At 43.5% G+C, this 132,749-nt stretch overlaps 2 protein-coding genes across 13 annotated transcripts; one reads left to right on the forward strand and one right to left on the reverse strand.

Moving 5' to 3' along the window:
* Positions 1-6,218: 6,218 nt before the first annotated feature.
* On the forward strand, positions 6,219-80,513 carry NFX1 (nuclear transcription factor, X-box binding 1). 2 transcript variants are annotated; one of them, XM_045469991.1, is made up of 24 exons: positions 6,219-6,409; positions 10,969-11,970; positions 23,485-23,643; positions 25,718-25,795; positions 30,566-30,671; positions 34,007-34,078; positions 35,772-35,911; positions 43,691-43,790; positions 43,874-44,091; positions 50,421-50,518; positions 53,596-53,626; positions 57,321-57,400; positions 58,551-58,659; positions 62,947-63,066; positions 65,144-65,223; positions 69,161-69,391; positions 70,249-70,322; positions 71,137-71,238; positions 71,751-71,792; positions 76,332-76,430; positions 77,064-77,130; positions 78,017-78,162; positions 78,902-79,006; positions 80,237-80,513. In XM_045469991.1, exons 1-24 carry the CDS (start codon positions 6,385-6,387, stop codon positions 80,307-80,309), a joined length of 3,357 nt encoding a protein of 1,118 aa, XP_045325947.1. In that variant the 5' UTR covers positions 6,219-6,384; the 3' UTR covers positions 80,310-80,513. The 2 variants fall into 2 exon arrangements, with proteins under 2 accessions (XP_045325947.1, XP_045325948.1); XM_045469992.1 differs by lacking the exons at positions 78,902-79,006; positions 80,237-80,513 and having other exon boundaries at positions 6,228-6,409; positions 77,064-77,167; positions 78,017-78,061.
* Positions 80,514-92,932: 12,419 nt separating this feature from the next.
* Positions 92,933-109,812, reverse strand: AQP7 (aquaporin 7). Of its 11 annotated transcripts, none has more exons than XM_045468151.1 (8): positions 109,532-109,812; positions 108,376-108,426; positions 104,438-104,555; positions 94,948-95,071; positions 94,391-94,528; positions 94,063-94,181; positions 93,649-93,866; positions 92,933-93,269 (listed from the first exon to the last, which is right to left on the reverse strand). In XM_045468151.1, exons 2-8 carry the CDS (start codon positions 108,399-108,401, stop codon positions 92,993-92,995), a joined length of 1,020 nt encoding a protein of 339 aa, XP_045324107.1. In that variant the 5' UTR covers positions 108,402-108,426; positions 109,532-109,812; the 3' UTR covers positions 92,933-92,992. The 11 variants fall into 11 exon arrangements, with proteins under 11 accessions (XP_045324107.1, XP_045324108.1, XP_045324109.1 ...); XM_045468152.1 differs by having other exon boundaries at positions 108,376-108,566; XM_045468153.1 differs by having other exon boundaries at positions 109,696-109,803.
* Between the last annotated feature and the right edge of the window lie 22,937 nt (positions 109,813-132,749).

A 132,749-nucleotide genomic window follows, 5' to 3' on the forward strand; every position in this document is an offset into this window, starting at 1 on the left:
CCCACACATGCACCACAAAGTCGATTTTCTGCTTCTGACCAGTTTTCCTTTTCCTGAAGATTCCTTAACACTTTTATCATTCTGCTAATTCTTGCTGTACTGGGAAAAGAACTAAAGCCAGGACTTGGTCTATGTCAATCTTAGTGAATTTAAGGAAAATGGAGAAGATGAGTCCTGTGGCAAAGTCCCAGGCACAACATAGCCTCTGATAATCACTCCACCAGTAGCTGCCACCAGTCAGTATCTCTGTTCAGTATCTCACCTGTTAACCATTAGAAGCTGAATTGAGTACTGGTGGTATCCTTAGGTTGTAATCTATCAGCCCTGGAAGTTTAGCAAGGTCAAAGGAGATTGGAATGATCCAATGATATCATCTCCAAAGGAGATTGGAAAGATCCAGAGTTGAAAGAGGAAAGGAGAGGAGGGGTTGGACTTGAGAAACATGTAGAGTTAAAAGCAGGTCAGATTTGTATTTTAATGTTTATTTTTCAGAGACAGAGACAGCACAAGTGGGGAGGGGCACAGAGAGAGGGAGACAGAATTTGAAAGAACGTAAAAGTTTGGCACTTCAACCTGTATTATCCATATACTATAGCTTTCCTTTTATATTTTCCTACCCCCCATAGATTCTAATATAATGAATCTGAATATGGTGTGGGCACTTGGATTTTTAAAAGCTCCCCAGGTCTTATATGTAGCCAGAGCTAAGAACCACTGCCCTAGAATGCCTAATCAGTCTCAGTCTGTTTTCATGGACAGTCTGGGCTGTTGCCATCAATTTCTGCAACGGGAAGATAGGCATTGATTGCCCTAGGGCAGAGTTTTCATCCAGAGAAAAAGTTGGGAAGTAGTCCCTCCTCGTCTATTTTTGGGGAGAGTTTGTGAAGGACTGGTGTCAATTCTTTGAATGTATGGTAGGATTCACCAGTGAAGCCATCTGGGCCTGGGTTTTGTTGGAAGCTTTCTTATTACTAGTTAAATCTCTTTACTTGCTATATAGGTCTATTCAGATTTTCTGTTTTTCTTGAGTCCATTTTGGTAGTTTGTATATTTCTAGGAATTTTCCCATGTCATCTTAGTAATCTAATTTCTTAGTACAAAGCTTTTCATAGTATTCCTTTATAATTCTTTTTCTTTCTTTTTTTGGGGGGGATGGAGCAGAGGGAGAGGGAGAGAATTTTTTCTTTAATGTTTATTATTATTATTATTATTTTTTTTTTTTTTTTTTTTTGAGAGAGAGAGCACACGGGGAGGAGCAGAGAGAGAGGAGACCAGAGGATCTGAAGCAGGCTCTGTGCTGGCAGCAGAGACCCTGATGTGGGGCTCGAACCCATGAACTGTGAGATCATTACCTGAGCCGAAGTCAGACGCTCAATCAACTGAGCCACCCAGGCACCCCACTTTTTACTTCTTTAAAGTTCATAGTAATGTCCCCCTCTTTGATTCCTAATTATAATAATTTTTTTCTTTCTTTTTTCTTGTCAATCTAAGCTAAAAGACAATTTTTTCTTTTTGTTTGATGAATTACTTTGTTTTCTTGGATTTTTTTAATTTTCTTATTTTTATTTTATTTCTGCTCTAACATTTATTGTTTCCTTCTGCTTGTTTTGGTTTAGTTTGCTTTTCTTTTTCTAGTTTCTTAAGGTAGAAGATTAAGCTACTGATTTGAGGTCTGTCTCTTTTTATTAATAAACTTTATTTTTTGGAGCAGGTTTAGATTCACAGCAGAATTAAGAAGGTACAGAGAATTCCCACATATACCGTGTCCTCACACATGCACAGCCTCCCCCATTATTGACATTCCACACCACAGTGGTACATTTGTTGCAATACATGAACCTACATTGATACATTAGTATCACCCAAGGTCCATCGTTTACAGTAGAGTTTACTTTTGGTGTACATTTTATGGGTTTTGACAATGTATCCACCACTTTATCATAGAGAACAGTTGCACTGCCCTAAAAAGCCTCTGTTCTCTGCCTATTTTTCTTTCCCGTCCCCTAAGCCCTAGCAACTGTCTCCACAGTTTTGCATTTTCCAGAATGTCGTATAGTTGGAACCATACAGAATATAGCCTTTCAGATTGGTTTCTTTCACTTAGTGATATGCATTTGTTTCCTCCATGTATTATTCATGGCTTGACAGCTCATTTCTTTTCAGTACCGAATAATATTCCAGTGTCTGGACTTTGTTTTTTAATGTTTATTTATTTTGAGAGAGAGTGAGAGAGTAGGAAAGGGGCAGAGAATCCCAAGAATCCCAAGAGGATCCCAGAATCCCCTCTGTCAGCACAGAGCCTTACATGGGGCTCAAACCCACAAACCATGAGATCACGACCTGAGCCGAAACCAAGAGTCAGACACTTAACCAACTGAGCCACCCAGGTGCCCCTGGACTTCTTAAATGCAAGTAGTTATAGCTATAAATTTCCATCTGAATACCACTTTTATTGCTTGTCATACATTTTGGTATGTTGTATGAAATACTGTTTGTATAGGGAGGGCAAGATAATTGTTTGCTTACTTCATTTACAAGTTTTGAAAATAATGAAAATTTTCCCTAGTATGCCAGTTATGAATTATTGCTATTCAGTTCCAAATTTATCCTTTTTGCTTGCTCTGTGAAATGATGTGGACCCTTTTAAATATTTATCCAAGGGGTGCCCAGGTGGCTCAGTCAGTTGAGCATCCAACTTTGGCTCAAGTCATGATCTCGTGGTTCGTGAGTTCAAGCCCTGCATAGGGCTCATTGCTCTCAACGCAGAACCTGCTTCAGATCCTCTGTCCCCCTCTCTCTGCCTCCACCCCCAGCTTGTGCTTTCTAAAAAATAAATAAACATTTAAAAAATATATTGTTTATCAGCTGGCAGATACTAAAATTTGTCAGTAGAGGGCACCAGAGAGATATCGCAAGAGGAAAAGGTTTTGTTTCCTGTTTCTACAGTTTGAGTTAGGCAGGCTTCTGTGCTACAGGCAGCTTCTCCAGTGTTTGGCTCCTGCAATGTACAGAGCTTCTTCAGCCCCTGGCCTTTTCAGTTTATGGTGGCCAACAGCCAGAAACTGCTCTTGGCACCACCTCAGGTGGTTTATAGTAGAGTGCCTTTTCTGAGACATCTCCCCATGATTTACTTTCCCTAGCATCCTACATGGTAGATTTCTAGCAGCTTCTGCCATTGTAGCACCACACTGCTTCCTTGGCATCTAGTGAGCCACAGACACATCCTCTCTGAGAAGGTCCGCACCTCAGCTCTGAGGCGATCTTCAGTGGGCAGTCTATCTCAACCATAGAGGTAGTGGCTGTTCCTTATATTGCTAATCCTTTATTATTTTAGAGGTTTTTTTTTTTTTTTTTTTACTTCTTTACTAGTCAATTCCTTATTTCTCCAATCCTCTGTTATAGTTGATAAGTCTTTAAATAAATAAGACCTTCTCTGTTCAAATAACTGTGTGGTTTCTCTCTGAACTGGACCCAGACTGAAAAATCAGGTAATTAAAATTTTTTTTTGACATTTATTCATTTTTGAGAGACAGAGACAGAGCACAAGCAGGGGAGGGGCAGCGAGAGAGGGAGACACAGAATCTGAAGCAGGCTCCAGGCTCCGAGCTGTCAGCAGAGCCCGACGCAGGGCTCGAACTCACAAACCGCAAGATCACGACCTGAGCCAAAGTCAGACGCTTAACCGACTGAGCCACCAACATCAGGCAATTTCTAAAGGTGACAATATAGTTTGTTTGTTTGATGAACTGATGTGTCAAAATTAAGGATTTATGTTCAGTAAAGTACAAAATTAGTAGACAATGGAAGAGAAAACAACTGAAATGTCTAAAAATGATAAGGAATTGATATCTGCAATATATAAGAAACCATCAGCAAGAAAAATAAAGCAACCCCAATAGTAAAATGGGCAATGGGGGCACCTGGGTGGGTCAGTCAGTTAAGCATCCAACTTCAGCTCAGGTCATGATCTCAGGGTTCGTGAGTTCAAGCCCTGAAGCAGGCTAGCTGCTGCCAGCATGGAGCTTGCTTCGGTTCTTTTGTCTCCCTCTCTCTGTTCCTCCCCCACTTGCACTCTCTCTCTCTCAAAAATCAAAAGAAAGAAAGAAAGAAAGAAAAATGGCCAACGGATATAAATTTAAAAAGAAGAAACTAAAAAGATCATTAAGAAATGTTCAGATTCATTAGTAATCAAGTGCAAATTAAAACTACAATAAGGTATCACATCACACCCGTCGGTATGGAAAAAGTTTGGAAGCTGGACACTGGTTATATTTCAAATATACCTCAGATCTGTCCTCTTCTCTCCATCTCATTTGCTGTCACTCTAGTCCAAGGCCACCATCATCTTCTGCATTAGTGTAATACAAAAATGTAACTGATCTACCCACTTCTATGCTTTCTCCCCCCACAATTCACTGTTTCCTTGGGTGGAAGAGAAATCTAAGTGTAGCTCAGATACCACTTCTTTGCTTAGAACCCTTCAATAACTTCTTACTGCACTTGGAATAAAATCCTTTATCATGGCCTGCAGGTGATCTGAGTGATCTTCTTACCTAACTCTTCAATTTCATACTGTGCCACTCTTCTTGCTTACTATTCTCCAGCAGATACTTCAACATCTTGAACACTTCAAGGTCTTTCCTTCTTCATACCCTCTGCACATACTATTCCTTCTCTCTGAATCCTCATGTAGCTAGCTAGCTCCTTCTCATCTTTCTTTCTCCTCAAAGATCCTGGCCACCTTTTCTTTTTAAATTTTTTTTTCAACGTTTATTTATTTTTGGGACAGAGAGAGACAGAGCATGAACGGGGGAGGGGCAGAGAGAGAGGGAGACACAGAATCGGAAACAGGCTCCAGGCTCTGAGCCATCAGCCCAGAGCCTGACGCGGGGCTCGAACTCACGGACCGCGAGATCGTGACCTGGCTGAAGTCGGACGCTTAACCGACTGCGCCACCCAGGCGCCCCATGGCCACCTTTTCTGGAGCAGATCCCATTAAGTCTCTATCACTGTTACCCTGCCTATTTCTTTCACAATGCTAACATAATTTGAAATTATTCTACAAGTTATTAATTTATAAATTATTTAGTTTTTAATTTCCTCTACTAGATAATGCACTTCATGAGGGTGGGGACCATGTTCGTCTTTTTCACCATCTACCTCCAGCACTTAAAGCAATGCCTAAGACAGGACGTATTAAAATACATGAATGGGGCTCCTGGGTAGCTCAGTGGGTTTAGGGTCCCACTCTTGATTTCAGCTCAGGTCATGATTCCAGGGTCATGGGATCCAGCCCCGGGTCAGCTCCATGCTGGTAAGATCCTCTCTCTCCCTCTGTTTCTCTCCCCCACTAGCACACTCTCTCTCTAAAATAAAATTTAAAAATCGTTTCTTGTCTTTTGGCTAAGATCAAGAGTAAAAAAGCAAACAGAAAAACCCACATGTGAATTAATCTATTTCATGTTTTCTTTACAAATGCAGCTGCTTCACACTTAAATGTTATGTTCTAGTTAGTAATGCAACAACAAAACAAACTCCACACGCTCATTTAAAATTCTGTTACTTTCGGACCCCCTGAGTGTCTCAGTCCGTTGAGCATCCGAGCATCCAACTTAGGCTCAGGTCATGAGTTTTGAGCCCCGCAACTAGCTCTGTGCTGATAGCTCAGAGCCTGAAGCCTGCTTCAGATTCTGTCTGTCTGTCTCTCAAAAATAAACATTAAAAAAAATTTTTTTAATGCTGTTACTTTACAAATTATCAGCGCCTCCATACTTTCCCCTTTATGTTCAGTATCCATCTTATTTGTTTTGTTGTCATCTGCCGGTTCAAGTCCTTTACCATTTCTAACACATGGTTTTTATATCGCTTTTTGGCTTAGAAGTTATCTAACTTCTTTGTAAGAGTTCTCTGTATATTAGCCTTGTTATCGTTTGTTTTGCACGTTATTTTCCCCCACATTCCCTTGCGACTACTTAGCAGGGTTTTGTTTTTTAACTTCAAACCTGAACTACTCTAGGTAAGAAAGTGACGTCTGAGTTGACTCCAGCAGGCCACGTGAAGTTGGTTGGGTGCCAGGGCAACAGAGCATGGTAGCAAGAGAGCACCGCGAATCTCAAAAAGAAAAACAATGACTACGCAAATTCCTGCACGCTCCCACACCCGGCGCGAGCTTTACTACCTACAGCCAGGACTGTAGGCCGGCGCCTGGCGCTTGTGTCTGACGTCACAGACGTACCGCACAGTTCACTCAGGCAGCGCAACCTCCGTGGCTGTCCACCGCGCGCGTAGAGGCGACTAGTCTTGCGGCGCCGGAAGTCGAGGGCACGTGACCGGGTGACAGCCCTTTCTAGGTTGCAGGGCTCGCTTTAGGTGTTGCGGCACGGGATGGCGGAGGCGCCTCCTGTCTCAGGTACTGTCCCGGCCCGCGCGGGACTGGGCCCCTCTCAGGGAGCGGAAATTGGGTCAGTGACGAGTCCTAGGGGCCCGGCCATTCATATCGCGAGAGTGGCGCGTACTAGGGCTGGGGATAGTGGCTCGGAAGGGCCAAGCCACGCGCGTCGTGGGTATCGAGACCTCGCCCGTTCACCACTGGGCTGTGAAGTCCCCGCAGCTGGGTCTCCAGGGAGAGCGGGTTTGTCCCAGCGCCAAGCGAATCGATGTGGGCGTCCCGCCTTCAGCCCGGCCCTACTGGGGCAGAGGCCGCCCTGATCTCCAGAAGGCGGGCGGCGGCCCAGTCACCGCCAGTGACGATGGCGGGCTCTCCATGCGTAGCGGGTTGGCGCTTCCTGGGGCAGCGGAGCGGGCTCGACCCGGACATCAGTGGTTTCCAATCTCAGACTGCTACAGACTCGCAATGTGACTGAGTCTCCGTTTCCTCATCTATCAGTTGGGAGTGAATATGTTAATTCCTGTGAAGGCTCCCGCCCTGTACTGTACCTGTTCCGTAATTGTTAGCTCGCTTCTCCTGGAGTTAGCTCTGTGTGTAAAACACCCTCATTTGGCTGTAAATGTAACATCCATTTCCATTTCCTTCAAGGTGTACTTTAGGTCTTTGTTGTCCAAACTTTACATCGCGACTCAGTGCACACGTGTAAATACAAAAGCGAACCAAAAGTTTCAGAAAGTAATGTTTTTCCTTGCTGTTTGCAGTACGCTCTATTTTCTGTTTTATTTGAAAAAATACTTGTCACACCCACTACAATGGTTTGATTTCAGGACCCACTGTTAATGAAAAACAGGACAGCAATTTGCAGCATGTGGTTTGTAGTCTTAGTTCAAGACTCACTGATTTGAGTGAGTCATTGCCACTTAACCAATGTTGGGGCACTAGGAAGAATATATATGTATTTGTGTACTGGGTGGCAGGTAAAATGTACTTGTTACTGTGGGTCTCAGTAAAAAAAAAAAAAAAAAAAAAAAAAATGTGTTTTCGAAACCCTAGTCCTGATTTAGGTATTGAGTCATCTTGGGGGATAGGAACTTTTTTAGGCTGGTGTTTTGTCATTCTCCCACACGTTTTTTTCCCCCCAGATCCTCAACTGAATCCATTGATCTTCCCATCCTCAGGCTCACTTCTGGCCCATTTCTACACCTGTCAGTGTTTGAGGCCAGAATGGGTGGGATTTGTTGTGAGTTACAGTTTTGGCCTCCTGTATTGTGCCCCAGGTTACAACCTCCTCCCCATCTACTGTGGCAAAGTCCCCTAGTCCAAAGAACTATCCCATGTTCTTATTTTAGCATCATCTCTAGCCCACACCCCCATCTCCACTCAGCGTTTAGTTCTCTTGCCCACTTCTGTCCTCAAATAGCAGAGCAGTTCAGGGATATATTTCTGCCCATGGGCAGACTCTCCAATGTCTGCTTTGTTTCTGGACTTCATAATCTATTGGATTTCCCCTTACTCTTCTCCACTCATCTGCTGGACACTTAACTATTCTGCTGTGTTATCTTGAATGTAGGGTACCACTTGTATCCTCTTTACCAAGTAACTTCTAGCTACTTAAAATACTAAGAAAAAAAAGGGGGAGTGTCTCAGTTCTTTGTGTCTTGGGTGCAGTTTACTGATTCATGTGCCCTTTTCCCCTTCCTCCTGTCTCTTAAGGGTCTCTCTGAGGACATTACCTACTACCTCATGTCTAATGGAACACATACTGTATATGAATAGGTGCTGCCCTATCTAGACTCTGTAGTTGCATCAACTCCTTACAGCTTAACATGGAACACCTTCCTCCCATCCTTTACCAAGCTATTGCGCACAACTTTACTGGCTTCTTTTGCCCCTCTCCCACTTTGTTTCTTCAAGGAGAGGACTATACAACACCCATTTGGTCTAATCTTCCCATTCTTACCTTTATGTTTTCTCTTATGTTTGTGAAACATCTCCTTCGCCACCTTATGAATTTGTCTAATCCCCTTTTTGTTTTGTAAGGCCTTCCACCCCACCCCCAGAATTGCCTGTGTGAAAGCCATCAGGACAAATCCTGGATTGAGTGAAAGGTTACGCTATGACCTTTATGATCTCATTCAGTTCTTGAGTATGTGATTCTATGGTATCACTGCCCAAACTCTGACAGTGTAGTGTAAGAGTGTGGTCTCTAGGGCCATATAGCCAGGGGTGGAATCTTGAGTCTGCTTTGGAACACGTCTGTGGTCTTTGACAAGTAACTTTTTTAGTCTCAGTTTTCTCATCAGAAATGTAAGAATTAAATGAGTCAACAGATGCAAAGTGCTTAGAATAGTGCCTGGCGCATGTTAATTACCTAATAAATGTTAGGGTTTATTATTAAACCTGAAACCCACAGGCTCAGTACTGTACCCATTTGTGGTCACGTCTGTGTATTTTAGATATTCGGTAGCCCTAACAGAAACAATAAAGCACTATTTTAACCACTGTATATATGTCACTAACTTGCTTTATTCTTCATAGCAACTCTTGGATGTAGGGATTATTACTGTCTCCATTCCTTATAAAAAAAATTAGGATTAAGTTACTTGCATACAGACATAAGTGATGGGCAAGTACATAAACACATGTCTTCCAGGCTTTGTTGATTCATAGTACAGTTGACCCTTGAACTATGTGGGGGTTAGGGATGGCAACCCCCCTGCGCAGTGGAAAATCCACATATAACTTATGACTCCCCGGAAACTTAACTACTATCAGGCTACTGTTGACCAGAAACCTTACCAATGACATAAACATTTGATTAACACAGATTTTACATGATATATGTATTATATACTTACATACTCTTGCAATAAAGTAAAGAAAATGTTATGAAAAAAATGAGGAAGAGAAAATACATCTACAGTACTGTACTGTAAACAATTCATGTATAAATGGACTTCTGTAGTTCAAAACTGTGTTGTTCAAGGGTCAGCTGTATGATCTATATGCTACACATCATTCTGGCTTTTTAATTTTTTTTAATGTTTATTTTTGAGAGAGAGACAGAGTGTGAGCAGGGGAGGGGCAGAGAGAGAGGGAGACACAGAATATGAAGCAGGCTCCAGGCTCCGAGCAGTCAGCACAGAGCCCAATGCGGGGCTTGAACCCACAAACCGTGAGATCATGACTTGAGCTGATGTCGGATGCTCAACCAACTAAGCCACCCAGGCGCCCCTCATTCTGGCTTTTCTACTAACTAGTTCTGTATCTTTAGGCAAATCATTTAGTCTTTGGGCTTCAGGGACAAAGAAACATCTTGAGGGAAAAAAATGAGTGGGTTGACGAGGCATATGCTTAATTTTTGAGACTCAGATTCTGGACCATATCATAAAGGTTATGTATGGAAAACCTAAAATACATTCCTGGAGGGAACAGGTGGGAACTAATGTACGCACTGTGTTAAGTACTATCAATATGAAATTTTGATTAAATTTCACAATAACCCTTTGAAATAGTATTGTCATCTTTCGTCATGGGTGAGGAAATGAAGGCTGAAAGCAGTATCCCTAAGCTCATACCATCAGTTGGAGGACCAGACTTCAAACTGATTTTGTCTGACTCCAAAGCCTGTTTGCTTGATATTATACAATGCTATCTTAGAGTTTTGAAAAACCACATGGAACCTGCTGTTTGATTCTCACCCCTGAACTGTATGCTGACCTAAAATTTTTTATAAAACAAATGCAGGTATAAATCATGCCTATCGGGGTGCCTGACTGGCTCAGTTGGCTCAGCATGCAACTCTTGATCTTGGGGTTGTGAGTTCAAGCTCCACATAAAGCAGAGAACTTACATTAAAAATAATAATAATAGCAATAAAAATAATAATACTAGGGATGCCTGGGTGGCTCATTCAGTTAAGCATCTGACTTTTGATTTCAGTCATGATCTCAGTTGTAAGATCGAACCCCATATCTGTGGGATCTGCTTAAGATTCTCTCTCTCCCTCTGCCCCTCCCCTGCTTGTTCCTGCTCTCTCTCTCTCTTGCTCTTGCTCTTTCCCTCTCTCTCAAATAATAATAATAATAATAATGCCTGATCACTCAGATGAGCGGTTTTACTTAGCAGTTCTTTTTTTTTTTTTTTTTTTTTTAATGTTTACATATTTTTGAGAGAGAAAGAGAGCGTGAGCAGGGAAGGGGCAGAGAGAGAGGGAGACACAGAATCCAAAGCAGGCTCCAGGCTCCAAGCTGTCACCACAGAGCCCAACGTGGGGCTCAAACCCACGAACCGCGAGATCATGACCTGAGCCAAAGTCAGAGGCTTAACTGACTGAGCCACCCACGTGCCCCGTTTACTTAGCAATTCTTAGCAGTGGCTATTGGTGAAGCTACTGGACATGGAATGGTCAGTCTTCCACAAGCACTTTGAACCTGTCACATTCACAGGAAAAGTAGGCCTTAATAAGGGCCTGTTTTATATAGTCCTTAGGAAAATAACTTTTAGATATGGCCTAGGGACTTGTGGGTTTCATGGGTGACAATTTCTTTACTGGCGTGTCTTATTTTTTTATGTCCTAGGTACTTTTAAATTCAATACGGATGCTGCTGAGTTCATTCCTCAGGAGAGAAAAAATTCTGGTCTAAATTGTGGGAGTCAAAGGAGACTAGATTCTAATAGGATTGGTAGAAGAAATTACAGTTCACCACCTCCTTGTCACCTTTCCAGGCAAGTCTCTTATGATGACATCTCTGGTATTCATCAGCACAGTTATCTTTTGGGAAGCAAACCTAAGAGTCAACAAACTTCTTTCCAGTCCTCTACTTCTAACAAATTACTCAAGAGCCATGGCTTTCAGAATCAACCTTGGCAGAAATTGAGGAGTGAAAAGCAACATATCAAGGTCAAGAAAGTACAGAATCTCACTGACCAGTCCTCAGATGCAGCTAGCTTAGAAAATGTGGCCAGGCCAGAGAGTGGGACAAACCCCAGAGAGCACAGCCCTTCTGAGAGTGAGAAGGAAATTGTCAGTGCAGATCCCAGAGGAGCAAAACCCAAAAAAGCAGCCCAATTTATATACAGCTATGGTAGAGGACCAAAAGTCAAGGGAAAACTCAAATGTGAGTGGGGTAACAGAATGACTACAAAATCTGAGGATGCTGGACCTGAAAATACCAAACCTGTGGGGGTTATCCACTCTGACTCTTTGGACACATCCTTTAGGAAAGGAGTATTGGATGGGCATGGGGCCAGACGCAGTGAGCAAAGAAGATACCCACAGAAAAGGCCTCCCTGGGAAGTGGAGGGGGCTAGGCCACGACCGGGTAGGAATCCACTAAAACAAGAGGGCCAACGACATACAAATGCCGGACCCAGAAACAACATGGCACCCATTCCAAAGGATAATCTTAATGAAAGGCCAGCAAAACCTGCCTGTGATGATGGGAATTTGGCAGTTGTCAACAAGTCTTCCAGAAGGATTGACCCAGAGAAATGTGCTGTAAGGAGGCAGGATCCTCAAGTAGCATCTTTCCCCCGAGGCAAACAGAACCACGTGCTAAAGAATGTGGAAACGCACACAGGTAAATCTACCTAGATAGTGGAAATGTTTTGTCTTGTTTTGTTTTGATAGATAATAAATTCATGCAATTTAGGAGCTAGAAAATATTAAAAGGTATACAGTGAGGGATGCCTGGGTAGCTCAGTCAAAGTGTCTGACTCTTGATTTCGGCTCAGGTCATGATCTCAGTTTGTGAGTTTGAGCCTTGCGTTGGACTCCAAACTAACAGTGCAAAGCCTGTTTGGGATTCTCTCTCTGCCCCCATCTCTCTCTCTGCCCCCATCCCCCACGCTCTCAAAATAAACTTAAAAAAAAAAAAAAGATATGAAATGAAACATCTCTTTCTATCTTTGTTCATCATCTGCCTGCCTGGGTCTTACCACCACTTGCTCCCCTCCCCAGTAAGTAACCACTTACTTAGTTCTTCTATATTATAAGCAAATACAAATACGGAACTTTTTTTCTTTTTTTTTTTTAACATTTATTTATTTTTGAGACAGAGAGAGAGCATGAACAGGGGAGGGTCAGAGAAAGAGGGAGACACAGAGTCCGAAACAGGCTCCAGGCTCTGAGCTGTCAGCACAGAGCCCGACGCGGGGCTCGAACCCACGGACCGTGAGATCATGACCTGAGCCGAAGTGGAATGCTTAACCGACTGAGCCACCCAGGCGCCCCGGAACTTTTTTTAACAAAGAATTTTAGTAAGGGATTTTTAAAATGCAGATGTGGGTCTTATAGATGTTTGGTTACAAGATTTTTTTTTTTAATATAAAAGCACAGGTAAGGGATGGTAACATCTCCACTGCCTTTCCTTATTCCAGCCTGCATCGTCTCTTGTCTGCTCATCTGCAAAATGTCCTAACCATTCTTGCCATCTTCATTTTCTCTCTTTCAGTCCATCTCTTACACCAGCATCAGAGAATGATCTATCTAAAATACATATTGAACTGTGTCACTCCCCTGTTTATTTCTGTTCACTTGTTTTCACCACATGCAGATTCTGGCTTCTTCCTTACCCAGCCACCCCACCTTATGCTGCATCAGCCCCCCCACCGCATTGTATTCTCTGTACTCTATGTTGTTTCATCTTTCCCTGCTGTTGTATATATGGCTCTCTTCTTCTAGAATGTCTGCCATTTGATTCACTAATGAATCCTTACTCTTTTTAAATTGCTCTTTTAAAAAATATTTATTTTTTTGAGAGTGAGAGAGTGCACACATTAGGGAGGGGGGTGCAAAAGGAGGGGAAGAGAGACTCCCAAGCAGGCTTCATGCTCAGTGCAAAGCCTGACACAGTGCTTGATCCCATGACCCTGGGATCATGACCTGAGCTGAAATCAAGAGTCGGATGCTCAACTGACTAAGCCACCCAGCACTCCTCTTACTCATTTTTTAATAGCTAGTTTAGCCACATGTCCAGGAAACCTTTCTTACTTCCACAGATGGCATTAATCTTCAATAGCCCTACGATGTCTTTCCCTTAAACGTACACGTTTCCGTTATAGCAGTTAGCACTGGAAGCCATCATTGTTTATATGTCGATGCCCACCACTAATCTGTAAGCTTCCTGAAAGCAAAGATTGTTTTTTATATCCCTATTGCTTAACATAGCTCTTAGAACATAATAGGTATTCCACTCTGTTGGAAGGTTCTTCTTTATTTTGAACTAAAAACTTCTTTGCAGTAAATACTTTCTATCCCCCGGTTCAGATTCTGTCCTCTGAAACAACACAGCAACCAGTCTCTCTCACCAGTTTCCCACCTTCTCATTGCAAATCAGCTTTTTTTGCAGTATTTGAAGACACCTCTCATTTTGCCTTGAGTGTGTATATATTTCGTACAGGCTAAACAGTTTCGTTCTTGTAGCTGTCCTTGTGGACCTTTACCATCTGGTCTCCCTCCAGCTTAATGTACGTAGCCCAGCCCAACACATGAAGTCACCACCTACCCAGGACTGTTTTTACCCTGGCTTATAGTACTTCTAGTTCTCTTTTGCTCCCCTAGGCAGTCCTTCCTCTTGGGACCTCAACTTGTGTATGAACAAAGATGGCATTATACTAGAGTTGTCTTTGAATTCTTAAGGCTGGTTAATAGTTTCCTTTTGCTTCATAACAAATTATCACAAAAATGTAGTGGCTTGAGATAACACAAATTTATTATGTCACAGTTTCTTTGGGTCGGGAGTTTGTGTGTCTGTTAGCCTAGTTCTCTACTCAGAGCCTCACAGGTCTAAAATTTGGCCAGGGAGAAACCTCATCTGAGGCATGGGGTCTTTCATGCTCACTGGTTGTTGGTAGGATTTAGTTCTTTATGGGTGTAGGGTGAGGTCCCCTATTCTTGCTGACTATTGGCTGAGGGTCACTCTCAGCTCTTAGAGGTCACCTGCAATTCCCTACCACATTGCCCTCTACACAACATGGCACTTATCTTCTTCGAGGTCTATAGGAAAACATCTGCTAGAGATTCTTCAAATCTCTCTGACTTCTTTCTCTGATCCCTAGACTCTTTTTAAAGGGTTCACCTGATTATATCAGGCCCACTGAGACTCAAGGGGAGGAGATTATATAGGGCATGCACACCTGTATGCATGTGGGAATCTTAGAGGCCATCTTAGCATTTTGCCTAACAAATCTCTCTTGGCCTCACATCCCCACATATTCTTGAGAACACTTTATTCATATTTATAGAATAAATACTATGTACCAAGCACTGTTCTAGGTACTGGGAATACACTACTAGTGAGATTTACATTCTGGTAGGGAAGGCAGGCAGAGAGCACTTAAACCAGTATTTAGTATGTCAGGTTGTGGGTAAGTGCTAAAAAAGAAATATAAAGCAGTTTAAGAGGACAGAGTAAAGGGGGGGCGCTAGTTTAGATATGTTGGTCTGTTTGATGAGACAAGTACACCATGTGGCTTTCTGAAAAGTGTACCCAGCAGAGGAAGAAGCAAGTTTAGATTAGGGTGTGAACAACAGAGAAGCAGGCAGCAGAGGAGGTCAGAGAAATCACAGGGGCTGGATCATGTGAGGCCCTTGGATGTGGTTCTGATTAAGAAGATCAGAAGCAGCTGGAAGGTTTTGGGAAAAGGGATGACATGATCTTCCTAGCAGCTGTGTGGAGAATTGTCTGTAAGGAAGCAAGGGGATAAGTTAGGAGTTGTTGGAGCAATTGACGTAGTTGATGATGGAGACTTGGACTAGGGTGGTAGTGTTGGTAAAGGTAAGAGTGTTAGACTTTGGATGTATTTGGAAGATAAAACTGACAGGATTTGCAGATAGACTAGATGTTTGCTCCAAGAGAATGAGAGGAGTCAAAGATGAAGCCAACAGTTTTGTGTCTGAATCACATAAAAGAATAGAATTGCCAGGGCACCTGACTGGCTCATTCAGTGGAGTAAGTCACTCTTGATCTCTGGGTTGTAGGCTTTAGCCCCACCTTGGGTATAGAGATTACTTAAAAAATAAAATCTTTTTTTTTTAATTTTTTTTTTTTTTTTCAACGTTTATTTATTTTTGGGACAGAGAGAGACAGAGCATGAACGGGGGAGGGGCAGAGAGAGAGGGAGACACAGAATCGGAAACAGGCTCCAGGCTCTGAGCCATCAGCCCAGAGCCCGACGCGGGGCTCGAACTCACGGACCGCGAGATCGTGACCTGGCTGAAGTCGGACGCTTAACCGACTGCGCCACCCAGGCGCCCCAAAAAATAAAATCTTAAAAAAAAAAAAAACGAATAGAATTGCCATGTACTGGAGTGTGAGCCTGGGAGAGGAAAGGGTGTTGTTTGTTTTCAAAACTTTTTAGTTTGAGATAATTTTAGATTTATAGAAAAGTTGCAAAATAGTACAGAGAATACCCATATATCTTTCACAGCTTTGTCTAATGTTAATATCTTACATAACCAACTCTGGTCCTTTGTCAAAACTAGGAAATCAACACTGGTACACTAGTATAAACTAAACTGTAGACTTTATTTGGATTTCACCATTTTTTTCACTAACATCCTTATTTTGTTCCAGGATCCAGTCCAGGATACCACGTTGCATTTAGTCATCATGTCTCCTTAGTCTCCTTTTAGTCTTAGTCTTCTTGTTGGAAAAGTTTTCTTGGTCTTTCTTGTTGGAAAAGTTTGGATATGTTTTGTCCACTCCTCGTTCAGGAAAGATAGATAATTTGGTTAAGTAGGGAATTAAGAATTCGAGAAGAGATCTGGACTGGAGATGTAAACTTGGGAACTTTCAGCATGGAGTCCTCTAACAGACTAAAGGAGGTCACCTAAGATGTGAGTGTAGTTAGAGAAGAAAAGTTTGAGGATGGAGCCTTCCCGTAACTCAGTGTTTAAAGGTTGGAAGGTAAGGACCCAGCAAAGGAGACAGAGAATTAGTAGCAATTGAACTAGGAAGTGAACCATGTTTTAAATGCCAAACTAAAAATGAAATTCAAGGAAGGAGTGATCAGTTGTGCCAAATGCTACTGATGGGTCCAGAAAGATGACAACTGCATATTGACTGGTGGATTTGGCACTGAGAGTTATTGGTCTTGATAAGTTTTGGTGGAGTGGTGGATATAAAAACTTGATTGGAATGGAAAGAAAGGATTAAAGTCTCTATGGCTGCTTGCAAGTGGTCTTTGCTAACTTTCATTCTGTACTGAGAGAAACTAGCACTGCTTCTATTCTTCCAGGCTGTCTGTAGCCCTCATTCTGTGGTAGCAAGATCCCCTGTATCCTTAGTAAGTTTCTCCTCCGCTTCCTAATTAATCTGTGGCCTTCTGTAAGTTCACTACGTTTCCTTACGGCCTTTCAGTGCCTGCTGTTTTTCCTTATCCCACTTGCCTTAGTTTCTGGAAGATGAGAGGAGTGTGCTCCTCCCTCAGTGTCATTTGTGAACCATTATTTTTCTACCTTTGTATCAAAATCCCTGCTTCTTTGAACTTAATGCTATATCACCTTTTGGCTACATCACCTTCCTGTCTCTTTATTGTTGTCATGTATTAGCCTCCAAATCTCCCAGCCCCAGCCCTCATTTATTAATGCTTCCAGCCTATATCTTTCCTCTTGCCCAATGGTTCTCAAAGTGTTGTAGAGCAGCAGTCCTCAGCAACGCCAGGGAGCTTGTTAGAAAAGCATATTCCTGTGCCTCACCTCAGACTTAACCAAACAGAAGTTCTAGGAATAGGGCCCAGCAATCTTATTTTTTAACAAGCCTCCTGGTAACTCTGATTGGAGAACTACTGATTTACTATAAATCCTGCTGTTTGTCTGGGTGACTATAGTGATCATATGGATTATACTATCCTCATATTCTTTGATCTTCTCAACCACAGTGACCTTTGCCTTCATTATACTTCTACACCCGCTACTACTTTCTGACCATAACCTCCTGTCCTTCTGGTTCTCTCAGTCTCTTACACCCACTAACTGTATTGTCAGCCATCTATCCTTCTTTATTCCCTCTTCAGGCTGGGCCTTATTGTACTTTTGAAGTATTATCCTTCTGAGAAGCCATTTGGCAGAATCCCCACCCTGGATTGATGCTGCAGTCTACCTTTTCTGCTCCATCTGGATAACAGGATGCTGTTCCAGGAAATCATACAGTAGTACAGATTTGGTGCTGTGGAAGATTCTCTCACCTTCTCAGGGAAGTCTTCCTGATCATCCTGTTTAGATCTATAATATTCCCCCCACTACTAGCATTCCCCATCCCTTACTGGTTTATTTTTCTCCAAAGTACTTCCCACTGTTTGATGATGCTACTTCTTTTTCATTGTTTATCATATTCCCCTACTAGATAATAACTTCCTGAGAGCAGAAAAGTTTTGTCTGTTTTGTTCACTGTATATCCTTAGTGTTTAAACAATGCCTGGCACATAGTAGGTTCTCAGTAAATATTTTTGTTTAGTGATTTCTCCAACTTCAGTTGACTTTCCATACTGCCTATTTTCCGCTTATATGACCTTGGTCAGCTGTCCTTCCCATTTTCATCTAAGAGTACTCCCAAATCTTTTCCAGTCTTGTTCAGATCTTCCTGCCATTCATCTACCTCAGTCTCAGTGGACCTCCTTGCCTCCTATTTCACAGAGAAAGAGGAGATCATCAGGCATAATTTTCTCAACTTTTTGCTCCCTTTAGGCAAACTCAGAGAAATCTGCCTATTCTTTTCTTTCATTTTGAACTCTCCTTTATTTCCTTCCATCAACCTTTCACATCTGCTATTGCAAGTTCTCAGCCTAAAGCTCTTCTTAAGTCTGTCCTATGCTCTAAAAGAAAAACTCCCATCATGTGGCCTCCTGGTAGTGTTTCCTTTCCTTCCATTCCAGTCTAATCAAGAGTCACCACTCTGGGGCGCCTGGGTGGCTCAGTGGTTTAAGCGTCCGACTTCAGCTCAGGTCATGATCTCACGCTCCGTGAGTTGGAGCCCCGCGTCAGGCTCTGTGCTGACGGCGCAGAGCCTGGAGCCTGCTTTGGATTCTGTGTCTCCCCCTCTCTCTGCCCCTCCCCTGCTCATGCTCTGTCTCTCTCTGTCTCAGAAATAAATAAAAACATTTAAAAAATTAAAAAAAAAAAAAAAGAGTCACCAGCCCTGTTTCCTTTTCCCTGTTTTAATTCACTTCTCAGTCCTCTGCCATCATCACCACTGATTCAGAGAGCTACTGGTAGGGTCATTAATGCCTTCCTATTTGCCACAGCCAGCAGACAGATGTATTTCAGTCCTCATTATCCTGGGCTTCCGTTTGAGTTTGATGTGAAAGAGTCTTTGTTGAAGTGTTACTTTTTTGATACCACACACTTCTGGTCCGCCTTGTTCTTGGCTGTTCCTGCGCGTGTCCTTCAAGTTTCTCTTCCTCCACCTCTTTCTTAAATGTTGGCATTTCCTAGGACTTTGTCTCAGCCCTCTGTTCTTCTTACTTGATAATGTCTCATTGGGAGACGACAACTGCTCTCTCAACCACTGCCTTTGTGCTGTGCTGGCTTCTAAACTCTTACCTCCAGATCCTAAGCTCTGCCAAAAGCTTCAGACTCACATAAATAAACATGGTATCTGACATACGCTTCAGACTCAGCAAAACCACCTTGAACATGTTGACCATGCTTATATTGTATGAGAGTTTTAAAAACAGCTGCCTCACATTTAATGAGGTAACTTAATAAAGTTGCTTTAGTAGGTAACTCACCTTTAGTCTGAAGATCTTTTGCTATATTTTTTTTTTCTTTTCATTCACTCATACAAGTTTTTAATCAATTTTAAACTTTTGTTCTATTTTCCTTTTCTTTCTTTCTTTCTTTCTTTCTTTCTTTCTTTCTTTCTTTCTGTCTTTTGAGAGGGGTGAGTGGGGGAGAGGGGTGGAGGGAGGGGGAGAGAGAGAGAGAGAGAGAGACTATCTCAAGCAAGCTCCATGATCAGTGTGGAGCCAAGATGGGCTCAATCCCACGACCCTGGGATCGTGACCTGAGCCGAGATCAAGAGTTGGACTCTCAACCAACTGAGCCACCCAGGTGCCCCTCTCATTTGTTTTATCTGTTCCTTTTTATTTTTGCAGATATATTTTAAAGTAAATTCCAGATATTATTTTACCCCTATATATTTTCACTGTGCATCTGTTTTTTAAAATGCCATATATATATGATTATTATTTTTACATAATCACAGTGTATTCTTGGATTTTTCAAATTAGTATTGTTTTAGAACTTTTTTTTTTTTAAGTTATTTATTGGTGCATCTGAAAAGTTTGTAGTCAGTTAACACTTCAATCAGGTCTCTTTGTTCTTCCAATTATTTCAATGGGAAATAATCTTTACTGATATGCTCTCAAAGTAGAAGTATAGAGTAGACACAGTTATGGCTGAGAAATTATGGGGAAGCCCTAGTGAGAGAGGGTTTAGATTGAAAAAGAGCCAGTGGTCAGACCAGGGCTGGCATCCAGCAGACAAGAGCCTTGGACCTGAAATGTAATAGTTGATCAGCACAGAGCTGTTCTAGGACACTACCATATTTTACATATGTTAAACATGTTTGGATAAAACTGAAGTATTGTTAGTGAAAGGATTATACTGTTTCTAGATCTTTCTGGAACCTTTTGCTATATATTTTTTTCTTTTCATTCACTCATACAAGTTTTTTTTTTTTCATTTATTTATTATTGAGAGACAGAGAGACACAGAGCATGAGCGGGGGAGGGGTAGAGAGAGGGCAAGACACAGAATCTGAAGTAGGCTTCAGGCTCTGAGCTGTCAGCATAGCCTGAAGCGGGGCTCGATCTCATGGAGTGTGAGATCATGACCTGAGCTGAAGTCGGTTGCTTAACCAACTGAGCCACCCAGGCGCCCCCATTCATACAAGTATTATTGAGTGCTCACTATGTCCCAGGCAGCGCTATAGGTAAAAACCTCAGCCCTTGAGGGAGTGTACATTCTATGTACAGAGTTAGGACATAAGTAAGGTGAAATAAGTAAAATATATGATCTATAAGGTTCAAGTGGTGTGGAGAAAAAATAAATAGTATGGAAAATAGATAGGGAATGTTGAGGAAGTGGGTTTCAAATTTTTAAAGTATGGCCAGAGACTGCCTCATTGTGAAGATCACATTTTGAGTAAACACCTGAAGGCACTAAGGGACTGAGCTATGTTGGTGTCTAGGGAAAAGTATTCTAGGCAGAGGGAACAACAAACTGTAAAGATCCTCAGGCAGAAATATGCCTGCCAGTCTGGGGCTAGGAAGGCAGCCATTGTGTTCTCAGAGGGAAGGAAGAATAGCCATAAGGACCCAGAAGTGATGAAGGCCGTCATAAGGACTTTGGCTTTTACAAGCATGTGATGGAGGAACCATTGGCAAGTTCTGGGCATGAGTGGCATCATCTAATTTGCATTTTAACAGGCTCCCTCCGGCTGCTGTGTTGAGAATAGACAAGTAGAGCAAGGACAGAAATAGGGGAGACTAGTTAGGAGGCCATTTTAATAATCCCAGGTAAATGGATAGTCGTTTGGGCCATACTAATAAGGGGTTGGATTCTGGATCTATTTTGAAGGTAGAGCCAGAAGGATTTACTGTCAGATTGAACATGGGATATGAGAGAGACAGCCTTTAGAAAGGGCTTGGTAGGGGCGCCTGGGTGGCGCAGTCGGTTAAGCGTCCGACTTCAGCCAGGTCACGATCTCGCGGTCCGTGAGTTCGAGTCCCGCGTCAGGCATTGGGCTGATGGCTCAGAGCCTGGAGCCTGTTTCCGATTCTGTGTCTCCCTCTCTCTCTGCCCCTCCCCCGTTCATGCTCTGTCTCTCTCTGTCCCAAAAATAAAAAATAAACATTGAAAAAAAAAATTAAAAAAAAAAAAAAAAAAGAAAGGGCTTGGTAGAGCTTTGTGGGTTACTCAAAGTTGGCAGTTGTTCCCACACCACTATATGTGTGTGCATCCTAGTGGTCAATTTCACTGTGGCTAGATTTAGAAACATCACATATAAAACAATAATTATTTATTAACAAGCCATAAACTTAATGAATAAGAGAAACAGTAAAATAAAAAGACAACTTTCAGGGTAAAAATCAAAACAATAGTCTCTCATAGGGCTTTCGTGTATGTTCCAAACTTCACTTACTTTTTTGTGTCCTTTACTTTTTTTTGTTGTTGTTGTTTATTTATTTTGAGAGAGAGAGCACAAGCAGAGGAGGGGCAGAGAGAGGGAGAGAATCCCAAACAGGTTCTGCACTGACCTGAGCCAAAATCAAAAGTTGGATGCTTAACCAACTGAGCCATCCAGGCACCCCTGTGTCCTTTACTTCTCTCTCAGTTCTGCTCTGGAATAGTCAATAGGCATTTTCTACAAAAAGTATCTCCAATGTAATTCTTACAAACTATTCCTCTGCCCCAGTCAGGCTCTTGTATATAGATGACTCAAATGTAATCTCACTTTCTAATGAGCTCTTACTTAACTTACCCTTAAGAATCTTCCACACATACTGTGCTAACTGGTAGAAAATATAATTAACTTTGTTATTCACAGATGTTACCTATGCAGGATAGGGTATTCCTGCTTTTAAGAAAGTCTGGTTCCTCAGTTTTTATAATATAATTAAGTTTTATGTTAATGTTTATATGTTATTTAAAGCAAGTAGATTCTCCTTTATCAGCTACATAAAATCTTTATTCCAGACTTTCCTGACAGCAAAAGAACTATCCCAGAAACTTTACTGAACTTTTAAGGGAGAGAAGTTGTAGAACAGAGTAGGTGATACTCATTTATTTCTTCATCCATTCATTTAATAAATATTTACTGAGCACCTGCTAAAGGCCAGGCACTGGAAATACAACAGTGAGCAAGGCTCTGGCCCTGCCTCACAGACCTTAAAGTCCCCATGTTCTATGTTTCTTTTGACGTTAAATCGGACAAAGTAATCTGAGGAGAGCTAAAATTATGGAGTGATTAAAATGCAAATTTGTGGAGTGCCTGGTGGCTCAGTCAGTTGAGTGTCAGACTCTTGGTTTCAGCTCAGGTCATGATCCCAGGGTTGTGGGACTAAGCCCCACGTTGGGCTCTGAGCTGAGCATGGAACCTGCTTGGGATTCTCTCTCTCTCCCTCTGTCCCTCCCCTCCTTGTGCACTTTATGCATAAAGTGCTTTAGCACAGCACTTGGCATGGTGCATTCAAGGTTAGTTATTTTATTCTTATAACCTATTTGGACCTGATAACAAATAAAATAGTGTTATGAAGTAAATGCTAAAAATACGGACTGAAAAAGAAATTCTCTCTCTCTTTCTCTCTCTCTCTCTCTCTCTCTCTCTCTCTCTCTCACACACACACACACACACACACACACACACACACACACCTCTCAAGAGCACCTGACTATACTTGGGATCTAGAAAGGCTTTGCTGAGATCGTGTTTAAGGAAAAGTCTGGAAGTGGGTGATGGTATTAAGGAAAACATGTAGGAGGATTCCATGATACTGCTCTCTCTCAGCAGATGTTGGGCTTCTGAAGACAAGTTCTGTGTCTCCTTTAGTCTAGTAACCCTACCATAGGGTTGTGGTAAACACCAATAATACCTTTGTTGAGTAGATCAACTCAAGACTTTCATGGCAACTGCTAGAAGAGATGTTACCACCCTGGGTTCTTGGAACCTGTGCAGGCTTAGGTTTCTTTCAGCTGACCACTGCACCTTCATGAGCCCCTTCCTAGCCCGAATCCATGGATCTGGATCAGATTCAGAGGAGGCAAGGTAAGGTGCTGCAATGCATTGGCTTCTTAAACTGTGTCATGAGGGGCATTTGGATACTCCATCGGTTCCTGAGCAGTTTCTTGGGAATGTTTCCTCAGTTTTGGGAATCCCCACCTGAATGTCTACTTCCTAAGTCTTCTCCCTCAGTATATTCCTATTCTTTCTTGGCCCCAAACACTGAACAACCACCTTACTCAGAATCAGACAAGATACTTAAAACCTCTCTGTTTGGATTCTTCTCTCAAATCCCTTTCTCATCCTTGGTTGACTAAAGTAAGGAATGTTTTTCTATGTTTGAATTAATTTGTTTGGTTTTTTAAACAGGTTCTCTAATTGAACAGCTAACTACAGAAAAATATGAGTGTATGGTGTGCTGTGAATTGGTTCGCGTCACAGCGCCAGTGTGGAGTTGTCAGAGCTGTTATCATGTGTTTCATTTGAACTGCATAAAGAAATGGGCAAGGTCTCCAGCCTCTCAAGCAGGTCAGTCATTTCTCTCTTCTGAATATTCTCACTTATTTGATATATTCAGGTTTAAAACTTAGCCTTTTTTTTTTTTTTTAAGGTTTTATTTTTAAGTACATCCAATATGGGGCTCGAACTTACAGCTTCACGATCAAGAGTCACATGCTCCACCGACTGAGCCAGCCAGTTGACCCTTTAACCTAGCTATTTAATTCCTCTTGAATATTTTATCTGCTATGTTGCCTTGAACATGTTTCAGATGACCAGTATTAAGCTATAGATCTTAAATGGCTAAGGAGTGCTTGGCTGGCTCAGTCAGTAGAGCATGCAACTCTTGATCCTGGGGTCATGAGTTCAAGCCCAATGTTCGGTGGAGAGCTTACTTAAAAAATAAAAATAAAATTTAAAAAAAGGAAAGACATTTTTAAAACCAGCTAACATAACAATACTAAAATATATTTGGAATAGAACAAAATCAGTCACATTAACTGAAAACTTATCCAAGTAGCAACTATAGAAAACATTTCCTGTATAGTTTGCTTTAGAAAATTTATAGAAAGCAGTTGTTGGGTTTTGTTTTGTTTTGTTTTGTTTTGTTTTGTTTTGGAAGCGGTGGTTTAGTTTACCCCTAGGGTGTTAAAGTTGCATTATCTTTAACAGATCTTCTCCATAGTATTTTGTGGGTTTTTCCTAAAGTATACTGCTATTTGTGGATAGTGTAAATGTGTTAATAACATGTTTTCTGATTTGTAACTCTTCCATAATTTAAGACATCTCGAGGTACCTGGCTGGGTCAGTCGGTAGACCATACAGCTCTTTATTGCAGGGGTTGTGGGTTCAAGCCCCATGTGGTATATAGAGATTACTTAAAAATAAAATCTAATAAAAAAAAAAAGATATCTGGGTTTTCCTGCATGTACTCAAATATTTTATCTTTTTTCTCAAGCCAAGATTTAGATAATGTTTACCTTAATACTAAAAGTGTTGCTTAAAAAAGGGTGGAGTGTCTGGGTGGCTCAGTCAGTTAAGTGTCTGACTTCAGCTTAGGTCATGATCTCGAGGTTCGTGAGTTCAAGCCCACATCAGGCTCTATGCTGACGGCTCGGAGCCTGGAGCCTGCTTTGGATTTTGTGTCTCCCATTCTCTCTGCCCCTCCCCTGTTCACGCTCTGTCTCTCTCTCCTTCATAAATAAATAAATAAATAGATAAATAAATAAATTTTTAAAGTTAAAAAAAAATAGTGCTACATTTCTACCACATAATGAAATGATAATTATGTGAAATGATACAGGTATTAGGTAATGCTATGATGATAATCATATTGTAGTATATAAATGTATCAAATCAACATGTTGTATATCTTAAACAGGGCTATATGTGGGGCGCCTGGGTGGCTCAGTCAGTTAAGCGGCCAACTTCGGCTCAGGTCATGATCTCACGGTCTGTGAGTTCGAGCCCCGTGTCAGGCTCTGTGCTGACAGCTCAGAGCCTGGAGCCTGTTTCGGATTCTGTGTCTCCCTCTCTCTGACCCTCCCCCGTTCATGCTGTCTCTCTCTGTCTCAAAAATAAATAAACGTTAAAAAAAAATTAAAAAAAAAAAAAAACAGGGCTATATGTCAATTATATCTCAATTGACATTAAAAAAAATGGATACCCATTTGATTACCATATCTAAAGTCCTTATAAATATAAGCCCAAATGCAGTATTTAAGCAAAGCATTCAGTATTTTGATTTTGTTTCTTTTTAATATTTATTCATTTTTGAGAGAGAGAGCATGAGCGGGGTGGGGGGGGGGTTTAGGATGGGGGGGCGGAGACAGAGGATCCGAAGCTGGCTCCATGCTGAGAGTAGCAAGCCCAATGCGGGGCTCGAATTCACAAGCTATGAGATCACATGACCTGAGCTGAAGTCGGACTCTCAACTGACTGAGCCACCCAGACACCCTGATTTTGTTTCTTAAATGCCTGATTTGATAACATGAAACAACTACTGTTGCTTCAATATTATGACCTCCTTTATATTTAAATTTTTAAAAATTACATGTGCTTTTGTAAGGAAGTTATTTTGGTTTCCTCTTATTTTTCTTAACAGATGGCCAGAGTGGTTGGAGGTGCCCTGCCTGTCAGAATGTTTCTGCACATGTTCCTAATACTTACACCTGTTTCTGTGGTGAGTTTTTTTGCTTTCACTTGAGTCTCTTCCATTTCATGCATTGTAACTCATTTTCCAGCCCAGAAGAAGTGAGGTACCAGATATGTTTTAGAAGTTACTAATACTCATAAGACTTCAAAGTTACAGGAGTCTACACACATCATCTGCATGTAGTCTATCACACAGCTGGAGTCCCACCCAGGCCTTTGTACTCTTGGCAGGCCGTTCTGGACATGGGCCTTCTCATAGTGCCCACCAGGCGCATACTACTTCTGAGCTGTAGCGCTAGTCTCCTTGATCTTAGCTTTAGACCAGAGCTGACCAGATGGTAGAGGCAGGTATACACATGGACTCCCTTAACTGTTACAGCTTTGATATTCTAGATTTGAGCCCTATGAGAAAAGAATAGTGTTGAAATGTATTTTATTTTAATCCAAGAAATCAGTCATTGGGGTCTTTATAGTAAAGCAAGATTTTCTATAAACCAGCATTACAAACTCTATTCTCCCTCTTTGTGGAATACTTCTTCCTGTTTTTGAATAACTCAATTCCCCTATGTGTTAGTAAAAACTTCCTGCAATCCAGAAGCCATTCCTATTGCTAGTCTATTTTCTGCATGTCTTTTTTTGTTATTTTTTTTCTTCCCTCCCTGTCTTTTAATGGCTGACCTTCATCTGGTTATTGATTTTGCAAATTTTGCTTCTTAACCATCTGTCTCCCTTCTTGAACCATTGCATTTTTGCTTCTTTCCTCGTCACCTTGCTGAAACTATTCAGAAGTCATCAGTAACCCCTTCCTGACCAAATCCAGGGCTGATTTAGAAGTTCTTAACCTTTTTGGTAGCACAACAACCCTTATTTTGACCATTCCTTTTTTTGAAATAACTAGTACTTCCTATTTATTTCTGTATACTTTAATTTGTTGGTATTTCTTTTTTCCCATTATTTAAATAGCAGCTTTCACAAAGAGTTGGCCATTGACTATCAGCTCTTCAACTTCTAGACTAAATCTCTTGGTGAACTCACCTACATAGAATGTTCTTCCTCATATTTTCTTTAAATCCTTGTCACTGACTCCTTATCCATTCAAGTTCTGACCACATTCTCTTCCAAAGGAGGCCTCGCTTTCTTATGCCTTCTTCACTTTGGCCACTCTTTTATTTGGAATCTGCTGGTCTGGTATGTTTTATTGCCAAAATTTGAACCTTAAGAGATAATAAAATAATATTTGTTGAAGGAATGAATATTTTGGAATGTACTATTGGAAAGGCAATGTGAGAAATGCCTGGCTGGCTCAGTCAGTAGAGCATGCAACTCTTGATCTCAGGGTCATGAGTTCAAGCCCCATGTTGGGCATGGAACCTACTTAAAATAAAAATTAAAAAAAAGAAAGAAAGAAAGGCAACATGAAACTGGAAGTGAGACATTCATGTAAAACTGTGCAAATAGGACCAATACCAAGGCTTAATTACCTTATTTTAAAGGATTAAAAAAATTTTTTTTTAAGTTTATCTTAGATAAATAGAGACAGAGCACGAGTTGGGGAGGGGCAGAGAAAGAGGGAGACAGAGAATCCAAAGCAGGCTTCAGGCTCTGAGCAGTCGGCACAGAGCCCAACGTGGGGCTCGAATTCATGAACTGTGAGATCATGACCTGAGCCAAAAATCAGAGGCTTAACAACCTACTGAGCCACCCAGGCACTCCTAAAGGAATTTTAAACATAACACACCACAGTGGAATGAAAAATCTTTACCTTCACCGACAAAGTAGATATGAGACCCTAAGAAGGTAGAAGAATGTGGGGTGGAGGTCAGGATGATCTGAGCAAGGTAAAATGGTGTGGGAATACAAATAATGGCCTTATTTTACCTAATCACTTTGCCTCACTTAGTTCTTTCAGGAGACCATTAACATACTTTATTGAGCACTTATTAATGCAGCAAGCACTATGAAGAAACAGAGGGGACTAAAACTGTTTATTAACTTCCCAGAGCTTACAGTCTAAGAGCTAAGACACAATTAACTTTATGTTCTATAAGTCCAAGGTGCTGTGGGAGATCTTTGGCGTGAATTATGATGTTGGGCTATATGATTAAGGGAATCCTTAAAAAGGAGATAGAATTCAACTGGGCTTGAAAATATGTAAAATTTTCGTAGGAGAAAAGATTTGTTGAAGAAAATAGCTTAAGCAGATGTTTAAAAATAAGACTTTTGGGGCACCTGGGTGGCTCAGTCGGTTAAGCGTCCGACTTCGGCTCAGGTCATGATCTCGCGGTCCGTGGGTTCAAGCCCCGCGTTGAGCTCTGTGCTGACAGCTCAGAGCCTGGAGCCTGTTTCGGATCCTGCGTCTCCCTCTTTCTCTGACCCTCCCCTGTTCATGCTCTCTCTCTCTCTCTGTCTCAAAAATAAATAAATGTTAAAAAAAAAAAATTAAAAAAAAAATAAAAATAAGACTTTTTTTCAGAAGGGAGAGTCATTGGTTATGGAGCAGGATCTGTGAAGGCAGAGATGTTGGAAATGACTAGAAAGGTCAGGGCTGACTTCTTGATGTCAGGCTTACATGTAGGGATTTCATTTTTCAGGCTGTGGGAAGCCACCAAGGGCATCAATGTGATTCTTTATGAAGATTAGTCTGCTGGGAGTGAATAGAGAATTTGGGAGCCTAAACATTTTGGGGACTTGTAAGAACCCAGATGAAGAATAATAAGTCTACAGTGGGTGTTAGAGTGGGGCAGAAAGGAGGATTTCAAAGTAAACAGAAATTAACAGCAATAGGAAAGGAAATGGGAATGGAAAAGCATTGGGAAAGGGAAGAACCCAAATGTGTCTCTGAAGTATCATTTTGGAAATGATGATACCAAGGACAGAAAAGGGGAGGTCAAGAGAACCAGTACTGATGGGACAGTGAGTTCAGTTTAGAAATGTTGAGTTGGAGGAGTGAACAACACATCCAGTGAGAGGTGTCCAACAAGGAGTTAAGAATATTTATGGGGCACCTGGGTGGCTGTCAGTTAAGTGGCTGACTTCGGCTCAGGTCATGATCTCATGGTGTGTGAGTTCGAGGCCCGCATCGGGTTCTGTGTTGATAGCTCAGAGCCTGGAGCCTGCTTTGGATTCTGTCTCTCTCTGTCTCTGCCTCTGCCCTGCTTGCACTCTGTCTCTCTCACTCAAAAATAAATGAACATTTTTTAAAAATTAAAAAAATATATATTTAAAGAGAGATCAGGACTCGGGGATGATAGTTGCATTTGAGAGTAGTAGAGACCCTAGTGGATGAAAGGGTAAGGGGTAAAAAGTGTCTAATGCAGAACCCTGGCAGGAAGAAGAAAAATAAGACATCATTTAGAGTCAGGGAAAAGAGGTTGAGCCATTGAAAGATGGTAGGGGAAAACCAGGCCACTGTATTGGAGCAAAAAAGTACAGAGGCAGGGAAGCTTTTCTAATAGTCTGAAGGTGAGGTTCTGGCTAACAGAGAGGCAAGAGTAGAAGTAGCAGGGGAGATGAGGTGAGGCACACTATGTACGGAAATTGAGAAGATTAAGTAGAATGTGGAAAGGGGGACTCCTGGGTGGCTCAGTCGGTTAAGTGTCCGACTTCGGCTCAGGTCATGATCTCATGACTGACGAGTTTGAGCCCGGTGTCGGACTCTGTGCTGACAGCTCAGAGCCTGGAGCCTGCTTCAGATTCTGTGTCTCCCTCTCTCTCTGCTTCTCCCCCACTTGCACTCTGCAGCTCTCTCTCAAAAATAAACATTAAAAAAAAGAATATGGAAAGAAAAAGAGGAGTCAGGGATGACTCTAGTTTTTGAGTTTGACTCCAATGGTGATGATATCACTGATAGAAATAGGGAACACAGAAAGGGGTTTAAGAGGGAAGATGCTAACTTTGGTTGTAAATGTAGACAGTTTGGGGTGACTGTGACACCCCAAGCAGAGATGTTTGGCAGATGGTTGGACAGGGATGGCTGGAACTGAGGATTTAGGACAATGCAGAAAATACAGATTTGGGGGAAAGAAAAAAAGAAAGTGTAGTATTGGGAATCATGGGCCTTTAGGTGTATTGAACCTCTCAACATGAATATTTCTGAAAGAAACAAGATAGAAAAGCAGAGGCCAAAGACTGGGAACAGGCCATCAATTTAGGGTGTAAATTGCCCAAGTAAGGATGAGTTCCTCAAGGGCATGGAGGAGTCCTGTGCCTCAGTTTTACTCTTCCTGCGTCTGTGCAAAGTTCATGAAAGATATTTACTAAAGATTTGCAAAGTGACACTAATTATAAATTATTGCCCTTTTATGCCTACTCATAGCTTTAGAATTGGCAATTTCCTACTGTACAGGGAATTTATGTCCTTTCTATCTCTTCCTGCTCCTTCCCCATCTGCCACCCCATTGTTCTCATCCCTTATTTCTTCTTTCTGATCCTTACAGCAGATATTCCCATATACATTCAAGGGCCCATTTACAAAAAATAGATCTTGTAGTGTTTTTTTAATTTTAGATTAAATGTGTCCATTAGTCAAAGTGGCATTTTCATAAGTAAAAGTGACTTTTTATTTCTCTTTTCTATTTCTCTTTTCCTAAATCTTTTAGGATTTATCATATTTAGTGAAGGTTTTGATGATTAGCATTATAGTCATTTTTTAAATTTTACGATGTGGGATCATGTGTTTGTCAGACTAATGGAAACCATACTGAAGTTTCATGCTGTCTAGCTATATTGTACTGTTTCATTAAACTCTAGGATGCAGTTGAAGTTTATACCATTGACTCTCTGATCTGATATGTTTTAGGCAAGGTAAAGAATCCGGAATGGAGCAGAAATGAAATTCCACATAGTTGTGGTGAGGTTTGTAGAAAGAAACAGCCCGGCCAGGACTGTCCACATTCCTGTAACCTGTAAGTTGGAACACGAGACCTCTGGGGGTAGATACACTTTGCTTGTGGCTCTGACTCTATGTATCTGGTGGTTACCATGTAACAGGGTGGGGTGAAGGGCAATATGGTACCATTTGCTAAGCACTTACACTGTGCCAGGCACTCTGCAAGAGTTAACTCATCAAATCCTTGTAACAGTCCAGTGATGTATAGATATTTATCATCTTCATTTTACTGATGAGGCTCAGCAAGGCCAAGCATCTTGTCCAAGGTCATAGTGCTAAGACATGGTGGAGCTGGGATTTCCAAAGCCAGTGCTCCTACCACTACATTATACTGCTGGCTTCTAAGAAGAAATATTCCCCCATGATATCCAGGTCCAGAAGAGTATATAGGACAAACTTCTGTCTGTAGAGTCCTGTTGCACAGTGTTTTTAGGATGTGAATCCCTTCTGTACAATAAGTAGCCAACTTGACAATATATCCAGTCAGCTTCTCAGTAATAAGAGGAATAGGAGTGCTTGGGTGGCTCAGTTGGTTAAGCATCCGACTCTTGATTTCGGCTCGGGTCATGGTCTCACAGTTTGTGAGATAGAGCCCCATGTCAGCCTCTGCTGACAGTCCAGAGCCTGCTTGGGATTCTCTCCTTCTCCCTCTCTCTCTGCCCCTCCCACCCTCATGTGTGCTCTCTTTCTCTCTTTCAAAATAAATAAATATTTTAAAAAATGTTTTTAATAAGTAAATAATAAGAGGAATACCTAATACTAACAGTTGATCAGTTACAAATGACAAAATTCTACAGCTTTAACTTAAGACAAATTTTTAATTCCTGGGTTCAAGTCACTCAACAGTTGTATGACCTTGGATAAGTTACTTCTTTAAGCTTCATTTTCTGCATCTGTAAAATAGTAATGATATGAGCAACAACACTTATAGATGTCTATGAATATTAATTCAATGCATCTAAGAGGCTTGGTACAGAGTCTGGCACATGGTAAATGGTCAAGTAATGGCAACTTGCTTTTATTACCCAAATCTAAGAGTAAAACAGACATCAAACTATTATCTTGGTACTTCTGCTACTTAGAGCAGGGGTAATTGTTGGGCCAGAGGCATTGTGGTTAAGATGTGGGGGTGGTGCTGGGGAATTGTCTGTGGTGGGAGAGCTGTCCAGATGGGGCTACGCAGCTTGGCCTGCTACCTGCCAGGTAGTTGGCCCCTCTTCTTCTTTTACTGCTTCCATAGGTCCTTCCTTAGAACCCAGGGACTCATCTGTTTAAACTCTTCCATCCCTCAGTTGGCATTTTAAGTAAATTCAATAATAATAAGTTAACCCTCTGCATGAACTATCATTCTGAAGCCTTTAGCAGAAATGGCCCTGTCATGACTACCAGAAAACATCAAAAGTGATGCAGATCAGGTGGTCAATACCATGGCTGAAGGGAAAGGAGTCCCTAAAACTTGCTCTTTTGTGGCTTTGGAAATCCTTCTCTTGACAGCTGTCCTGTTACTCCTGTCAGGCCCCTAGAGGTTGCCAAATCCTATTCCCTGACAGCACCTTCCTTTCAAAAGAAAACATTGAGTTTCTCTCATTTATATATATCCGGACTCAGAAGCCACAGTTGGCCCCTTTGTGTCTCTATTTTGGGTTGTTTCATAGATTATAAAATTCTCTGGAGGAGTTATTCTCAACCCTCTTTACACATTAGAGTCATTAAGGAGCATTTTAAAACACCAGTGCCCTGTCTCTACCTTGTAGCAATTGAATCAGTCTTTGGGGGGGTGGGTCTTTCCCTAGGATTCTAATAAAGAGCCAGTGTTGTGAACCACTGCTCTAAAGGTTATAAAAACCTGGGATTGAGGGGTGCCTGGGTGGCTCATTTGGTTAGGTGTTTGACTCTTGATTTTGGCTTAGGTCATGATCTCGTGGATTGTGGGATCAAGCCCCAAGTCAGGCTCTGCACTGGCTGTGTGGATCCTGCTTGGGGGATTCTCTGTCTCCGTCTCTCTCTCTCTATCCCTCCTCTGCTGTCTCTCTCAAAAATGAATGAACTTTAACACACACACACACACACACACACACACACACACACACACACACACACACACCTGGGATTGAGTCTAGGTCTGAGGGATATTTGAAATAACCTGGAGTCATCCACACCTGACCAGCAATGTATCTTGTCAGTTTAAAGTTATTTAAATGTGCAGCCATGAAAATCATTTCACCTGACAGGGTTGCAGCATATCATGTGAAATACAACTGTTGAATGATAATAGTCATCTTTAAAGAAATGCTTAAACTTGAGTCTTATGTGGATTCTGTCTGTTGAAATGGGTCACCCTAGAAAATTAGGCACTTGTTCCTGGATTGTTTTTAGTGTTTAAAACTTATTTAAGAATTATCAGAGCGGGTGTAGGAGTCATATTAAAAAATCCAGCCAGGCCACTATATAGGCACACCTGGTTTTTTATACCAAATTCTTTTACCGACTTGATTTATTAAACTTGGTTGTAATTGGCCTATAATTCCCAAAGGATTGTGATTTGCCATCACATAGAATGACCCCCACAAACGTTTCCAAAGAAGTTCCCAAAATATTTTTTAAATGGTTGTATTTCTAAATTAGTGTGTAAGTTACCAGGGTATCTCTTTTGAAGAGAATAGTATCTATTTGAATATATAAATTCCATTTTCTAATTTTTTTGGTTTCTTTATATCATCACTCCTAGAAGAAGCATTCTGTTCAGAAGTCTAATTCTGACCTATCGCATATCTCTAATTCCAGTTCTTTTCCATGAATCCCTTTTTCCTTTGTTCTCTCTTTGCATTACTTACCAGCATGCCTTCCCTCATGTCAGCCTTCTTTTCACCGATCCCATTGTTAGCCCATCACCTGATTATATACTAGCTGATATAAATGTCTGTACTTCTCATGGACCTATTGGATTTATGCTTTATTGCGTCGCTCAGGTTCTGATCTTCTAAGAGATTCCATCGCCCATTCTGCCATTCATCTGAGTGGCAAGCTATTTTTATTCCTACACATCTCACTAAGTGGGCTAAGACCATCTATGGACATGTCATCTTTGTCAGACCCAAATAAAACCAGTATTTTGACTTGGGCTGTATTTTTCTGGTTAAATATTCTAAGATGATAATGCCATCAGTTCCTTCTATATGAAAACATTGTTGGTATCTTTGTTTAAATAGTTTAATCAACTTTAGACAAAGGCTAAAACATTTTGTAGTAGGTTTATTTGTTGCCACATTCACAATAAGACCCAGTAGGGGCAGCTTTGTTCAGGTTTGGATACATGAGCATGATTTATTCATCTAAGCCCTTCTCTTTTAGTCTCTGCCATCCAGGACCTTGCCCACCCTGCCCTGCCTTTATGACTAAAACATGTGAATGTGGACGGACAAGGTAAAGTTAGAACTGTACTCTAAAGACTTCAGTTTCTACATTGATGATTTATCTGTGAATTTCTAAATTAAGAATTAGTAGGTACATATAAATAAGTGGTAAACGTAAATAGTACTTTTTTGTAAAAAGTAGTTTGTTCTGCTGGCCCAATCCTGTTTTGCAGTCTTATAAGTGATTAAGAAGTTATATGCATGGTGAGATTGCCCATTTCAGGTGAAATGCCGAGGTGACAAGGACTTTTTTCTTAACCTCTCTAGTGGGTGAAAGAACCAGGATTGAACCCAGGCTTGTTAAGGTTCAGGACACAGGGGCCATTTACCTGTACCTAGCATAATATCTGACATCTAGGAGGTTTTCAGTGAATATTGTTGAATGAAAGAATAAGTGACCCCAGAGCCCACCCTCTTTTCATTATAATAACAAGTTCTCCATCATCAGGGCAAGGATCAGTGGTAGTTATGGAAGGTCTCTGAGGCCCAGTAAGACCCTGAAATGATTTCTGAACCACAAGACAAAATGGGATTGAGCCAATTTTCAGTGCATCTCATTTGTTTAGCATTTACTGAACTTAAAAGGATAGTAATGCAGCCTGAGAGTCACATGCAAGAGCTCTGGGTCAGAAAGACCAGGTCAGATCTAGGCTCTGCCACTAATTGGTTATTGACATGGGCAAGTTGCTTAAGCCTCATTTTTCTTATAAAATAGAAATAATAGTGTTCACTTCCAGGAGTTTTATTACACATGATGCTGAGCCCTGAAACTGATTATTTGTGTATATAACAGTGAGTTTTTAAAACAAAGTAGGGGACAGAATACAACTCTTTTTGTTGGGGCGGCAGGGTGGCTCTGTTGGTTAAGTGTCCGATTCTTGGTTTGGCTCAGGTCATGATCTCATGGTTCATGGGATTGAGCCCTGTGTCGAGCTCTGTGCTGTCAGCACAGAGCCTGCTTGGGATTCTCTCTCTCCCTTTTTCTGCCCCTCTCTCACTCACTCTCTTTCTCTCTCTCAAAATAAATAACTTAAACTCCTTGCAGGAGAGTAGACTCCAAGCTCTAAACCATTACCCTGCAAGAGTCCTGAAGACAGTTGTCTAAAAGCACTGATCTCATATCCTTCTCTAGCCAATAAGTCAGCAAAATTAAGGTGCTCATTAGAACAAAGCCAGAATGATTTTCCCATCTGAAATCAAAGTCACATACAGTATGTCCTTAAGTATTATAACTGCATAAAATGCCAGAGTACTGGGTTCCAGGAGAATACCATTGTACTTCCAATCTGAGTATGTACATTATAACTACCCCACCCACCCTGCAACTTTCCTACCTCCATCTGTAAGACATTGTAGGAGCCCCAGGCTCTTCCCCTCCTGCCTGGGAGGGGGAGTTCCCCTACCTCGTGGGAACACAGAAGAAATCCACAGAGAGGAACTTCACTTCACTGGTCAGAATATAGGGGAGAGAGAAAGGCAGGGTGGGAAATAAGGAAAACAAAGCAGGAGAAAAGAAAGAGTGGAGAAGAGGAGAGTGATTGAGGAAATAAAGACTGGAGGAGGGAAACAGAAGAGTGGGAAAATGGGGCCAAGAGAAAGGTTTCATAGTTTTGGGGAGGAAGTTTGTGCTTCGTTGTTTAGCTATCCAACAGGAACTTGTCCAGTGTTGACTAATTCTGCCTTTACATCTGTTTTCTTTCCAGGCACACAGTTCGCTGTGGTCAGGCTGTTTCAGTCCACTGTTCCAATCCATGTGAGAATCTTTTGAATTGTGGTCAGCACCATTGTGCTGAGCTATGTCATGGGGGTCAGTGCCAGCCTTGTCGGATCATATTGAACCAGGGTAAGTGGTGGGCACACCAACTAGCAATACTTGTGTACTTTTCTAGAACCTTATTTATAGTTGTGTTGATGACATGGATTGATTCACACCTATAGTCACAAGGCCTCTAGCGTTGTACCTTGGGTAGGAAGAATTGGAGATAAATTAATGCTTAGATGGTTTTCATTAGTTTAGTTACACAATACCACTATAGGTCATTGTCCTGTAGAATTTGAACAGTAGATTTTAAAATGCTGTTTAAGGGGCGCCTGGGTGGCGCAGTCGGTTAAGCGTCCGACTTCAGCCAGGTCACGATCTCGCGGTCCGTGAGTTCGAGCCCCGCGTCAGGCTCTGGGCTGATGGCTCAGAGCCTGGAGCCTGTTTCCGATTCTGTGTCTCCCTCTCTCTCTGCCCCTCCCCCATTCATGCTCTGTCTCTCTCTGTCCCAAAAATAAAATAAACGTTGAAAAAAAAAAATTTTTTTTAAATAAAAAAAAATAAAATGCTGTTTAAAAATAACTACTTGGGAAATTAAAAAAATAAATAAAAAGTAACTGTAAAGGATCTAGAAAGGCCAAAAAAATCTTGAAAAGAATTAACTTGAAAGGATTAAACTATCTGATTTCAAGACATTTAAAGTTCCAGTAATCATGACATTGAGTTGTTGCTGTTAAAGGTAGACTACTAGATGCATGGAAGAGACTAAAGTCCAGAAACAGACCCACATATATACCGTTAGTTGATTTTCAACCACAATGTTAAGTTAATTCAATGGGAAAAGAAGTCTTTTTATAGATGTTGCTAGAACAACTGGATGTATACATAAGAAAAAACAAACCTCAACCCCTAATTTACTCTTTTCACAAAATTAATTCTACATGGATCACAGACTTAAATGTAAAACCCAGAAACATAAAGCTTCCAGAATAAACTATAAGAGAATATTTTCATGACTTTGGGGTTAGGTAAAGATTTCTTGGACAGAACAACAAAAATACTAACCATAAAAGAAAAAAATTGATACATTGAACTTTATCAAAATTAAAAGCTTCTCTTCATCAGAAGATACCATTAAGAAAATGAATAAATCAATTGCATATTGTATCCAGAAATTTTGAAGTACTCTTACAAAGTAATTAAAGATGAACAATGGGGTGCCTGGGTGGCTCAGTGGTTAAGCGTCCGACTTCGGCTCAGGTCATGATCTCACGGTCCGTGAGTTCAAGCCCCGCATCGGGCTTTGAGCTGTCAGCACAGAGCCTGGAGCCTGTTTCAGATTCTGTGTCTCCCTCTCTCTCTCTGCCCATCCTCTATTCATGCTCTGTCCCTCTCTGTCTCAAAAATAAATAAATGTTAAAAAAAATTAAAAAAAAAAAGTACCTATAAAAAAGATGAACAACTTAAACAATGAGCAAAAGACTTGAACAGATACTTCATAAAAGAAAACCTATAAATAGCCAACAAACACACAAAAGGTGCTTAACACCTTTAAATACTAAGGAAAGGTAAGTTAAAACCACAATAAGTAATATAGTATAACCACTTTAGAAAACAGTCTGGCATTTTCTTAAAAGGTTAAATGTAGAATTTTATCATATGACCCAGTAATTCCATTCCTGGGCACATATCCAAAAGAGATGGAAATATATGTCCACAAAAAAACTTGTAAATGCATGTGCATAGCAGTACTAGTCATCGTAGTCAAAATGTGGAAGCAATTCAAATGACTGTCACTTGAGGAATAGATAAACAAATGTGGTATGACCATACATTGGATTATTACTCATCCATGAAAAGAATGTAGTATCAATACATGCTATGAAGTAGATGAACCTCCCAAACACTACGCTAAGGGAAAGAAACAAGTCACAAAGAAACACATACTGTGTGATTCCTCTGTTTTTACAATAGTCCCTGATCTGCAGGGATCCCAGGCTACAGTGTATTGATGCCCTATAGAGTTTTATTTTATTAAATTTTACCTTGGTGTGATGCTGTTGATCAGTGTTGGCACCTAAAATAAGTAACAGCCCTATGAAATGTTTTGTGTTGTGTACTGTAAGAATTTCATGTAAGGAACCGTGCCGTGTAATACTCAATTTCTCTTTATGGGTCCTCCTGGGAGAAATTCCTGTCTGGCTTTAGTTCCAAGACTGGTTGTTTTTCCTCAAAGACTATTGATCTTTTTATCTTAGAAGCCTCGAATGATTGACTTAATGTTTGTCTTTATAGTGTATTTCTTTTTAAGCTATGATTTTTTTCTGTGTCTCTACCATTGTTCCACTTTTCACATCTTTAATTTTATGTTCTTTTGTTATATTTCATATATTCTTATGTGTTGCCTCAAATTCATTTTGAGATAAGGCAGGAGTTAAGTATATGCTGGCAGTTTGGTCTTAACCATATAGATTGTGGTGTGAGAGTCCCTTTGATGTGGACCATTTATAGTTCTTAATTCACATTATTCTTTTACTCACCTATTCAACCAGATCTTTTTTGTACAAATTTGTATGGATTCCCGTCTCTGCCGTTGTGTTGCTGTGTAGTTGATTTTTCAAACCCAGTGGAAGGCTTTTTGTTTGTCCACAGTAAATATCTAGGGGACTGTTATGGCCATGAGTACAGTTTGTTTCTCTTCTCTATTTGTAATTCTCCTAGGATCCCTTTCAGCCTTATCTAGAGATTTAATAAGCATTCCTTCTGGGGGTTCATTCATGTGTTGATAAAAATGCTGAATAGGCTAAAGCTGGCAGCAGAGACCTTCCAGACTCCTCTGGTTCCATATTCTTCAGCCAGCGGTGACTCCATCCAAGTCTTCTGTCACCAGCTCATATTGCTGTCTCTTGTGCCTAAGGATAGTGGGGCTTTTTAGTATTGTACTCTGATTATTCCCTAATTGATCAGGGGCTCCATTTTGGCTTTTTTGGTTTTTAATTTTTTTGGTTTTTATTTTATATTTGAGAGAGAGAGACAGAGACACAGAGCGAGCAGGGGAGGTGCAGAGAGACAGAGACAGAATCTGAAGCAGGCTCCAGGCTCCAAGCTGTTAGCAAAGCTGTTAGCACAGAGTGCAATGTGGGGCTCGAACTCACGAGCAGTGAGATCATGACCTGAGCCAAAGTTGGATGCTAACTGACTGAGCCACCCAGGCGCCCCTCCATTTTGTTTTTATTGTCACAGTTTTCTGACCTTTGATTCTTTTGTGGTTTTAATTGAATTATAATTAACATACACTGTCATATTAGTTTCACATACTCATTAGTTTCAACATACTCATTTGACTCAGTGTTCTCCACAATAAGTGCAGTCACTGTCACCATATAATGTTATTATAGTATTATTGACTGTATTCTCTGTGCTGTACTTTTCATCTCTTTGACTTGTAACTGGCAGTTTGTACCTCTTAATCCCCTTCATCTATTTCATCCATCCCTCACTCACCTCCCTGTGGCAACTGTCAGTTTGTTCTCTGTATTTAAGAGTCTTGGGGTTTCTTTGTTTGCTTGTTTATTCATTTGTTCTTTAGATTCACATATAAGTGAAGTCATATGGTATTTGTCCTTCTCTGTTAGACTTATTTCACTTAGCACAATACCCTAGAGAGGTCCATCTATATAGTTGTAAATGGCAATGTCTCATTCTTTTTTATGACTAAGTAATATGCCATTGTGTGTGTGTGTGTGTGTGTGTGTGTGTGTATATATATATATATATATATATATATATATATATACACCGCGTCTTTATCCATTCATCTATTGATGGATTCTTGGGTTGTTTCCATATCTTGGCTATTGCAAATAATGCTGCAACAAGCATAAGGTGCATGTATCTTCTCGAATTAGTGTTTTTGTTTTCTTTGGGTAAATACTTAGTTGTGGAATTGCTGGATCATGGTATTTATGTTTTTAATTTTTTGAGGAACCTCCATACTGTTTTACACAGTGGTTGCACCAATTTCTATTTCTACCTGCATTGCACGAGGGTTCCTCTTTCTCTACATCCTCATCAATGTTTGTTATTTCTTTAAAAAAAATTTTTTTTAATGCTTACCTATTTTTGAGAGCAAGAGAGACTGAGCACAAGCAGGGGAGGGTCAGAGAGAGAGTGAGATGCAGAATCTGAAGCAGGCCCCAGGCTCTGACTTGTCAGCACAGAGCCTGACACGGGTCTTGAACTCATGGACCACAAGATCATGACCTGATCCGAAGTCAGATGCTTAACCGACTGAGCCACCCAGGCGCCCCAAATTGTATAAATTCTTTATATATTTTGGATATTAACTCCTCATTAGGCATCTCATTTGCGTATATCTTCTATTCCTTAGGTTGCCTTTTTGTTTTGTTGATGGTTTCCTTTGCTATGCAAAAGGTTGTGTTTTTTTTTTTTTAATTTTGTTTTAATTTTATTTTTGAGAGAGAGAGAGAGAGAGAGAGCACTAGCAGGGGAGGAGCAGAGAGAGAGGGAGACACAGTATCTGAAGCAGGCTACAGGCTCTGAGCTGTCTGCACAGAGCCTCACGTGGGGCTTGAACTCATGGGCTGTGAGATTATTACCTGCGCAGAAGTCAGACGCTTAACCTACTGAGTCACCCAGGTGCCTGCAAAAGCTTTTTATTTGATGTAATCCCAGTAGTTTATTTTTGCTTTTATCTCCCTATCCTGAGGAGACCTATCCATAAATATGTTGCTAAGGGCAGTGTCCAAGAGATTACTGCCTGTGTTTCCTTTTAGGAGTTTAATGGTTTCAGGTCTCTCATTTATGTCTTTAATCCAGTCTGAGGTTATTTTTATGTGTGATATAAGAAAATGGTCCAGTGTCATTCTTTTGCATGTAACTGTTTGATTTTTCTAGCACCATTTACTAAAAAGACTGTCTTCTACTCGTTATATATTCTTGCCTCCTTTTTTATAAGTGAATTGGCCATATAGGTGTGGGTTTATTTCTGACCCTTGATTCTTTTGTTCACAGCTGTCTGCTCATACCTCCAAAAAAAAAAAAAAAGTCTCTGTTCTGTCTGAGCAGAAACTTAGGAAAGAAAAGCCCGCTTGCAGAAATTCCCAGTTACTAGGGTTTGTTTACGAATTCATTGATTTCATAAATGTTGGTTGTGTTTCCTACATCTATATTAATTCATCCAATAAGTTTTTATTGGATAAGTGAATCAATTTTAGAACCGGAGATGAAACTGCACATGTACTTACTAGAAGGTGGAAAGTAGATTTTAAAAATCAAGAGTCTTGGTTATGTCTTCATTGATTTGAGGCTTCCCTTCTTCTCATTGAAAGTTTTTGGTCTGTTCAATACAGTGTTTTATTTTACAAACATTATGTCTCATGTTTAGTTAGAAATATTTATTTTAATTTTTACTAAATACGTGATTTTATGATTTGATGTTTTTATAATGTTACACTTATTCTAATGTTGATTTTTCTGTGTAAGTAGATATCTAAGTTGTACTGAGAAAGAAGGAAAGCATCATTAGGTCTGCAGGATTTCTAAATTGAAATCTTTTGGTCTGCATTTATTATGTAGGGTCAGGCATATTTGCATAGATTGATTTTAATGAGATAAATTTTCACTATCTTTTAAAATTTTTTTTATTAAAAAAATTTTTTTAATGTTTATTTTTTAGAGAGAGAGAGAGAGAGAGTATGAGCAGGAGAGGGGCAGAGAGAGGGTGGGGGGGGGGATACACAGATTGGAAGTAGGATCCAGGCTCTGAGCTGTCAGCACAAAGCCTGACGCGGGGCTCGAACTCACGAACCACAAGATCATGACCTGAGCCACCAAAGTCAGACTTTCATCCAACTGAACCACCCAGGCGCCCCTAAAAAATTTTTTTTAATGTCTATTTATTTTTTAGAGAGAAAGAGCATGAGAAGTGGAGGGGCAGAGAGAGAAGGAGACACAGAATCTAAAACAGGCTCTAGGCTCTGAGCTGTGAGCACAGAGCCTGATAAGGGGCTCAAACTCATGAACTGCGAGATCATGACCTGAACTGAAGTCGGACACTTAACCGTCTGAGCCACCCAGGCTCCCCAAGATAAATTTTCATTGTAAATTGAAAATGTAAAATGAGGGGCGCCTGGGTGGCTCAGTCGGTTGAGCGGCCGACTTTGGCTCAGGTCATGATCTCACACTCTGTGAGTTTGAGCCCCGCGTCGGGCTCTGTGCTGACAGCTCAGAGCCTGGAGCCTGCTTCGGATTCTGTGTCTCCCTCTCTCTCTGCCCCTCCCCTGCTCATGATCTGTCTCTGTCTGTCTCAAAAATAAATAAAAATATCTTAAAAAGAAAAAAAAGAAAATGTAAAATGACACTTAGAAAAATTATATAAGTTGATGAAAATTAATTCTTATCAGACTTTGTTACATTTTAATACATCAGAAGCATAACTCCTTAAACATATTTATTCCTGCCCTCAAGAAATAAAGAAACTCATTACTTCTTTTGTTGTTGTTGTTTGTAGGCTATATTTAATTAACATATTTAATTAATGCATCTAAAAACATATTTTATTTCAAAATGTTTACAATTTTTATAAAGTCCCAATAAATGCTTTTTGCTAACACCACAAAGAGCCATGGACATAGGACGGAGGCTATCACTAAAATATTCTTTTTTACGTATGAAGTTCTTGGCCTTAAATAATAAAGGGATCTAAATTTTGCAAGACGTTAATGATGATTAATAAGAAACATCTCTAAAACCACACAGAATTAACTGTAAAGAGCACCTCCTGACCATGGAAGTCGTTTAAAGGAGCAATTAAGTTAGGGCCTGAAGTCTGATGTTCTGTCACAAATTTGTAGTGATTGGGTTCACCCTCTACTTTTACCAATGTAGGCATATTAGAACTCATTATTTCTTGAACCCATTGGGAAATCTATAGAAGTTAGGCTGGGTTCTTTATCTATCAAATAAAACTCTTGAGTTGTTTGAACTTCTTACTCAGTATCAATTCTTTTTTTTTTTTTTATTTTTATTTAAAAAAAAATTTTTTTTTTTCAATGTTTATTTATTTTTGGGACAGAGAGAGACAGAGCATGAACGGGGGAAGGGCAGAGAGAGAGGGAGACACAGAATCCGAAACAGGCTCCAGGCTCCGAGCCATCAGCCCAGAGCCCGACGCGGGGCTCGAACTCACGGACCGCGAGATCGTGACCTGGCTGAAGTCGGACGCTCAACCGACTGCGCCACCCAGGCGCCCCACTCAGTATCAATTCTTAAACATGATTACTTCAAATTCAACAATAGAATACAAATTATTGAAGATTTTATATTGTACCAGTTTTTTTATTCCTTTTTAGCAGTAGAGAGTTTTTCCAAGCATTTTCTGTGAGCCCCAGTATATAAAGTACTAAATCTCTGCTGCTTGGGTTGAAGTGAAGATGGGAATGATTTAGTCATCAACTCCTCCACGACTATCACCAGCTTAGTTTCCATCTTCTGTAACATCTCCAGAGGACCCCAGGGAGCCACACAGTAAATGGCTCTCAGCTATGGCCTCATGGGTCGGATAGTAGCCTCTAAATTTAGAGAATTGCTTCACTTTAATGCTGCTTTGGGGATGTGCTGCAGAGGCACCATGGGATATCAACAGTCTAACAAGGCCTTTTTTACTTCTGTGCTAAAGCTTCTCAGGTGGGTCTTAGAGCTGCTATATATGCCACATTTATTTCTGCATCAGGTCTGATCAACATTAATGAGTAGCATTTTGTGCTTTCTTATAGATTGTTTGGAAAATTTTAAGAACCCATGCAGGTTACTAACCTTTGTTTTTTAAATTGTGTCCTCAAGTATGCTACTGTGGCAACACTTCCCGAGACGTGTTATGTGGAACAGATGTAGGAAAGTCTGATGGATTTGGTGACTTTGGCTGTTTAAAGATATGTGGCAAGTAAGGTTTTATGTTTTTCTCAGTTAGAATAAAGCTGTATTTTATGCAACAATTATGTAATAGTCTGTTGTTTTTCCTAACAGGGACTTGAAATGTGGGAACCATACGTGTTCTCAAGTGTGCCACCCTCAGCCCTGCCAGCCATGCCCACGGCTTCCCCAGCTGGTGCGCTGTTGCCCTTGTGGCCAAACTCCTCTCAGCCAGTTGCTAGAACTTGGAAGTAGTAGTCGGAAAACATGCATGGATCCTGTCCCTTCATGTGGAAAAGTGTGCGGCAAGCCTCTGCCATGTGGTTCCTTAGGTAACTAGTAGGCATAAAGTTGTCTTTAAAAATATGAGTGGAAGTGTTTGGCAGCAGTGACTTTATAAGGAGAATAGCGTTAAATTTTAGTTATAATATCAGAGGCTTTTTTTTTTTTTTTTTTTTTTCAACGTTTTTTATTTTATTTTTGGGACAGAGAGAGACAGAGCATGAACGGGGGAGGGGCAGAGAGAGAGAGGGAGACACAGAATCGGAAACAGGCTCCAGGCTCTGAGCCATCAGCCCAGAGCCTGACGCGGGGCTCGAACTCACGGACCGCGAGATCGTGACCTGGCTGAAGTCGGACGCTTAACCGACTGCGCCACCCAGGCGCCCCAATATCAGAGGCTTTTAAAAATATTAATGATCAAATTTGTGTGGGTACTTTTTTTTTCCTCCTCAAAAATTTCAAAATGTGAAAACTCACATTTACCCAAGTGATCTCTCCTTCTGCTTTGGGTATTTTATTGCTAACTCAGGACAGTTGTGAGATACTATCCCATGAGAGGGTTATGATTTCTCTTAGCCTACACTAGTATGGACACGATCTATCCTTTTACTAATCCAGGGTTCAGTGAGTGTTTAAAGGCATTTTCATGTAATAGGAACATGTTAAATAACTGGGTCAGATGTTTAAGAACTAAAATTCTAAGTACAATAAAACTTTAGCCATTTGGGTCACTCAAGAAATACATTTTCTATAGCTAATTTTCCCATATAGTTGAGGAGTAACACCTCTTGAGCATCACTTTGGATGGACAGTTTTCTAAAATTCACATTTTCTTCTTTCTTTAAATAGAGTTTATTGAAGATAAGTTTTTCCCCTTTGTTGACCCAGAGTCATCATTTTCCTGAACCTCAGTTGTCGTATCCTGCTGGGTACACTGGTGCCCTCGGGGCCTGCTGAGGTTTCTCAGGCAGTTTCCCCACACTAGTGTGCAGTTTGAATTGTTTATCTACTTGTTAAAGCTTTCGGTTGTTTATTTTCCTGGCAATGCTTTTAGCATTAGTGACTCTCCCTTTCTTCTGACGTGTGGCTTCTGATTACTTGGATATAGAAACCAGAAGAAATTTGTTTGAATTAGCTATAAAGTAATAGTCTGAGTTCTGAGACGTTCTGAGGCATTCCTTGGGGGAGGTGCTGGTATAGTTTTGCAATGACTTGGCACCTTCTATCCTGGGTGAGTGTTCAAAGGCTGTGTGTTTAGAAGAATGGATGTAGGCAACTGAGTTTGTCTAAGAGAGGTGTTCCTATAACTGCAGCAAAGCTAGAATCTTTAGGTTTGGTTTCCATGTTTATCAAAAATAGAGATTTCATATTTCTTCCAAACACCAGCAGGAACCAGTAGGTACATCCTACTGTATTTTTTACAGTCTGACTTTAAAATTGTGTGTAGAGGAGGAATGTTCTTTTCTCATATTTTAATACACGTTTCAACTGCATTAGAAAAATCAATTGTCTATTGGTTCTCTTTGCCAACTGTGAAAATGTATCTTCAGATAAACTCTGTAAAGTGAAGATCAAATGACTTCAAAATCAAGAAGGATGGTTAAAGTCTTCCCTTTTCAGAAAGCTCATGGGTCAGTTTTATAACAATTTTATATATGATGACCACAAGAAATCCTACCATGGGGCTAAAATATGTTGGCAATGAGAGAAAGACGAAATGTGAAATGGGTAATACAGGGGGACTTGAGCAAGAGAAGAATAGTAATTATCAGTATAAACCAGCCCCAGGGGTAGGATAAGAACAGATCAAGGGATTTGAGGGTAACCACTGTACCTCATCAGGTTTTTGGTCATAAAAAATTTGTAAGGAATTAGGCTGAGTTGGATTGAGAAGCTCAAAGACAAGCCCATGTGAAAACAGTGGCTCTCAAGTTTATTCAGATCTAGCTTATCCATAGAAAGTTTGCTGAGGTCTTTTAGTGTCTCACTCAGTAGGAATTTCTATCCTAGATAAATAGCTTTAGTACAAGACACTAGGTAGAGTTCTGCTTTCACAGTGGAAATATGAGGAGCTACATGGACCCACTCCCCAGCAAAACAAGCAAAACTGGGGAAAAGGAATCATTTAAAGTATCTGGAAATTGTCCGATGGGCATACCTCAAATGAGTATTTATTAAAGAAAATCTACTGAAGCTCAGTAAGAACAGCAAGAGTCTATGTTGTTTAAGTCAGTCCATTCCCTCCCTTCCACCCCCAGCTCAGCTTAACAAAAGCTCCACTCAGGATAGGTGTGCCAAGAAGATGAGGCTTCCTCTACCCCTAAGATCCCAGTCAGAGGTTACCAAGTCTCACTGGGAGGAGCACACTGCCAGCATTTTTCATCCCCTCTAACTCCAAATTGAAGAGGCTAAATTTCTGGGACACTGGCTGGCTCAATTGGTAGAGCATGCAGTTCTTGTTGGGGGTGTAAGTTCAAGTCCCACATTAGGTGTAGAGATTACTTAAAAATAAAATCTTAAAAAAAGAGGCTACGTTTCTGGTAGACACAGCTGAGAGTTGCAGGCTCCCTTCCATAAAGCCCACCCATAAGTCAGAAGTTTTACTCCAATCACAGCAGGTTAGAATATTGGGGCCCTAGTCATCTTCACCCCAGCTCATTTGTAGAGCAGAGGCTCTATGCTGAAAGATATAAGCCAAGAAAACCAGAGGCTACTGTCCCACTCACCACCAAAAGTAAGTAACTGAGACTTTTCCTAGGGAGAAAGGTAGTCCATAAAGAAGAGAGCTCCAAAGTACTCTCCAAAGGAAAGGACTTTAATTTGAAATAATGTAGAGAAGTTCAGGCCTAAAAACCCTTCAGAAAATAATAGCTCTTCTTGATTAAGGGCAGCTAGCTAAACTGTAAGCCAGCTAGTTCAGCAGAAAGAACCAGGGAAAGAGATAGCTAAGAGGAGCCCCTCTGGGGTCAGAACAGACTTCACAGACTTGCCTCAAAGACTACCCTTACCCGATTTCATTGGATCAGACTGCTGAGCAATTTATGCCCAACAGAGAGAAAGTAGAATGAAGAAAAGTGAACAGCACTTCAAAGAAATGGGAGTACTTTTAAGCACGCAAACATATGTAATGGGAATACCAGAATGGTAGAAAGCAGAAAAATATTTGAATAACTGAAAACTTTTCAAATTTATTGAAAACCTTTAATCTGTATATCCAAGAAGCTCAACTCCCAATAGGACAAATTCAAAATGTTCCACACCTAGACACAAGTAAAAAGCTGAAAGCCAAGGATAAGGAGAAAATCTTGAAAGCAGCAAGAGAAATATGACTCCTTACATACAAGGGAACCCCTATAAGATTAGCAGCAGACTTCTCATCAGAAACAATGGAGAACACTACATCACAACAAGAAGATACTGAGATGACCTATTCAAAAGTGCTGGGGAAAATATACTGCCATCCAAGAAGCTTCTATTCAGCAAAACTATCTTTCAGAAATGAAAATAAAGGGGCACCTGGGTGGCTTAGTCAGTTAAGTATCTGACTCTTGATCTCAGCTCAGGTCTTGATCTCAGAGTTGTGAGTTCAAGACCCATGTTGGGCTCCGCTCTGGGCATGAAGCCTACTTTAAAAAAGAAAAAGAAAGAGAAGGAAGGAAGGAAAGAAGGAAGGAAACGCAATTTATTGCTAGCAGATCTACTTCACAATAAATACTAAAGTAGTAAGTTCTTCAGACTGAAAGCAAGTAAACCCAGATATAAATTCATATCCATATGAAAAATCAAAGAGTAAATGTAATTGCATAATTATAAAAGACAGTATAAAAGCATATTCTTTTTGCAGCTGACTTAAAAAGTAGTTGTATAAGATAATATGTAATTGTATTATTAGGGTTGTAACATGTGGAAATATATCTGACAATAAGAGCACAAAGGAGGTGGGTGAGATCAAAGTAAGGAAGTAAGGAAGTGACACCAAGTGATAACTCAGATCTGTAGCAACAAATGAAGAAAATCAGAAATGGTAGAGATGATAAATGTAACAAACTATGAATGTATGCTTGCTCTTTTCTGTTTTAATAGACATAACATTACATAATAGTATATTGTTGGGTTTGTAACATGTAGAGGTAATAATAGCATAAAAGAGGAGAGAATAGAGCTACATAGGAGTAAGGTTTCTCTATCTCACTGGAATTAGGTTAGTATAAATCTGAAGTGGATTCTGGTAAGATGTATATCGTAAGTGGGGCGCCTGGGTGGCTCAGTCGGTTATGCGGCCGACTTCGGCTCAGGTCATGATCTCACGGTCCGTGAGTTCAAGCCCCGCGTCGGGCTCTGGGCTGACAGCTCAGAGCCTGGAGCCTGTTTTGGATTCTGTGTCTCCCTCTCTCTGACCCTCCCCCGTTCATGCTCTGTCTCTCTGTCTCAAAAATAAATAAACGTTAAAAAAAAAAAAAAATTAAAAAAAAAAAAAAGATGTATATCGTAAGTCCTAGAACACCCATTAAGAAAATAACCAAAAATAAATATAGTGAAATGGGGTGCTTGAGTGTCTCAGTTGGTTGAGCCTCTGACTCTTGATTTCAGCTCAGGTCATGATCTCATGGTTCATGGGATTGAGCCCCTGCTTGGGATTCTCTCTCTCCCTCCTTTTCTGTCCCTCCTCTGTTCACGCACGTGCACACACACTCTCAAAAAAGAAATAAACACGGGGGCACCTAGGTGGCTCAGTTGGTTAAGTGGCCGACTTCAGCTCAGGTCATGATCTCAACTGGTTTGTGAGTTCAAGCCCCACATCTGGCTCTTTGCTAGCCTGGAGCCTGCTTCAGATTCTGTGTCTCCCTCTCTCTCTGCCCCTCCCCTACTCACACTCTGTCTTTCTCAAAAATAAATAAACATTAAAAATTTTTTAAAAATAGGGGCGCCTGGGTGGCTCAGTCGGTTAAGCCTCTGACTTTGGCTCAGGTCATGATCTCACGGTTCGTGGGTTCGAGCCCCGTGTCAGGCTCTGTGCTGACAGCTCAGAGCCTGGAGCCTGCTTTGGATTCTGTGTCTCCCTCTCTCTCTGGCTCTTCCCCATTCATGCTCTGTCCCTCTGTCTCTCAAAAATAAATAAACATTAAAAAGTAAATCTCATCGATTTAAAAAAAAATTTTTTTTTAATAAATAAAATAAAATAAACATTTAAAAATATGCAGTGAAGGGGCACCTGGGTGGCTCAGTCAGTTAAGCATCTGACTTCGGCTCAGGTCATGATCTCATGGTTGGTGGGTTTGAGCCCCGTGTCGGGCTCTATGCTGACAGCTCAGAGCTTGGAGCCTGCTTGGGATTCTGTGCCTCCGTCTCTCTCTGCCCCTCCCCCACTCATGCTCTGTTTCTCTGTCTCAAAAATAAATATTATATATATATGTGTGTGTGTGTATATATATATATATATATATATATATACACATATATATATACATATATATACATATATATATACATATATATATGTATACACACACACACACACATATATATAATATACAGTGAAAACTACAATTAAAGGAAAAAAATGTTAAATTAGAAACTTAATGCAAAACAAACCAGTAAAGGAAGATTAGATTAACAAAGTCATGAGGCATACAGAAAAATAAAAGTTAAATGACAGATATAATCCAGCTGTATCAATAATAGTATTAATGTGAATGGATTAAACTCTTAAAAAGCAGAGATTGTCCAACCAAATTTTTTAAAACACAAGATTCAACTATGTGGTATCTTCAGGAAACAGACTAGAGTTAAAGATAAAATAAGACTGAAAATAAAAGGATGGAAAAATTACATCATTTAAACAGCAGCCCCAAGAGACTTGTGGCTGATCTCTGAGTGGTCCTCAAGACAGGACTTGTCCTAAACGTATTTAGCAGAATGAATGGTAGGTCTCTTACCACCACATGGTCACAGAGCTTGAGTCACTGAGATTATGGATCATGATTTCTGATTGTTTATGATCCCCAGATTATTTTCAGAGTCAAGAGTACTTCAGTAAAGTCGTCCATGGCTACAATTTTAAGGAGATTCAAGTCTAACCTTGAGACTTGAGGCCTAAAGAAAGAAGTCAGAAGATCTGTTTTTTGACTTAGGCAAAGAATCATGCACTCCAGAGGATATGCCAGTGACTAATTCTGGGCCCTGTCTTTGCCGGAAAAGGTCCAGCCTGCCAGATGAAGGGAAGATAGGGGAAGAGGCATTGACTACATCCTTCTTCCCTCAACTCTGATTCTGGAGTTGTAGGCAATAGAAGTAGAAGACCAGTGTGGCTAGTGAACTTGGGTGTCTGAAAATGAGTACTTGCAATGTTCATTCCTAGCTCTTTTCATTTTTATTAAAGATTTCATTCATACCTGCGAAAAGCTGTGCCATGAAGGAGACTGTGGACCATGCTCTCGTACATCAGTTATTTCCTGCAGATGCTCTTTCAGAACAAAGGTAAATCCTGAACAATGTTAGTGCTGTTACCACCAGTACCTTTTAAATTCATGATTATGGGATGGGAAGAATTTTAATCCTATCATACTATATATGATTTATTCAACCCAGCCAGTGTATGCTGACAGCAACCATGGGTCCGTTGTATGGTAGATATAGGCTGTGGGTCAGGTAGCACTCTAAGCTCAGAGGCCAGTAATGGGGCTGAGGCAAGTATCCAGATAGCTCTACCAAATAAAAGTGTGATAATGCTAGATGCTAGGAGAGAACAAAAGCACTGTTGCTAACTAAGAAATTGGAGAGAACGTAGTCCATACGATCACCCTTATCTCTGACAGTCATTGCAAGAGTTTAGACAACTGCTGAATTAGAGTAGTTAGACCATCCTAACTTCTGATACCAACTGCAGTCCAGTGTCCCTAAGACCACCCTCAGGGTTTGATAATTCACTAGAACTCAACAGAACACAGTTTATTACAGGGGAAGGATACAGATTAATATCAGCCAGAGGAAGAAACATGCAGGGCAGAGTCTCAAGAAAGTACCAAATAAGAAGCTTCTAATTGTTCTCTCCCTGTGGAGCTGGAACAGCGTTAACATTCTCAACATCATTTTGTGATAATGTGCATGGAGTGTTGCCAACCAGGAAAGGTCACCCAAACCTGGGTGTTCAGTTTTTTACTGAGGCTCCATTGTGTAGACATGGTTGACTGCCCATGTGGCTGGTCTCAATCTCCAGATTGTCACCAGAGGTCTGCCATTACTGTGTGACCCAAAGTCCCCATTCTAAGTCATATTATTGGTCTCTGTGGTGTAGCCAGTCCCCACGCTAAGATTTTTCAGTATGGCCAGCCTGTACGCTAAATCATGTTAGACTATGTGATGACCCAAGGCCTCAGGCAAACAATGACACTCCTTTCAGGCATGATATTCCAGGAGCTTAGAGATCACTTCCCAGAAGGCAGTGGCAAAGGCCAGATCACCCTTTCAGTAAGGTTAATTATTCACTATACAACTGTTTTTGTCAATTTCTTCTTTCTGCCCTGGGCAGTTTTGATTGGACTTTTTGTTATAAAAGGGACATCTTACCATTTTGGAATTCATGCCCATTCCTATGTTTGTAACCAGAGGCAAGAGCCTTTCTGTCTTTGGGAAATCCAGCTTGGAGAACATAGCAGCTATTGATCTGTCCTCTCTGACCCACCTTCAGTGCATATTCAACTGCTACCAAGCCCAAGGGCTGGGTAGCAGCTGACTTGCAAATGATTCTGAGGATCTATTCCAGAAATTGGCAGCTAGCTTACTGGGTAAGCTTTAGAATAAAAATGTAAAAATAATGTAATTTACATGTGGCAAAAGATGTGTGTGCGCATGCGTGCACACACACGGCTTTTTTCCTGAAAGAAACCAGAGTACATGGGTCAGTAGAGATATTTTGAATGTCAGACACAGGATCTTAAAAACTGTGAAATACTGTGATTTAGTAATCACAAATTTAGTGATCCCCAGAGGTGCTGGTTGTGACCAAGAAGCACAAGCAGAGTTGGGATGTGTGAGCTAGAAATGGCTACTGTCTGTTTGCTTCTTTCTCCCCAACAGTCCTGTTCTCTTTGTGCTTTTTTGATTCTCATTCACTGTCTGCCCTCACTCTAATAGCAGATCCCATGGCAATGAGCATATTCATGAAAAGCTGTGTATAAAGTGAATTTTTGCAAATAAAAGTTTTATTCTAAAATTGCTGGAGGCACTCACTGTCAGTATGAATTCTATTGAAACCTTTGACAAAGTGAAAAATCTCTTTGCAATTGATGGTCATCACCTCATTCTTCAGCCAGATTTTTCATGAAATGTCTTTTGTAATGGAATGGGCTTTTCCATGGAAGTGAGTTTTCTAGAGAAATAAAACTTATTTCTTAAAGCTTCAAAGGTGGTTTTCTTTTCATCACTTTGGTGGGTATCTGTGAAAAATGTATGCTGTACTACCTCTTACCAAAGAATACTGTATTTAAGTTTTTATTGGTAATTCATATTGATTGTCAGGATCTACAGGAGCTCTCCCTTTCCCTGCAATTAAGATAACCACTCCAGTATGTCATTTCTTCTCTGCAGTCCAGTGTTTGCATTAACTGGAGCACGCACTCTAGCAATTTCATGACTCACCTTTGCTTTGTATCTCCAGGGAACATATGGGCAACTCTTCCTTATCATCCAACCCAGCCAACTAATGTATCTAAGACATCTTTGTAGCCAAGAATCTTCCATTTCTTAGACTTTTGCTTCTGTTTTCAACTCTAGTAACTGCCCTTTTCTTCAGAGCCCTTTTCACTAAGAAAGAATATTTTTAGCATTTTGCTAGTTTCTGAGTACCTAGCAACCTGTAAATGACATCAAAGCCAAATTCAGATGTAGATACTGGGCAGCCAGGCTCACTCTCCCCCAAGTGACTGACTTGCTTCCCACACAGCATCCTCTCCACACATGTTATTTGGGATCATGCCTCAGCAAGTTACATATGGTAGATCTTTGGGGTCGTTCATACATAATTACCAAAGTCATAAAACTGAATGCCAGAGGACTACTATATTCTACTTTGCTGCATTTCTGCAGTGTCATGCTGCTCTTAAGTGTGTTGACCTGTTTGCCTCTGGTACCAGATTATTACATATTTTCAATTTTTCTGCTTTTTGTGGCTTTTTCTGTCTCCTTTGCCAGGCAATTTTTTTTCTTTGCTTTATGTACTTTTAGCAATCCCTCCTTCCATTCAGATTTTATAATTCCTAAAATCTACTTTCAATTAGGAGGCCAGACCACAAAGATTGTTACAATTATATTTGCACGAAATGTCAGTAAACCAGGAGCCCCACTGTGAGTAAAGCATATTCATATAGAAACTGGGCTAACCTAGCTCCAGATAGGTGAAGTTGGCGAATAAGTGACTACCAGAAAAGTATAGGATATTTAGGGTGTACATGTTATATATAGCATTATACTCTAGTTGTGTTGTTTCATTTGTTCCTAAAGGAGTTACTGTTGGTTTTTTGTTGTTGTTGTTTTTTTTTCTTTTCCTTTTTCCATAGGAGCTTCCATGTACCAGTCTCAAAAGTGAAGGTATGACTGAGAATGGGCATGAGGGGACTTTCTGGAGTAAAAGTACTTGTTCTGTTTCTTGATAAGGGTTTGTATTATATATGTCATAATTCAGCAAAGGTACACTTAAGATTTGTATATTTCATTTTATATGTTTCATTTTCTTTTGCCTCAAAAGAAAAGTAAAAATCATAAGTTCTGGTTAATTAAGTTCTAAAAAAGGTAAGTGTAGTCATATCTGCAGTTTACTTTAAAATGTATCAAATATTAAGGTAAATTGATAGGTGGATAGAAAGGTGAAAAAATAATGGTAAAATCTCAGTAATGGGCATATGGATATTCACTGTAAAGTTGTTTCAACTTTTATGTTTGGAAATTTTCATAATAAAATGGTAGTAGTGGGGGTGAAGGAGAATAATACCTAATGCAGCAAGCTTTTTACATACTGACTCTGATGCTAGATCCCCTTAAAGCTTCATATGACTGTTGGACACCTGGAACAGGTACTCAGCCAGCAAACCTTCTTAACCTTGAGGCCTACAGTATTGTTTCTTCCTTTGTCTTTGATCCTGACATCCCACACTATTAAGATTCTGTCTTTTGCTCACCATCACTTAGTCTTTTGTGTAAGCCACCTTAATATCTGTTTGGAAAAGTGATAGAAGTTAAATGTGTACAAAATAAAAAGATCTTATTCTGGCCAGGAAGAAAGCTGTTTTAGATTAGGATGCTTTTGTCTGCAGGTATCAAAAACCCAAGGAAAAATAACTTTAGCAATAAGGGGCTTTACTGTCTCACGTAATAGGAAGTATGGAGGCAGAACAAGTCCAGAGTTGGTTAATTCCAGCCTCCTGATTCCAGGACTCCCGTTCAGCTTCTCTGATTTTCTTGGTTTTCTCCTCATGGATATAAGTTAGCCACAACAAGTCCACACATCAACATCTTACCCAGCAATATCTAAAGGAAAGAAAGAGATTCTTAAGCTTCCTTTCCTTCTCAAGAGCAAGGAAGACCATCCTGAGAGGACCTCAGTACACTTTGTATCACATGCTCCTGCCTAAACCCAATGTTAGCAAAGAAAATGGAATTAATAGTCTAGACTTTTCTACATTCACCCCTGAAACTAGGAGCACATGGGTACCTAGTTTCTGAGCAGAATTAAGCCTCTGTTAGCCTTAAGAAGGTGGGGAGTGGGGGGCGCCTGGGTGGCTCAGTCGGTTAAGCGGCCGACTTTGGCTCAGGTCATGATCTCACGGTCCATGAGTTCGAGCCCCGTGTCGGGCTTTGTGCTGACAGCTCAGAGCCTGGGGCCTGTTTCAGATTCTGTGTCTCCCTTTCTCTGACCCTCCCCCGTTCATGCTCTGCCGCTCTCTGTCTCAAAAATAAATAAACGTTAAAAAAAAAAAAGAAGAAGGTGGGGAGTGGTTGTTTGGAAGGTAAGCAGAAATATCTGCCTTAAAACCACAGTCAAAATTGTGGTTATTAAAAATATAATTTGAAAAAATTACATTAATATGCTTTTAAAGTTAAAAAAAAAAAAAAGGAATAAAAACAATATAAAGGAAAAAGTGAAAATACACCCTAACCTGATTTTTCCCTCCTCCCCTTCCCTGATGAAACTGTTACTAGTTTGTTGGATTTGGGTCCAGATATTTTTCTGTATTCATATAGCTTTATACATCTGCCAGTTAGTTTTATTTTTTTCTCCTAAACTTAATTTTATACTAAACATATTGTTTGCAATTTGTTTTTTTTTTTTTTCTTCCCTCAAAGACATTTTCTTTGTCAGTGTATGTAACTCTCCCTCTTTCACAGTATTCTGTATGTGGGTATGCCACAGTGAGGTTCACTCTTGCCCTCTTGGTGATCATTTAGTTTGTCTCCAGTTTTTCCCCATTATGAATAATCCAGTATCCATCTTGTCCCACTTTTTAAAACTTTATCATGAAAATTTTTAACTGTATGTGAGAGTAGAAAGATTAATATAATAAACCCCTATGCACCTGTCACCCATCATCAGTAATCAGCATTTTGCCTATCTTGTTTCCATCCCTTCCTTCCCTCCTTTTTATTTTCACTGAAGTACTTTGAAAATAAATCTCAAACATCATTTCACTCATAAACACTTTAGCACCTAGCCTATTTTTAAAAATTGAGGTAAAATTCACATAATGTAGAATGGGCTGTTTTAAAGTGTACAATTCAGGGGTGCCTGGGTAGTCAGTTGGTTAAGTGTCTGACTCTTGATTTCAACTCAGGTCATGACTTCATAGTTCATGAGGTCGAGCCCCATGTCAGGCTGTGCGCTGACAGTGCAGAGCCTGCTTGAGAGTCTCTCCCTCTCTCACTGCCCCTCCCCTGCTCACTTTCACATGCACTGTCTCTCTCTTAAAGTAAGCATTTATTTAAAGTGTACAATTCATTGGCATGTAACAGATTCACAGTGTTGTGCAACCATCACCTCTATCTAGTTCTAAAACATTTTCATACCTAAGGGGGAGACCCTGTATTCATTAACTTTTCACTTCCCACTCACTATCCCCTCAAGCCCCCAGGAACCACTAAATTGCTATGGGTTTACCTATTCTGAGTATTTCATATAAATGGAATTCTATAATACATAACCTTTTTATACCCAGCTTTTTTCACTTAGCATGTTTTCAAGATTCATCCATGTGTAGCACATATCAGTACTTCATTCCACTTTATGACTGAATAATACTTCATTGTGTGGATATATCGCAATTTATTCATCTGTTGATGGACATTATGGGTTGTTTCGATCTTCTGGCTATTTGGATTAGTGCTACTATGAACATTTGTACACAGTTTTTGTTTAAATTTTTTTGGATACATACCTACAAGTGGAGTTGATGGATCATATGATAATTGTGTGTACTTTTTTAAAGAACTGCCACAGCAGTTTTCCGTAGCACCTACATCATTTTACATTCCCGCCACCCAGACACCCCACTTATTTTTTTGTTTTTATTTTTGTTTCTTATGTGTTTTTTTTCTTAAAGCTATCCTATGTAGATATGAAGTGATATGTCATTAAGGTTTTGATTTGCATTTCCCTAGTGATGCTGAACATTTTTAAATGTACTTTGCCATTTGTAATCTTCTTTGGAAAAGAGTCTGTTTAAGTCCTTTGTCTGTCTTTTAATTGGGTTCTCTTCTTGTTGAGTTGTAAGAATTCTTTATGTATTTTAGATCCTAGAGCTTTATAGATAGATGATTTGCAAATATTTTCTCCTGTTATGTGCGCTGTCTTTTCACTTTCTTAGTGGTGTCCTTGGTACACAAAATCTTTCAGTTTTGATCAAGCCCCAATTTGTGTTTCTTCTTTTGTTGCTTGTGCAACAAAATACATTAAAATATATAAAAATATATTTTCAAAAGTATATGTATAGGAATAGTTACTTAAAATAGAATTACCATTTAAATTTTTGATAGATAACATATGTTTACCAAAAGTTTATACTCCCATCCACGGAGTGTGCCTTGTTCTCTACACCTTCACCCGTACCATATTGTCTTTTTTTTTTTCTGTACAATCTGACAGGTGAAAATTTTTAGCATATCTTATTTTAATATGCATTTTCACCATAACTAATTTTACATATGTGTTTCTTCAGCGTGTAGTCATCGAATATTTGTTGAGTGAATGTTCATCTCCTTTACCTTTTTTTTTCTTTTTAATTGGCCACAACAGATGCTACATTTATGTGTGATAAGCGATGTAACAAGAAACGGTTGTGTGGACGACATAAATGTAATGAGATATGCTGTGTGGTAAGTGGACCTATCATTAGGTACAATCAGATTTCATTCATCCGGGGGCCAACCATCTAGAAACCTCAGCCATCTGGAATGTGGTCCAGATTCAGACATCACTGGGAGAGGCCCCTGAGCAGCAGTGAGAGAGCTGCCCAGAGAGACAGGCCTGGGCCTTTTTAGGCCTTTGCCAAGTCAAGAAGTCAGCCAGTGGCAATATGGGGAAAGAGAAGAAAGACAGAAGCCCTCAGGCTCCAGAGCCTAAGACCATCAGATGAGCATACAGTCCTCTGCAGGAGATTGTGTGCTGTCCCAATACACAGATTGGGCTGGTCTTAGCAATTTGGGCTTTGGGTTTCATATACAGCTTGGATCAGGTCAATAGACAAAATGAGTGGGGCATTTTTGAAAGGAGCAAGTTTCAGTTATCTGAAGTATTCACTTATATGGAACTAAATAAAGCACTACCTGGCAGTAATTGGGTTACCATGTTGTGCGTGTGTTTGTGTGTGTACAAATGAGCACACAGTGCCATTAGCAAAGTAGTGCATGTATACACATGCTTATGTATGTATATCATACATAATTGTTATTTTTGAAGTTTACATATTGATAAGATGAAGAATGATGAAATTGTGCAACATATTAAGACTTATTTTTAGGGGCGCCTGGGTGGCTCAGTCAGTTTAGCATCTGACTTTGGCTCAGGTCATGATCTTGTGGTTTCTGAGTTCAAGCCTTGTATTAGGCTTGCTACTGTCACAAAGAGCCCATTTCAGATCTTCTCTCTCCCTCTCTCTCTCTGCCCCTCCCCTGCTTGCTGGCTCTGTCTCTCAAAAATAAACATTAAAAAAAAAAGACTTATTTATAAATCAGTATTTGAAGACATAAAGACTTCTTCCTATTATTGAAAATTTCAAACATATACAAAAGCAGAAAAATTAGCATGCATCCCATATATGCAACATCCAGCTCCAGTAGTGATCAGCTCATAACTAATCTTGTTTCATCCACCTCTCCACCTGCTCCCTCTGATTATTTTGAAGCTAATTCCAGACATCATTTCATCCATAACTGTAGAAAGCTTTTTTTTTAATGAATCTTCTTGTTGTTTGTGGAAAATGTAAAATGTAGATAATTTTGCAAACAAATATGAATCTCTTCTTAGGATAAGGAGCACAAGTGTCCTTTGATTTGTGGGAGGAAACTCCGTTGTGGCCTTCATAGATGTGAAGAACCTTGTCATCGTGGGAACTGCCAGTCATGCTGGCAAGCCAGTGAGTGTCTTCACTGTATGCTTTTATTAAAGAGTTTTCTAGGGATCTGTGGGTGGCTCAGTTGGTTAAGTGTCCAGCTCTTGATTTCGGCTCAGGTCATGATTTCACAGTTGTGAGATCGAGCCCCATGTTGGGCTCTGCGCTGGGTGTGGACCCTGCTTAAGATTCTCTCTCCCTCTCTGCACCTCCCCTGTGCTGTCTCAAAAAATTTATTAAACAGTTAATTGATTGATTAAAAAGTTTGATAGGGGCACCTGAGTGGTTCAGTCCATTAAGCATCCAACTCTTGATTTTGGCCTAGGTCATATGTTCTTGCAGTGGGTGGGATTGAGCCCCACATTGGGTTCTGTACTGATAGTGCAGTGCCTGCTTAAAATTCTCTCTCTCCCTATCTCTCTCTCAGAATAAATAAATTAACTTAAAAAAAAAAAAAAAACTCTAAGAGTTGTCTAGAAGTTCAGGCATAATATATTTTGAGGGACTGATTAGTTTGGTATGGGTTACTCAACTAAGCCTAAGTATTTCAGATATGTTGTGATTTTAAAAGTTATTCTCATGCTGCATTGTCATCTCTGAATGTACGAAACTTGGGATGTAAGCAACAATCCTAAAATGAGATCTGGTTCATTAATGGATTACTCTTAAATATCATTGAACCAAATTCTGTCCTCAGCAGTCTGCCTTCTCTGTATTATTAGCAGCAGTTTGTAAACTTTTTCATCTTAGGACTTACTTACATTCTTAAAAATTGCCAAGGACCCTCAAAGAGCTCTTTTTTTTTTTTTTTTTTTTCCAATGTTTATTTATTTTTGGGACAGAGAGAGACAGAGCATGAACGGGGGAGGGGCAGAGAGAGAGGGAGACACAGAATCGGAAACAGGCTCCAGGCTCCGAGCCATCAGCCCAGAGCCCGACGCGGGGCTCGAACTCACGGACCGCGAGATCGTGACCTGGCTGAAGTCGGACGCTTAACCGACTGCGCCACCCAGGCGCCCCTCAAAGAGCTCTTTTTATGTGAATTATAGCTATACTTATCATATTAGAGATTAAAATGAGGAATTTAAAAAATATGTATTAGGGGCGCCTGGGTGGCGCAGTCGGTTAAGCGTCCGACTTCAGCCAGGTCACGATCTCGCGGTCCGTGAGTTCGAGCCCCGCGTCGGGCTCTGGGCTGATGGCTCGGAGCCTGGAGCCTGTTTCCGATTCTGTGTCTCCCTCTCTCTCTGCCCCTCCCCCGTTCATGCTCTGTCTCTCTCTGTCCCAAAAATAAATAAACGTTGAAAAAAAAAATTAAAAAAAAAAAATATGTATTAGGTTTTTTCTTTTAATTTAAATTTTAGTTAACATACAGTGCAATATTGGCTTCAGGAGTAGAATTCAGTGATTCATCACTTACATTCATTCAACACTTACAGCATGCAGTGCTCATCACAAGTGCCCTCCTTAATACCCATCACCCATCTAGCCCATCCCCCACCCTCCTCCCTCCATCAACTCTTAGTTTGTTCTAGTTTGTTCTCTGTCTTTAAGAGTCTCTTGTGGTTTCTTTCCCTCTCTCTGTCCCCCACCTTCCTTTCTTATGTTTATCTGTTTTGTTTCTTAAATTCCACATACAAGTGAAATCGTAGGTTGTCTTTGTCTGATTGACTGATCTCACTTAGTATATACATTCCAGCTCCATCCATGTTGTTGCATATGGCAAGGTTTTGTTCTTTTTGATGGCTGAGTAGTATCCCATTGTATATATGTACCACATCATCTTTATCCATTGATCAGTCAGTGGACGTTTGGGCTCTCTCCATAGTTTGGCTATTGTTAGTAATGCTGCTGTAAATTTTGGGGTGTGTATACCCCTCCGAATCTGTATTTTTATATCCTTTGAGTAAATACCTACTAGTGCAATTGCTGGGTGGTAGGGTAGTTCTGTTTCTAGTTTTGTGAGGAACCTCCACGCTGTTTCTCCAGAGTGGCTGTACCAGTTTTCATCCCTACCAACAGTACAAGAGAGTTCCCCTTTCTCTACATCCTTGCCAACACCTGTTGTTTCTTGTGTTATTAATTTTAGCCATTCTGACAAGTGTGAAGTGGTATTTCATTGTGGTTTTGATTTGTGTTTCTCTGATGATGGGTGATGTTGAGCCTCCTTTCATGTGTCTGTTAGCCATGTGTATGTCTTCTCTGGAAAAATGTCTATTCATGTCTTCTGCCCATTTCTTAACTGGGTTATTTGTTTTTTGGGTGTTGAATTTGGTAAGTTCTTTATAGATTTTGGATACTACCCATTTATCAGGTAATGTCGTTTTGCAAATATCTTCTCCCATTCCTCAGGCTGCCTTTTAGTTTTGTTGATTGTTTCCTTTGCTGTGCAGAAGCTTTTTAATCTTGATGAAGTCCCAGTAGTTCGTGTTCACTTTCATTTCCCTTGCCTTTGGTGACATATCTAGAAAAAAGTTGCTACGGCCAAGGTCAGAGAGGTTGCTCCCTGTGATCTCCAGGATTTTGATAGTTTCCTATCCCATATTAGTTGTTTTTTTAGTATATGTGCTGCTGAAGTGAGCACTCATACTAGTTTATTTTTAATAACCATTTTTTTTTAATGTTTATTTATTTTTGACAGAGAGAGAGAGAGAGAGAGAGAGAGCACAAAGGAGGGGCAGAGAGGGGGGACAGCAGATCCGAAGCAAGTTCTGCGGTGACATCAGACAGCCCAGTGCAGGGCTTGATCTCATGAACCATGAGACTATGACTTGAGCCGAAGTCAGATGCTTAACTGACTGAGACACCCAGGCTCACCATAAAATAAATAAACAAATTTTTATAACAGCCAGACTATATTTTAGTGTGCGGCGTAAGCACTTTATTTCAGATTATGGAAAAGACATGTATTTAAGGATCAATTGTTTTTTTCTTTACTGCTTCATCGAGGACTTTTTTGTGGTGATGAAACTACAGTGATTACAGTTTGGTACTACTGCCTTGATTTGCGCTAAGACCCTGGCAGTTTTACCAACTCTTGGTTTTGCACCATCACTGCGAATGTCAACATAGCAGGGCAAAGAACCATGTCTTAGTCTGATTATGAAAATAATTTTGGCCTTGTGGACTCCCTGAAGACCCTCAGGGACCCCTAAGGGTCAACAGAGCATACTTTGAGAACTGCTACATTAAAAGATTGGCCTAGTTCAAGATTTCCCAAAATGTCTTTGATAGAATGATAGACTTACTTACTTTCAAAAATGAGTTGAGTCAGTGCTTTGATATAAATCACACACACATGAATTCCATGAAAACAACTTACATGGCCCCTTGCCCTTTACCTAGCTAATTCACATATATTAGCTTGTTGAATGGATAGGTCAAAGTTTGGTATTCCCATTTGACCAGTAGAAAGCTCAGAGATATTAAACTACCACCCCACAGTCACTAAGTAAGTAAGTAGTAGGTCCGGGACCAGAAGCCTAAGTCTCCTGACTATATTTACGGGGCTCTTTACACCACATTGTATAGCCTCTGATGGGTTTGCTGAAGAGAGTGCTGACTGGAGAGGGGCAGTAGGTGGAAGAATCTCAAGAGCCCTGGGCTTCTGACCCTTGGTGACCTAGTTGGGAACGATGGCCAAAGTCCTGGCCTTTACTAAGACTTAGAGTTGGAGAACTGACTCCTCTTGGGATTTAGGAGTTAAGAGAGCTCGTGACAAAGTAGGCTGCTTATTAGAGCTGTCCAGTGTGAGCCCTCATTTTGATTTGACTTGTGGCCTGTGTGTAATGAACTCAGATGTAGCTCTGTGCTTCATTTCAACTTCACATTTCTAGTATGATAGGTGTTGATTAGACCTGTAAGAATTTTTTTGAGTGGCTTCAGTGCTTCTCTGAGGTGTATATTCAAATATATATTTTTGTATGTTTGTTAATTACCTGTGGCTTTCATAATCTCTATCCATTTTCCTAACTAAAGGAATTTGAAAAAATAAAAAGCTATGTCTTTAGCAGAAGTCTCTTGTTCTCTCAAAAGAGATGGTCTATAGATCTGTTGTTTATAAAATATATGTAAAAATTTCCTGGGTTACTCATGGACTTACAGTTTGTTGCAAGTAAAAATGAAATGCTTCTTATCTGTCTGCTCCATTGCCACCAGCTCAGGTTTAATGAAATAAAAACATTTTTTGAAAAAAGCAGTCCCCTAAAAAGTAATACAAGCCAAAATAAATGTGTGTGTGTGTGTGTTGTCTGTGTAAATATGTATGTGCACATCATGAAAGGTTGTTTTGTTTCATTACTGCTCCATCAGGTTTTGATGAATTAACCTGCCACTGTGGTGCATCAGTGATCTACCCTCCAGTTCCCTGTGGCACCAGACCCCCCGAGTGTACCCAGACCTGCGCCAGAGTCCATGAATGTGACCATCCAGGTGGGTCCCAACTCCTTGCCTCCCCCATCTCACAGCCTGTTTCACACTGTGTCATTTAGGATGTTGCATGACAGTCTTTACTGCTCTGAGGTCATGTTGTGATGGCCACCCCTGTTCCCTGTTCTCAGGGGCTGCTTCTGTGAAGGTGAGTCTGTGATCTGAGCCACAGCTGAGAATCAACAGTGTACTCCATTTCTTTACTCAGTGGTATCAAACACACCTGAAAGGCTGGAAGAATCTCCAGCTGATCTGGTCTTTCAGGGACTTTTCTTCTTGTTGCCTTCAATTTTGATTTATATTTCAAAGTTGAACATCTTTTTGCAAAATTGAAACTAACTTTTTGTTGTTAAGGAAGTAATATATTTTTACTGTATAAAAAGAAAGAAGGGTGCCTAGGTGGCTCAGTTGGTTAAACATCCAACTCTTGATTTCGGCTCAGCTCATAATCTCACAGTTGTGAGTTTGAGCCCCACATAGGGACTCTGCATTGACAGTGCAGAGTCTGCTTAGGATTCTCTCTCTCCCTCTCTCTGCCTCTCCTCCACTCATGTGAATGCTCTCTCTCTCTCTCTCTCTCTCTCTCAGAATAAATGAGATGAAGTCAAAAGATTGAAATTAAATCATCCATTATGTCACCTTTTTACACCTTAATATATATTTCTCAGGGCTTTTTACATGGGCAAAATAGATATTTGCATTTTTTTTTCATAATATTAAAGTGTGATGCTACTGAATTTATTTTAACTGGATTTTTCCCTCTTGTAATTTTAATCTTTCTTCTTGTCAATGAATATTTTTCTACAATATAGATTTTTAGTGGTTAATGGAGTGTGCTGTTACATGGATGGGCTATAACTTAGTCTCATGTTGTTAGATAATTATTTCCAATTCTTCTTTCATAAACTGCTGTAGACATCCGGCCAGCAGCTACTTAATACCATCCATTTTCTGTCCAGTCTAGTCACTAGCTTTCCTCTAGGACCATAGTAGGCTCATCATTTCATTTTACCAAGTCCCAGAGGCAAACCTGAAATAACTGAAGTCACCAGATTTGGTACTTACAGTAAGCCATATAGTTCAGACTGACAAATAAACAACCCGTTTTCATTTTTTGAGTATTTTAATAGAGTAAAAAAAAAGTAAATTCCTCATGAAGTAGAATGTCCCTTCTTTCCTGGGGACCTTTGGAGGGCCCTCCCAACTTAGTTTGGTGTTTACACCAGATGAAGTAAGTGCCCGAGCCAATACTCACCCACTCCCTCCTTCACACTCATTTGCAAATGTCACAGATGAAGTCCAAATCCTGGTGGGTAATGTCCATAATAAGAACTTAACCATTTTTGAGGTGTGTTGTTTTAGCCCACTTTTGTTCAGCATTCTTTTAACTTTTCTTGAGAGTTAGTTGTATACCCACCATGGTATCAGACACAGAGAGAGGTTCAGAGGAAGAAAAAAGTAACCCATGATCTCAAGATTTTTCTGTTCTTCCCAAGAGGGAGAGGATGGTAGTTATATGCACATGACACACAACCAACCGTTTCGTAAAGATGGGCCAGATAACATGGTAGCAAGCCATTGACATTAGGGAGTGTAAGAGAGGTCTGAGCAGGGTATGGTCAGCCAAGAAAGGCTTTGTTGGAGGAGATGAGTTAGGATGAACTGCCTCTTACAGGCAGCAAGGAAATTGAAAGGAATCAGGGGAGCATGTCAGATGGCATGAGTAGCAGAGATAACTGAGCTGTATGTGATAGGGCCAAAAGAATGACTGAGTAGAATGGACAGACCAGGGTCTGTGCTGCAGGAGATGAGTGGAAAAGCTGCCTCCTTCTCTGCTTCTGTGTTTGGTGTATCTGTCCCACCTCGGTGAGATTTCTTTTGCTCACTCATGCTCATCCTTCAGCACTTTGAAATAAAGTCGCCTACTTTTTACTTTCCTGTGACCATTTTAAAAAGTATTCCCAGCTTCTAAACTTAAAAGTTCTATGTTCTATACCATTAAAACATATATAATAATTTATGTGCTTTATTTAAACATTATTCCTAGACATAATTCCTAATTTCCTTTCTCTCTTAACAGTGTATCATTCTTGTCATAGTGAAGAGAAGTGTCCCCCTTGTACTTTCCTGACTCAGAAGTGGTGCATGGGCAAACACGAGGTAAGTTTTCTCTCCCAAGTATTCATTGTTCTAGCTAGAGATTTATGATTGAATTACTTTTAGAGTTGTTAGTCTCATTGTTTCTCAAAGTAAAAATATACTCCAAGAAGCAGAGGTTTGCTTTGGCCCCTTTTTTCTTTTCTTTTTTTAAGTTAAGGTAGAATTTGGGGTGCCTGCATGGCTCAGTTGGTTAAGCAACTGACTTCGGCTCAGGTCATGATCTCACAGTGTGTGAGTTCAAGCCCCGTGTAGGTCTCTGTGCTGGCAGCACAGAGCGTACTTTGGATTCTCTTTCTCCCTCTCTCTCTGCTCCTCCCCTGCTCATGTGCTCTCTCTCTCTCCCTCTCTCTCTCAAAATAAATAAAATAAACATTTTAATTAATTAAGGTATAATTTGCATAAAATAGAATTTTACCCTTTTTAGTGTACAGGTCCTTGAGTTTTGCAAAAACATTCATATAGTCATGTAACCATCACCATAATCGAGATGTAGAATAGTTCATTCACCCCCCAAATATTCCTTCATGCCCTTTTTTTTTTTTAAGTTTTTATTTATTTATAATCTCTACACCCAATGTGGAGCTTGAACTCATGACCTTGAGATCAAGAGTCACATGCTGTACTAACTGAGCCAGCCAGGTGTCCCTCCTTCATGCATCTCTATAGTTATTTTCCCTCCTGTCTCCAGGCCCCAGCAATCAATGATCTATTATCTGTCCCAGTAGTTTTGCCTTTTCCAGAATGTCACGTGAATGAAGTCATACAATAGGTAGTATAGTGAGCCTCTTTTGCTTTCATTTTTACTCTGGTTGCAACTAAGTTAAACTCAGTCAGTTGTCCTTGAGAACATGGGCTGTATTTCAGAGACAACTTCCAGGTTCACCAGCAAAGGTTGCTAGCCTGCATAAAGGTGTTTCATTAAGAGCATCCCAAGAGTGGTGGTGTCTCTCCACCAGGGGCCACTCTTCCTTCCTCTGTGCCCTGTGCAGCTTCCTATTCTGGCCACTAGGCCAAAACACCTTCCTCCAGGCTCACCTACACCTCTGCAGTGCCATTACCATGAAGGACTTTTCATCTTCATTCTCAATTTGTAAGCTTATTTGGCACCATTACCTATAGACCCTTTGAAACACTTTTAAGAATTCTTTATTTAAAAAATGCATATTCATTGTAGACAATTAAGAGCATACATTCTGCAATCCAGAAATAAATACCGTTCACATTCTTGTGTATAGACTATAAGTCATGTGTGATACACATTTTCTCATACTCTTTTAAGATTATACTATTGTGTAACCTACTTTTTACTTCATAACATATTAAGCAACATTTTTGGAAACCCTTGACATTTGTGACAACATGCGTTCAATATCTTTATCTTGATGGACGTATTTTTCTTCACTTATTTCCTGTGAGTAGTTCTCAAGTCATTTGTCGTTTATTAGTATCTTGCTCTATGAGTCTTACTTTCTCCGAGAGTAGCCATTCTAAGACATCCATGTATCATCTTTGTGTTGATGGCTTATTTGACTTCATTCAACAAACATTTTTTTACATACCTATTGTGTGCTGGGTAACAGGCTAAGTTCACATGATTCAGAAGAGAACAAGAGAGGCATGACTGCTGCCTTCGTGGAGCCTTTACTCTGGAGCAGGAGGCAGGCATTTAAACAGTGCAATAGCAGTTTAAACAGTACAGTAGCAGGGCAAGTACAAAGGACTGAGCAGGATCAAAGGAGCCCCCACCCAAGGAAGGTGTTTGTAGAGGAGGTAACTTCCTAAAGGATAATGAAAAGTAGGCAAGTAATGAGGGGAGGGAAAACAGAGGACACAGTGTGTGCAAAAATTATCTCCAGGGGCACCTGGGTGGCTCAGTTGGTTAAGTGACTGACTTTGGCACAGGTCATGATCTCACGGCTTGTGAGTTCGAGCCCTGCATCAGATTCTGTGTCTCCTTCTCTCTCTGCCCCTCCCCCACCCACACTCTGTCACTCAAAAATAAATAAACATTAAAAAAAAATAAAAATAAATTATCTCCAGACCCTGGTATTAGTGTAGGTAAGTTTAATGATTGGGAACTACATTCTACCAAAATACTTATATAGCAATTCTTCCTTTTTTTTTTATGTTTATTTATTTATTTTGAGAGAGAGCACATGTGTGAGCAGAGGAGGGGCAGAGAGAGAATCCCAAGCAGGCTCCCTGATGTCAGAGCAGAGCCTGACACAGGGCTCAATCTTTTGAACCATGAGATCACGACCTGAGCCAAAATCAAGAGTCAGACACTGAACTGACTGAGCCACCCAGGTGCCACTCTAAAGTAGTTCTAAAGCGATAGGAAGCATGTACATCCTAGACTTTGGAGGCCTTTTTAAGAGTAAAAGTTAGGAGCGCCTGGGTGGCGCAGTCAGTTAAGCGTCCGACTTCAGCCAGGTCACGATCTTGTGGTCCGTGAGTTCGAGCCCCGCGTCGGGCTCTGGGCTGATGGCTCGGAGCCTGGAGCCTGTTCCGATTCTGTGTCTCCCTCTCTCTCTGCCCCTCCCCCGTTCATGCTCTGTCTCTCTCTGTCCCAAAAATAAATAAACGTTGAAAAAAAAATAAATAAAAAGAGTAAAAGTTAGATGTCACTAGAGTCAAAGTATATTCCTTATTTTGAGGGTTCTCAAAAGAATTTGAGTCAATATGTAAGAGTAAACTTTGCTCCCACAGGAACAAAATTCTAGCATCTTTTTCCTGGAGTAAGGAATCCTGAAAGAAGGTGATTTCCAAAAATTAAAAGTTTGGGGTTTCATGGCCTATTGCCTCTTAATTTTTTTTTTTTTTTTTTTTTTTTTTAAGAGGGAGAGCGCTTGAGCTGGGGAGAGGGGCAGAGGAAGAAAGAGAGAGAATTTTAAGCAGACTCCACACTCAGCACGGAGCCTGTCGTGGGGCTTAGGACCATGACCCAAGCCAAAATCAAGAGTCGGACGTCCAGCCAACTGAACCACCCAGGGGCCACCCCCCCACCTTTTTTATATTTATTTATTTTGGGGAGAGCGCAAGCAGGAGAGGGACAAAGACGGGGCGGAGGGGACAGAGGATCCAAAGTGGAGTCTGCACTGACAGGCTGACAGTCATGAGCCTTATGTGGAGCTTGAACTCATGAACCGCAAGATCGTGACCTGAGCTGAAGTCAGACACTCAGCCGACTGAGCCACTCAGGCACCTGCCTTTTAATTTTTTTTTTTTAATTTTTTAAAATTTATTTTGAGAGAGAGAATGAGTGGGGGAGGGTCAGAGAAAGAGGGAAAAAGAAAGAATCTCAAGCAGGCTCTGCATTGTCAGCGTGGAGCCTGACGTGGGGGCTGAATCCACGAACAACGAGATCATGACTGAAGCCAGAGTTGGGTGCTTAACTGACTGAACCACTCAGGCATCCCTGCCTCTTAATTTTTTTAAATGATAAAGCTACCTAAAGTTAAAGATACCATGAGTTGGGAAATGTGAGGAGAGTTGATTATTTGATTATTTAATTATTTCTGTAAAACAGCACTGCCAGCAGTCTTGAAACCATGGGTCAAGGGTGCCTCCCAACCCTCAGTGCCCTAAGCTGTTTGCAAAGGGAGGAAAAGGTTATCTGATCCTCCTAGTTGGTCAGAGCATATCAGATACTCCCTAGTTATCTAGTTTCATGTGCTTGCTACCCATCCTGGGAAGTGTATATCCTCAGTCATACTTGATTGCTAGCACAAATTCTTTTGGATCATAACAAGGGTTATTAAATAAGTTCCAGATTTGTTTATTTTCAGACAAATTATGTTCAGATTTTGAAAATCCACCTAATTTTTTTTAAGATCAAAATAACTTTTTGAAAATTCAGAAATGTTTGAATAGGAAGCTAAAACTCATCCCAGATCGCACACGGAGATAAGAATCTGGCTACTTCTGTCTCTCCTAGTTACGAAGCAACATACCCTGTCACCTGGCTGATATCTCTTGCGGATTACCCTGCAGTGCCACGCTACCATGTGGAATGCACAAGTGTCAGAGACTCTGTCACAAAGGAGAGTGTCTTGTGGATGAGACCTGCAAGCAGCCCTGCACCACCCCCAGAGCTGACTGTGGCCACCCGTGTATGGCACCCTGCCACCCCAGCTCACCCTGCCCCACGACTGCTTGTAAAGCCAAGGTGCGTATTCCTGGCTCCAGATAGGGCATTGACTATGGTTGTGGGGCTGCTCGTGAGTCCAGAGCTGAGGCTCCTGGGCATAGAGTCTAATCAGAGATCATTGGTTGCAAGGAACTGCAAGCTAAGGTGGAGCAAGAGAAAGGTGGAGTACACTGTACAGATTCCTGTCTGCCCAGCTTGAAGTGGCCTTCTAGTTCAGAAGGTGCCCACAGCTGTCTGACCAGTCTGTCTCTCTCCCTTAGAACAAATTCTCAAGAAAGACTCTGATTGCCTACTCCATTTATTCAACAAATATATGTGTCTGTGTTGTGCAAGATGTTTTGCTAGGTGCTAGGGCTCTACCGGTGAACAGGAGGCACATGATCCTTTCAATTAGATGGGACAGATCCTTACTAATTACTCAGATACTGAATTATGACTGTGGTGAATAAGACGTTACACCCTGATAGAAGGTGCTATGAGAGCATGAGAGTGGACAACTTAGCCTGGTCTGAGGGATCTAAGTAGGGCCTCCCTGAGGAGGTGAAAGCAGGCAGTGGACCTGATTAGGCCTTGGATGGTCCTGGGTCAGGTTCAATGGTAAAAACTTCATTCTAGGCCTGCCCCTTCAGGTGGGGTTAAGGACAGTAGTAGTTCCCAGAAAGGGTCCCTGTAGAATGAACGGTTCCCTCCTAGTGTGTCAACTACCACGTTGTCTAGTTGCATGCATGGTTAGCTTCCTCCATCCTGAAGGGTAACCACTCACTGTCTATATCCTCTGCCATGGTTTGATTTGAGAGAGACTTTAAAAGTGGGAAACCTGCCTATTCACATGGTTTCTATGTGCTAAAAGTCGCTCCATGTTAATCTTATTTCAGATAGAGCTGCAGTGTGAATGTGGACGAAGAAAAGAGATGATGATTTGCTCTGAAGCATCCAGTACTTATCAAAGGTTAGTGCTGCTCAAATGTTAATAGCAGTGGATCTCAGTATACAGAGGTTATATATGTGTATACTGGTGTTTATTGTAGCATCCTTGCAACTTTTGTTGTGGAAAGTTGTTTAAATAAATTTTCCTCAATCTAGTTTTTATGGTTCAAAGAGAAAGTATTGTTTTGTCCCTTTCCTTCCATAACTTTCATTTGTAAAATGACCTTTTTATTTTTCTTCCTCTTTCTCTCCCTTCTGGTCTTGTTATACCCTGAGATCAGAAGGGATGATGTCCTGAAGTTACATGAAGTGCTTTAACATCCCACCATTTGTGGTAGCACAGCCAGGACCAAGTCCTGTGCTCTTCCCCTGTAGTGGGGGTTTCTGACTGTTCTGTGAATTGTCTTTGCAGCCCCCTGAAATCCTAGAACCAGGTGGTCAAAAAGGGATCTGAGTAAGGAGGTGAAGGTGTTAGGGATGTGTGTTTGTCTCTGATTAGGTGCAGAGAGGTGTCATGGAGATAGCATTTTTAGAGTATAAAGACATCAGAGTGGCTTTGACAACAGTGGGTTTCGAAATACTGACTGAATGCCAGGCATTGGCCTGGATATTCAAGGGAGATTAAATAGACTGTCTTCATTGCTTCCTGTGGAGCTGCTTAGAATCTGATTGAGGAGATATGACATAAACGTGTGGGTAGTTCATAATAGATGGGTTTCTGAAGCCACATGAATTGTCCAGTGATAGATTTGACTTGAAGGAAGTCTTCTCTGTACTTAGTATTAGAACATTCCTGTGAAACTGCAATGCCTTTTCTTCCCTTTTTTATACTTCAGAATAGCTGCTATTTCCATGGCCTCTAAAATAACAGACATGCAGCTTGGAGATTCAGTGGAAATCAGCAAGTTAATTACTAAGAAGGAAATTCACCAAGCCAGGTAATTTTTAAAATGTGTGTCTTCTGTTAGAATTAATTTCCAGAGATAGGAACTATTTATCTCAATCCCCCACAGCAAACCCTTGCACACACAGTAGGTGTTCCAACAGACGTTTGAACTTAAGAGACCACACCCACTCCAATCCAGCAAATCTTATTCAGGATATAGCTACAACCAGAGAAGACTTAGGCCTCTCCTCAAACAGTAGCCAGAGGAAGCAGAGACCTAGATGTGTCCAGCCCAACCCACAGAGAACAGAGAACCAGCTGTGCCAAGAGAAGGAAGTGGCGCTGTGAGAGGGTCATTGGAAGCATTTTGGCGACACTTTGAGGCCCTTCTGAGAACTAGATTACCATAACCCAGAGGCCCACCCACCTGTCCTTGAAAGGGACCTCATGTAGCTATGTTTTGGCCAGAATCTGCTCTGTTTCCAGGTTGACTAAGAACTTATTGTTGGGTAGAAGCTGTGAAATCTGTGCCCTGACTTTTATTTTTTTCATTTGTTTCTCAAGGCTGGAGTGTGATGAGGAGTGTTTAGCCTTGGAAAGGAAAAAGTAAGTCATTTCAACTGCTGTTTATCTACTTGTCCTTGAGCTCTGTGAAGTTAGTGGGAGGGAGCAACTGTTGAAGCATTCATTCAGCACCTGCTGAGTCTTTTGCTGCTATTGGAGAGCAAGAGAAATTCAATCATCAAGAATTGTAATGTCTAAGGATAAACCACTTAGGTGATTTCAGCACATTTCTGAAACATGAGCTTATTGGTTTTGGGCATGGCGTAAACATCACATGCTACAGGATACTTATTTACTGACTGGCAGACTTCCTGATTCCAGTGGAGATAAGAGGCTCAAAACTTTTTTAATGACCTTTTATGTTGAAATATAGCATACATATAGATCAGAAGTGCACAGATCAGTGAGTCATCACAAAGTGAATACAGTGGTGTAATCCGTACCCAGGTCAAGAAATAGAAAATTACCAGAACACTTTTGTATACTCCATAAAGATAAAATATCTATCCTGACTTCTAACACTTCAGATTAGTTTTGTCTGTTTTTGGACTTTATATAAGTGATGAAATCTTGTAGTTTGTATTATTTTTGTCTGGCTTCATTCATTACATTTGTGATCTTCATTCCTGTTGTTGCATATAGCAGTACTTGGGTCATTTGCATTTCTGCATGATATTTTAATGTATTAAGATATTATAATTTATTTATCATTCAACCATTAATAGGTATGTGTATGGTTATCAGTGTTGGGCTATTATAAATAATGCTCTGTTAATGGGGCACCTGCGTGGCTCAGTCGGTTGAACGTCCGAATTTGGCTTAGGTCATGATCTCATGGTTCGTGGGTTCGAGCCCCACATTGGGCTCTGTGCTGACAGCTCAGCCTGGGGCCTGCTTAGAATTCTGTCTCCCTCTCTCTCTGCCCCTCCTGTGCTCGTGTTCTGTCTCTCTTTCTCAAAAATAAATAAACATTTAAAAATTAAAAAAAAAATGCTGTTAAGAACATCCACATACTTCTTTTGCCATATATACATACTCATTTCTGTTAGTTACAAACTTAGGAGTAGAATTACTGATTGATAGTTAATAGTGTATTCATATGTTCAGCTTCAGTCAGTTCTCCGCAACAGTATCCAAAATGGTTGTGCCATATTATACTCCCAGCAGCAGGGTAATAGTTCCCATTGCTCTACTTTTTTCTTCTTTTTTCTTTTTTCTTTTTTTTTCCTTTACATTTTTATTAGCACTTGGAATTGTCGGTCTGTTTTTGTTTTTTGTTTTTTTAATTTTTTTAATGTTTATTACTTTTGAGAGAGAGAGACAGAGTGCACGTGGGGGAGGGGCAGAGAGAGAGGGAGACAGAATTCGAAGTAAGCTCCAGGCTCTGAGCTGTCACCCCAAAACCCTGTGCGAGGCTCAAACTCATGAACTGTAAGATCATGATCTGAGCCAAAGTCAGACGCTTAACTGACTGAGCCACCCAGGTGCCCTGGAATTGACAGTCTTTTTAATTTTAATCTATTCTTATGAATTTGTAGTTGGATGTCAGTGAGCTTTTAGTTTATATTTCCCTGATGACTAGTGAGGTTGAATGCCTTTTTATATGGTTATTGGCAATTTGGATATCCCCTTTTGTGAAGTGCTTATTCAATTCTTTTAGTTATTTTGTAATTGTGTTGTCCTTTTCCTATTCATTAGTAGGAGTTCTTTATATATTTTGGATGTGAATCCTTTGTTGATTTTCAGTATTGTATTTTCCTGCACTTAGTGCCTTCAGTTTTCACTCTCTTAATGGTATCTTTTGATAGGCAGAAGTTTCTGATTTTAATGTAATCTAGTTTATCAGTCTTCTCCTTAGATACTAGTGCTTTTTATGTCCTGTTTAAGAAGTATTTGTCTATCTTGAGATCATGATGATACTCTGTTATTGTCTAGAACCTGTATTATTTTACCTTTTACATTTAGATCTACAGTTGACCTGGACTGATTTTTTTTTTTTTTTTTTTTTTGAGTATGGTTTAAGGAGAGTTCACAACTCAGTTTTTTTCCATATGAATATTCATGTGACCAGTACTATTATCAAGATGTCATTTTCCCCAGTCTCTCTAGTGCCTCCCTGGTCTTAAATCAGGTATTCATATTACGTGTGGATCTATTTCTGAGCTCATTCTGTTCCATCATGCTAGAATCATACTCTCTTAATTGTACCTTTATAACAATAAAGGTCTTACTATCTGATAGTTTATCTCTTCAAGCATGGTTCTTCAAGATTAACTTGACTGTTCTTGGGTATTTGCATTTTCATTTAAACTTTAGAGTTAGCTTATCAATATCTGCTTAAAAACCTACTAAGATTTTGATTGAATTGGTATTCAATTTATAGATCAATTTGGGAAATTTGACATTTTTATAATATTGAGTCTTCTAATCCATGAACAAGGTATACCTTCCATTTATTCCTGTCTTCTTTGATTTCTCTCAGTGATACTTCATATTTTTCTAGATAGAGATTTTGTACATCTTTTGGTAGATTTGTCCCTTGCTGGTTGATGGTTTTGATGCTTTTTTAAGTGGTAATTTTTTTTGTATCACTTTTTTTTCTCTCCTCTCCCCTCTTGTATCACTTTTAAATTTTTATTTTCTAAAAAAGCAAAACAAAACAAATTTAGTTTTCTAATTGCTTATTGCTGGTATATAGAAATGTAACTGATGTTTGTTGACCTGTATTCACAACCTTGCTAAATTCACTTATTTCTTATTTCATGTCCTTTTCTAATAATAGTAATTTTATTTCTTTCCAATTCTTATCTGTTTTCTTTTTCTTGCCTCATTATACTGGCTCAAGCCTGCAGTACAGTGTTGAATAGGTGGTTGATAGTAGGTATTCCTGACACCAGAGAGCTTTAAATATTTCACTGCTAAATATTTTCTCTATTAGTTATTTGAGGATACCCTTCATCAGATTAGGAGGCATTTATTCAATGACTGGCAGACTTATTGGTTCTAACAAAGATTGGTTAAAATGTATAGCCCTGTAAAAATGTTAACAGTTGGAGAATTTAAGTGAACAATACACAGACAGTCCCCAACTTAACAATAAACTGACTTACAATTTTTCTACTTCACAGTGGTGCAAAAGCAATTCACATTTAGTGGAAACCATAGTTCAGATTTTGAATTTTGATCTTTTCTCAGGCTAGCAATATAATGCTGTCTTATGACACTGGGCAGTGGCAGCAAGCTGCAGCTTGCAGTCAGCCGTGCAGTCACGAGGGTAAACAATGAATACATTTACAACCATTCTGTTTTTCACTTTCAGTACAGTATTCCTTGAGATATTCAGTACTTTACTACAAAATAGGCTTTGTGTTAGGTGATTTTGCCCAACTGTAAGCTAATAATGTAAGTGTTCTGAGCACATTTAAGGTAGACTAGGCCAAGCTATGATGTTTGGTAGGTTAGATGTATTAAATGCATTTTTGACTTACGGTATTTTGAACTTATGATTGTTTTATCATTATAATATTCTTGTTACTTTGTTTGGAAATTTCTCAAAATAAATAGTTAAACAAAAACAGGCAAATGCAGGCAAAGTATAGTCCTGTTTTATCTTGAAGTTTGACTTTCCACTACATTTTTTTTTTAAGTTTATTTATTTTTGAGAGAGAGGGAGAGCGAGCAAGTATGAGTGGAGGAGGGGCAGAGAGAGAAGGAGCGAGAATCCCAAGCAGGCTCCATGCTTTACACCCACCATGGGGCTCAAACTTACAACCCTGAGATCAAGAGTCATCTGCTCCACCACCTGAGCCAGCCAGGTGCCCTACCCAGGTGCCTAGTTTTATATACGCTAATTGCAACTACTTAAAGGGAAAAAAATCTGAAAGGAAGTGTATTAAAATGCAGTATTTGTGTTGTTAATGGAATTCTTCCCTTTATTTTCCAAATTTTCTGTAAGACAATACTAATTTTAATGATTATATGTCTACTTTATCTGTCTGATGTTTAGGTGAAATCTCAGAGACAGTCATCCCCATTCTCATCCCAGATAACCCAAGCTGCCAGTGTCAGCCAAGGGGTTGGCTCAGACCCATGTAGATCTGTCTTGCTTATATTCTTCTAGGAAGATAAAATCATATCTTGTCCCAAGTAGTTATTATTCCTTCTTTAATGATTGGGTTTACTGATGAGCGCCTGGGTGGCTCAGTCGGTTAAGTGTTGAACTTTGGCTCAGGTCATGATCTCACGGTTCGTGGGTTCGACCCCCACATCAGGCTCTGTGCTGACAGGCAGAGCCTGGAGCCTGCTTTGGATTCTCTATTTCTCTCTCTCTCTCTCTCTCTCTCTCTCTCTCTCTCTCTCTTTCTCTCTCTCTCTCTGCCCCTCCCCTGCTCATACTCTGTATCTCTCTGTCTCTCAAAAAAAAATAAATAATTTTTAAAAATTTTTATAAAAAATAAGTAGGTTTACTGAAATGACATCATTAATGTATAAAGAAGTTAGGACTTGGTGGGCACTCTGTGTTACTGTAAGTTTTCCTCTCCTTCCTTTCCTTTTATTTACTTACATCTCTCTTACTTCCAGGAGATTAGCAGAGGCATTTCATATCAGCGAGGATTCTGATCCTTTCAATATACGTTCTTCAGGGTCAAAATTCAGTGACAGTTTAAAAGAAGATGCCAGGTGTGTATGTAACTTGGTACCATCTTTCTTAATTATGGCTTACAAGACTGTTTGGTCTTTTAAGATATAATAACTAATATGTGCTCGTCTGTGATTGAGCCAGTTAAAGTCTATATATCTATTATAAGAGATTATATGATGTTTAATAAAAATCCTTTTCTAGGTTTCTCGAAATTTTCCTCTAGAAGAATGGAGCATGGGGTGCAGGGTGTGTGTGTGTGTGTGTGTGTGTGTGTGTGTGAGAGAGAGAGAGAGAGAGAGAGAGAGAGAGAGAGAGAGAGAACGCCCTGTAGTAGAAGTGTGGGCTTCCATAGGGCTTGGACTAGCCTGAATTCCACTTCTGGCTCCTCACTTGGGTCCTCACTTGGGCAGTAATAGCTCTTATTTTCCTCCTATCTCCTGGCCCTCCAGAATGCTCTTTCTCCATCTTCTCCTTTCTCATATTTGTTTTCTCTTTTTCTTTTCCTTTGTTCAGTCACAGTCAGTCTTCTTTTATCTGACAGTTCCTGACCTCTGCTGTTTTTCTGCCCACATTGTTCATTGTCTGCAGTTTACGGGCAGAGAGGGTGGGTAGAAGGGATTCTCAGAAGAGCAGGAACAGATGAAATTAACTGTGGTGATTTCTCATTTCAGGAAGGATTTAAAGTTTGTCAGTGACATTGAGAAAGAAATGGAAGCCCTTGTGGAGGCCGTGAATAAGGTTGAAGTCAAAACATCCAACTGGACATGTGTCTAAGGCCAGCTTGATTTAAAAAAAAAAAAAAAAAAAAATCCTAGAAACACCATCAGTATAGAGTAGTTATAGGAAAAAGTCACAACTTCTTGATGATCGTTATCTTTCCCCAAAGTCCAGCCATTATAACATCTATGGAAGCCTTGTCCTGGTTCAGAAAAAAACTCCTCAATCAAAGTCAGTATAAATAAAAAATTTTAGCTTAGTGCCTAAGATTGGGTGAAGAAACTCTGAACAATTGGAGGCATTCAGTAGTGATAATTGAATGCCTGTGTGGGATACTTAGGAAGACATGATCTCCGAAGGGCTATTATATGATAGGTCACACCGATTCTTTATTACCCCCAAGGCACAATAGAAACCCTGGGGTAAAAATGAAAAGTTGAATGACTAGAGCTAAAGAGTAGTGGGATAGACTCCTTTAAGAGAGTGAAGCCCTTGTCCTGGAGGTAGCTTTAAGGGAAAAAGTCTTTAATTTAGTCAGAAGCATCCAATCCCATTGTGACTCCCTCTTTATTCTGTGGGGATGTGAGTGAGGACAAGATACCTATATTAGATCCACATTTAATGAAGAGGAATTTCCTTCCTGCCATCTCCCTTAGCCCCTCCCTTTCCTCCCTTCCTCCCTTCTGTTCCCAGTTCCCAGCAGGACACTAGCATGATGGAGAAAATGGAATCATTGTTCCTAACTAGGAAACCTGTGCAAGTGTATTTCTCTGCTAGTGTGTCTGTATCTGCACACTCATGATTTTTAGCATAAAACATATTTTTTATAAGAAATGAAATTGTCTTGTTTTAGGTCTTTGATTTATTTAGTCATTTTATCAATCATTCATCTTTACCCTCAATACAGGGAAAGAATAGTAAGAAGAGCCACTGCTTCCCTCCCATGAACAGAGACCACCGTCGGATCATCCACGACCTGGCCCAAGTGTACGGCCTAGAGAGTGTGAGCTATGACAGTGAACCAAAGCGCAACGTCGTGGTCACTGCGGTCAGGTGGGTTGATCTTGTCATCACAGGAGGAACTGCTCATTGGAGCAGGCTGGACCTCGGAAAGCAGGATCTATCAATGTTTGCTTTCCTTGCTTCCTCTCTTAGAAGAATAGATAGAAAACCTGCTTATGGGATAGCCATTCTGGCACAATCAAAAAGTCCGATACAAAGGTCTGAACCAGAGAGCAAAGCCCATGCCTTAGTCCACAGGACAGACACGTCTAAAGACATGCAAGGCTTTTATCTGCCCCAATCCACAAGTGACACTGGAGGCATCATTTCCTCAGATACAGGGAGCAGACCCTGAGGGCCTGGGTTGCATGCCTGCCCATCACATCTGTCCCCTTTTCCCTTGTCCTCCTGGCATGATGAAAACAAGATGCTAGACTCTGATTCAAGGCATCCCCCGTAAACAGTGTTTGCCATTAGATGAGACTATGGCTGTGTTATGAGAAGGGAAGTGACAGTGAGGATCTAGGATCACTGTCAGAACCTGAGAGAGTAGGAGGGACTTCCAGAAGAAAAAACTTGAGTATGAGATGACAGGAAGCAGGTAACAGGCCCTACAGAGATGAGTGGAAGGGACAAGGGTTAAATGAAGGTGACCATGCCTGAGAGGAGACAGGTCACATCGGAGCACTTAGCAGCAGCACAGTGAAAATCATGACTGGATTTGCAGCGGTCTGCCTGTCTCCACAAACAATTCTCACTTTTCAATACTTTGTGTTCTGACTTTTATCAGAGGGAAGTCCATTTGTCCTCCTAACACGCTGACCGGTGTCCTTGAAAGGGAAATGCAGTCACGGCCTCCACCACCAATTCCTCATCACAGGCATCAGACAGACAAGTAAGGATCCTTCAGCTGCTTTCCAAAGGGCCCTGTCTATTCAGAAAAGCCAGCAGGGGCTAAACTGTCCAGGTCTCTACCAGCCATTGGCAGCCTCTCAGGCCTGGCCTTGGGGGGCTTTGTTCAAATAAGTAAGGTGTGACTGGGGTGTCAGACACATTTGTTCATGCCAGAGGGGTCTCAGGTTTGATGTTTATAATGCCCACTTCTCTTCTGGAGAAAAGTCATTGGACATAACTTCCATGGTGTAGATGGTGACACTGGGAAGTGGACTCATTGTGTCACAGCGGATGATTTAGGAACGTTACATGGTTCACAACATTTATTCTGCAGATGGATGTGGGATAGTGGGCTGAGGTTGCAGTGAAGGTGGGGACTTTAGCGTTTTGCTCTAGTGACCTCTATATGGTTTGTATCATTTTTACAACAGAAACATATATTCATGATTTAGAGATAAGAAAACCACATTGGCAAGCAGCAAGTCTCAGAAGCAGGAAAGAAGAACCATCCCCTTTTCCTTTCCTTTCCTTTGCCAGAAAGGAAGCTGGCTGCCTTATTGTGACTGAGGCAGCATTGCTGAAAGTTGCCCTGAAACTCAGCAGGGTCCCTAATGCTGTTCTGGCCTTCCACATAGAAGCTTTACCAGAACTTCTTATACAGAACTTCTGGGAGGGTGGGAAGGGCAGTTTATAAAGTCACCATGAGGGCCATAGCAATCGGTGTTCCCTGGGACTGGACAGGACGGCTAGGTGTTGCCCGTTGGGCACAGCCTTAGCAAGGATTGTCTGGGTCAATGTAGCTCCATAGGACCAGCCCTGCTTCACCCCTGTAAAACAGGTGGCCTGGATTCCAGTCAGCCCAGCTGCATATCCACATGGGCAGTGGTTTTGGAAATGTGAGGTATTCTACATGTTATTTTACAGCCATGTCCAGTACCACCTGAACATAACTGTGTGGAGTCTTTGGCCTGTTTGCGCCATGCTTTTTTCCTTTTGTTTGCTTTAATTTTGTATAAAATTTTATTGTAGAAAACTTTTAGAGTCAAGAGAATATTATTAATACAGTGAACCCCTGCGTGCCCATCACCAAATTTCAAGTTCCCAACTCATGTGTGCCCCACTGTCTTACCAAAGCTTTGCAAATGGCAAATCAGCTGATCCTTAACTTTCTGAAGACCTCAGTCCACTTCCTCCAAACAAGAAGACTGATTATTCTTTGTTTGCTTTTCAGGAATCCTGGGAGCAGTAATTTACAGAAAATAGCCAAGGAACCAGTAATTGACTACTTTGATGTCCAGGACTGAGAAGATCAAGATGCACTTAGATAAAAGAATGATTAGGTGTGATGGAGACTTGTTTGCCAGCAGAAAATCATGCTTGTTCCCAACTGCCTGGTGGACTCACACACAGCCTCACATACTGTCTTGTACTGATACGTCCAAAGCATGAGTGTATCAGAAGTCCCCTTGTCCTCTATTCCGTCTGTATAAAGTGTTTCGGTACAGCCAGATCTGACTGGATGGTCACTAGTGATTCGGTCATGTATTTGCAGAGGCTCCACCATCACCGTGATTGCTCGGAGGGCTGGGGAATATTGGGTTTGATTTGGACAAACCAGAATTTTAGCCTGAAAGCAGCACTTAGTCATAGCCTCAGTTGTCCCAGTTATCCCTCCTCCTCATAAAAATGTCTGCAACATCAACTGCACCTCACTTTTTGGATTAATCCAAACTGATCACAATCTTTGGAAAGACACAAGTGAGCTTTTCAGTCCAGAATACCAAACATTGAGTTGGTACACCATATCCAGAATCACACATTGTGTTAAACCCAGCTATCTTATCTGAGTCTTTTGCCAAAAACTCTCCTAGGTCTATCTGGCTGAACTTATGGGACTTGGAGATCCTCAGTGCCATCAGTTCTAGACCTAGGAGAGGGATCAGGGTGCTTTACAGAACTCCATTTTCTAAAGTCCAGGGGTGTGGCTCATACCACATCCCTGAGCTTGTCTGGTGACAGGTTAGCTTTATCTGCCATGACAGAAGAGGACGTAGAGCAAGCTCCTCATGCTGCCAAGTTCAGTGTGGCCTCTGTATACTGAGCAGTGTAGCCCTAATTCCTCTCTGGTTGAGAAAGAGTCTCAGGTGGATTTTTTAAAATTTTTTTTTTTTTTTCAACGTTTATTTATTTTTGGGACAGAGAGAGAGCATGAACGGGGGAGGGGCAGAGAGAGAGGGAGACACAGAATCGGAAACAGGCTCCAGGCTCTGAGACATCAGCCCAGAGCCTGACGCGGGGCTCGAACCCACGGACCGCGAGATCGTGACCTGGCTGAAGTCGGACGCTTAACCGACTGCGCCACCCAGGCGCCCCAGAGTCTCAGGTGGATTTACCTTTCCTGTGTTGCTTTCTCCCAGGTCTGCAGCAGCTATATTGGCTCTCCTGGTCTCTGAGCTCTGGACTTCTGTTTGAATATACACAAAAGTATGTGGACAGTCCAGGGCTTATCCCAGCAGCCCTCTGGAGGCACTCTTGAGTCTCCATTAAGGCAGGTGCACTGACAGTTACATTAGTTTGGCCCTCTCTGGCCTTGGCACCCCTCCAGCTTGGAGGCCAGACTTCCAACAACTTTCTCCAGAGCAAGCCACGAGCCCCAGAACAACAGAAGATTTCAGAAGTGACGTCACAAAACTGGCACTCAGTTTTCATAGGAAGAGCAGGGTCACCCTTTGGTCCTGACCCAGACAATCTGCCTTGAGAGGCAGCAAGTACAGGAGCAGAAGAAGCAACTGGAGGGAAGAGATGGAAAACTACAAAACCACCTCTACCTGGACCCATTTAGCACAGGGTCAGTAGCCCCAAACACAAGAAGCCCACAAGTACCTGTTACATCTCTGAAGCAGTGGTTCAATGGGTGAACTGCATATGGAGAGCATCTCAGGAGGCAGGAGACCTGATTTTAGATGCCAGCTCTGCCACATAACTCGCTGCTTGGTGGAATGGAGGTATCACCTGCCTTACCAGGTTGTTGTAAGGATTAAATGAGATAAGACACATGGAGGTGCTTGATCTATCATAGGTGCTGGAAGTTTATATAAATGATACTTGGGGGCGCCTGGCTTTCTCAGTTGGTAGAGCATCTGACTCTTAATCTCAGGGTCATGAGTTCCAACCCCACATAGGGTACAGAGTTTACTTTTTGAAAAAAATACTTGGCATCTGGAAAATATATAAGCTGCTTCTTCCTCCATACTATTAGCCAAGTAAAAAGTATAGAATGCTAAACAGGCCTACCTTCTGGTAGGCTTATGTGCCTACCCCATGCAGCCCTGTGCTAGGGCTGTGGTCTATTCTTTCAGTTAGTAATGCCCCAGAGATCACATCCCTGAACACATATTTATAATGGAATTGGTTGGTCTGGCACAAACAGGTCATTAGTCTGTTATTAAAAGTTAAGGGGAGCTATAAGAGGCTCCTGTGATATTGGAAGTAGGAATGGGTTAGCTCTTGTGGTTGGGAGAAGGGAAATGGGAGGAAGTTTTTGGGCTGAGTCTTAAGATGGTAGACTGTCATTTGGAGAAGAGAGGCATGCCAAGCGAAGGTAAATGGCATGATGTGGCTTGCAGTGTGAATGAGGAAAGGTGAATCGTCCAGAGTGGGCACTCAGCTAGAAGGACATGTGATGAGGCTGGAGAGGTAGAAAGAAAGGGGTCAGCTGTGGAGAGCCACAAAGAGCCACTGGAGGGTCCTAAGCAGAGAGTGACAGTAAAGGTCCAGATAGGAAATATTATAGGCTTTCTGAGTCTTAAGAGTTTCTGTTACAGCTACCCAACTCTGCCATTGTGATATGAAAGCGGCCACAAACAATACATAAGCGAATGAGCCTGACTTTGTTCTAGTAACACCTTATTTTATAGACACTGAAATCAGAATTTCATATAATTTTTACATGGCACAAAATAATGTCATTTTTTTCCAGCTATTTAAAAATTAGAAAACCATTCTTAGCTCATGAGTTGGACAAAAACAGGCAGCAGGATGGATTTGCCTAAGGACCTTAGTTTGCCCACACCCTGTTCTAGAGCAGTGCCTCAGACAGTGTGTAGAAGGGATTGGAGGTTTAACATTGAGGCGAGAGGCCCAGCCAAGAGCTATAGGAGTTATCCACATGAGAAGATGAGGTTGCTGGGGGGTGGTGCTGCAAAGGGAAGAGATTCAGGAGGTCAGATAGGATGCTGAGTGCCGGCAGGTAGCTAGCACCCCTCGGGTCACCAAAGGGACCCCTGACCCCCCTCAGCAAGGAGAAGCTGCTTCTCATGGGCTTGGTGGATTCTCCACTGAGCACTGGCCTTGGACATGAGCATGGACTAAATCCTGTGGGCACCGTGACCCCATACTATTGCTCCCTGAAAATCAGGTGATCTCATTCCTCCCCCTTCCAACCCTACCCTCTTCTTTGGCAGGAGATTCTTTATGGGGCCAGAGCTTTTCAGAGACCCAAGTTCTTATCTCTGGAATTCCCTCTGGCTTGTCTGGCAGGGCTGGCTCCTTTCAGCAGTGGTGCCTGCCTGACATGCAGTGGGAGGTTGTATCCAGGATTGAAGATGAAAGCAGCCCTCTTGAATGCAGGGTCTGTGTGAAGCAGCTCTGGATCCTGTCCTGGACAGGCCAGAGAACAGACCAGGGGAGGGGAAGAAGGAATGTCAGTCTTGTAAAAGGTTCAAAATCTCACAGAGTGGGTCCTGTGATTTACGTTTGGAGGGGTAGGGTCCTTCCCACATGGTGTCAGCCTTCTTGCTTCATGCCTGAAACCCTAGAGACCTTGTTCTCTAAGGAGAACCTACCAATGTGCCTTCCCTTCTAAAATTAGGGAGGGAATGCCTGGCCACCTTCACAGACCTGCCTACCTTATCAGTCCCCTCCTATGTCCTGTAATACCTACTGAGAAATTTCTCCCTCCCAAGCTCACTACGTGGCCTCGACACAGATGTCCCATACTATCTCTAATGGCCTTGTAGAGCTCACAAATCTCCAGGGAAAGCTCTAAGCTAGCCTAACCCCTCAGTCTACAATGGCCTACCCCAGAGGGGAAAGGTTCCATGTGTCACACTCAATGTGAGCCAGACCAAGACTGGAATCCAGGCTTTGGGTTTCCCAGCCTAGAACTGCCCCTAGACCGGGAGGGGTCTGAGTCTTCAAGGAAAAGGCAACTGTCTTCCCCAAACAAAATTCCTTTGGAGTCCTTCCCAGTAGCCCAAGCTGCCCTCAGTCCCCCAGGCTTCATGTGGTTGCTCTTTATAAGGCACAGCATGACTACACAGAACCTGGCTAAACTGCTAGGACACCCAGTTGGCTGCCTCAACTCACTCTGTGAACCCTGAGCAGTTTGCTTCCATTGTCTGGGCATTGGTTTCCCCATCTGTCAGGTCGGGAATAGTTTCAGCCCACATGCTACCTGAAGCCATTGGAAGGCTAGTGGGTAGACAGGATCTGAGAGGCTGGGATATTCTGTCAGTGCAGTCGAGCGTTGAGCCTATCCCAGGACCATCCCTCAGAGGATAACCCATTTGGGGGAAGGAACGGAGCAGTTGTGAAGCTGCTTTGGCAACAGCTGGGGCTTTCAGTTACCTCCCCCGCTTCTACTACCTCCACCCCTGCCCACCCCAGGCTTGACACAGTGGTGAAGGAGTCTGAAGTACTCATGCACCCACTCCTTCTCAAAAGTCTCTTCTGATAGTAGATAACAGCTTTTGAGTACTTAATATGCACCAAGCACCGTGCTCATCTCTTAATCCTCAAAGCCCCTTGAAGCATATATTCTTACTATCTCTTTTACCAATGGAGAAACTAAAGGTTGAAATTAGGTCACTTGCCCAAGATCACTCAATGAATTACTGGGGATCTGAAGTTCCTATAAAGTCAGACTCAAAACCTGTGTCCTCTACTATACACAGAACAGGGACAGTTCACACACATTACCTTGGAGTCCCTGGGACTGCGTTGTCTGGCAGGTCAGGACAGGTGGAAGAAAAGCTTATACTCTGTCCCAATGTAGAGAACACCAGCAACCCCCAGATGATGGGACTTTTTCCTAGGATGGCCACTAGGGAGCAGTATGTATCCCCAAACCAGGAGCCTGGGGCTGGGATGGGATAGTGCTTACACTTTGCCTCAAAAAAAGCTTTTACTTAAAATTTGTTAGTAGTTTATAACCAGTATCTTCATTTTTTTATGTTTATTTATGTACTTTTAATGTTTATTTCTCAGAGAGAGAGAGATTGAGTGTGAGCGGAGAAGGGTCAGAGAGAGAGACAGAATCTGAAGCAGTCTCCAGGCTCCGAGCTATCAGCACAAAGCCTGACACTCAAACTCATGGACTGCGAGATCATGACCTGAGCTGAAGCTGGACGCTTAACTGAGCCACTCAGGCGCCCCAATGTTTATTTATTTTTGAGAGAGAGACAGAGACAGAAAGACAGTGCGAGCCGGGGAGGGGCAGAGAGAGAAGGAGACACAGAATCTGAAGCAGGCTCCAGGCTCTGAGCTTTAAGCACAGAGCCCAATGCAGGGCTCGAACACAGAACCACGAGATCATGACCTGAGCCAAAGTTGGACACTCAACCAACTGAGCCACCCAGATGCCCCAATTTTTTTTTAAGTTTATTTTGAGAGAGAGAGCATGTGGGGGAGGGGCAGAGAGAAAGGGAGAGAGAATCCCAAGCAGGCTTTACATTGTCAAAGAGCCCAACACGGAGTTCAAACTCACAAACCATGGGATCATGACCTGAGCTGAAATCAAGAGTCCCACACTTAACTGACTGAGCCACCCAAGTATCTTTAAAACTTATAACCTTTCCGATTTTTTTTTATTTTTTTTTTTTTTACATTTATTTATTTTTGAGAGAGAGAGACAGAGCACAAGTAGGTGAGGGGCAGAGAGAGAAGGAGACACAGAATCCGAAGCAGGCTCCAGGCTCTGAGCTGTCAGCACAAACCCCGACGCGGGGCTCGAACCCACAAACCTTGAGATCACGACCCAAGCCGAAGTCGGACGCTCAACCGACTGAGCCACCCAGGCACCCCTGTTTGTTTTTTTAATACTGTTTTCTGTTTGTTTGCATACACAACGTAAGCACAGGAGGAAAATTTAAGTCATGCAGATATCTGAAGAAGAATGTTGCAGGCAGAGGAAACCGCCATTGCAAAGGCTCGGTGGTGGAAACATCATGTACCTTGAAAGAGCAGCAAAGCCATCAGCTGTGGGAGAATGAATAGGGAGAGAGAAGCAGGGGCCTGGAGGCCACTGGAAGTCTTTAGGCAGAGGAGTGAGTGATACAATTTGGCTTATTTTTTGAAAGGATCACTCCAACTGCTGTATTGAGACTAGACCATAGGGGTGACACAGAGCAAAAAGACAGACTGGGAGATGATCAGAAGACCACTCTGTCTGTAATCTAAGAGAGGTAATGGTGGCTCAAACCTGGGTGACAGTGGCGGGGTGATGAAAAGTGGTTGGATTCTAAATGTATTTTGCAGGTAACACCTATAGGGTTTGCTAACAGCTAGGGTGTGGGTGGGGTGTGAGAGAGAAGGGGCTCAAGGATGACTTCAAAGATTTTGGCCTCAGCATTGGGAAGATTGAATTTGCTATTTACTAAGATAGGAAAGAGTGTGGGAGAAACAGCCTTGAGGGATGAAAATCTGTCCAGTGGGTGGTTGTACATAGGATTGGACAGGAGATCTAATTTGGGGAGCTGTGAGCATATAATGGTATTTACAGGTTGGTAAGGTCATGTTGGAAGGGAAGGTGAAAGAGAAGAGGTCCAGGGACTGTGCCCTGGGCATCCTGTCATCTACAGGGCAGGGAGCTGAGGACAGGGCAGGAATCAGACATTTCCAGAGCCAGAGCAGGGAGTTGAATTGCAGGACTCAGAGCTACAGGGAAGTCCTATGTGATGGTGGTCTCTGGAGTTTTCCTACTGGTTGCCTAGGAGAGTCTGGGCTTCTCTTGCTTGCCCTGGCCCATCTGAACCTTCTGAGAGAAAGGACTGGCCCCAGGGTAGAAGTCAATTAATACCCAGAGTATTTGGGTTCCTGGAGCCAGAGGAGATCATGGGCCTTGGCTGCCTTCTCCCCTCTGGCCATCTCTTAAACATGGGTGCTTTCCAGGACTCCATCGTCTATCCCTGGGCCATTTAATCCATCTGCAAGCCATCACATGCCACCCTGGGCTGTATCTCTAGCCCAGGCCTGTCTATCCCAGGGTGTCCCACAAGCACCTCCAGTTCAGCATGTCCAACTTCCAAACTCTCCTGGTATATCCACCACCTTCCAATTTCCCCTGTCCCAACACTGAGTCTCCCTTAGGAATTCATCTTCTCCCTGTCCTTGACCTTGACCAGGATGGAGGTAGGGGATCTGGGGGAGTGGGGAGGACAAGAACACATTCTTCCTGGCCTTAGCTGGGCTGTTCCAAGGGCCTGTTGTGACCCCTATCTGAGGAATCCTTATCAGCCAACAGGGGTTTGGTTGGGTCCCTGGAGGACTCAAAGGCTCAGTTCCAGATTTATGGCCTCATCCATGTGCCTGGGTGTACTTGGCTCTGAGCTATGTGTCTTGTCTCTCCGCCCCTGACCCAGCCTCTGAGCTTCTACACCCCCTACTGGGCCACAGCATAGGGCATCCCCTCCAGAAGCCCTTGTACACACCCTCCAGCACCCACCCACTGCCTTGACTCCTGAGCACAGACATAAGGGGAGACCATGAGTTCTGGCAAACTCTTCTTCACCTTGCTTCATCACAGCAAAATGCCAATGGCAAAACCTAAACCTGAAGCACCTCACTCCTCTGAGCCTCATTATCCCCATTTTACAGACGTGGAGAGTGAGGCCCAGAGAGGTTCAATAACATGCCAAAGCTTAGTGGGGGCCACTTGAGTGTTTGGGGTTATTTGTTCATTTGGGGTCTTTGTTTTTTGAGTGTTATTTTCACTGTACCTGTATGTTGCATATGCATGCTTATAGGATATATTTCACAATTCAGAAACAAAAAAAAAAAAAAAAAAAAAAAAACAACTAGCCAAGGTCATATTGGTAAGGACTAAAATCCCTACTGTCTACCCCTTACCAAGCCAATCTCCCTAGGCCTCAGTTTCCTTGGATGTAAGATGGGCATGATGATGTGAGGACCACAAGAGAATATAGAGCGAATACACTGCCCACATGCCAGGCATAGCTTATTTTATCATCCTAGCAGCCTTGTGAGGTGGGAGCTATTATTATCCTGTCTTACCTAAAGTCATACAGCTTGTGACTGGTAGAGCCAGCATTTGGATCCAGCCTGGCTGCCCTCATTGTGTTCTTAGGTTCCACAGTACAGGCCCTGCAGCACCCAGGAGGGTTAGGTCATACCTCTTCCCCACTTCAGGTTCAGCATAGAGGTAGGTACCTTGCCACGGTCAGACTGCACAGCTCTGAGTAGCCATAGCCTCCTCCCACTCGGCATCAGCACCCCAGCCTGGCCCGAGATGGCTGCTCCTTTCTCTTTCTGAGCTGCAGGATTCCCATCTGAGGGAGGAGACAGACTAGCCAGACCTCGGTGCTGCCTGTAGATGCCTGTCCCTTGGGGGTCGTGAGTGGGAGTGGGAGAGCAGGCAAGGGCAGGGAGTGAGGGGCTCTCCCAAAGCCAGGACCACTAGGCTGAGGACCAAACCTTTACTTGCAAAGCCCTGGAGTGACCTGGCCTGGGGCTGGGAGTTCTTCCTACCTTACTCTGTCCCCATTTCAACCACAGCCTGAGTTGAGGTGGGGAGAAGCAAAGAGGGATCATGACATGAGACTTCAAAGTACTGGAAGAAGTCAGAGCTGAGAGGCTCCCCAGACACCAACAAATCCACTCCTCAGTGCACAGATAGGGAAACTGAGACCCAGAGAGGGGAAAGGTCCTGTCCAGGTCGCACAGCAAGCCTGTGTTGGGCCAAGGCCTGTGAGAGAAGACAGGGCTTCCATGACTCATATCCCGACCTGGCTCCTAGCATTAAACAGATGTGTCTCCTGCAGCCATCCAGTACTGGAGAGTCCATGTGGGTGTGTTGTGTGTGACAGACAGCAGAGTGAAAAGCAGGCACCCACAAGGCACTGTGATGCCCACCCCATCCCATCCTACCTCTTTCCTTCCTGCCTGTCTGCTGCAGTGAGACCTGCCTCTCTCCTCCAGAGACGTCCCTTGCCTCTGCCCCAAGCCTTGGCCCTACCTCTCCCCTGGGCCTGCCTTGTTTACCTTACCTACTTGCCTGATCTTATCTGCTTCTCCTCTTCCCTCCCTTTCTGCACTCCAGTCCAGCAGTGGCCCCTCCATGCTCCCACCTTAGGGTCTTTCAGTGGCTATTTCCGCAGCTTGGCATGCTCTTCTCCCGGGTATCCACACAGCTCATGCCCTCTCCCCCTTCAGGTCTTTACTCAAAGTCACCTCCTCAGGGAGGCCTTTGGTCTTTCCATTCCCACACACTTCCTATCCCTCTTTCCTGCTTTTCCTCATTAGTATGTATCACTAACATACCATGTTTTGCACAGAATGTCAGCTCTTTGAGAATAAGAACTTAAGTTTCTTTTTTGTGCCCGTATCCTCTGCCCCAAAATGGTATCTGGCATGTTGTAGAATTTCACCCAACTTCTGCCAAGAGAATGAAAGGGGTCTGTGCATAGAAATGCTGTGACCATTGTCAGGGCTCATATAAGCCTGACATTGGGATCAGAGTCTACAGCATATTATGGGCATTGGGCCTAGTCATGTCTGTGGCAGAGCAGTAGACAGCAGGCAGGTTCTTGATGGACCCACTGACTGCCCTACCTACAAGGCCACCTCCCAAGGACATGAAGATGACAAATGGCTGAAGTGGTCAGCAAGGGGCATAGGACAATGGGAGCCAGAAGTCTGGGACCCATATATGCTTCTCCCACTTGTGACTGAGGCCTTAGGGTCACTGTACTCTGGAATACTAAGAATGAGAAAGGCTACCCTCCCCATGTTCACAAGGCCACTGAGGCTGAGAGAGGGGTAAGAGGCTTATCCAGGGTCACAGAGGGAGGCAGCTGGCTGGGACTTCCAGATGTGGTCCCTTCCTGGTCACTCCCAGGACTGGTCCCCTGGCTCAACTTTTCCCACTGTGGGAAGTCAGATATGGTCAAGCCCCTCCCTTTCCTCCCTGGTCCCCCTGTCATCAGCACATTCCATACCTATCACTTCCTATCACCTATGGCTATTCATCTTTTAAAATATATGATACCTACAAATGAATATATATCACAGTTATATGTTATAAAACAAAATCATATAACAAACCCATATATTTACCTCCAACATCCAGAACTAGAAAACAGTTCTGGATGTTGGAGGTAAACATGGAATGGGATGGGCATCACAGCGCCTTATAGGTCCCTGCTCTTCACTCTGCTGTCTTTTCACTCCCCGCCTTTTCTTAAAGATTTTATTTTATTTTTTAAGATTAAAATCTTAAAGTAATCTTTACTTTACTTTACTTTACTTTACTTTACTTTACTTTACTTTACTTTACTTTACTTTACTTTACTTTACTTTAAAATCGTAAGTAATCTCTACACCCAACATGGGGCTCAAACTCACAACCCCAAGATCAAGAGTAGCACACGCTCTACCAACTTAGCCAGCCAGGCATCCCCATCCCTTCTTTCGTTTAAAGTAGTTTTAATCACATATGTATGCCCAAAGAATATATTCCTTTTTGTTTGTTTTTCAATTATATAACTGGTGTCATACTGTATACAGTCTACTGTATTGCTTTTTATGCTTTCACACTTTTTCCTTGTTGTTACAGGAAGCTGTCGTGCCTCAGTTTTCACTGATGTTTCATGTTCTGTTGTATGTGACTATACGGCAAGGTAAGGATCCACTCCCCTACTGATGGACATTTGGGTTTGTTTCCAGGGCCCCCTGATCACCCACATTGCACCCCTCCTCAGTCAGACCTCTTCAGGTGCCCTCCACACCTCCTAGCCATGCTCTCCGGACACTGTTCACTGACCCTCCTTTCACTATTCCATGGCCCCCATGATATCCACACAACCACGACTTCCCATTTTTGTCTTGAACTCTCTTCTGATCTCCAGGCCATATTAAAAATATTAAAAGGCATACCTGTTTATTGAGCACTTACTTCATGCCAAGCACTATTCTCAACAATGTACATGTTTTATTTCATTGAATATTCACAGCAACGCAAATGGTAAGTTATATTAGACCCATTTTACAAAGGAGAAAACAGAGGCCCAGAGAGGTTGAGTAACTTGCTCAAGATACACAATTCTTGCCCCCAGGTCTCATAGGCAACTCAAATTCAACATGTCACAATGTAACTTATCTTCCTCTCCAAACCAGTCTGTCTCCCATGCGCACTCACAGGGGGCACATCTCCAATGCCCCAGGCCCAAGCCAGAAACTGAAGTCAGCCCTGACTCCTGCTGCTTCTCCTTACCCACTCCTTCTCCCAGTGCTAGCCCAAGGTCTTATGGCCTCTACCTCAGTATTTCTCAAATCCCCTTTCTCCCATCTGCTGCTCTTCCTGGATTATTGCCTCTCACCACACTCCCTTGCAGGCTCCGATCTCCCCCTTTCCCAGCAGCTTGCACCCTGCAGCTCAGGCAGGCTTGCTAAGCCTCATCTCACCACGTCCCCATCTCCAGAATAAAGCCCAGCCTCCTTGCCTCCATCTCCTCAAACTACAAAGTGCAGCAACCAATCCCAGAAGGGACAACTCTTGTCTCCAACTCTGCTCTGCCTCCTCCTCTGGGAAGCCATCCCTGGCCCCCACCCTGAGACTGGGCTGTGAGCCCCCTCTGAGCCCCGCAGTCCCTTCTCTGCTGCTTATCTCCTTCCTCATGATAAATCATCTTCATTACCCTACACTCCTCAAAGGCAGAGACCCAGCCTCATCCACGTCAGCATTTCCAGTGCCAAGGCAGGGCCTGCACACAGGAGGTGCTCAATAATTGTTGAAAGGCTGAATGGACAAACAATGACAGGAACCATGGGTGATGCTACTTCCGGGCCCCAGAAAGCAGAGTGATTCCTGCTTGATCCCAGAGTGGGTGGGGATGCCCCACCTCCACCCAGCTTCTCCGTCTGTCCCCCTGAATCCCATCCCACAAGGCCATTTCCTGTCTCTGCGCCTTTTGTAAGAACTTTCTTCTCTGCATCTTCCTTCTGACTCTGGAATTCCTTCATGTAGGAGAGTTCTGGCACCAGGAGAAAAAAAGAGGAATCCAATCCCTTACCTGCTTTCAATCTACATTAGGCATTTTCAAGGTAGGGGCTGATTTTGCCTCCAAGGGCAAGAACACTGATTCTTGGAAGGGGAAGACGAAAAAAAATCTTACTCTTTTTTCGTATAAAGCACAGATATATATAAACCAATATATAGTATATCTGTGGTATTAAAATATCATGTGATTAAGAAAGAAAATGTCTAAAAGGCTTTTGAGGGGAGCAATAATGGAAAGAAATGGTTGAGAAACTCTGATCTACATGCTTGGACCTTGCTTTGTCTGGTCCAAGAACTAGCCAGAACTGAGGGAGAGTCTAGAGTCCTTCCCAGGGCATATCAAGGTATCCCCAGAGCTATTGTCCTTTCCCCAAAACCATCCCTTCCCTACCCTATGCCTGAAAGTCCACCATTCGGTGTCTGGCATCCTTTAATCTCCTCCTGTTCCTACTGGGGCCATAGTTTGGCACTTCTTCCGTCCTCCCCCAGGGTGGGTGCCCCAGCTCCTAACCCTGCAAGGAATTAGAGGCCTCCCAGCTCTATACTGCAGTCTTGGGCTGCAGCACAACCCTGGAGTTCCTGGAAGAATCCAGGAGGGAAGCCCAACCACAGGAGGCACCCAGGACACGGGGGTGCCGCTGTGGGACAAGGCTTTCTTTATTGGGGTGGGGATAGGGTCACAAGTCACCTTACTTAGAAGTGCTCCAGGTGGATGGAGTCACTTAAGGGTGGGACAGTCCGGACTGAAGGTCTGTTGGCAGGAGACACAGAGACAGGGGTGAGGGTCGTAGGTGGGTTTGACATGGTCTTGGGCAACACGGGTATTCTGTGGTCTTCATATTTCATGGAGTTCTCCAGTATCTGGGGCCTCCGTGGGATGCTGGAGCCAATGAAGACCAAGTAGACGATGGCACCTAAGTAGGCACCCAGGAGTGGTGCCACAACTGGCACCCACCACCAGTCCCTGGCCCTGCAGGCAAGAGACAGAGGGACCTGTTGAGAGGGCTGATGCCCGGGACGGCACCTGCATCCACTCAGGCTGAGACAGGGAGTAGGGGCTGAGAGTAGAGGAGTGACCCCTATTCTAGCCCAAGAATTGCCCCTGACCTGGGGCCCTGGTTAGCTTCAGCCTGATTCAGGGATTGAGCTGGTCTAGGACACGATTGACATTCAGTCCAGGAGCAAGATTTATATCAGTGCTGGTCTGAGGGAAAGCAGGGACCCACTCCTGTCTCCTCAGGCCACCGGGGAGTTCTGCAGGACTGTGGAGCTTCTCACATGACCCCCCACCCCTCCACATGCAGGGAACCCACAGAAAACTGGAAGGGATGAGTTGGTGGGGGAAGTACCTGAAAACCTCTATACCCCAGCCAGCAATGAAAGTGAAGAAGCGGGGAGGCAGGTCTCGGGATGGGTTCATGGCATATCCTGTGTTCATGCCCAGGGATAATCCAATGACAACAATGAGGATGCCAATCACCAGGGCCTGTGTCCCTTGCAGTGCTGGATTGTTCTCCTTGTCCGTGATGGCGAAGAGACATAGCTGGAGTATCCCTGTCACTATTACCTGGTGAGCAGACACTGTGGCAGCCGCCTGGGGCCCTTAGCCAAGTCACAGAGCTTCAGCAATGCCCCCAGCCCCAACCCACTGGCAGAGACCCCACCCAGAGTTCTTATCCTTTCTATTGTGAGGGCTGCCTGCCAGCCCCCGCTTCCTTAGGTAAGGAGGACTTGAGGAGGGGAACTCATACTGGATCACTGACCTCATCCAGGAAGCCCCTCCACAATGTCATGTACTCAGGAAGATAGGTAGCAAAAATGCCAGCGGTAGCTGTGGGACCAGTCACTGTCAGATGTCCACCCGAAAATTGGATAATGGCTGCTGTGGAGACACAGACTGAGTGTGAACCTGCCACCAGCTAAACTCTACTGGAGTCCCAGGAATAAGACTGTAGGACGGAGGGGTGGGGAGCACCTCCAAGGCTTTTTCTCTAGACATTTTCACAGGCCAGGACACTGGGTCTGTATCTGCCCATTTTTCAGAGGAGGAGGCTGAGGCCAGGGGTGGACAACATAGGGCAAGACACTCACAGTAGAAGAGGCAGTAGATGGTGGCAGAAGCCAGGAAGGAACCCAGAAACTGACCCAGGATGTATACAGGAAACTTCTTCCAGGACATGCGGCCTAGCGCACAGTTGGTGAAGGTTAAGGCCGCATTCATGTGGGCCCCTGCGGGAAGGGGCAGAAATGTCAAAGGTGTGAGAGAAGAGAGAAACAATAACAACAAATAATACAAAAGCAGCAATAACAATAATAGTGACAGCTAGTATCTATGGAGTGTACTAATTTAATCCTCACAAGGACCCTACGAGTCAGGGACCTCCACCTCCATTTCACCATTAAGGAAAGTGAGAGAGGAGTTAAATAACTTGCCTAAGTTGACCCAGCTAGTAACAATGGGGTGTCCAGGGCTCTGAAGAGTCTGGGCAGAGAGGGTCAGAAGAAAGAGGTTCAGGGTATTCTCCCTCCTGCGGGCTGGTAAGAATGGGTTCCGGCGGACTTGCGGAAGGGGCTGGCTAGAGGAGGGCAGGAGCAGTATACAGGGGACACCTGGCCTTGCTGATCAGATGGGGCCCAGGTTCACTCACCAGAGATGTTCCCTGCCATGTGCACTCCCATGGTGACTCCGAAGCCAAAACCCAAGTTGACACTGAGGTAGCTCCCAAATTTCTCTCCTAGAACCATATGGGCCACGGAGCCAAGGCCAAACACCTGCGAAGGAGTGCCTCTGAGGGGACCACCTGTCCAGAAGCCCCAACCTTACAGAAGGGCTCAGGCTCAGTTTGGGCTCCTCACCCCCATGCCCCAGGCCACCCTGCATTGCTTTTGGAGACCCTCTACCATGCCCTCGTCCTCCAGAAACTTCCTTCCCTGACTCCCCTTTAAGACCTGACCAGTGAGAGTTGGGTGGGGCTGTAAAAGGACCTGGGAGGGCAGTGGCAATGTCAGGGGCTCTTAAGGATACACCCTGGCCCCTGGGCCCCCAGACCACCTGAAGTTCAAGGAAGGGGGCAGGGCTTCGAGGAGGGCATGGCTGGTCTGGATCGAACCCCTCAGAGTATCTCACACTTCAACCTAACCTGAAGGAAGTTTCTTCAAGAGATTTCCATACTTCATGCCTGTTCTCTGCCAGGACCCCATCCCCTACACACACACATCAGCCCTGGAAGCTAGTGGGTGGGGTTCTATTCCTCTTGCCTCCAGCAACATTTCCATTGCTCTCAGGTGTCATTTCTGAACTTCTTGCTCTTGCCCATCCGTAACTGCTGGGTCACCTCAAAAGATAACCCCCTTAATTCCCCCCTTCACAAGGAGATTAGAGGCCTGAAGCTAGGCTCTCACTCAACCTCCTGAAGTTCCCACCAGAATCTATATCTGCCTTCCCCTTCAGCTCTGGTTCCCATGCCCAGCTTCTCTGTCCCTTTGCAGATACCTCCCTCTTGCCATGACTGGCTCCCACAGACTTGGGACTCTTCCTTCCTAAAAGTAAACCTTCCTGCCTCAGCCCAGCCTGTCTAGCTATGGACTCCTGGACACCCTGTCCCTGTGTGGGCCAAGCTCTGGGAAAGGACCCATTGGCTGGCTCCTTTATCCTTTCCCTTGCTCTCCCTCTTCAAACTGGCTCCTGCTTCCACATGTCACGGACATGTGGACAAAGCTCTCTCCGAGGACTCCCACGTCCTGATTTCTTAAAGATCCCTTCAGTCATTATCCTACTTGACTTTGCTAATTTTGACCCTCTTAACCATTCTGTGCATCTGGAAAGTCCCTCCTTTTTGGCTTCTACAACAATCCTCCCCTGCCCTCCCCTCTCCTCCCCTCCCCTCTCCTCCCCTCCCCTCCCCTCCCCTTCCCCTCTCCTCTCCTCTCCTCTCCTCTCCTCTCCTCTCTTAGCTATACAGCCTCCCTCTCTATAGTTCCTTCCCACATTCTTCTTCTTTCATCTTCCTCGTGAATATGGATAACCCCAGGGCTCCATCCTTGGCCCCTTTCACGTCTCCTCAGTCACTCTTCCTGGGTATTCTCACTAACTCTGTGGCTTCAGATATGCTTGATGCACTAAAACTCCTAAAACCTCCACCTAGCTAGGTCCTTATCTTCAAATACCCACTGGGAGTCTGGGTTTTTCAAAGGCATCTCAGGCTCTATGTTGAAAGCTCACCATCTCTCAGAAAATGTTATCCTCATCCTATGCTCCCCATCCCAGTCCGGCCAAGCCAGAAACTTGGCAGTCACAAATGAGAGCTTCCTTTCTGTCATTCCCCACAACCAGTCAGCACTGCTTACATTCTATCCCAATCTTATCCAGCCTCTTCCTTGCAGCCAGAGTGACATTTCTAACAGACAAAATCTGATCATGTCTGCCCCTTGTTCAAACATTCACTGTCTCCCCTCCATTTCTAGGATAAAGTCCAAACTCAATAGGCCACCATTTAATACCCTGTATAAATTATCCCTTCTGCCTCTCACTTTCATATCTGCTCCAGTGTTCTCTATTTTCACCAGTAGTGTTACTACTAAATAATAATCATGTATTGAGTACTTACTGTGTGTCAGGCACTTGTAAGCAAGTTATATCTATCACCTCCTTTAACCCTTACACTAATTTATATGTTAGGTGCTCTTGTTTTCCCCATTTGACAGATTGTCACCCAAATCCTAGAGAAGTTGAGTGGCTTGTCCAAGGTACACGTTCTGCACAGAATGAGCAAGGATTTGAATCTAGTCAGTCAGCTGTGCCAAATAACCTCAAGGCAAACAACCACATTGCTCCCTGCGTGCCTTGCTTTCTCTGCAATTTTGCATGTGCTGTTCCCTCTGCCTGAAATACCTGATCCCAGATTCTGAAAAATCAATACTGTACTTTAAAGTCACATTCAGGAGGCGCCTGAGTGGCTCAGTCGGTTAAGTGTCCGCCTGCAGCTCAGGTCATGATCTCACGGTTCATGAGTTTGAGCCCCGCATCGGGCTCTGTGCTGACAGCTCAGAGCCCGGAGCCCGCTTCAGATTCTGTGTCTCCCTCTGTCTGCCCCTCTGCTGCTTACACTCTGTCTCTCGCATTGTCTCAAAAGTAAATAAACATAAAAAATAATAATAATAAAGTCACATTCAGATGGCACCTCCTTTGAAAATTCCGTGTATTTTAGATATGTTGTCTCTGAGGGACCTATAGCTATCCAGGCTGCTGGAAATGGGAGTCTCGATCTGTGTCATCCAATATGATGACCACCAGCCACATATGGCTATTAAGTGCTTAGCATGTGGCTAGTTCAAATTGAGATCTGTTCTAAGTGTAAAGTACACACCAGATTTCAAAGACTTATTAGGAAAAAGAGAATATAGAGTATCTTATTAATAATTTTATATCAGGGCGCCTGGGTGGCTCAGTTAGATGAGCATCGGACTTCGGCTCAGGTCATGATTTCACAGTTTCTTGAATTCAAGCGTCACTTCTGACTCACTGTTGTCAGTGCAGAGCATGCTTTGGATCCTCTGTCCCCCTCTCTCTGCCCCTCCCCTGCTTGCACCCTCACTCTCTCTTCTCAAAAATAAACATTTAAAAAAATTTTTTAAATGTTTTATTATTTATGTTTGAGAGAGAAAGAGTGAGCATGAGCAGGGGAGGGGAGGGGCAGAGAGAGAGGGAGACACAGAATCTGAAGCAGCTCCAGGCCCTGAGCTGTCAGCACAGAGCTTGACGTCGGCTCGAACTCACGAACCGCAAAATCATGACCTGAGCCGAAGTCACACGCTCAACTGACTGAGCCACCCAGGCGCCCCCAAACATTTTTTTTTAATTATACTGATTACATGTTGAACTGGTAATATTTTGGATATATGGATTAAATACATTAATTATTCAAATTAATTTCACCTATTGATTTTTACCTCTTTAATGTGGCTACTAGAAAATTTTAAATTACATATATGGCTCATATTATATTTCCCTTGAAGAATTGTGTTCTAGAGTTTTTTTTTTGTTTTTGTTTTTGTTTTTTTTTAAGTTTATTTATTTTTGAGACAGAGAGAGACAGAGCATGAACGGGGGAGGGTCAGAGAGAGAGGGAGACACAGAATCGGAAGCAGGCTCCAGGCTCTGAGCCATCAGCCCAGAGCCCGACGCGGGGCTCGAACTCACGGACCGCGAGATCGTGACCTAAGCTGAAGTCGGACGCTCATCCGACTGAGCCACCCAGGCGCCCCTTATTTTTATTTATTTATTTATTTTTTTATTATATGAAATTTATTGTCAAGTTGGTTTCCATACAACACCCAGTGCTCATCCCAAAAGGTGCCCTCCTCAATACCCATCACCCACCCTCTCCTCCCTCCCACCCCCCATCAACCCTCAGTTTGTTCTCAGTTTTTAACAGTCTCCCATGCTTTGGCTCTCTCCCACTCTAACCTCTTTTTTTTTTTTTTTTTTTTTCTTTTTTCCTCCCCCTCCCCCATGGGTTCCTGCCAAGTTTCTCAGGATCCACATAAGAGTGAAACCATATGGTATCTGTCTTTCTCTGTACGGCTTATTTCACTTAGCATCACACTCTCCAGTTCCATCCACGTTGCTACAAAAGGCCATATTTCATTTTTTCTCATTGCCACATAGTATTCCATTGTGTATATAAACCACAATTTCTTTATCCATTCATCAGTTGATGGACATTTAGGCTCTTTCCATAATTTGGCTATTGTTGAGAGTGCTGCTATGAACATTGGGGTACAAGTGCCCCTATGCATCAGTACTCCTGTATCCCTTGGGTAAATTCCTAGCAGTGCTATTGCTGGGTCATAGGGTAGGTCTATTTTTAATTTTCTGAGGAACCTCCACACTGCTTTCCAGAGTGGCTGCACCAATTTGCATTCCCACCAACAGTGCAAGAGGGTTCCCGTTTCTCCACATCCTCTCCAGCATCCATAGTCTCCTGATTTGTTCATTTTGGCCACTCTGACTGGCGTGAGGTGATACCTAAGTGTGGTTTTGATTTGTATTTCCCTGATAAGGAGCGACGCTGAACATCTTTTCATGTGCCTGTTGGCCATCCGGATGTCTTCTTTAGAGAAGTGTCTATTCATGTTTTCTGCCCATTTCTTCACTGGGTTATTTGTTTTTCGGGTGTGGAGTTTGGTGAGCTCTTTATAGATTTTGGATACTAGCCCTTTGTCCGATATGTCATTTGCAAATATCTTTTCCCATTCCGTTGGTTGCCTTTTAGTTTTGTTGGTTGTTTTCTTTGCTGTGCAGAAGCTTTTTATCTTCATAAGGTCCCAGTAATTCACTTTTGCTTTGAATTCCCTTGCCTTTGGGGATGTGTCGAGTAAGAGATTGCTACGGCTGAGGTCAGAGAGGTCTTTTCCTGCTTTCTCCTCTAAGGTTTTGATGGTTTCCTGTCTCACATTCAGGTCCTTTATCCATTTTGAGTTTATTTTTGTGAATGGTGTGAGAAAGTGGTCTAGTTTCAACCTTCTGCATGTTGCTGTCCAGTTCTCCCAGCACCATTTGTTAAAGAGGCTGTCTTTTTTCCATTGGATGTTCTTTCCTGCTTTGTCAAAGATGAGTTGGCCGTACGTTTGTGGGTCTAGTCCTGGGGTTTCTATTCTATTCCATTGGTCTATGTGTCTGTTTTTGTGCCATAGAGTTTTTGAAAAAGAAAACCTGGAGAATTGTGGACATGGAGGCTATAGTTGAAGCCATCAGGGAGGATGAAGGTGAGAGGTCAGTTGAGGGCTGAACCTAGAGCTGCACATGGGATGGCATTAGAAACCCCAGTTGGAGCAGGTGTTGAAATGACAAAAGAACAAAGGGAGAATGTGCCCTAGACACCAGTGAGAAGCTGAGTTTCCCAAGGAGAGTGTGGTCCCCATGGTCATATGTAGCCTCTGGGTCAAGTGCATGAAGGCCTGAAAAGTATCCCTTTGGATGTGACAGTCCAACAGTCAGTAGTAATGTGGTGAGCACTGCCTCATCAGGCCATGGGAACAGAAATGGGGTCCCAGAGATTGAGAGGTGAGTGGGTGGGGAAGAAGAGTTGAAGGGTACCCATGTAGACATCTGTTTGAGAACCTGCCTGAGAAGGGAGAAAGGGAGAGCATGATAATTGAAGGGGCTCACGGAGGGGAAGAGAGAAATGTTTTGTGTTGTGCTGGTTTAGGGAGACAGACTTCAGTATGTTAAAGATGAGAGAGGGAGACGCTGAAGATGGAAGGGAAGGAAAAGGATGGAGCAAAGTACCTGAGTAGACTGGAGGGTGAGACTGGTGCAGGAGTGGAGGGCTCCACGAGGGAGGGGCCCACCCTTGTCAAGAGGGAGATACGTGGATTCACAGGTAAAAATGAAGTCTGGTGCTGCAGGGACAGGTGGGTGAGGAGCCGGACACAGGAAACCGGCCTGATGGTTTTCTCTGCCAAGCTACAAATCAGCCATTTGCTGATTTAAAAAAAAAAAAGAAAGAAAGAAAAGAAAAGAAAAAGAAAAAAGGCAGAGTACAAAGCAGCATTGGGAAAGTCTGAGAAAAAGTGAAATAGCCCAGGGGCGTCTGGGTGGCTCAGTCAGTTGAGTGTCCAATTCTTGATTTCAGCTCATAGTTCGTGAGTTCAAGTGCCACATCAGTCTCCACGCTGACAGTGCAGAGCCTGCTTGGGATTCCCTGGCTCTCTACCCCTCCCCCACTTGTGCATGCGCTCGTGCCCTGCCCCCTCTCAATTTAAATAAGTAAACTTAAAAAAAAATGAAATATCCTGGATAGGGTAGGGAAAAGGCAGTTGATCAGGGCCACGTGGGTCCCTCAAGAGCTCCATGACAGGTGCAAGGGAGCCCAGGAGCAGGCTGACTTAGGACAAGGGTAGGATGAGGCAGGAGAGGACAGGAACACATGGGGCGTGGGGGTGGGGAGTGAGGCCAGGACAGGCTGACAGGCTTGAGGAAGGTCAGGAGGTACATGGACTGGAGCAGGCATGGAGAGTCTGAAGACTGAGGGTCCGCATTTCCAAGTAGGAGCTCAAAACCATTTGCTAAAAATAATGAATGAGTGAATAAACTCCACATGATCTCCTGCGTCAGGGTTTTCAATTGGCAGTCCATGGGCCAGTCCATCCGGAACACATGTTTTGTTTGGGTGATCTGGGTTTGACGACCAGAGGTTTCAGTCTCCCTTGACAAATCAGAAGCTCTGGCAGCTCTGGCCTTCATCCCGCCCTGCGTGCCTGCAGTCAGCTAGAATAGTAGCAGCCACACCTTTGCACAGGTCAGCACTCTGCACTTAGCCCCAGTTCCTGCCACTCTGTGTTGATTCTCTGGCCCCCATAGCATGTAAGTTTGCAACTCCTGCCTTATGGCTCATATCAAGAGCTGTTTTTCCAGGGCCCTAATGGCCCAGCCCCTCTTCTCCCTGGTCAGTGAATGTAGCCCAGCCCCGTTCAAGGCCAGCCCTGAGCACAACATCCCCAGAGGCTGTAGAGTGGAACTGAGTGGAATGGTCCACCTCCCTCATCCTGGCTGCAGTAAATGGGGCCCAAGGTCATACTAGCTTTTCTGGCAAAACTTTTGCCCTGATGACTCACTGAGCTTCTGATAACTGAAAAAGCTTCCCCACTTCTTGGCACAGGCCCAACAACTGAAAATAAGAACACAATGTCCTATATGAGCTTAAACCTCACAGAGTTCTTTTATAAACGTTATTTCCCTTCAATCCTCACAGCAAATCTGCCTGGCAAATGTTTCAGCTCCCATTCTACAGATGGGGAAACTGAGGCCCAGAGACTACCAAAAGCCCAAAAGTGAGGGCCTTACCTCAGCTGGAGGGAATTAACAAACCAGGGTGTTAGAAATCCTGCTGTAGTAAGTTAAGGAACAGAGAGTAAATAGAGATTAAGGGTCACACTGTGATATTAGGTTGCATTGGATTTAATCCTAACTTAAAATGTGACTTTGGACAAATAATTTAGTCTCAGAGCCTCAGTTTTCCCATCTGTTAAATGGGGATAATAATAGAACTTCCCTCACAGGGTTGCTGTGAGGATTTGAGAAGATACAGTATGTAAGGGGCTTGGCATCATCATGCCTAGCATGCAGTAGGTACTCAATAATAATCTCAATAAAGGGAAGACAAACAGGGGCACAGGAAGGCATTGGTGCATGTGAGTGGTGCCTGCTTCTCCTAAGAGCTCTCTGAGGAGACACCCTCCTACCTCCATGGTTCCAAGGTTTAACAACCCTTATGAGGCTGGAATGTTTTGTCATGAATAGATGACTTTGTCCTGGATTAAGGCTGGACACCGTCCAGCTGCTGTCTTCGCAGCTCAGAAGTCAAAGCAGGAGGGCAGGTAACAGGGGAAGGGAAGAGGACAGGAGACAGGGAGAGGAGAGCAGTTGAGAACACTTATCGTGACAAGAGACTAGCACATATGTCCTACATGTGTACTGGGTATCTGCCACCTCAATGTTAGTGTCACATTTACCAACAAGGAAGCTAAATTTCTAAACAGTCAAGATACTTGTAGAAGACCACACAGCTAGAAGATAGCAGAGCCAGGACTCAAACAGCTCCACAGCCCATAAAGGTCCGATTCAACACACATACTAACTGAGAAGACAAACTTAGCCATGGAGAGGCCTGCCCAGGGCCAGCTGGTGACTCAGTGACAGAATCAGGATTCTTATGTCTAGACGCCCCTGTGCTCCATGGGCCACACCATCTCCTACACTGGCTCAACGCACACACACTCATAGCCACACAACCAGTTGTACTCATACTCACATGCACACACTCAGGGACACTCTCTCTCACCCCCACTTCCTCTGACATGCTCCTGACTGCCTTTGCTTTCCTTCCCAGAGCCACCCCTTCTTTTCATGAACCTGGGCCTGCCATAAAGTCCAGACAGGCATGGCTACAGCTTCAGGGAAGAGGCTGTCTGCTGTAGATGGTAGAGCTGAAGCAGATGGAGAGAGGGAGTTTCTAAGAAACCTCACATCCCACCTACAAGTCTGGTTTCTGTCCCATCATCTACTCAAAGAGCCCTTGTCAAGGTCCCTAGCGACCTCCCTGTTACCAATCCCTATAGACCCTTATCAGTGGTCACTTTCTCTGGCCCGTATGAAGGCCTCCCACTGCTGACCACCCACTCCTGTGGACCCTACCTTCCCCCCTTGTCCTCTCACCTCTCTGGCCACTCCTCCTCAGGCTTCTTTGTGAAATGCTCCTCTTCAGGTTTCTGTCCTCAACTTATCTTTTTTTTCCCTCTTTCTATATACTGTCACTGGACAGTTCTATAAACACCATCCATATTCTGATCAGCTCTAACTCCTTACTTCCAGCTCAAGTCCCTCTTTTGAGCTCCAAACCTCTATATCCAACCACCCCCCAGATGTCTCCACAGGCACCTCACCTGATCACACCCAAACTGACCTCACTTTTGGCCCTGTAGCAGGCTCCGGACTCCAGAATGATCCTCCTTGGCATTTACCCCTCATCTGCTACTTGGAAAATCTCGATTCTTTCTCAGCTCCCTCAACGTGTGCTTTCTTCTCCATCCCTGGACTGGTCACCACCATTTCTCTATCCAAGGTCAACAGCCTCCTAACTGCTTCCCCTCCCACCAGCTTTGCCCATTCTGCTGAGACTCCACACTGCACACCGAACCATCTTCTAAAATCTAAATCTGAACACATCACAACCCTGCTTGAGAACCTTCTGTGTATCCTCACTGCCCTCAGGATTAATTCTCAAAGCATGACCCTCGATAACACTTCTCTCCAATCTCTGTACTCTTTGTTTCCCTTCTTCCCGTTTCCAGCCATGCCCCCTGATACCTGCTCCCCCAGCCCATAGTTTTGTTCTGCCCTCACATACTTTGATCCCTTTCTTTCCCAAAAAGATGGTGACAAAGACAGAGCTCCTCCTAACTTTCCTATCCTTCTTTAGCTCCCAGCTCCAAGACTGAATAACGGACAATGTGACCCAGGGGTCAGTGGTGGGGAGGGGGGTATGGATTGCCTCCACTGAACCTCACCCTCCTGAGGTCCTGGGGTTCACGTCCCTTCCTCAGAGCCCACCCACCCTGTGCCACCCACCCACTCACCATCATGACATATGTGCTCACGAACTCCGCCAGGAACTCTCGCACCATCTCCTTTTGCATTATTGCTTGCATCTTTGTTACCACAGGTGACGAGACCATCTTGGAGTTGCGGGTAGACCTGGAGCAGCAGCCCAAGCCCGTGGGTAGGAAAGAGGCCCAAGTGCACTCACTGCCCATGGGCCCTTCAACTCATAGCTGAGTTAATGGGTAACCCAGAGGTTACCCACACACACCTCCTCTTGCCCAGGTCAGCTGGTACAGCTGGGATCAGAGACAACTGAGAGCCACAGGGATGTAGCCTGGGAAGGGTGCACCAATGAGGCCATTTTGCAGAGAGGGCAGTGGGGAGCCAAAAAGTGTCATCTGTGGTGCCAGTGAGTCTCAGAGGAGAAGCAGATGGGAGAGAGCAGGCAGAAAAGTCAAGCTCAGCTGTCCATCTATCTGTCTACCTGCCTATCTGCAGGAGCCAAAGCTCTGGGAACACAGGCCAGGCATCAGGCAGGACCTGTCAATAGGGAGATACTCCACAAACAACACACGGTGTAGCAAAGTCTGCTCAGGGTGCTATAAACAGCCCTGAGGCCTGAAACATACATTAGGTTCTGCCAGAGGTAAAAGTATCTGCAAAGTGCACCGGGCCTTTGCAATGGGCTCAACACAATCAGACGTCTGTGAGTGAATGAATGAATGAATGAATGAACAAATGAAAGAGAGGAGAGAAGAAAGGAGGGACCGGATCTTCTCCCCTGTGGAATGTTCAGTGCCTAGCACAGTGCCAAATGCAGAGCAGTTGTGCAATATATATTGTCAAATGAATGACAACTGGGGAATCCATCTGTCTTACTCTCCACTAGATCCTCAGAACTTCCTACAATGCCTGGCACATGGTAGATACTTGATAAATATTTGTTTAATAAATGCATGGTTGGATGGATAGATAGACAAAAAAGTGAGTTACAGGCCCCATTATCTGTTGGAGGCGGGGTAGAGACCTCTGGTTTGGGGAAGGAGATGGAGTCTAGAGGCTAAAGAAGAAGAGAAGGGGTACAGATACCTTTAAGTGTGGCCTTAGTGCTTGTTCAGACTGGTGCCCCTCCCCATGCTGAATGCCTGAAGCTGACACCAGCCCCTCAGCTACCTCATCTTGCTAGGGATAGCAACATCACCCCCTACTCCTCCCCGGGCTTCCTGAAATTTCCCTGGCCTCACAGCAGCACAGATTAAGTAGAGGGAGTAAGAAATGTAAGTCAGGCATGGATAAAACAACTTCCACTTTTATGGCTGAGACCCTATGTTCAATCTCACCCACCCCAGTCCTTGTTCTGTCCTTACTCCAGGGAAATAAATCAAGGGCTGAGTATATGGAGGGAGATATAGAGTTGCATGGACAATTTACTGGCTCCCATCCAACTCCAGCTTCCATGCAGCATCATTTGGGGGTCTCCTTGCCCCTGTAACCAGCCAGGCAGGGACCCAAGAGGGTCCTGGGAAAGTACCACAAAGGTAGTGGAGAAGTGACAGAGCAGGAAGCCAAGGACACCAAGAGAATTTTAGAACCCTGGCCCCATCCTTCCCACCACATGGCAGGCAGGACACGTAAGCAATAAATAAATAACCACCAACCAGCTACTGACCTAGAAATCTACCAAATGCCTGCTATGTTCAAGCATTGTAGTAAAGAACATTATCATGATCCCTGCTCTCAGGAAGAAAAACAATTAAGTAATTGCTATAAAGTGTGAGGACTGTTGCCACAGGTGAAGGGGGGCACTACTGGATTGCAGAGAGGAAGCAAACAACCTAGAGGTGGGGGTAGGAGGGTTTCCCACAGGAAAGGAAACAGGTCAAAAATGGAAGGCTGGCCAGATGAAGGAGCATCAGGGGAGGCAGGGGAAAATTCAAGGCATCAGAATAGCATGGCAGAGGCTTGCAGCAAAGGACTGTGTGATGTAGAGAGGAACTCCCCAAGAATGAGCTGGCCAAAGAGAGGAGAGAAAGTGGCATGAGGTGGGTAGAGATGGCAGAAGGCCTAATGGTCTGTGTTAGGGGGTGTGAACTCGACCCAGAGAGCCATGGGGTTTGGTGGAAGATTTAAGCAGGAGCCCTGCCTCCTCTATGGAGGCTGGGATGAGGGAGCAGGAGTGGGAGTGTGGTGAGCAATCAGGAAGCTTCTGCCACAGACAGCCTGAGCAGAGATGGCAGCCTGAGCCAAGAAGGTGCCATGGAGATTAGAAAACAGTGAAAATGACACACTTAGGGTTTAACTGAGGAGGAGAATGGAGAGAGAAGAGATGACCTTCGGGTTTAGGAAGAGCAGCAGAATGACAAGCGAGGTGCAGGAGAGAAGCTGCAGCCTTAGGCAGGAGTATGAGGAGTCTGTTCCGGCCATGTTAACTTTGAAGAGCCTGCTAGACATTTAGGCAGAAATGGCCTATAAGGAGGCAGCTGGTCATGTAGTCTTGTTTAGAGATACACATCCAGAGGCCACCAAATCATCTGATCCCTGGCCATAGATGAGGCCAAGGAGAGGATATAGAATGAGAAAAGGGCATCAGAGAAAAGTGGCCTACAAACTGAGAAGCTAACGGCAAACCAGATAATTACCCACGTGATATCTGCTAACCAAGGTGCTAAATAGCTAATAAACTCACCAACCAACCCTTCAACTTACTAATTAATCTAGCAGCTTAGCCAACTAACTGGTTGGCTAACTAACTTCACCAGCTTATTTAATTATCTAATCAACCAAACACTTATAAACCAGCCAGGCCTCAGCGGTACAGAATACAAACCCAGTCTCCAACCTTGGATCACTCCATCTAGTGGTTCTGATGGATAAGGGATAACAGCAGCAAGCCCAGGGTGGGAGAGGTGAGGCCTGCAGACACTTTTGAGGAGTGGACAGGATGGGGCCTAAAGTGCCTGTGAGGGAGTAGAGTAGTGGTAGAAAGAATGGTGGGAGTGAGAACATTCTAGATATTTTAGGAGATGGGACTAGATGTGAGCTATGGGGGAGACAGAAGTGTCAAGGACAAACAAGGTCTTGACTTCTGGCTTGAGCAATGGAGAAGGGGATCCTTGGCTGAGTTGAGACCACAGGAGGAGTCAGCTTGGGATATGGAGGTTGTTTTCAACTGGGACTGAATTGCCTGTGGAACTCACTTGGAAACAGTATCTGAAGCCCCAGAGAGAACGCAGCACAAAGGGGAGCCATTCATTCTCTCTATCCAAGGGTGCACAAATATCCCTGCTCCTGTGCTGGCAGGCAGTGATGAAATGTAATAAGCAAGTACATTTGCGTGTCAGAAGGTAGTATAGCCTATGGGGATAAACAGAGCAAGGGAAAGGGGGTGGGGTATGATTTTAAATAGGGCAGTTGGGGTAAGCCTCACTGAGAAGGTAGCAGACATGAGGAGGTGAGGGAAGAGCATTTCAGGCAGAGGGGAAATCCCAGAAGGACTCTGAGCATGTTTAAAGGAAAGGAAAGGAGGTCATTGTGACTGGGGTTGGGGAGAGCAGGGATGGAGTGGGGAAAGGTCAGAGAGGAAATTGGGACTAGGTAGGCAGGGCCTTGGCCATTGCAAGGGCTTTGGTTTTTACTGTACTCTAAAGATCTGAACCTGTGAGGGTGAGAGGCAGTGAGTTCAGTTGAGCACCACCTACATAAAGGCAGTTGGAACCCCCTCACCAGCCCCTTGACCCTCACCCAGGTCTTTCTGAGCCTCCCTCACCCAAGGGCCCAGCCCAAGGTCCGGCTGGGAGAGGTCTTTCTTCTGAGACTCCTGACCGGGGAGGGGGGGGGGGATGGGTAGGAGTGGGGGGAGGGAGGGGTCAGCTGCCATGAGGGAGAGGCTGGGAGTAGGGCAGGAAGGGCACAGGGATGTGCTGGGAGGGTGGGGGATGGGTGGCTGGAGGAGGAGAATGGGTGGAGTGCTTACCGCCTCTTCCTATCTGATTCAGCCATGTTCTGTCTTTGAGATTTTTAGATGCTGTGGAGCCAAAGAGAGGTCATTAGGGTTGGGGTGTGGGGGCACAGAACTTGGCCCCACATTCTCATCAGACCTCAGCCTCCCAGGGGAGAAGCCACAGGGACAGGTCCTGCCGGTTCCAATCTCTCAACTCAGCCAAGCTGACAAAGAGAAGTGTGGACGTACCTTAGCCAATGGGGAAAGGCCCTGCAGTCCCACCCCTTCTACCCATGCTGGCCTCGGGACCCCTGGACCAGGCCCTTCCTGGGTCCTCCTGACTTTCTCCACTGTCCAAAGTGGAGATGCCCACAGCCTCCCCTCAGTGGCTCCACCCTCACATATATGGGTATTATTGCTTTTAGTCTAACCTCTTGCTGCTGACTTAAATTCCGATTTTCCAGGGCCTTTTCCTTTTACATACATACACACACACACACATACACACACACACACAATATGAGGTCCTAAGAATTCATTTAGTCCATTCTTCTAACTCAGAACCTAGTCTACCCTCTTACCTTTCCTGAAAATTCCCCTGAGTATTCCCATTTTCCACCCGAATGACCACACAAATGTAACCCTTGAGTTTCCCCATCCTGGAAGTCCCCCTTGTTCTCTAGCCAAATTCCCTCTAGCAGTTGCACAAGTTGACATCCCTAGCCCTGACTGCAGACACCCTCCAGCCCCAGCCCCAGCTTCTCAAGAGGGAACTCCAAGGGGAGAAACCACTCCAGCAAAGCCAGCAATCAAGCCGTATCTCTGATATTCTCCCTTCTGCTTTGGTCCAGTGTCTGCTTTCCATGGTCTCCTTATCCTCCAGCCAGCACTCCATTAACAGCCCAGCCCTACATACCCTCCCAACCTCTGCTGCTCTGCTGGTCCTCCCAACAGTCAATTTACAAGTAAGGACGCTAAAGCCCAGAAAGAGTGTGTGACATGCCTATGTCACACAGCAACTCAGGACTAAACCAGAACAAACATCCTGGCTTTCAACTCCCAGCTGGAGTTGCTTCCCCAGACAGTCCCATGGTCACCTCCTCCCCATACAGTCCCCAGAAAGTGGCACTCTGAGGCCTGGGCCCCAGGGGAGGCCCCCTGTCCCAGCCCTGCTTGGAGATCGACTCACTCTGCTAAAGCGTCCACATTGGGGGCTTCTTGGTTAGAGCAAGCTTTGGTCTTATTTCTCCATGACTGTCCCAGGCTCTGGCTGCACCCGCAGCTGGGGCTCCACTGCCCTGTGTCCAAAGTCTAGAGCCTGCCTCTCAGCCCTCCTTAGGTGACCCCACGTACTGCTTTGCTCTGCTCCTCCAGGGGAGAAGTCAGTGGGGCAGGGGTTTGGCCCAAGCCGCTTGGGCCAAGTCCAGACACACTGCCCAAAATAGCATCCCTTCTCCGGCCAGCGGCGCCACAGAGACCAGGTTCTGAGGCAGCCTTTGTGAGGTCAGAGGTGGAGCTCAGAGCGGGTCCCAGAGGAAGGCCCTGCCCTCCAAGCCAGGTGTCCAGCCCAAAGTTAGAGGAAGCCCTTCACGGCCCCAGACTTGGGGGAGGCTCCAGAGGCTCCAGAGCCCCTGGTTCTGGGAAGAGCTGTGCAGAATGGGGAACAGAGATGGAAATATCTGAAAATCAACAGCTAGATGGAGTGGTTTTGGAGAAGACCCTGGTTCAGTCCTCAAGGAACCCCAATTCTGAAGGAGGAAAGGGAAACTCAGGCCCCTCCCAGTCTCAGGGGGAGGAGGACACATAAGCCATATTTACAGGAAACACCAATCTGATAGGGGAGGTAGAAAGCCAAGCCTGATCCTCTGGGGTCCCTAGTCTGAAGGGGGGAGAGAAGAAGCATGGGCCTCGTCATTTGGGAGCCTGTCTGAGCAGAGGAAGGGAAACCTATGCCCTATCGTCAGCAAAATGCCTCCCTCAGGAATGGCAAGCAAGGCCTCTGTGCAGGAGTCAAAGCCAAACCAGAGTGTGGGGCACTGGCCCAAGGCTGCAGAAATTTAGTGACTGAGATGGGGTCAGGAGTGAGCCCGGGGTTCAGCTACCATCTAAGAAGACTTCGGGAGCCAGGGCACTGCTGGGCATCCAAGTAATAGATAGCTCTGGTAATAGAACTGTCCTCTAGGGGTGCCTGGGTGGCTCAGTCGGTTAAGCATCCGACTTTGGCTCAGGTCATGATCTCATGGTCCGTGGGTTCGAGCCCCGCGTCAGGCTCTGTGCTGACAGCTAGAAGCCTGGAGCCTGCTTCAGATTCTGTGTCTCGCTCTCTCTCTGACCCTCCCCTGTTCATGCTCTGTCTCTCTCTGTCTCAAAAATAAATAAACGGTAAAAAAAAAAAAAAAAAAAAAAAAAAAAGAACTGTCCTCTAGAGGGTGCCAATAGACCAAGCCAGTCTGGACCCGCATTTTCCAGGTCCCTACCCAAAACTGCCCACAGGTCTCTCTGCAGGGAGAAGGCTTCCTGGTCGGAAGCTGTCCATAAGGAGCAAACTCTTCCACTGCTGCCCCCCAAGGCTGAGGCTCTGCCCTGCACTCCACCCTGCAGACTCAAGTGGGCTCAGTGTAATGAGTCCTTCCTTCAGAAAGAGAGAGATGAGATGTACCCCTGGACATTGGAGACAACTGCCTTTATTCCTTTCCTGTGTGTACTGTCAAGATCAGGATGAGGTAAGGGTCAAAAGTGAAGCTGGGGTCTGGGAATAGGTCAGAGCTTGGGCACAGTTGGATTGGGCTGGGATCAAGTTGGTGAGGAATAGAATTGGGATCCATATCAGAGTCAGGGATTGAGCCCTGGGCTCATTTACTGGGCCAGGCACTGGAGACCCTGATGTAGAGAAGACAGCCCTGTCTCTTGGAAGAGATAAGCAGCAGATAACTTAGTATACACTGTGATAAGGTAGATGGTATATAGGCAGTAACTAAGCCAACTTGGAGCAGGGCAAGAATCATCTAGAAGAGATGACAGGGAAGCTGAGTCCTCCAAGTTGAGCGAGGGAGTGTGGGAAGGTGGTGATTATTTGAAGCCCAGTGGGCTTGTGAGAAAACCTAACACATTCTGTGAATGGCTTGCAGAAGGCTGGAGAAGTGGCTCAGTCCTGCCCCAGGGCCTCTGCTTCCTAATCTGTGAAATGGAGTTGGAGGATATGAGGTCCTCTGATCCAACTACTTTTGGCATCCAGACAAGGCTCAGGAAAAGGTTTATGAAGGCACAGCAGCCCAGTAAATCAAAATCTTCTTTGGTAGAAATGATAAATTGGTTGAAAAAGAATTGGTAGGAGCACCTGTGTGGCTTAGTGGGTTAAGTGTCCCTCTTTGGCTCAAGTCATGATCTCATAGTTCATGGGTTCAAGCCCCACATCGGGCTGCCTGCTGTCAGCACAGAGCCCACTTCAGATCCTCTGTCCCCCTCTCTCTCTGCACCCCCCCCCCACTTGCACAAGCACTCTCTTGCTCTCTCTCAAAAATAAATATTAAAAAAAAAAAAAGAGGGGCGCCTGGGTGGTTCAGTAGGATAAGCATCCGACTTCAGTTCAGGTCATGATCTCCTGGTTCATGGGTTCAAGCCCCATGTTGGGCTCTGCACTGACAGCTCAGAGCCTGTAGCCTGCTTCAGATTCTGTGTCTCCCTCTCTCTGCCCCTCCCCCACTCGTGCTCTCTCACTCTCTCTCTCTCTCTCTGTCTCTCTCTCTCTGTCTCAAAAATAAACATTAAAAAAAATTTTTTTAAAAACACTCTTTAAAAAAAAAAGAATGAGGGGTGCCTGGGTGGCTCAGTCAGTTGAGCATCTGACTTCGGCTCAGGTCATGATCCCACAGTTCATGGGTTCAAGCCCTGCATCAGGCTCTGTGCTGACAGCTCAGAGCCTGGAGCCTGCTTTGAATTCTGTGTCTCCCTCTGTCTCTGCCCCTTCCCTGCTCACACTCTGTCTCTCAAAAAATAAAATAAAACATTTTTAAAATTTTAGTAATAAAAAAAACGAATTGGTATTATTAGTGTGCTACAGGGCAAGTTTTGCAAATTTTGATGTATCTCTCAGCATTTAGTCCCTCTTGCAGAAATTAACTTTCTTACTTTAATTTCATCTGCAATACATTCTTTTTGGTAGTGAAACTTTGGGAATAACCCAGTGCTCATCAACCTATTTTATTTTTTTAAAGATTTTCTTTTTGAGTAATCTCTACACCCAACATGGGGCTTGAACTTACAACCCTGAGATCAAGAGTTGCATGCTCTACCGAGATCATGAGTAGGGGAGGGGCAGAGAGAGAAAGAGAATCCCAAGCAGGCTCCATGCTGAACTTCAAACCCCTGACCCGGGGCTGGTTCTCAGGACTGAAATGTCATGACCTGGGCTGATATCAAGAGTCAAACACTTGGGGCACTTGGGTGGCTCAGTCAGTTAAGCGTCCGACTCTTGATTTTGGCTCAGGCCATGATCTCACAGTTTGTAAGATAAGCCCTGTGTTGGACTCTGCACTGACAGTGCAGAACCTGCTTGGGATTCTCTCTCTCTCTTTCTCTCTCTGTCCCTCCCCTTCCAGTGTTTTCTCTCTCTCTCTCTCTGTGCCACCCCTTTTAGTGCTTTCTCTCTCTCTTTCTCAAAATAAGTAAAAAACATTTTTAAAAAAAGAAATCAGACACTCAAGTCACCCAAACACCCCTCACTTTCCTACCTTTACTCACTACACTAAAAATCTTACCATGTAAATTGGTGATTGGGGACATTAATGTTCAACCTAACTGAAAATTTAAATATTTATGAATGCAAAGTCAAGCAAGTTGAACAGATAGAATTGTCTATCATTGGTGTGGAAATTTTTTAAATAGAATACAAATAAAATGAATCTCAGATCATTTTCTTTTATTCTTTTTTGGCCTAAAGTACAAACAAGCCAAAGGAAACTTAAAAGACCCGTTTTCCAAACTCCATGACAACTATTATTAACATTTTGGTAGATTTTCTTCTCTTTTTTTTATGTATACACATATCGCATCCCTTTCCTACTTTGTCAATAATAAGTAGTAGGAAGCTTATCTTGTAAAGTACTTTTTCACTCAAACATTATTGAGAATATCTTTCCATGCCAGTAGGTCTGCATTCACATCTTGTATGTGACTATATGGCACAGAATTGTCTCCAATTTTATTTTTTTTTTAATTTTTTTTAACATTTATTTATTTTTGAGACAGAGAGAGACAGAGCATGAACGGGGGAGGGTCAGAGAGAGAGGGAGACACAGAATCTGAAACAGGCTCCAGGCTCTGAGTGGTCAGCACAGAGCCTGACGCGGGGCTCAAACTCACGGACCGCGAGATCATGACCTGAGCCGAAGTCAGACGCTTAACCGACTGAGCCACCCAGGCGCCCCTAATTGTATCCAATTTTAAATATATCCAATACTCCCCTATTATGAACAGCATGAGGTACATACAATAGTTCAAAATCCAATTAGGAATGAAAATGCAAATAGAAAACAATTTTTAATCAGAACAAAGAAATAAAACTGCCAAAAGATGCTAAAACTTCTCTGAACTTCCCCCCAAATACCACCAAAAGTGTTGATGTGTAGAAAACTAATCATTTCAGCTAATTCTTTGTTTCAGGCAACATGCCATTTGATTAACTTACTTATCCCATAAACTACTTTCAGTCAAATTGTTTTACATTTGGGGTTTTCAGACTCTTCTGAGCCACCAAATCCTGTGTATAACTCAGGAGCCCATGTATCAATCAGTAAGAAAGGAGCTGCTCTGGCTGAAGGGGCAGGGATGGGTACCAGTCCTTCAAAGGCCCCTGGTCTCTCTGAAATCACGGCAGTCATAAAGATTCTCCTTCTCCTCAAAAAAAGAAAGGACTCTTAAGCCTCGCCCAGGTAATTGTCACCTTTCAAACCCACTTTTCAGATAGGGAAACTGAGATTCAGAGAAAGGTAACAACTTGTTCAAGATCTCCCAGACCTGGAACATCCAGATCAGGGCTCTATCCCTTGCCCCAGGAGGCCACGGCCCTTCACCCAGGAGAACTGGGGACTAAGTGGCTTGGTTGCGGAGGGGTAGGGGCACAGGTAGATGGTATATAATTACATACCATACCACAAGATGGTATATAGTCTTGACCCTCTCCAATGACCAAACTCCCCTTTCCTCAGCCTCTTATCCTCAGAGTCATATGTGGGCCTTCAGGACAGACTGGACAGAGACTAAGGCAAACAGGGTCAGGAGGCACAGCCACCTGTCAAAGGGAAAACATCCTGTGATTCGAGGAACCAGAATTCAAAAACTAAGCCTGTTCCACTCTAAAGCCAATGTCATACGCCTAATTTGGCATTAGAAACCAGGCATAGGGGTGCCTGGGTGGCTCAGTTGGTTAAGTGTCTGACTTCAGCTCAGGTCATGATCTGGCAATTCATGAGCTTGAGCCCCACATTGGGCTCTGTGCTGACAGCTCAGAGCCTAGAGCCTGCTTCAGGTTCTGTGTCTCCCTCTCTCTCTTCCCCTCTCCTGCTCACACTCTGTCTCTCTCAAAAATAAATAAACATCAAAAAATTTGAAAAAAAAAAAAAAAAAAAAAAGAAACCAGGCATCGAGCTCAGACCTGCCACTTTCCAGTATGAGCTAAAGTTATCAGGGAAGACTTCTTAGAGGAGGCAATCTCACTGACAGAAGTTGGTAGATGATACTGACAAAGGTGTATACCCCATGCTGTTCATAACAGGGAAGAATTGGAATGTGTGAGAAGTATTTGAGTGTGCCTGGGTGGCTCAGTCAGTTGAGCATCTGACTTGATTTCAGCTCAGGTCATGATCCCAGGGTCATGGGATTTAGCACCCCGTCGGGCTCTGTGCTGAGCTTGGAGCCTGCTTAAGGCTCTCTCTCTCCCTCTGCTCCTCTCCCCAGCTCTCTCTCTCTAAAAGAAGAAGAAGAAGAAGAAGAAGAAGAAGAAGAAGAAGAAGCAGCATTTGTGTCTCTGTGTGTGTCTATATGTGAACATGTATATGTGTGAGTGGGCCGGTGTGTGTGTGCACCTACCTGGTGTGGTCTTGCATGTGAAAACCTCTCTGTGGGTGTGTGGGTACACACACACACACACACACACACACACACACACACACACACACAGTCATGCACACATGAACATGTGCCCATTCCACTGGGTTAATATTTTCCTGCCTGCGTCAGCCTGGTCCCAGTCAGCAGGCAGCTCACTGCAGGAACGTGCCCTATCTGATCTGGTCAGGGGCTGTGGGCCTGGAACAGGGGCTTGAGTGGGCAGGAAGCCCATCTCAGCTCCCCCAGAGAAGGCTGCTCTCTCTCCACTCTCCTGCTCTGCCTGAGAAAGGAGGCAGACCCCGAGGCCAGGCAGCCCCAGTGTGATGCTTCTTCCCTCCTCCCAACTCACACTGGGGCTCCCGAGTGGGGCAGACTGCCTGCCTGCCTCTAAAAGAGTAAAGCCAGCTGCTGCCCGAGTACCTCCCACTTCCCTCATCTTTGCCTAAATTCTGAGGCCTCCCCACACACAGGGGAAATGCTCATAGGGTGCTCCCTTTCAGCAGGAAAGCAGCCTTAAAATGACTGTGCTAGCCGGTGTGAAGGTGGGATTTAATTTACAGCTTTCCAGGAACACAGTGACTGTACAAAGAGCCTATAGAGAGGTCTGTGTGGACAGGGACTGAGACACAGGCACCCACAGGCCTTGAGCCTCAGCCAGGAAGGCTCAGTGGAACACAGAGACCCCAGGCAGGGTGGGACCTTCCCAGTTCCCAGGCCTCTCCCAGTGTCAATGGAGGGTCTTTCCTTGCCTACACTGGTCCTGTGGTGCAGGCTGGGCCAGAGTGGGCTGCACAGAGACAGTCTCTTCTGCTCTGGGCACAGCCTAAGGTCCAGGATGATTCAAACTCAGGTGTCCTGGCACCTAGCCCAGCGTGAGGATGCCCTAATGCATCTCTGTTTGGGAGATCCAAGGATGGAGCACAGAGAGAGGAGGATGACCCCCAGGAAGAGGAGGTCCCCGGGGACAGCAACTGTTTCTCACGGTGCAGACTTCGAGGCTTCCCACCTCCCTCAGGCTCCATCTCTGGGCAGTCTCCTCCCCACCCTATAGCCATATTCTGATATTCATGGCCCTTGCCACGTTTGCCTTTGTGGGCCCATTCCTTCATAAAAAAATTTTTAAAAATTATATTATGTAACCATGTTGGTCTAAAGACAGATATATCAATGTTGTATATTAAAACATTTCCTTCAACCGACAAGTTCATTTTAAAATTTTAAAACAAAGCATCTTTTTGTAGGCCCTTAAATAGAACATCTTGGCAGGCACAGCACCTTCCATTTCCAATGGAGAAGTCAGCCCCGCGCATCCCCAGTGCCCTCTCCCACTGCACAAAAGCTGCCATCTCCCCAAGCCTGTCCACATGGCACCCCACTGCTCCAGAACAAATGAACCAACATCTTTCTCTTGTCCTCTCTCTCTCTCTCTTCTTCATCTAACAAACATGTCTACCTTCCCCTGCTTCAATCCAACCTCATCAAGACTTCTCCCAACTCTGTCCACTTTAGCTTCATCAGTCTTTTTTTTTTTTTTATGAAGTATTTTGAAGCTTATTTGTTTTAAGAGAGACAGTGAGCAGGGAAGGGGCAGAGAGAAAGAGAGAGAGAGGGAGAGAGAGAATTCCAAGCAGACTCCATGCTCAGCACAGAGCTCCGACTCGGGGCTCCATCCCACAACCATGAGATTACGACCTGAGCCGACATCAAGAGTCGGATGCCTACATCCGGATGTCTGAGCCACCCAGGTGCCCCTTTATTAAGTATATTAAAACAAATTCCCGGCGTTATGTCATTTCACTCCTATATTCTTCAATATTCTTCTATAAAATATATGAATATTTTCTTTTTTTTTTTTAATTTTTTTTAACATTTTTATTTATTTTTGAGACAGAGAGAGACAGAGCATGAATGGGGGAGGGGCAGAGAGAGAGGGAGACACAGAATCCGAAGCAGGCTCCAGGCTCTGAGCCATCAGCCCAGAGCCCGAAGCGGGGCTCGAACCCACAGACCGTGAGATCGTGACCTGAGCTGAAGTCGGACGCCCAACCGACTGAGCCACCCAGGCGCCCCATGAATATTTTCTTAATCACAGTACCATATCCAACGAAATGAACAATTCCATGGAATTAGTGAGTACCCATAATTATTTCAAAAAGTCTTTTTGCATTAATTTGTTTGAGTCAAGATCTAAACAAGGTCACACATTACACTGGGTAAGTGCTCTCTTAAGCAGGAGCTGCACCTCTTTCTCCCTCTGATTTGTTCATGTCACTGACTTGTAAATATGGTTCTGTGGGAAGTCCATGTTCTGGATTTATCTGTTTGCTTCTTTGTGGTGTCATTTAACTTTTCCTCCATTCCCTATATTTTTTAGAATATTCAGGAAGTTAGCACTCATGGGTGTGATTTTATTTAGGTTCAATGGGGGGCGGGCAGAGGATCCTTTGTAGACCATGCTATGTGCCTTCCTTTTGTGTCCTATCCAGAGACAATATTCAGTTGCTTAGTGATGCTGACCAGTCAGTGGGTCCAGAAAGTGGCAGCCTGATCCCTCCATTGTCAAGTTCCCAATCAGCCATTCACTTTCTGGTTTCATCCTTTGATTTCTGCCTAAATTAACTTTAAAATCCTTCCACACTAGAAAAGAAGGGTCAGATAGTGGTTGGGTGTCAGGTACCTGCTTAATTAGAGCAAAAAGAGGAGTCAGGATCAGGGAGGCTTTGTGAGAAAGCCGACTTAGGTGGTGGCAGAAAAGAGCAGTGGAAAACCCAGGGACCTCCTGGCCTGGAGCCTGAGTCTTGGGCTGGTTTGGGGTTAGGCTATTCACAGGGAGAGGCTCCCCGATGCAGGTGATGAGCTATGGTTCATAGCTCAGGCTTTATCCTAGGCAAACCTGAGCTTGAATCCAGTTTGGCTTCTTTTTTATTTAAATTTTAGTTAACATACAGTGCAATACTGGTTTTAGGAGTTGAATTCAGTGATTCATCACTTCCATACGTACCCAGTGCTCATCTCAACAAGTGCTCTCATTAATACCCATCACCCATCTAGTCCATCTCCCACCAGTTCAGCTTCTTAGTTGGTGTGGGTGGCTTTGGGCAAGATTTTTAATTGTGTGTCTTCATCTGTATGATGGAGATATACTAATCCTCACCTTGCAGGGTTGTTAGGAGAAGAGATTGAGTTGGTACACGGCATGGCAAGTGTCCGGTAGAGAATAAACATTTTGTGGAGAGGTGGAGAGGATGTCTGTTTGAAGAAAGGGAACCTGGATGCCCCCCATCTGCCCTGACCAACTCTTGCCTGACGCCAGGTCCAAGCTAGAAAGGCTGAGGGCAGAGTATACTATGCTCATTCCACAGACAGCAAGACCAAAGCCCATGGACTTCCATCCAGATTTCTTTTTATTTTTTTATGTGTTTGAGAGATGGGCACAAGTGAGCAAGCGGCAAAAGAGAGAGAGAGAGAGAAGGAAAGAGAGAGAAGCAGGGTCACCAGGACTCATGTTTTACCCAAAGCAGGGCTCAAGCTCACCCCATGTGGGACTCAAATTCATGAACTTTGAGATCATGACCTGAGCTGAAGTCAGATACTTAACGACTGAGCCATCCAGACGCCCTTTATTTTTGTTTTTTATTTTTTCAATTTTTTTCTAAAGTTCAGCTATTTATTTTGAGAGAGAGAGAGAAGAGTGTGGGAGAGACAGAGAGAGGGAGAGACAGAATCCCAACAAGCTCCATGCCATTAACGCAGAGCTGGACTTGGGGCTCAAACCCAAAAACCGTGAGATCATGACCTAACCCAAGATCAAAAGCCAGACGCTTAACCAACTGAGCCACCCAGGCACCCCTCACCCAGGTTTTAAGCTGCTCCAGCCAGGCGTGTCTGCTCTCTTGGCCCTTCCCAGTGCAGCCTGGCCGCTCAGCAATCTGGACTTGACTCCCTGGTTGCCCCCATGGGTCTGGGGGCGGGGCTGCCCCAGGCTGCCTGCAATCACTAGCTCCATCAAACAAGCAGTCAGCTCACAAAGTATCTGGGGGATTCAGGCGTGACAGGACCTGGGGCAGGCAGCCTCCTAGGGATTCCCCGGCCTGCACAGCAAAGTGTGCATAGGTGCACAACAGATATATGTTTAGAGAACTGAGCTCCCCTTTCCCTGAGTGGGAGAGAAATAGGTTGTCAGGGAGGACGACTATACCTGTGGGTGGGGCAAGGGGGCATGTTTTGGGAATCCCAGAATTTGTGGCTCCAACATCCTGAGTCCTGGGGCGAGCAGCTAGAGCAGGGCAGAGAGCCACGAACTTTTCAATCCTGCTCCTGTTCCAGACTGTTTACTCCTTCCCTGCCTGCTTCCACCCACAACCCTGGCCCCAGGTAGCCTCTCGCTTTGTGAGTCAGCAGTAGTAGCTGTGGGGTGGAGGGTCAGAAGCACCCCCTCTCCCTAGCCACCACATCCTTTTTTTTTTTTCCACGTTTTTATTTTTATTTTTGGGACAGAGAGAGACAGAGCATGAACGGGGGAGGGACAGAGAGAGAGGGAGACACAGAATCGGAAACAGGCTCCAGGCTCTGAGCCATCAGCCCAGAGCCTGACGCGGGGCTCGAACTCACAGACCGCGAGATCGTGACCTGGCTGAAGTCGGACGCCCAACCGACTGCGCCACCCAGGCGCCCCAGTCCTTTTTACAACATTCATTAGTCTGGGCACTAGCATCCCCTGCTGAAGATTTAACTTCACTCCTTTGACCTGAATCCCCTGGAGGCACCACCATGAGCTCTCTCCTCAGACACCCTACAAGAGACTGGCATGACCAGCCTTAGAACTAGGGTGCTACTCTGAGGAGAGACACATTGCTGCGTCCTGCCCAGCCCACACACCTTCATTGTGGCTTCCAAGTTTTCTTTTCCACATCACCTGTCGCACCTTCCTTGTTTTGTTGACTTTAGTGCTGTCTGTTTGCTCTGGCTAAGCCTACAGCCCAGGATGGAAACTCTGAACTCATGAAGTGTGAGCCTGAAAGACAGCAAGTTGGAGGTAAGGACAGAGAGGGGGTTGGGGGTGTGGAATATGAGAGAAGGCATATTCCCAACCTTAGTCTAAGAGCACTGCTGTTCACCCCCAGGAGGCAAGAAGGGTTGGGAGGTGCAGGGATGGGTAGACAGACTTTCCCAGCCTCACCAAGGGCAGGTCGTGTCCTGTAGTGTTAATTGGTTTTGAATCTCAGCCCCAGAACTCTGAACACTTCACTTCTCCAGGAGGTTTGAACACCCCTTGTAGGGCAGAATGCAAGTCCCCCTGGAGGTTACCTGCTTTCAACCCCTAGTCCTTCAGCTGAACAACACAGGGAATGGCACCCTTCCCCTTGTGAAGCCCCAGGACCAAGCCTTGCAAACTTTTCAAAAACGTCCATGAGCATCTGTCACCCAACAGCCTTGAGGGGTGGCTCTGCAGGGATTATGGCCTCTCCCCATTTTACAGTGAGAAAACTGAGCCCCAGAAAAGGTAAAGGGAGATCTCCAAAGTCACTAAGAAAAAGCCTGGAGTAGAAGTGAGGGTTCCTGGCTGCTAGCCCAGACTCTTTGTCCCACTTCAAGCATCTCTCAGATCATGGGGCATGATGGAAAGGCGGCACCAGGCCCTGGGCGCTGGGGCAGGGGCCAGCACACCCGGACGTGGATATGCACGCACACTGCATGCCAGCACACACAACGCCACCCTAACCAAGGGCATGGGCAACCTGGGATTGACATGCTTTCCTCATATCCCCAGAGTGTACACCACTCAGACCCTTCAGTCCTTGCTGCCTGCAGAGGGGATGAAAGAAAGCTCTGGCTTGATGCCCACCTGTCGCACTCACTTCTCCTGACCTACCTATGTGGTCTGTGGGGTGCATGCCCTCTCAGAATTAACACGAGGGAGCCACCATGGCCTGCAGCCAGGGGCTTAAGGGATAAGCTTAGAGAAAACCACTGCTGTCACCATGGGCTTAGAATGCCCAGCCCTGCCAGCTGGTCTAGCCAAGCCCTCCTTGGGGAGGATAAGCTGTCATCAGAGAACCCTTCTCACCTGCCACCCACCCAGGCTTCCTCTGATGGCTCACCAGGTTCTGAAGCTGCATTCTTCTTTCAGGGAGACACCTGCACCCATGCACATGTGTTCTGGGAAGAGCTATGAGTTCACCCATCACCCCTGCCTCTTACTGCACCCACCCTCCACACCTATGGCCTACAACTTTGCACAACCCACATGGGCTGTTTGTGTTCAGGGACCTACTGGCCTGTATGTACAATCAGACGTGGGCACACATCTCAGACTCAAGCATGTAACACAGCATATACCCTACATAGATGAACACACAGGTAGGTGTTCCACTCTATAAGCCCCCTGCCCCTTCCTGGACCAGGGTCATATGAGGGTGAGGGGGTGAGTCACCTGCCAACCTGTGGAACCTGCTGAGCCAGCAGGATGGGAAGCCCTAAGCTGACAGATGTGGCTTCAGGGAACCAACACCCGATGTGAGGCCTGGCCTGCCACCAGCCTCCAGCAACCCTCAGTCCTCCACTTCCACAGAAAGACACCTCTACTCCTTTCAAATTTCAATTACACACACACACACACACACACACACACACACACACACACATATATATATAAAATTATATATATACATATATATAATTTTCTTTATTTATTTTGAGAGAAAAGGAGAGAGAGCAGGGGAAGGGCAGAAAGAGAGAGAATCCTAAACAGGCTCCACACCAGCAGCAGCACAGAGCCTGACACGGGGCTCAAACTCACGAACCGTGAGATCGTGACTTGAGCCGAAGTCAAGAATCAGATGCTTAACCGACTGAACCACACAGGCTCTCCATAAATACTTTTTAAAATATATGTGTCTGCAGCTGAGCCGCCTGTCACTGTGCCTCAAGGGCTACAGTCAAACTTCTGCTATTAAATACAGATGCCCTGTGGGGAAAACCAGGATGGTAGCAGGACCTATCCTCTCTCCTCTCCCCTGTCTAAACCCAAGGCCTCTACCTATGCTCTGTCCATGGAAGCCCTCCTTATCAGTGATAATTCACAGGTCTCACTCTTAGCTTGCATACGCTTGAACCAAGAGCTGCACTCTGGGCCCTGGCAATCCCTGTCCCCTATTGCCCTCTCCCACCTGGGTATTCCTGCTCAGGGGTCTGTCCTTGAGAATGGGAGCTCTCTGAGGATGTAGTGCAGTCCACAAACAGAGAACTGGAAGTTTCTCACCTCTGGGTGAGTGTATCACCCAGCAAAGGGAGGAAGCTGGTAAAGCCTACCTCCCCTGGCTCCTCATAATCTATTATGACTAACTCAAATCCTGTTGGTCTGAAGACTCTCATCAAGCTCCTAATATATCCCAGGCGTGTCTGTAAACATCTGGTCAACTTTGTGTGTGCATCAAGATTCAGAAACCTCACTCTAGGCCTCACTATCTTCCTAGTCTGAAAATGTGAAGTATAGTGGTTGAGAGTATGGCCTCTGAAGCCAGATTCCTGGGTTCAAATCCCAGCTCTGCTGCTTGCTAGTTATTTCATCTCTTTATTCCCTAGTCACCTCATCTGTAAAAAGGAGACACTAGTGTCTACCCCATGAAGTTGTTGCAACTTATTAAATGAGTTAATAACACACAACAAATGCTTAGGAGAGGGCCTGGCCTATACTAAGTGCTAAGAGTTTGCTCCTATTATTCTCTCTCCCTCCACAAATTCAGCAACTTATCATCTGTCTCTAACAATGGAGTCTTCACGCAGCTGTCAACATGATCTAAACACAAATCTGAAGGGGTCTGTCCTGTACTCAAAACCCTTGCATGGCTCCCATGGCCTTCGGGATGGTGTGTGGTTCCCTAGCCCTGCTCAAAAGGCCCCTCACATCCACCAGCCTCACCATCTCCCCTCTCACTTTGCCTTGAGCACCTGGACTCCCCTGGGTCCTCTCTTCCCAGAACTTTCTGTCCTGTGATGTGCTGCTAAATGCTTAACAGCTGGCTCTCCGGGAAAAAATGTGTGCATCTATATACATACAGAAGTTTATTATAAATGCTATTGGTATAAAGCTGTAAAATAACACAATTTACAAATAACACTAAAGTATACAGTGACCTTTATGGTAAATTCTACAATGCCAATTACTTTATGTAATACTTTCTTTAATTTTTGCCCACTCTAATATCTGTAGTATACTCGGTTGCAGTTCATCCAGGATTTGACGAAATCTGACCATGAACAAATGCTTGATTACTAACTGATTCAAAAAAAGTCTTCACATCATTGACTAATGAGTATAGTTCTAACATAAATGTTGGTTGATATTTTTATTTATATTAAAGGGTAAGACAAAAGTAAAAGAACAAAGACATGTGTTGAAACTTTACTTATTTGCCAATGATGTAAGTGATCTTTTTTGCTGAATTGAATGATAGTTTTCAAACATTGGAAGAATGTTTCCTCAAGGTTTTGTGTTATTCACAATGTAGTGGCTACAGACATGACAAGCTTTTTTTTTTTTTTTTTAAGTTTGTTTTTTATTTATTTTGAGAGAGAGAGCATGTGCACATGGGAGGGGCAGAGAGAGAAAGAGGGAGAGAGAGAATTCCAAGCAAGCTCTGCTGACAGTGCAGAGCCTGACATGGAGCTCGAGCCCACGAACTGTGAGATCATGACCTGAGTTGAAAGATCCCTGCTTGGGATTCTCTAGCTCCCTCTCTCTGCCCCTCTCTTGATTGTTCTCTCTCTCTCTCTCTCTCCCTCCCTCCCTCAAAAGTAAATAAACTTTTTTTTTTTAAATAAAAGATACAGGGGCGCCTGGGTGGCTCAGTCGGTTGAGCGTCCGACTTCAGCTCAGGTCACGATCTCGCGGTGCGCGAATTCGAGCCCCGCGTCGGACTCTGGGCTGATGGCTCAGAGCCTGGAGCCTGCTTCCGATTCTGTGTCTCCCTCTCTCTCTGCCCCTCCCCCGTTCATGCTGTGTCTCTCTCTGTCTCAAAAATAAATAAACGTTAAAAAAAATTTTTTTTAATAAAAAAATAAAATAAAATAAAATAAAAGATACAATTGATATAAATAACTTCAAGAGTATGCACAATAGTAAAATGCAGTAACAATTAGAAGGTGATGAGTTTATTACCTTTGTTTTTAAAAATTTACATAATTACAGGTCGCCTGAGTGGCTCAGTCAGTTAAGCGTCTGACTTTGGCTCAGGTCATGATCTCCCAGTTTGGTTCGTGAGTTTGAGCCCTGCGTGGGGTTCTGTGCTGACAGCTCAGAGCCTGGAGGCTGCTTCAGATTTAGTGTCTCCCTCTCTCTCTGCTCCTCTCCCACTCGTGCTCTCTCTCTCTCAAAAAAAAATAAACACTTAAAAATTTTGCATAATTATACATTTATATAATTTAATTTTTAAAGCTTTATTTATTTATTTTGAGGGAGACAGAGACAGCGCAAGTGAGGGAGAGGCAGCGTGGGTGGGGAGAGAGAGAATCCCAAGCTGGCTCCACGCTGCCAGCCAGTGCAGAGCCCGACCTAGGGCTCAAACCCACAAACCGTGAGATCATGGCCTGAGCTGAAACAAAGAGTTGGACACTTAACTGACTGAGCCACCCAGGCCTCCCTAATTTAATTTTTAATAATGGCTGTGTGTAGTAAACAGTTTGCAAAATTCCTGAAAACGTAACAAGCTCACAAGTTGGCTCTTGTGAACCTGTGGGGGTTGCTCCAGAACCTCTGCCCACAGCCTCCCTGGCAAACACCAACAGGCCCTTCTAGACTCAGGGATCCATTACTCTGCCCTGACCTTTCCCAGGCTGGATGTGGGGCCTCCTGTGGGGCCCTGCAGCCATGTGAGCTTCTCTCTTTCATGGCCAGTGAAGGCTAAGCTACCTCACTTATTTTCAAGCCTGTTTTCCCTCTGGGTAGGGAGGGAGGGAATGAGCATGTGGACCAACAATCTTGTTCACCTCTGAATCCCTGGGGCTTAGAAAATGCCTGGCCGATAGAAGACACTCAATAAATACTCGTGGAATCAAAGAGGAGGAGCTGAGGAGCCTTGCAGAGGGACACTGGGGAAGAGACAAGATTAGGGAAGTTGGGGATGAGAGGTCTTAATCCAGGGACTCAGAATGTCTGGGAAGGAAGGGTGAGAATGTTCCCTACTTGTCCTGGGAGCTTTCTGATGAGCATGTCTGATCTGGCTACTTGCATGCTAATGCACCACTCTGCCCCCAAAAGGTCCAGCCTCCCCTATCTATACCCCCACTCAGCCCAAATTTCAGCTGAGTTTTCTCTTAGCTTCCAGGACTTCAGAAGTAACTTATAACAGAGACTCCCTGGTCTTCAGTGACCAGGTTAGGGGACACTTTGTCTTTGATAGGCAAACCCCAAGGAGATTCTCCCCATTTCACTGAGGAACAACTGAGATCCAGGGCTGGCAGATGTCTGACCCAAGCCTTAGATGTCCCAGGGCTTCCTCTTGAGCTATGAATTGCCCCAACCCTGGCTGAAGGCTACATGCTACCTTGTTCCCCAGCTCATCCTGTCCATCTGCTTTGCCTCCTAACAAGACAGTCCTCACTCTCGTGGAGGAGCTAAGTGGTACAGCTCTTCCCTTCCCTCCTGGGAAGGAGCCCAAATAAGGAGGCACCTCATGCTCCCTGATCCACCATCACTTGCCCCTCCTACAGTCTAACCTGAATCCCACCTGCTTTCATGATACCTCCTTTCCTTCCCAGAAATGGACCTTGGCTCCCACCCTAGAAGTGAACTCACCAAAGAGCTGTTCTCCACCCCCCAGCCCCTCCCCAGCCCCATGGCAGAGCCAGGAGCCTAGCCCAACCCAGCTTCTGTCTCTGCAGTTCCTGAAGGCCGTCACTGAGTGAGGGCAGCCGGCCTGCTGGAGCCACCTCTCCCATCCTTGACCTTTGCCTGGGATATACCTCATCTACATGCTCTACACAACACATGCACACACCCTATCCTGGAGCCCAAGCTCCTCTGTCCACCTGTCCAGACTTGCCTGCTGTCCAGCTGGCTGACACACCCAACCCAGTGAGTCCTCTCTGGTGGAATGTCTCAGGTCAGAGAGAGAAAGAGAAAGAGGGAGCCTGAGGGGGCAACTTCCCATCATACCCATGGCTGACATCCCTTCCTCAGCTTAGGAAGTTCCATGAAGGACCCCAGGACCCAGGTCACCAAATGCCCCAGTTTTATGAATGGGCAAAGTGAAACTCAACAGGGAATTGAGGGTGTGGGCCCCAAGAGCCAGCCCAAGGCCTCAGGGGTGTTAGTCAGGGACAGGACTCGAGCAGGGGCTGGACCCTATGCATAGTCTCCTATCCCTGTCTCCTTGCTGCAAACCCAGAGGGCCCCAGTGAGGAATCTGGGAGTGTCAGAGGAGTCACAGGTGGGGCCCACCTCTGGTAGAGGACAAACTTGCCCAGCAGAGTTTTGGAGGTTGGACACCTCTGAAATCACCCCCAGCTCAGTGCTAAGGGGAAGAAAGAGGACAGGCTCACCTAGTAATCAGGGTTTCTTACCAGTGGCATACTAAATGGGGACCCGTGGAAGCAGTGCTCCCTGGGGACAAGCGATAAGGGTGCATCAACAGCAGAGAATTTAAAAACAATAATACTGACTAAAAGTCAGTAGACTAAAGTAGTCAGAAAACTAAAAGTCTTCTCATTGCCATCAGCAGTAATTCTAAACAATGTTGGTAATAAAATACTTCCCCCAGATGGGGTGTGCCATTCCCACTGTCCCTCCCCCAACACCATTTTTCCCAACTCCAGATTCACCCCCGAATTCTAGACTATCAGATTCACATTATTTCTTAGATCATAAGACAATTTAAATTCCTTTGGAGAATGTATGGGTCCTCTTAGGACATCTTTTTCTGATTTTCTACTTCAGAGCATATCTGAAATATTAACCAATTCCTAGTAGAGTACTTGATTTATTTGTTACCCATTCATTCTTTCATTCATTCATCAACAGCCATGGAAACCCTACCAAGTGTGAGGTGCCTTGATGTGCCATGGAGAAAAAGTCACAGTCCCAGAGCTGGATGGCTTACATGCCACATACAGAAGGTGGTGAGTAAAATAAGAAGGTACAATGCAGATATGAGAAATAATAAGCACAGAAGCCTGTGGGAGTTGAGAAGAGGTGGCATCAAGGACACCTTCCTGGAGGAAGGGACATCTAACAACTGGGAGGTGAGAAGGAGTTAGCCAATTAAAAGAAGTGTGAGAGGGGCGCCTGGGTGGCGCAGTCGGTTAGGCGTCCGACTTCAGCCAGGTCACGATCTCGCGGTCCGTGAGTTTGAGCCCCGTGTCGGGCTCTGGGCTGATGGCTCAGAGCCTGGAGCCTGTTTCCGATTCTGTGTCTCCCTCTCTCTCTGCCCCTCCCCCGTTCATGCTCTGTCTCTCTCTGTCCCAAAAATAAATAAACGTTAAAAAAAAAAAAGAAAACAAAAGAAAAGAAAAGAAGTGTGAGGCAGAAAGGATAGCACACCCCCCCCCCGCACCCCCCTTCCCCCGCCCCGCCCCCAGAAGAGACAACCCAGGCAAAGGTCCAGAGAGAGCCTGGGTACTGCCAACAGCAAAATTCTGTGTGGCTGGATAGGGTGGGAGTGCGGTGATGATAGTGGTTGGCCTGAGATCCTGAACCATCTTGTGCTTGCTCTTGAGAGTGATGCGGGGGCCACTGAAGGGCTGTAAACAGGGGAACGGCAGGCTATATTAGTGTATTAGACAGCTTAGCTCAGAAGGCATGAATTTGGGTGGGAAGAGCAAGAGTGGAGCAGAGAAATAGGTTAGGAGGCAGCTGCTTGATGAAGGCAGGAGATATGGTGGCTGGAACAAAGAGAGTAGCATTAGGGATGGAAAAGGAGTGTGAGCTTCAGCGAGGATGCTGAGGAGTGATTGACGATGGGAATGCAGGAGCAAGAGGTGTGGGTGACTCTGGATTTCGCTAGGGCAGTGGCCCTGTCTGAACAAAGGGGAACAAAGGAGGAGGAAGAGACTTAGGGCATAATCGGGTCTTATTTTCATATTTCTGATAATTTCTCAAATTCACATTGCTTCTTCAATGTGCCTTCACGTGTGTCAGGTTTATGATTTTGCAGATCAAGGCAGCCCCCAAAACACTCTTTCTGTGTAAGGAGGGATTACTCTGAAGAATTGAAATGACAGTTAGTGAGAGATGTGACCAAAAAAAAGAAAAGAAAAAGAAAAAAATATATATATATAATATATATTTTTCATTAACTCCATCACGCTTTGCCAGTCATTCTTTCCTTCAGGCCTGGGGCTAAGAAACAGACAAGACCTGGCTTCATAGGATTGACAATCTAGTAAATCAAAAAGTAATACAGGGTTGGGTGCCTGGGTGGCTCAGTCAGTTAAGTATCCAACTCTCGATTTCGACTCAGGTCCTGATCTGTTTGTGGGATTGAGGGGGCTCTGCGCTGGGCATGGAGCCTGCTTGGGATTCTCTCTCTCTCTCTCTCTCTCTCTCTCTCTCTCTCTCTCTCTGCCCCTCCCCTGCTCACATGTGCACCCCCCTCCTCTAAATAAATAAACTTAAAAAAAGTAATAGAGGGTTATAAAGTATGTGCCCTTTCACATAAAACATTATTCTTGCCTCTTTGTTGTTGTTGTCTTTACAAATGCATAGGTTTTATTATCAAAGCAATAATGCCTATCAAAGATATGTGAAAACTACACAAAATAAAAGCAAATTGCTCACAATTCAGAAACAACACAACACCTATTAACCCTTTTGCTCCTTTTCACTCTTTGATCTAAGTACTCTGTTGACATAATTGAAAACAGTTCTATATAAGCCTGTTGGTATAATGCCCTTTTCACCTAATGCCATGATTATAGAATAATGAGCTCTTCAGAATCATGATTTCAGTAGCTAAGAGACAAACCATACTTTATTTCATCTGTCTTCTATCGTTGGGTACTCAGTTTGTCTTCAACTTTGAAGTTTTATATTTCATTTTTTTCATGCATAAATATGTATTTGTATTTTAATGTTTCAGTGGTATAAATAACATTGCAATGAAGATATTTGGACAAAGCCTTGGTCTACATCTCCAATTAAATTCCCAGGAATAAAATAACTGGAACAAAGAATATAAGAAACATCCAGCTTTATTTTTAATTTATTATTATTATTTTTTAATTTATATCCAAGTTAGCATATAGTGCAACAATGATTTCAGGAGTAGATTCCGTAATGCCCCTTGCCCATTTAGGCCATAACCCCCTCCAGTAACCCTGTTTATTCTCCATAGTTAAAAATCTCTTATGTTTCGTCCCCCTCCCTGTTTATATATTATTTTTCCTTCCCTTCCCTTATGTTCATCTGTTTTGTATCTTGAAGTCCTCATATGAGTGAAGTCACATGATATTTGTCTTTCTCTGACTAATTTCACTTAGCATAATAACCTCTAGTTCCATGCACGTAGTTGCAAATGGCAAGATTTCATTCTTTTTGATTGCCGAGTAATACTCCATAGTGTGTGTGTGTGTGTGTGTGTGTGTGTGTGTGTGTGTGTGTGTATGCCACATCTTCTTTGTCCATTCATCCATCAATGGACATTTGGCCTCTTTCCAGACTTTGGCTATTGTTGATAGCTGCTATAAACATTGGGGTGCATGTGCCCCTTCGAACCAGCATACCTGAATCCCTTGGATAAATTCCTAGTAATGCAATTGCTGGGTCATAGAGTAGTTCTATTTTTAATTTTTTGAGGAAACTCTACACTCTTTTCCAGAGTGGCTGCACCAGTTTGCATTCCCACCAGCACTGCAAAAGAGAGCCTCTCTCTCCACATCCTCACCAACATCTATTGTTACCTGAGTTGTTAATGTTAGCCATTCTGACAGGTGTGAGGTGATATCTCATTGTGGTTTTGATTTGTATTTCCCTGATGATAAGTGATGTTGAGCATTTTTTCATGTGTCAGTTGGCCATCTGGATGTCTTCTTTGGAGAAGTGCCTATTCATGTCTTTTGCCCATTTCTTCACTTGGATTATTTGGTTTTTGGGTGTTGAGTTTGATAAGTTCTTTATAGATTTTTGGATACTAACCCTTTATCTGATATGTCGTTTGCAAATATCTTCTCCCATCCCGTCAGTTGCCTTTTAGTTTTGCTGATTGTGTCCTTCCCTGTGCAGAAGCTTTTTATTTTGATGACGTCCCAGTAGTTCATTTTTGCTTTTGTTTCCCTTGCCTCCGAAGACATATTAAGAAGTTGCTGCGGCCAAGATCAAAGAGGTTTTTGCCTGCCTTCTTCTTGAGGATTTTGATGGCTTCCTGTCTTACATTGAGGTCTTTCATCCATTTTGATTTTATTTTTGTGTATGGTGTAAGAAAGTGGTCCAGGTTCATTCTTCTGCATGTCGCTGTCCAGTTTTCCCAGCACCACTTGCTGAACAGACTGTCTTTATTCCATTGGATACTCTTTCTTGCTTTGTCAAAGATTAGTTGGCCAAACGTTTGTGGGTCCATTTGTGGGTTCTCTATTCTGTTCCATTGATCTGAGTGTCTGTTTTTGTGCCAGTACCATACTGTCTTGATGATTACAGCTTTGTAATACAGCTTGAAGTCTGCAGCTTTATTTTAACCCTTTATATATTTATATCTTAAAACCATCAGTTTTATGGTGTAAGGTGAGGATCTAATTTTTGCTTTCCAGAGATGAGAACAGATCTTCTTCAGGTATCCCTCTCACCCCCAATCCTAGCCCCCAGCTTCTTCTACTTCCCTCAGAGATAATAAAGATGAAATCAAGAGGTGACGTTACAAGCTGTAATTCTCTTTGCCCTAATTACAAGAAAGTGTTTTTCCTTGTTCTATGAGTAACTGGCTTTCTCTTAAGTGTCCTCACTTTCTGATGAGTAATTGGAAATGTGCTTCTGTTCGTGAACTTTGTCAAAAGCACTTGTGCCAAATCAGCTAAAAAGCCCTTGCAATGCTCAAAAGTAAATAAAATAAAAAGGGATACCATAATATGACAAGGTCATAATATGACCTAATAACCAAGTTAATAGGTGTACAGCACTCACCACAGTGTCTGGCACTATTAAGTGCTCAATAAGTAGTATTTATTCACTTGACATTCGCTGAGCCCCTACAAGAAGCCAGGCACTGTGCCAGGCTCTGGGGACCTGGCAGTGGCCGAGATACACACAGTTACTGCCTTCCCAGAGTGTCCTGTCTGGTGGGCAAGATGGTCTTAAACACATGACTATACGAATAAGTAGTGGATCATAAGTATTACATGTCAAAGTACTGGGGGCCGTGAAAGTGTATCATAAGGGAGAGGTAATAGTCTGAGGGGACATCAAGGAATTCTAAAAAGGGAAATGTTAGTCAATTTAATAAATGGAGATTTTAGATCCAGGCTGGATGGAAGCACTGCCCAAACGTCATAGGTGCAGGTAGAGAGGATTCAGGGCTTCCTGGCAAGGCCTCCACCCAGTACTCTTTCAAAAGCCTGGTAATAAGTGCCTAGCCCCAGAGTCCAGCTAACATAGGGGTGAAAGGAAGCAGAGTGCCAGAGCAGAGTGTGAAGGCAAGGAATGTGGCAACTCCAGGTAAGGAAGCCCAGTGGAAGCCAGAGGCTGGAAAGGCAGGGGTACAGGCTCTGAGGTGCACACATGTGGAGGATGTCTACACCACAGGGAAAAGCCCATTTGGAGACCTATATGAGTGGCTGGAGATAAGGAGGATGTTGATGATAGTGAGGGGGAAAGCAGAGATGGGCAGTGCTGGTGAATCAACAGAGGGGATGGTGGAAGCTGATGACAGTCCAGAGGACTTAGAGATGATGGGGAGTGGGACAGGGGGTGAGGGGTGTGGTGACCAAGGTGATGAGGATGACAGGGACAGGTGGTGACATCAAGGTGACAAGGGAGATGGGAGTGGAACTAGCCAGTGACAGGGTTGGGGTAGAGGTAGTTGATAAAGAAGACAGGGCAGGCTCAGATAACAACAGCCTTGGGCATGGGGCTGGAACAGGGATGGTGGCATGCTGAGGAAGGTAACACAGTGATGGGAACTGGGTCAAGTGACATCATGGTTAAGAAAGGGCCAGTGGTTGTGATGCAGGGATGATGGTGAGGGTGACAAATGAGTGACAGGGTCGGAGATGAGTGGTGACCATGAATGTGACCCAGGGATGACAGGAAGTGTGAGTGGTGATGATGTCTGTGCTGGTGGCAAACTAGAGACACCCACTCCACCCCCTCCCTTGGG

The sequence above is a fragment of the Leopardus geoffroyi genome, chromosome D4, assembly GCF_018350155.1.
Source record: "Leopardus geoffroyi isolate Oge1 chromosome D4, O.geoffroyi_Oge1_pat1.0, whole genome shotgun sequence".
NCBI classification, from domain to species: domain Eukaryota; kingdom Metazoa; phylum Chordata; class Mammalia; order Carnivora; family Felidae; genus Leopardus; species Leopardus geoffroyi.

What these genes read in the sequence shown, in the direction of transcription:
- NFX1 (XM_045469991.1), top strand. Translation starts at nt 6,385, where the DNA reads ATGGCGGAGGCGCCTCCTGTCTCAG. An exon ending in TACCAGTCTCAAAAGTGAAG is followed by an intron (nt 53,627 to 57,320) that starts GTATGACTGAGA and finishes TGGCCACAACAG; the next exon opens with ATGCTACATTTATGTGTGAT. An exon ending in CCAGTCATGCTGGCAAGCCA is followed by an intron (nt 58,660 to 62,946) that starts GTGAGTGTCTTC and finishes CTGCTCCATCAG; the next exon opens with GTTTTGATGAATTAACCTGC.
- AQP7 (XM_045468149.1), bottom strand. Translation starts at nt 104,614, where the DNA reads ATGGGCAGTGAGTGCACTTGGGCCTCTTTCCTACCCACGGGCTTGGGC. An exon ending in CATCTACTGCCTCTTCTACT is followed by an intron (nt 94,182 to 94,390) that starts GTGAGTGTCTTG and finishes GTGTCTCCACAG; the next exon opens with CAGCCATTATCCAATTTTCG. An exon ending in TGGGGTATAGAGGTTTTCAG is followed by an intron (nt 93,270 to 93,648) that starts GTACTTCCCCCA and finishes TCTTGCCTGCAG; the next exon opens with GGCCAGGGACTGGTGGTGGG.